The sequence below is a fragment of the Dendropsophus ebraccatus genome, chromosome 4, assembly GCF_027789765.1.
Source record: "Dendropsophus ebraccatus isolate aDenEbr1 chromosome 4, aDenEbr1.pat, whole genome shotgun sequence".
NCBI lineage: Eukaryota > Metazoa > Chordata > Amphibia > Anura > Hylidae > Dendropsophus > Dendropsophus ebraccatus.
Window position 1 is genome coordinate 36,726,691 of NC_091457.1, and position 120,913 is coordinate 36,847,603.

The window sequence follows — 120,913 nt, forward strand, 5'->3', positions numbered from 1 at the left end:
TACTTTCCATTTATTCTTGCAGCACAGGGTAGTGAAGTTACAGTCTTTTGGATGATGCTTAAAATTTGGTCATTGTTGCTTTTTATAACATTTAGAGCAAAACTACTGATAGGAAGTCTCTGAATATCCTGATAGCGCATTTGTTTTGCTAATAGAGATATATTCAGCCCAAATAGAATTATCTCTACCCAGCTTGGATGACTGGGGTGAATGTTCTTAAAAACAAAACAAAAAAAAAAAACCTTGTACTTGTTGCTGGTATTACGATTCACTAAGATAAAGACTATTGTGACATGTGAGCCACACTATACACTAACTCCGGCTGAGTTAAGCGTTTGCAGTCCTTGCACAACTTTTCTCTCATCCAGAACATTCTTCCTCATTAGAGCAGGTACATTTGCAGATATTTGGGGAGAGATTCCTTCCTTACACTATCATTTTTAGACTACATCTATACAGGTACCAGGACACTGCACATGACATTGAAAATGTGGTTAATCTTCACTGCATGATGATCTGTAACACATTAAATGTCAAGCCTTCGCCCTCACCTTATGTCTTATATGACTCTGTAATATGGATAGCATCCATACATGCATGCCAAGGATGAGGTGTTCTTTCATAAGATACAGACTGCACAGGCAGTCTGTATCTTCAGGAATAGACTAATAGGCCCAGTTAGGACATTCATACACAGCGATCTCGCGCTGTATATCACTGTGTATTTACAGAGCGGTGGCAAAGGCTTATGGGAGCCCTTCCCGCTGCTTGGCATGCCGGGAGCTTCCTGTCGTGCGCCGTCTCTTTTCACAGGAGACAGGAAAAGAAAATAAGTATATTGCGAAAACGCGGCCCTAAAAGTAATTAATTCAGATTACAAATATTAATAAAATAACAATTTTTATCTAATTATCGAAAAAAAATGGTAATTTTCGCCCATGATTGGTTCTCTTTAAGGACTTCAAGTTTATGCAGGCTGATGTAAATCTATGGCAGCCTTCTTCCAACCATCATGTGTGATCTATGATCACACATCTATGGTACTAGTGCCCTCTTATGTGAGAGGTTAGAGGTCACTTCCTCATGTTTATCTCCCGCACATTTTTTCTGTTTTTAACAGGACCATATTACCTTATACAGGATCTTATTCCCTTATACAGGATCCTATTCCCTTATACAGGACTCTGTTTTCTTATACAGGGTGCTTTTTTCTTATATAGGACTATGTGCAAGTCAAGTTTCAGGTCTCTGACACCGGTATATACAGGACCCTATTCTGATATAAAGGATCCCATTCTCTTATATAGGACCCTATTTTCTTATGCAGGACCCTATTGCCTTATACAGGACCCTATTCCGTTATATAGAACTCTATTCTCTTATACAGGACTCTGTATAAGTCAAGTTTCAGGTCTCTGCCACTGGTATATACAGGACCCTATTCTCATACACAGAATCCCATTCTCTTATACAGGACTCTATTCCTTTATACGGGACCCTATTTCCTTATACAGGGCTCTGTATAAGCTATGTTTCAGGTTTCCGCCACTGGTATATACAGGATCTTATTCTGATATTCAGGATCGCATTCTCGGATACAGGACCAAGTTCTCTGATATATGACCCTTTTCCCTTACACAGGACCCTATTTCCTCAAACAGGACACTATTGCCTTATACAGAACCATAATTCCTTACACAGGACCCTATTTCCTCATACAGGACCCTATTTCCCTACAGTATATAGGACCCTGTCAAGTTTCAGGTCTCTGCTGCCATTATAAATAGGGATACAGTCCAAAAAGTATCCCCAAAACTGTGTACTACTATGTATCTGTGGGTTAATTTCTAGGCAGTCTTCCATAGGTAAAAAAATATCAAGATTTCTATGATAAATAAGTTGGCTTAGCCAACCTATGGGAAGGTGGACACCTGCTGAAACTAGTTTATGTCTGTCTTTCTAGTATTCTGCATTTTACCTTTACGTAATTTGCCTTCTCAGACTACTGATAGACGTTCATTGTTTTAAGAATTTGTGTTTACTTTTGTTTCTTCCCTTGTGTCTGCCTTGCCCCCCTTTGTTCTTCGGGTAGCTGTAGGTGAGGTCACCGTCAAACACATAAAGTGTGCCTTGTTGCTAGAAAATTGAGTTTTCTGGCTATTATCTAGAATAAGAAGATCTGGAACTATGTGGGCCCAGGGTGGACCTGATATTGATGCAGGGGCAGTGTTGTGGCTTTAAGTGCAGTGCTGTGGCACTCTCATGGGAAGAGTATGGGGAACGGTAATAAAAGGAGCAAGTAACCCTAAGGGTGCAGGGAATGAGACAGTGACTGCATGCATGGCCGGAGAGAGCTGCTGCAAGTACCTTGGCATCAGCAAGCCTGATTCAGCTCCTGTAAGTCAAGACAATGGGCTGGAGAGGCACATGGACTGCAAACAATGGGTAGAGAGGATGCCAAGCCTAAAAACTGGAAGGCATTTAGAAATGCATAGACCTTCAAAGTTATTGGGCTTAGCTGGGGACTGGAACAATTTTTCTGAGCCAGTTCTCCTCTTACTGAATGTTAGGAACCAATTTGTATGGAAGAGTTAATATGCCTGACCTGGCAAGTGTTCTGCAAGTTATTGTTCTGTTGTGTAATTTTGCAACTTAAGGGAAATTCCTGCACTGTTTTTTAAAGAGACGGTGCCCTTATGTGTTAAGATCTGGCCTAGAACTGTAATGACGCTGATAGGTATGGGGCTATTATTACCAATGAAGATGTAGGTAATTCCCCTTTACCGAAATGGAAGCTTGTTCTTCCACAAGAAAGCCGTCTTGGACTTAAATACCAAATTAAATAAGTGGTTGTCATTGTTATGCTGATCTGGCTTGTACTGTGAATCAGTAACGCTTAGGTACCAAGGTCCTCAATGGGAACTGTTGTTACCATTAATAATTTTAAATAATCCGGGAAGGTGCCCTTTTTCTATATGAAATACAACACTACACATTCACCCACTAGATGTCTCACTTACTGGAAAAGTGCAGTCAAGGCTCCATTAACGACTGTCACTTTAAGCATCCCTACAAACTGTGAGCACACAGCTATTAAGGATGCACTGCTCACTTTGCTTTTCCACCCGCTCACTGTAACACAGGATAAGCGGGCTTAACATTAAAGTGAACTGAATGTAGGAAAAGGAACTGTCAGCGTCTTGCTCCTACATTGAGTCCCATAGACTGCAGACACTTCGTGCCTGCAACCAATGGGACACCAGAACATGATCTCTCCAGCAGGTGCCCCTGCTGGAGGATCTGTCACCTGGGCTCACAGGCTGGTGCCAAAAGACGGACAAGAGCTGCTTTCTTTATCCACACAGCCCGGATTAGGTGAGTAGGATGTTTGTATGTTTATTTTTTATTGGTGGTGGTGGTGGTGGGTTAGTACTATGAGGGGCACAGCATGGGGGACATAATTACTGTGAGGGGCACAGAATGGGGGACAGACATTATTACTATAAAGGGCACAGAAGTGGGGACATTATTACTATGGAGGGCACAGCATGCAGACATTATTGGTATGAGAGGCAGAGCATGGAGGACATTATTACTATGAAAGGCAGAGCATGGGGGACTTTATTACTATGAGGGGCAGAGCATGTGGGACATTATTGCTATGAGGGGCACAGCATGGGGATGTGATTACAATGAGGAGCACAGCAGAGGGTTGATTATTACTATGGAGGGCACAGTAGGGGGTATTATTACTAAGAGGGGCACAGTAAGGGGTTCATTATTGCTATGGAAGGCACAGCAAGGGGACATTATTACTATGGAGGGCACAGCAGGAGAAACAGTATAACTATGTAGGGCTAAGCAGGAGGCACTATTACTATATGAAGGGGAACAGCAGGGGGCATTATTACTATGGGGGGCACAGCAGGGGCAGCAGAGGGCACAGCAGGAGGCATTATTACTATATGATGGGGAACAGCAGGGAACATTATTACTATATGGAAGGCACATCAGGGGGCATTATTACTATATAGAGGGCACATCAGGGGGCATAATTCATATATGGAGGCACAGCAGGAGGCATTATTATTGTGGGGGGGGGGCAGGGGGAATTTTTAGTATATGTGGGCACAGCAGGGGTCATTAATTGTATAAGGGTGTACAGCAGGGGATCTTACATACACAGGACAACCCACATACCTACTTACTTTACTGCACATGACACCAAACAGCAGAATTGCTACAATTAAGAGCCTATAGAAGAGAGAAAGTGAAGAAAGTTGACAGACATATGCAGAGCCTAAGATGTTTGTCTGGCAAGTACTGAAGAGATGAAATGTTGCTGGAAGAAATTTTCATTGTGGTCTGGGCCAGACAGAGAAGAAACGTGAAAGTGAAAAACTCAGATCAAAGAAGACGTCACCTGTGAGTCAGGGTGCCCCAAGCTAATTTTTTTTCCTAGGGTTGCCCCAGGGTGGAAACGTTGCGAAACACTGATGTAAGCATTAACTATATATTTACTGGGGATCTTTATATTTTAAATGTCATGACAGGGACACTTTAGACAAGTATTTTATTCTTTCATTGTATTCAACCTTAGAAATCTGAGCCTTCAAATTAATAACGCAAACTCTCTGTAGCCCATTTAATGGCCAAACCCTCCTTTTCTATATTAGATTATTTTAGTTTTTTATCAGTGTGTACAAGAAGATATTCTGAATGTTACAACTCTTTCTAATGTATCTACCCGCACCTGAAATGGCAGAGAAAGGCTTTCTCAGATTAGCAACACTGGCACAATAAGAGTTTTTCCTTTATTCTCTTAGATACGTTTTCACAATCTGCTGATTACTCAACAAAGTTCCATTTTGTTTTCTTAGATGACTGAATGGAGACTTTTCCATATTAGAAAAAGGTAAAATAAACAGGAAATAACCCAAAGATAATCTTACTTTGTTCTTTATTTTCGGACACAGGTTATCCTTTACTGTCTCTACTCTACTGTAGATTTGTAAATTACTTCTATTTAAAAAACGTAAGTCTTCCACTACTTATCAGCTGCTGTATGTCCTACAGGAAGTGCTGTATTTTATCCAATCTGAAACAATGCTCTCTGCTGCCATCTCTTTCTGTATCAGGAACTGTCCAAAGCAGGAGGGGTTTTGTATGGTGATTTGCTACTGCTCTAGACAGTTCCTCTAAGGGACAGAGGTTGAAGCAGAAAGCACTGAGTCAGATTAGAAAGAATAAACCACTTACTGCAGGACATAAAGTAGCTGATCAGTACTGAAAGACTTTAGATTTCTAAATAGAAGTAAATTACAAATCTACATAACTTTCTGACACCAGTTGATTTGAAAGAAAACATTTTTTACAGGAGTATCTGTTGGGAAACCTGGATGAGGAATACCCATATTACTAAAAACTTAAAAATGTTACTTCCACTTGGAATAACTTTTGATATGTTAGAGGTTACAGATCACACTGGGTCTCACGCTTGAAACCTGCTGCGATCCTGTGAGACAGCCAGTGGGCAGTGCACATTTCTCCCTGACTGTTAATCAAATGTGACTCTTTCGATTTACTAAAGTTTATGGAGCAAAAGAGTCAGTAGTGGAAGTGGGATTGCAGCAGGTCTCAGGGGTGAGACCCCATGCAATCAGTAACTTTTAACACGTCATCAGACATGCTTTATTCATGTCCTCTGCAATTCCCTTTTAGTGATAGTTCTTAAAATTCAATTGCTGGCATCAGTTTTAGTTTTTGCAGGAGTAAGGGTCCATGCAAGGTTTTTGAGACAATTCCTGTCTATATAATGGATCCATTTGTTCATTTTCGGTCATATTAGTAATAATGGTCTCTTGTTGCCAGGACCATGTATGTTTGTTTGTGTCCTGCCTGCGTTCACATGGAACAGTTGGTCATGGTACTCAAGTGATTGCTCTGTTGCCGCGTGTGATCGGCGTGTCTTGGCTGGCCTGTATACGTGGTTGCAGTTAGTATCTAACGCTACTGCTAATCATTGGTTGTTAGAGAGGAGATGTTCAGAATAAATAAGACAGGCGTCAGGACAGGGGTAACAGGGTGCAGCCCTAAATTCCTCCTGAAAAGTCTCTGTAACATCAAGGTCCAAATCCGGATGTAGAAGCATAGTCACAATCAGGGTTGGGATTCTTAAGGCCCTATTCCACCAACAGATCTGACGACAGATTATCTGCCAAAGATTTGAAGCCAAACCCAGGAACAGACTATAAATAGGGAACAGGTCATAAAGGAAAGACTGGATTTCTTCTCTTTTCAAATCCACTCCTGGGTTTGGCTTCAAATCTTTGGCAGATAATCTGTCGTCAGATCTGTTGGTGGAATAGGGCCTTTAGTCCAGGACACACAATACAGAATTACAAGTTAGAGGAGGTAAATTGGGCCACAAGCTAAAAGTCAGAAGCACCTTAATTCAAGATTGCAACAAACAGGTCAGAAGACAAATAAGTTGTTCATATCAAAATGCCCCATCTAATCCAAAGTGGTACTTATAAAAAATTATTATCACAATGCAAAAATGAGCTCCAGTACAGCCCTGCGAACAGAAAAATAAAAATGTTACAGGAATCAGAATAGGGCAATTGTAAGCATATCAATTTTCGTCAAGACTGGCGTACTCGTAAAGGTAGGGAGGCCACATCTCCTCCCTACCTTGCAGCACCCCCTGCCTGCCCACCTGCGCTTTTTCCTCGATGTACACCCGGACGTGCATTGATAATTTCCCCCAATGTCTACAAATGGAGAAAACTCTTGTTGCTGTCCCTGTTACGATCACTAGAAGACCACAACAAGCAATCCTGAAAGAAAGAACCCAAAGGTAGTAGCAAAAGATCTAGAGAAGACTGTACGAACGGTAACAGCTGCTGTACCCATTATTAGAAGAACATTGGGTGTTTAAAGAGGGAAAACTTTCTATAGAGGATGAACAAACACGGGGGATACCACTAATGATAGTAGGGGCTCACTACAAGAATACTACTTTTTTTAACGGTAGGGGCTTACTACAAGAGCCCAGGGTGATAACATTTACTGGGTGGAGGCTGCATACTGGGGGCCTACCTACTGAATATATGCCCAGTGGGGGCCTATTTACCATATGAATACACAGAGGGGCCTTATACTATATATATACACCATATATGGACACAGGGGGAGCTAACTGGCATATGGGGGCATATAGGAGGTGTAACTATGCGGGGCAAAGAGAGGCCTAACTACTTGAACACAGAGGGGACCTGACTATCATATAGGGACTCAGGGGGGCCTAACTACTATATGGAGACACAAAGGGGGCTTATACTATATGAGTGCACAGAGGGTACTAAGGGTACCCATACCTTATATGGGAACATAGAGTGGGCCTTTATTATATGGAGGGACAGAGGGGGTCTGTAATATATGGGGGAGAGAGAGATGACTGTTATTTAGCGATATACAGTATTATCATGGCTAGAAAATTTTCATGGCTAGAAAAATGTTAACATTACATGTGTGTATTATTATTTTGTAGCTGTCTGTGGATTACAACTTGGCTCCATTCACATCAATAGAAATGGGCTGTAATACCAATTTGAAAGATAACAGACATGTTTTTTTGAATCGTGGATATCTCTGCAGTTCTGCCCTGTATGTCAATCAGTCAGAGCAGGTAAGATTAATATTTAAATAAAGAATGCATTTGTTGAATTATTTGTAATATACATATATATATATATATATATATATATATATATATATATTTATATATATATAGGCAAAAAAGTTTGAAGACAGCGTCCTTGCAATATCCAAAAGTTTATTTAGCCAAAAGCATACACAGAATAAAATTACGACATTTCGGCTCTAAGACATACTGAGCCTTTCTCAAGTATAACATTACCCTATGTTAACCGGAGTTTTATACAAAAAGTGACCAATCACCATTAACACATAATTAAAACCTCGACCTATCAAGAGGCCTCCTGGGCGGGCACAACGTTCACAAACCATAATGTTATCATTATATCCATAATAAACATTACTCAATTCACAATAGCTTAGTTTCAAGTTCATCACTTATGTCATCTCCTGGTATCACACGATCCTCACAAGCGACTTCAGGAACTCCATCATTCAGTCGATCACGCCGCACCTCCATCACCGCTTATAAACATTGGGAGTACGGCTGCGCACACCGACGATCTCCATTGGTATTGATGTTTCCATAGTAACAGATGCTTCACCTCCTATTGGTTCACTATGTATGATGTAGAGTCCATTCCACTTGTATATGTTTTCACCGCCTTCCGAGCTTGACAGGTGCAATCAGTCCTGCTGCTGTCAAGCAATTACCGTGCCGGATCCCCAGCTATTCCGGTCTGTTCACACCCAAGTTCATTTAGCTTGCGGTTTTCCATACCCTTCTTTGGATGATGCACAAGGGAAATTGTCCATGCCACATTTATAGTGATGGAATAATCCCGCTGCCATTTTCCTCTATATCCATTAGGAATCCAAGACATATTGCAGGATAAACTTTAAACAGTAGTCTGTACGGTGCACTAATTTGTCTCTCATTCCCAAGACGGATTTGGATAATGCGGCGTGTCGTCCAATGCCCGGAGTATTCCCTCAGAAGGTCTTCGGCCATGTTACCAGTAATGTGAACAGTCCCTTAAAAATAAAAAACAAGGTTATTAAAATCAACATACTACATAGTACTAAGATGCAAGTAGTCATAATTGGGAGTCACATAAATACACGCAGACTGTATTCCAAATTCATGCCTCGCGGCCAAACACAGTCTAGGGTGTAAATCCACCTCATTTCTTTCTGTTTTAAAATTTTTTCTCTATCCCCTCCTCTTCTCAGTATCGGCACGCTGTCAATCACCCTATATCTAAACTGACTGACAGAGTGCCCACACTCTACGAAATGCTTTGCCACTGGGTGTTCTATTTTCTTTAACCTGATGGTACTCTTGTGATTGTTCATTCTAGTTTTTACTTCTGTCACTGTCTCGCCCACATATATAAGCCCACATGGGCACTGTATCATATATATGACGAATTTAGAATCACACGTATATCTCTGTTTGATCTAATATTTCCTGCCTGTACGGGGATGTTGAAATGAGTCCCCCTTCATGATATTATTACAGTTACTACAATGTAGACACGGAAAATTACCATTTTTTGGTTTTGCTAATACCATCTGTGTCTCTCTCTTGGCAGACCCCACATCTGAGTGAACCAACATATCTCTTATATTTTTTCCTTTTTTATACGCCATCATAGGGGTCTGTAAAAATTCCGGTACTTTGTCCCCTAATCCCCTTTTCAGTATTGCCCATTCACTTCTCAAAATGTTTGCTATCCTACCACTATAGGGGCTATAGGTGGACACAAAGGGAATACGTCCTTGTCCCCTCTCACCTTGGGTACCAGGGCGTCCCCCCTCGTAATCGTGCCCAGCCTCTCCTTGTGTTGTGTCAATAGGCACCCTGGATAGCCTCGTCTGTAAAATTTGTCACACATAGTATTTACATTCTTCTCTAAATTGTCACTCTCACTCGTGATGCGGCATACTCTCAGTAACTGGCTCCATGGGAGCGATCGCAACATGGGTTTAGGGTGATTGCTGTTAAAGTGAGTCAAATTATTTCTATCAGTTTCTTTAACAAACAAGTCAGTCTGCAATCTGTTATCTTTCACATAGACCTTTGTATCCAAAAATTGTATGTCCGTTTTTGATGAAACCATGGTAAATTTCAATTCATCATGTAGGCTATTGATGAATCTAAACAATTCATTTAAGGGCTCTACTGGGCCCACCCATATCACAAAAATATCATCGATATAGCGCCACCAGCAGCGGATGTGATCCATGAGGGGTGAAACAAAAATGTGTTGTTCCTCGAGGGCGGCCATATACAAGTTGGCATAAGCTGGGGCCACATTGGACCCCATGGCCGTCCCCCGACGCTGCAAAAAAAAGGTGTCCTCAAATAAAAAGTAGTTGTTACGGAGGACAAACTCCAGCAGTTCCAACACAAAACAAACACCCTCAGGATCACATCCGGTGCTGGTGAGCGCCATATGTACTGCCTCGAGTCCCTTTTCATGTACAATGGATGTATATAAGGAACATACATCAAATGATACCAATGTCACCTCTGATAAGTCAGTCATTTCCAAACCATCCAATTTTTTTAAAAAGTCCGTAGTATCCTTTACAAAGGATCGCATGTTGCACACCAAGTCCTGAAGCACTCTGTCAAGAAAAATAGACACATTATTAAAAACTTTTGGATATTGCAAGGACGCTGTCTTCAAACTTTTTTGCCTGGATAAAGAGCTGGGTACTAGCCAACCCGGCGGAGGACTGTGCGCCCACCAGGAGATACCGCTGTTTCCAAGTGGGTTGGATCTACAAGTGTGGCTTAACGGAAGCGTGCGGCTCCAAGATGGCCGAGGATCCGGTGGACACGGACCTACAAGCCTCTGGTAATATGAATATAATAACAACACAAAAAATGCCAAGGACTTTTGCATACACTGTTGAAGATGTAAGTAGAATTATTGGGGGGGAAACATCCACCGGCTTTTTGAGTACCCCTACAGTAGACCTTATGAAACGCAAATATGAACAGGACTCTAGACGTTTAATTGCATGGGAACTGCATAAAAAAACATTGACTGAATATTTTAAAGCCCAAAGAGTACCACGGGGGATGAGACCTAAATTACGTCCAAACCTCCTCCCACATAATGAAATGTTTTGCCAGAGATTTGAAGAAATTACCAATAAATATACGTTTGATATGATACTATTGAATGTAGAATACCTGAAAATTGAAATAGACGAGTTATCAGTAAAAAACAAAGATTTAGAGATGAAACTTAAATCTTCTCTCTCGGAGACAGACTTAATTTCTTTCCAGGACCGTATGAAGACTATATTGGAGCGTCACCGTACAGATATTGAAAATACTAAAAAAGATAAATGGTTTCGGGACTCGGAAGACTACCGGTTGGGCCGAGTCTATACATGGTTTCTGAATCAACAACCGGGTGTGCGGAGAAACAGACGACGTAATACTGACAATTATGGATACACCTCAGCAGAATCTGATTCCATGGATGAGGGACAACAACCTTTTTTAGGTGCCAGTACAAGTCAACCCGCAGAAGGCGGCGGGGCGGCCGCAAACATGGGAAAGGTCACAAAAGGTTGTGGCAAGCAACGGGTGAAACCTCCGAATTACAAATATCAGACACGACAACAAACGAGAGCATAGTGGTAAATATTTCTACTCAAGAACTAACTCCAATTCAATTGCAGGTCTTACAAAAAGGACTTTCCTTTAGTCCCACAATGGACGTGGATTGGTTTGATGTGGACGTTGATCTGGATATGTTCTGTAGACGGCTAAGGTTAAAAGGATATTTTTGTGATGAGAATGTCATTTCCAATACCGGTAATAAAAAACAAGAGGTTAGTACCTTAGATTTAAAGAAATTGGGCTTATCAAATAAAAGCATGTTTCAACCACCAAAGTCCAATAAGATCATAGAAAGCTATGTGGAATTAGCTAGTAAAAAAAATTGAGACTTTAAAAAAGCAACATATTAGTTTCCGCTCTAATATGAACAGAGATGAGAGAGAATGCTTGAAGGAAATGAGTAATATGACTGAACTAACATTTAAGCCAGCAGATAAGGGGGGTGCCCTTGTGGTAATGAACACCATAGAACACGTGAAATCATGAGACAGCTAGTGGATAGCGAAGTTTATTGTAAACTAGAACATGACCCTAAGTTTGAATTAATGAAGAAACTCCAAGATATGGTAGATCAGGCATTAGAGAATGGGGTGATAGATGAGAAACTAGCTACTTTTTTAATAACCAATAACCCTAGGACACCGGTGATATATATATTGCCAAAAATACACAAGAGGTTGATAGACCCCCCGGGTAGGCCCATTATATCGGGTTGCGGCTCACTTTTTAATAATGTGTCTATTTTTCTTGACAGAGTGCTTCAGGACTTGGTGTGCAACATGCGATCCTTTGTAAAGGATACTACGGACTTTTTAAAAAAATTAGATGGTTTGGAAATGACTGACTTATCAGAGGTGACATTGGTATCATTTGATGTATGTTCCTTATATACATCCATTGTACATGAAAAGGGACTCGAGGCAGTACATATGGCGCTCACCAGCACCGGATGTGATCCTGAGGGTGTTTGTTTTGTGTTGGAACTGCTGGAGTTTGTCCTCCGTAACAACTACTTTTTATTTGAGGACACTTTTTTTTTTTGCAGCGCCGGGGGACGGCCATGGGGTCCAATGTGGCCCCAGCTTATGCCAACTTGTATGTGGCCGCCCTCGAGGAACAACACATTTTTGTTTCACCCCTCATGGATTACATCCGCTGCTGGTGGCGCTATATCGATGATATTTTTGTGATATGGGTGGGCCCAGTAGAGCCCTTAAATGAATTGTTTAGATTCATCAATAGCCTACATGATGAATTGAAATTTACCATGGTTTCATCAAAAACGGACATACAATTTTTGGATACAAAGGTCTATGTGAAAGATAACAGACTGCAGACTGACTTGTTTGTTAAAGAAACTGATAGAAATAATTTGACTCACTTTAACAGCAATCACCCTAAACCCATGTTGCGATCGCTCCCATGGAGCCAGTTACTAAGAGTATGCCGCATCACGAGTGAGAGTGACAATTTAGAGAAGAATGTAAATACTATGTGTGACAAATTTTACAGACGAGGCTATCCAGGGTGCCTATTGACACAACACAAGGAGAGGCTGGGCACGATTACGAGGGGGGATGCCCTGGTACCCAAGGTGAGAGATAGGGGACAAGGACGTATTCCCTTTGTGTCCACCTATAGCCCCTATAGTGGTAGGATAGCAAACATTTTGAGAAGTGAATGGGCAATACTGAAAAGGGGATTAGGGGACAAAGTACCGGAATTTTTACAGACCCCTATGATGGCGTATAAAAAAGGAAAAAATATAAGAGATATGTTGGTTCACTCAGATGTGGGGTCTGCCAAGAGAGAGACACAGATGGTATTAGCAAAACCAAAAAATGGTAATTTTCCGTGTCTACATTGTAGTAACTGTAATAATATCATGAAGGGGGACTCATTTCAACATCCCCGTACAGGCAGGAAATATTACATCAAACAGAGATATACGTGTGATTCTAAATTCGTCATATATATGATACAGTGCCCATGTGGGCTCATATATGTGGGCGAGACAGTGACAGAAGTAAAAACTAGAATGAACAATCACAAGAGTACCATCAGGTTAAAGAAAATAGAACACCCAGTGGCAAAGCATTTCGTAGAGTGTGGGCACTCTGTCAGTCAGTTTAGATATAGGGTGATTGACAGCGTGCCGATACTGAGAAGAGGAAGGGATAGAGAAAAAATTTTAAAACAGAAAGAAATGAGGTGGATTTACACCCTAGACTGTGTTTGGCCGCGAGGCATGAATTTGGAATACAGTCTGCGTGTATTTATGTGACTCCCAATTATGACTACTTGCATCTTAGTACTATGTAGTATGTTGATTTTAATAACCTTGTTTTTTATTTTTAAGGGACTGTTCACATTACTGGTAACATGGCCGAAGACCTTCTGAGGGAATACTCCGGGCATTGGACGACACGCCGCATTATCCAAATCCGTCTTGGGAATGAGAGACAAATTAGTGCACCGTACGGACTACTGTTTAAAGTTTATCCTGCGATATGTCTTGGATTCCTAATGGATATAGAGGAAAATGGCAGCGGGATTATTCCATCACTATAAATGTGACATGGACAATTTCCCTTGTGCATCATCCAAAGAAGGGTATGGAAAACCGCAAGCTAAATGAACTTGGGTGGGAACAGACCGGAATAGCTGGGGATCCGGCACAGTAATTGCTTGACAGCAGCAGGACTGATCGCACCTGTCAATAACAAGCTCGGAAGGCGGTGAAAACATATACAAGTGGAATGGACTCTAAATCATACATAGTGAACCAATAGGAGGTGAAGCATCTGTTACTATGAAAACATCAATACCAATGGAGATCGTCGGTGTGCGCAGCCGTACTCCCAATGTTTACAAGCGGTGATGGAGGTGCGGCGTGATCGACTGAATGATGGAGTTCCTGAAGTCGGTTGTGAGGATCGTGTGATACCAGGAGATGACATGATAAGTGATGAACTTGAGACTAAGCTATTGTGAATTGAGTAATGTTTATTATGGATATAATGATAACATTATGGTTTGTGAACGTTGTGCCCGCCCAGGAGGCCTCTTGATAGGTCGAGGTTTTAATTATGTGTTAATGGTGATTGGTCACTTTTTGTATAAAACTCCGGTTAACATAGGGTAATGTTATACTTGAGAAGGGCTCAGTATGTCTTAGAGCCGAAATGTCGTAATTTTATTCTGTGTATGCATTTGGCTAAATAAACTTTTGGATATTGCAAGGACGCTGTCTTCAAACTTTTTTGCCTGGATAAAGAGCCGGGTACTAGCCAACCCAGCGGAGGACTGTGCGCCCACCAGGAGATACCGCTGTTTCCAAGTGGGTTGGATCTATATATATATATATATATATATATATATATATATATATATATATAACAGCCCGGGGCCCAGTTGTGTTGTGTTTTTTTTTTTGTGTGTTACCTGCTGTGCACAGGGGGGGAAGAGGGGGACCATCTATAAAGGGGGGAGAGGGAAGAGGGGGACCATCTATGAGGTGGGAAGAGGGGGACGTCCCCTATAAGATCAGCACCCTCCTCTGACATCTTCTGTGCTGCTGGGACCCTGCGACTTCCCCTACAAGATCAGCACCCTCCTCTCCTGACATCCTCTGTGCTGCTGTGACCCTGCGACTTCCCCTATAAGATCAGCACCCTCCTCTCCTGACATCCTCTGTGCTGCTGTGACCCTGTGACTTCCCCTATAATATCAGCACCCTCCTCTCCTGACATCCTCTGTGCTGCTCGGACCTCTCCTATAGATCAGCACCCTCCTCTCCTGACATCCTCTGTGCTGCTGTGACCTCCCCTATAGATCAGCACCCTCCTCTCCTGAGATCCTCTGTGCTGCTGGGACCTCTCCTATAGGATTAGCACCCTCCTCTCCTGAGATCCTCTGTGCTGCTGTGACCTCCCCTATGAGATCAGAACCCTCCTCTTCTGACATCCTCTGTGCTGCTTGGACCTCTCCTATAGGATTAGCACCCTCCTCTCCTGACATCCTCTGTGCTGCTGTGACCTCCCCTATATGATCAGCAGCCTCCTCTCCTGACATCCTCTGTGCTGTGACCTCCCCTATAAGAGCAGCTCCCTCCTCTCCTGACATCCTCTCTGCTGCAAACAGTTATTTAATATATGAAATGATTCTGGTGCATACAGAATACATTATATGTGATGTTAGATACAAAATATGTTTTTGTTTTTTTAACACAGATACCTACGCCGTGCAGCATATAGAAAATACACCAACAAAGTCTATGGATTTTTGGGGCAAGGTCATCGAGTACCGGCACCATTGTGTACTTTTATTTTTTTATCAAATACCGGTACCATTGTGTGTTCTTTCTGTAATTTAAAACACTTTCCCTGACCCAAATGGTCAGTATACAGGCTTTAAATGGTACGGCAATCACACCACTGGTCAACTGGCTAGATTCCTCAATTTTTTGTAATTTTTATTTTTTAAAGTAATTTATTTTGAATGTTTTTTTTTTTTGTGATATATTTATTTATAGTATCAGTATCATTTTTATCATATATATCAGTATAATTTTTTATCTTAAAAAAGAAATAAAAAAAGAATTTGAGTTGTGAATATTTTTATTTTGAAGATTCTAAAAAATTTAATTTTGTTAAAAAAAACAAAACAATACAGCAATAAACATATATTTTTTAAACTTGGGCATAGGAAATAGAACATTTCCATTTTCCAACTTTTACAATGTTATCTATTGGAAAAAAAAATGGCATCAATATTATACCTGTGCTGTGCCAACAATCTTTATCCCCACCTATTAGCCTGTTGGGACACGAACACGTGCCTTACTAATCCATATGTCCAAGCTTTGCTTGGTTGACCTCAAACAAAAATGTTGGCTACTGATTACAAAATAAATGGAGGCCATAAAGCATTATAGGACAGATTCTGTGGATATTGAAAAGCGTCTTTGATGTTGACTTCATTCATTTACAATATTCCGGGGGGGGATCCGACATTCTAGAATGCGAGTCAGTCTTCGTTTTTTTCCGTAGCACTCTTAATACATCCTCCATAATTTCCACTAAAAATTCTTGTGATGTGGGCTCATAAAGAACCTTGACAACCTATGCCTTACCGGACTTGGAAAATTCCAGTGCCAACTGGATCTCCAAAGGCAGTGGCCTGCTTTACCACCACCGTCACCCTGTTCACATTGTAGTTGTGAGCCAAAGCAGCAAGCTGTGCTCTGGCCACAATGGCGTCAATGAAAAAATGTAATCTTTTTGGTCTATATTTTAAAGAAACACTTGGTATATTTCCAGCTCTCCTGTGTGGCAAAACAAATTGAGCTGTTGCATGTCCCTCAATAGATTTTTGTTCAGAATTATGCCTATGAGCATATCCATAGCAGTAGAATCAGAGTCAATTCATTTTGTGTTATTTATTGCTTTCTCAGAAAGAGGGGGATGGATACAGCCAGTTTCTTCATCATTACTTCCACTCCATTTATGAACATTGGACTCATGTTTTATAAATGACTTACAATTATTCACTAATACTTCACCATTTTCTACACATGTTTTTGAGCAGAACCATGTGATTTTTTATGGGTTGATACCATGTGATGAGAGTAGACCCCTGCTTAGTTTTGGATGCCATAAGAAGTTTGCTGCCGACTGATTCTGAGATGCCACACATCGAATTGATGGTTGCTGTGGGAGTACTTTTCTTTCATTAGTTTCCGTATAGCTACATGACGATCTGTGGTGATCATATGGATGTCAACTTCATGAATGATCAAAAAATTTACTTTTTTTTTTTCCAAAAAAGATTTTTTCCAAGGATATGAGATCCCTGGGGGGACAACTTGCTCTACAGTACAAGCCACAAATTCTCTTTGTGCATAATCCATTAAAGAGTATATACAATATTTGGGTGAGAAGCCAGGACTGTCCGACTGTCCATCACCTGTTAGACATACCAATGTTTTTTTTAGGTCCTTTATGCATTTTTTTCTGTTCTATTTGCCATTGATGGCCGATTGCTGGGAACACTAACTCTTTTTATGATGGGTTAATTTTCCAATCGAACGCATCTGTAGAATGTAAAAAAACTGTTTTAATTTAAAAAACTTGAGCCACTTAGTCTAGTTGCTGCAGAAAGTAGAATGTTACCTAATAGTCTTTTTCCATGCCTAGGCTGCGTTTCCCATAAGGGTGTTGTGTGTCCATTAGCACTTTTTGTGTGAATGTTTACCATACTTCCAATAATTTTTTTTCTTGTAGGCTACAATTGTAGCATTTCATTTTTGCTGCACTTGCCATGGGATTAGTGATAATAATTTTCTCAGACAACATTCAGTAACTAAAAATTGGGGGCTAAAGAGAGGGGGCTACTGTACATGGAGGCTACACAGACGGGGCTACTGTACATAAGGGGGCTACACAGAAGGGACTTCTGTACATTACCGTTCTGTACTGTTCGTTACCGATGTCCTTGCAGCATCATACATTACCTGTCCGGGCTTCTTCTCCGCGCTGTTTTCATCCCCGGGTCCCACGCGCTCTATCTTCAGAATGGCCTGTCAGCTGACAGGCCTCACTCAGCCAATCACAGGCCGCTGCGGTCCCGGCCTGTGATTGGCTGAGCGCTCCGTCAGCTGACTGGCCATTCTGACGATAGAGCGCACGGGACCCGGGGATAAAGACAGCGCGGAGAAGAAGCCCGGACAGGTAATGTATGCTGCTATACTTGCCAAATCGTCGGTCGCCCGCCGAGCACCGCTATTCAACCGTAGCGATGCGCTATGGGGGAACGATGATTTTAGGTCTGGTCCTTAATGAACAATCAGCCGATAACACGATCATCGGCTGATCGTTCTCTCTATTTCACCGAACGATAATCGGCCGAATCGGGCCAAATGGGGCCGATCCGGCCGATTATCGTTACTCTGGAATAGGGTCCTTAATCTGCCTCTGTTATTCATTGATATCAGAATCATACAAACAAAAACAATCTTCTAGGTAATGAAATTGTACGCTCCATGTCACAATGTTTAGGGGTGATCTGAATTCTTCTGTGTTTATTTTCTTGAAGTATGTTTGCGTTTGACATACTCTTTGAAATTTATGATACTTTGTATTTGTGGCAAATTTGTGGCATATTTGAATAGGATTCCGACTGTAAAATTGGTAATTGAATACCTGTGTAAGGACCTTGTGAAACAGACATTACACTTTGACTTGAAACAACTGGTTCTGGATATACTGTCAAAGGCACTTCTGTAGTAGACAAATTCACTTGACACAAAACTGAAATACCTCGCTAAAGGGGTAGTACTTGGCACAGTAGTAGACATTGTATATGAAAATGTGGTTACTGCTCTTGTATCCGTAGAGACACATGGAACAAATAGTTCTGAACTTAGTCTTGAATGTTGTACTGGATGTAAAGCTGTTGTTCAGCTCTCTCTGTACTGGTGGAAGGTACAATAAATGTTGGTGGCAATTTAGTGGGTATGCCCTGGGTCCGTAAATAACGACAATCGTCTCGGTAGGTGTAGACATCGGCTTTAAAATGTAGGGAACAAATGCGATAGTTATCATAAAGTTTCCAATCTTTTACTTTTTGAACCATCTCTTCCAGATTTTGAGAGAGTTGCCCAGTTTGTGTAAGCCAAATCCTGATTCTTTCCCGATTATTTGGAAAGCCATGGAGACTTACATTCGAGTCTCTTCTACGATGACTGGTCCTACAGCCTTGTACAATGCAGGATGGCATTCTGAAACTATATCAAATAAATGAAGTTTATAGACACAATTCATACGAATATCTGTGTTTTTGCTCTCAAATTTAAATTCCATCACGACCCAAACCGAAGTCACTTGAATATGGTTTGATCTGTGTAATTTTTCCTCCCCTGTGCTTCAGTAGGCTGTATTGGTGTGCACAGTGGATCTAAAGTAAAGGTTACCTACATGTCCAAATCTAGTTACTGCATATGTAGTGGCCCACCACTGGTGGTTCCCTAAGGCTGCATTCCCACGTTCCGCGATCCTGACGGATCACGGACGTGGAATGCCGGTACCGGAGTCCCCCCTGCGCCTGGACAGCATCTGTAATTAGATGCTGGGAGCAGGGGAGACTGTATTCATAAGCGCCGCGCTGTAATGAATCAGCCGCACGGTGCTGTTACTATAGCGCGGCGCTTATGAATACAGTCTCCCCCGCTCCCAGCATCTAATTACAGATGCTGTCCGGGCGTGGGGGGACTCCGGTACATGCATTCCACGGGATCGGAATGCAGCCTTAGTTTTATACGACCCAGGTAAAGTAACTCTGTCAGGTGTAACACCAAGAGCTGAGCTGTGATTTCCACTCCAGCCTCTAGGTGTCTTACTCCCCCTGTGCACAACTGCAGTATATGCGGTAAGGTATAGCTATGTTTCTGTGTTTAGCCAATCAGGTGCCTCCTCTCAGCACACCACTACACTCTCTAACCTACACTTCCTGTGCAGTTTAGTGTAGTTCCAGACAGGGAAGAGACAACACCTGTTCTTCACTACAGTGAGACCAACAGCAGCAGGGGCTGGCTGACAAATTTTAGCCTGGGGGGCAAGTACAAAGCAGTGGCCCAAGAGTAGCGGTAAATCATCGTAGTGTGTTAACATGTACTTAAAGGAGAACTTCAGACAAACCTAATGATCCCAAGCTGTCAGGGGGTGGAGGACATAATAAAGAATCTATACTTACCTGTCCCCGTGCGCCCGCAGCGCAGCATCAATGCTCACAATGCTGCAGTTCCTGTTCCAGCAATGTCTCATACTGGGGTGGGACACTGCTGCAGTCACTGACTGGTGGAATGGGTACTTCCGGAATGTAACAATGCAGGAACAGGATGAACAGGATACCAGCAGCTTTGAGTGAGCTGGTGACACTATGTTGCAGGGGCATGGATAAGTATAGATTTTTTATTGTGTTCCCCCGCACTCCCTGCCAGCCCAGGATTTTTAGATACGACCTGAGTTCTCATTTAATCTGCTTTGGATTTGATGTTGCAGATTGATTGATTGATTGATTAACACACAGACACATTGACTCACTGTGACACTATTCTGAAAAGGACAATTTTAAGGCTATGTACAAACAACGTATTTTTTTTTTTTTAAAACGCGGTTGTTTTACAATGGCGCTGTCAATAATGTTTATGACCAATGTTGACGGCCATCATTATCAAATGGCCATTATTTTGCATAAATTTAGCGTGAACATAGCCTAAAAGCGCAAGTACAAATTTAAAAGTGCAATTTAAAAAACACTCACTATACTTATATTGTAAAGGATCAAGATAGGCAGTGTATACTACCCCTTGTCTGCTGGCCAGTCTGCCATACAGTATACTCGGTAATGGGCACAATAGCACTTAAAGCAAATAGCAAAAATCTTTTTCTTTCAAATTAACTGATATCAGAAAGTTATATACATTTGTAATTTTTCTTCTACTAAAAAAATCTCAAGTCTTCTAGTACTTATTCCTTACTATATGTCCTGCAGGAAATGCTGTTTTATTTTCAGTGTGAAACAGTGCTCTCTGATGACATCTCTAGCTGAGACAGGAACTCTGTCTCGGTTTTCTATGAATTTCCATGAAATACCTCTCCTGCTCTGGACAGTTCCTGTCTCTGCCAGAGATGTCAGCAGAGAGCACTGTGTCAGAAAATAAAACATTTCCAGCAGGACATACTGCAGCTGATAAGTACTGGAATAAAATAATAGAAGTAAATTACAAATCTATATAATTTTCTGACACCATTTGAAAGAAAAAGATTTTGGCTGGACAACCCTTTTAATTCACTTGTATCTTGCATACAGAGACATATATGTGATAAAGCTCAAGACACCTACAGTATATGTCCTCTACCACTGTCCTATATACAGTAGCTGATCTCACATGCTATACCTCTAGTAGCATCTGCAGTCTACTCTTAATAGCGATAGTGGGGGTATTAAATACTTCTTATCTCACCTAAGTTCCTATTCGTTAGCTTATTATGGGTTTCTTTAATACAGCACAGTTATGCTTGATTACAGTGGGGACGGACTGGGGGCAAAGCCTGAGGGGAGTCCCTCATGACAGGGATTTGACAGGAATGGAAGTAAGGGGTGAGAGAAAGGGTAGAGGCGACTGGGACAAGCAGGGGAAGGGTGGAGTGATGGTGGGGGGTAGTCCCTGGGGGTATAAACAGTGGGGGTGATTGGGCAGAGAGAGGGGGGGGAGGAGTAACATAGGGGGACAGGTTATATAGGTCAGCTCCACAGGGGGTTGGCAGCCATTTTAGGTTAAGCAGTGGTGAAGATCTGTTGGTGGTAGTAGTGCACCTGCTTACCTAATGGAGTCCATCGACGGGATGCTGCAGCAGTTGAGGAGAGAGGCTGAGGTGCGGGGCCAAGAGTGGCTGCAGACGCAGGTTCGTGGTCTGCTGGGGTCCGGGGTCGCCGCGCCGCCTGTGGCGTCCCCCGCAAAGCGCCCTAGGAGGTCCCGGCCTCCTGAGAGGCTTAGTCCCGAGGTGACCCCTCGAGTTCGGCGCCGAATCGGGAGCCCCTCACGGGACCCTCCGGGCTCTGCCGCGGGTCGGACTCCTTCCTCCCGGCGTGCAGGGTCTGGGAGGAATCCCACCATCAGGCGGGACTCGCATCCGAGGGGGGCAGTCGGCCCCCCTCCGTCAGAAGACGGCGTTGGAGCGGCGGTGAGTGGAGCGGCTGGCCCGGGTAGGCGTGGTGGAGTCCGGAGGCCAGCTCGGCGTGGGGCCGGTGCGGAGCGAGGCAGCAGAGGTCGGGTGCGGGAGCCACGGTCGGTGGCTTCCCGGCGGCGGGACGACGACGAGCAGGCTTCGCCTGGCTCCGCCTCCAGCGGCCATGATTCGGCCAGGGATGAGCGGCGCTCTCCGATGACGCAGATGAGGGGGCGGGGCCGCCAGGCCCGACCTGAAGAGGCACGTCACCAGTCGTCGCCGGAAGGGGGGAATGACGCAGATGGTCCGCGTCCGGGATCCGGTTCGGCCGCTGTTGGGACGTCAGGCCCCAGACAGCAGGGTGAGTACAGCACAAACATAATGCCTGCGATGCCGTTAGGGGGGGGGGATGGGGGCGGGAACGGAGGGTCAACTGAATGCCGGTCTGGCGGGTCTGCTGAGTGGGTTGCGGGATGTGTTGGTGGGGTGGTCTGCAAGGGGGGTGGGGAGCGGGTCTCCGGTTCAGGCCTGGTCTGGGGGGGGTATGTCGGGCAATGGGGGGGGCTTGGTCCAGTCAGCTGGGGCGCAGGGGGGGGTACCTGGGCCGTCCTCTCTAGCGCCGTTGCCCGCGGGGGGGTTGGGAGCGCAGGGGGAAGCGGGGGCAGGTATGTCTGGGGGCATCCGGGGTTCGGGGGAGCCTGGGGCTTGGGGGACGGCGGTGGCCGGGTCCGGTGGGGCGGAGGTCCCTCCGGTGGGGGATAGACCAGTGGATGGGGAGGGTGAATTTGTGCGGTTGGGGGACGCTGCAAAAGGGGAGGTCTATGTATGCTTTGAAGGGCCTTTGGGGGCGCATTTGAAGCCGGAAGTCAGGGAAAAGATATGGAGAGGAGAGTATGTGGAGATCTTTTCTTTGTTGCCATTAGAAAAATTTAACCTTGACAAGGTTATGCCTTCAGAGGAGAAGAAGGACAAGGAGGAAAAGAAGAGGTATCGGTTGATACCTCGGACTTTCACTAATTGGCTGCAAGCTTTTTCCATACTGGCGAGCGTGGTGGGGGAGAAAGCGCCGGATAACTGTTGTGGGCTGTTCTGTTACTTAGATGCGATAGGGGAGGCTTACAGGGTATACGGGGGCCAGGCGTGGCTCCGGTATGATGAACAGTTTAGGCAGAGGAAGGCCTTACGGCCCAACATTCGTTGGGATCATAAGGACATAGGCCTTTGGTTGCGAGTTACGGCGCCAGTGAGGGCAGGGGGGGGGGGACAGTCCTTTCCAGGGTCCGCCGGAAGTTCCAGCCAGCCCGGGCATTCGGCGGCGGTGCAGCGGGGGCTGTGCTTCCTCTTTAACGAGGGAGCATGTAAATTCGGGGCCAAGTGCAAATTCAAGCACGAATGTTCCTTTTGTGGGGGGTCTCACGGAGCGTCCCGCTGTTTCAAGAAAAACAAGCAGCCGGGCGGTAGGGATGCCGTTGGAAAAGGGGGTGACGCCGGTGCGTCTGGCAGCAATGCAGGGTTATCTAAGTAGATACCCGGACAGGGCGGCTGCACAGCTGCTTAGGGAGGGTTTCTCTCAGGGCTTCCGGATTCCGTCAGTTGGGGGTGTGGGGGGCAAGGCTGGACGCAATTTGAGATCGGCGGCTGATCATCCGGAGGTGGTGACGGAGAAATTGGGTAAGGAAGTAGGTTTGGGGCGGATGGCAGGGCCTTTCCGGGACCCTCCGTGCGGGCAGCTGCGGGTTTCTCCCTTGGGGGTGGTGCCGAAGAAGGAGCCGAATAAGTTTCGGCTGATTCACCACCTGTCGCACCCCAGGGGCGCGTCTGTGAACGACGGGATAGATCCTGAGCTTTGCTCGGTGGTTTATACGTCGTTTGATGAGGCGCTGCGGTGGGTGCGTTTTTATGGGCAAGGGGCCCTGTTGGCAAAGGTGGACGTGGAGGCGGCTTTTCGGCTGCTCCCCGTGCATCCGGAATCCATGCCTTTGTTGGGTTGTTTTTGGGAGGGAGGGTTTTATGTTGACCGTTGTTTGCCTATGGGCTGCTCGCTCTCTTGCGCGTACTTCGAGACGTTCAGCACGTTCTTGGAGTGGGCGGTACGAGAGGAGTCGGGGATCCGGTCACTCATCCACTATCTGGATGATTTTCTGTGCATAGGCCCGGCGGGATCTGGGGGTTGTTCGGTGTTGCTGCACACGTTGGAAAAGCTTTTTGTGGCGTTTGGGGTTCCGTTGGCGACAGAGAAGACCGAGGGGCCGGTTACTGCGTTGAATTTCCTGGGGATTCGGATCGACACGGTTCGCATGGAATTCAGCTTGCCGGACGGGAAGTTGGTGGACCTGAGGGAGGGGGTCAGGAGGGCTCGTAGGTTGCGTAAACTGACCCTGAAGGAGTTGCAATCCCTGCTCGGCAAGCTGAATTTTGCGTGTCGGATCATGCCCATGGGGCGGGTTTTTTGCCGGCGTCTGGCTCAGGCGACGTCGGGCATTAGGTCCCCTCATCATTATGTGCGGTTGCGGCAGGAGCTGCGGGATGACTTGGGAGTGTGGGACTCGTTCCTGGGCACTTACAATGGGCGGTCCCTGCTAATGGAGGCAGTAGTCGATGCGCCGGATTTCGAACTTTTTACGGATGCAGCGGGCGTTGGGGGCTTTGGGGCCTTTTTACAGGGAAGTTGGTGTGTGGGATTGTGGCCGGAGTCGTGGGTCGAAGCGGGGCATGTGCGCAATCTGACCTTACTCGAACTGTTCCCCATTGTGGTAGCGGTTTCCATTTGGGGGAACAGGTTCAGGAATAGAAGGGTGCGGTTCCACTGTGACAACATGAGTGTGGTATCGGCAATTAATGGGTTGACAGCCTCATCGCCCCCGGTGGTGCGGCTTTTGCAGCATCTGGTGCTGCGCTGCTTGTCTTTAAATGCGTGGGTGACGGCTGTTCATGTTCCGGGTGAATGTAACTCAATTGCCGATGCTCTCTCTCGTTCACAGTGGGAACGCTTCCGCGCTCTGGCCCCGGGTGCGAACGAGGAAGGGGATCCTTTTCCAGTGGAGTTGTGGAGTCTGCCCTTCGGTCGGCTGGACGGCTGATCAGTGAGTCGGTAACGCCAGGCACTTGGGTTGGGTATGAGGCGGCATGGTTGCAATGGTCAGAGTGGCAGAGGAGTTGGGGAGGAGCCGGGGAGGAGGAAATAGGGTTTTTGTTGTTGGTGGGGCATTGCCGGGAGGAGGGCTGGTCGGTACCTCGGTTAAACAAGTTGCTGGCGGGGGTGGCTTTTGGGTGCAAACTGCGGGGCCTTCGGGATATTACCAAGTCGTTTTTGGTTCGACAGGCGGTTAGGGGTTTCAGGAAGGGTTACAGGGCGTGCGATCGTCGGCGCCCGGTGTCCTTTCAGGTGCTAGGGATGGTTGGGGATTGTTTGGGGGATGTGTGTAGGTCGCAGGAGGAGGCCAGGCTATTTAGAGTGGCTTTTTCACTGGCTTTTTTCGGGGCCCTTCGTATTGGGGAGTTGGTCAGTCCGTCGACTTCGGTCCCGGGGGGTTTATTTTGGGAGGATGTGGATTGTTATGACGACAGGGTTGAGTTCCGGATTAGGAGGTCAAAGACGGACCAGTTGGGGAGGGGTAAGAGAGTAGTGTTGTTCGGGGTGCCGGGGTCTCGGATGTGTCCGGTAGTGTGTTTGAGGGAGTATGGTCTTGCGAGGGGTGTTCTTGGGCCGCTTTTGCGTCATGGGGATGGATCCTTTTTGTCGCGGTTTCAATTTGTTGCGGTGTTTCGGAAGGGTTTGGGGGCGGTGGGTTTGAGTCCCAGGGATTATAGTGGACATTCTTTTAGGATTGGGGCTGCTACAGAGGCGGCACGGTGGGGCCTGAGTGAGGATGTGGTGCGTAGAATTGGCAGGTGGGAATCTTGTCGCTTTCGTTCCTACATTCGCCCCGAGTGGGTGTAGGGAACAAGTGGGTAGGGAGTGGCTTACGTTGTTCCGTGTTTTAGTTGTTGGTTTTTGTTTCCTCAGGTCCCACACCGTGTTTGATATGGATCATGGGCCACTCCTATGTCCGCTGGGGAGCCCTGCGAGCGGGGGTGCGGCCGGATGGCAGACAGCTGGGGGTCCCCCGCGCGGAGGCGGTAATTCGGTGGCTGGGGCGGGGGGGCATGCGATGGAAAGGGGTCCTGCCGGATTTCCATAAGTACGTGCGCCTGGACAGAGTGCCTGATATTCTGCTTCTACATGTAGGAGGGAATGATTTGGGGTCTCGCCCCATTCGTGAGTTGGTTGCGGACATGAAGTTCGATATGTTGAGATTATGGTCTATGTGTCCAAAGCTGGTGACTATATGGTCTGACATTGTGCCTCGCAAGCGGTGGGAGGGGGCTCGGTCAGTAGCTAGTATTGACAAGGCGCGCATAAAGGTTAACAGGGCTATGGCGCGCTTCATGGCAAGGAACGGGGCGGTGGCCATTCGGCATACTGACTTGGAGAAGGGTGAGGGTGCCTATTGGCGCAGGGACGGGGTTCACTTGAACGCCATTGGAACGGATATGTGGACCTTGTCTCTGAGAGATGGTATAGATGTGGCATTGCGGGTGTGGCGGGACGCCAACACCTAAGGAGGTCAGGCGTTGGCGTCTGTGGCGGTGGGGGTCCTCGGGGTTGGTGTCGGTGGAAAAATATTTGGTGTGATGGGAGGGGACCGTGGAGTGGTTCCGGACTCCCTGGGCCTATGGAGAAGGTTATGGCAGGGCGGCAATAGTTAGCCAATGGCTTAAGGGGATACGACCTCCATAAGAGGAAGTTACAGTGGCCCTGTACTCCGGGTGTTAGTTGGTGTCTCTGGGTCAAGTGCTCGTCGGCCAGAGGCAAATCCTGGGTGCGGGGGGGAAGGAAAGTTTGGCAAAAAGCCGCCTGTGGGGTTTTGGGGCTCCGAGGACCGCCCCGTCGAATAGTAATGTACATTTATTTGTTACAGAATTGTTATATATATTGGTTATATATATTGGTTAATATTATGAGGATGTTTTAATAAACGGCTGCTGTGGCCATTAAAATCCAGAAGTTGTCTGTGGTTCTTCGGGCAGTTACCAGGGGTAAGGGAGGGAAGGGGTGGGGGTTCTTAGAGTAAAGGTCTTTGTATGGAGAGCCTTGTCAATACCCTGGTCATGTCTTCCACATTCATTTTGGAAGTGGTCACAAAAATTGAGTGACATCGGAGTTATCTAATAGGAAACCCTTTTTTAAAATGACATCAAATTTTCCTAATGATTCCTAATCATGTGTCCTTACAGTGCATGGCGTAAGTTTCTTAGTAATTGCGTCTCTCTATGGCCCATCACATGATGCTCAGATTCTACTTCTGTACTGTACTTCTAGCAGATTTTCTGACTTGTGCTGGTTGAAAAAAACAGACTAAAGACATGAATTCCGGCCCATACAGAGAGTCACGGCTCAATGTGACCATCAATCACATGACTGCCTTCTCTCTGTGAGCGCTCAGATGACCTGAGATACACAGCACTTCCTGTTTTCTGACGGTTTCCTGTTTCTATTAGAAAAAAAAGTCAGAAAACAGGAAGTGCTGTGTTCTCCATGATAACTAAAAAAAATAATAATAAAATAATAAATGTAAATTGCAAACTTGCTTTATACCACATTGACTTTTGGTTTAGATTTTGAAATTTATAAAACAGGTACACTTTAAGCATCAGAAGAAATGTTTAAGGTCTTTATTTCACATTTAGACTATGTTCCCACACAGTATTTTTGTTCACAGACTGTTGAAAGTTAGTGAATGGCCGCCATTTAACAGCAAAAAACGGCCGTTGGTTTAAAAAATGGTAATTATTTGTCTGTAAATGACAGCCATCCACTCAACTTCAGCAGTGTGTGAACATAGGAGGAGATTTATCAATCATGGTGTAAAGTGAAACTGGCTCAGTCGCCCCTAGCAACCAATCAGATTCCACCTTTCATTTTCCAAAGAGTCTGTGCGGAATGAAAAGTGGAATCTGATTGGTTGCTAGAGGCAACTGAGCCAGTTTCACTTTACACCATGTTTGATAAATCTCCCCCATAGCCTTTCTGTGTTTTCACTCCACTCCTGGTTTTGGTTGCAAAATACTGACCAAAATACTGAGCAAAAATACTGTGAGGGAACATAGCCTCACAATGCATTTCAAACACAGCGGAAAGCACACCACTTCTTAACCAAGAGCCTTGCCATATTACCAATAATCCAAGCAACATTGCATGGCTATCAGTGAAGAAATTATCATCCCGGTTAGTACTGCAGTACCGGCTGGATGATGTTCATTCCTAATGAATTGGGATGCGGGCGCATCAGTATGCGCCTGCATCCCGATTCGCCACTGCGCACAATGGAACATGCGGCCAGAGCCGCATGCTCCATTGTGTGAACTGACAGGTTCTTTGCGGCTATTCAATGAATAGCGGCCGCAGAAAATTGACATGTCAGTTTTTTGCGTGGCTGCTAGGGATCCCGGACGGAGTATACACTATGGGGGACATTTATTAAGTCCGGCGTTTTTTACGCCGGCCTTATAAATGTCCCCGCATCTCCGGCGCTACGGAGATTTATGTAGAGGCGGACTGCCTCTACATAAATCCTGAGTGCGTCGGTGCGCACAGCCGAAAACCTATGCCACCTGAAAGGTAGAGTAGGTTTTCGGCGTATCTTTTAGTGTTAAAAATGATAAATCGCGCGGACTCTGAGTCCGCGCCCCCGTTCCGCCCCCTCCCCGCCCACCCGGCGTATTCGGGGGAAAGGGGCAATTTGCAAATGTTTTATTCGCAAATGGCCGTTTTGCGAATAAAATATTTGCAAATTGCCCCTTTCCACAAAAAAGTACGCAGTTTTGCCTTGATACATGTCCCCCTATGTGTATATACTCTGGATGGGATTCCCTCAGCTGCAGCACAATATAAGTAAAATATTAATCACAGACGTGTTGCAAATCGGCAACAACAGCCATAATTAATATGAAACTTAGTAGTGTGAACATAGCCTAATCCAACATTCTGGTCACAGTTTTTTTTTAAAGGGGGTAAAACACTGTAGTTTAATGTGACATGTAAGGGTTTTTTTAATACATTATTTTAAAGAAATCTTTTTTATTAGGGGTTATGAGAACTAAATATAGATGTAATATAATTTTTTTTAGGTTTACACTGCGTTTATGCAGTGCATCATAGCTATTGATCAAATCCCACCAAAAGGAGGCTAAGGTATACTGTGACATAGTGCAGCAGGAACCATTTAGTTAATTTTAGCTGGGGGCTATGCTCAGACTGCTTCATTCTGGATTACACTATTTCACAGGACACAATAATGCAGCAAACCACACTATTGAGTCCAGGTCAATTACTGTATATTATTGGAAGTGGCCCGAACAATCTCTAGGACTGCTGCCCCCACCTCAGAGTACATGTGTCCTGTCACAGCCCCTCACACATGTAGAAGAAATGGGGCACTGCATAAGAGAAGATAAAGGACGCAGAGAGTTTACTCACACTCTTCTTGGCATGCACCCGACTGCTTATGGAGGGTGCTCACGGACTGTCTGTGGCATCCTCCATAAGGTCTGTGCCTTCATCCTTCCCCCCCCCTTTTCAACCCGCCAGGAAAGGGTTAAAAGAGTTTAGTTTCCTCCTTACCCCCTCCCCTTCCTAGACCAAGCAGTTCAGGGGGCCAATAGCCAGCGCTCGCGGGCTTTAGAGCCTATCAGGAGAGTTGGGGTATGTGGCTAGAGCATACCTTATATATACGGGTCCGAGCTCCCCCCTCCTCAGTAACTGTCTCAGAGGAGCGGTTTTCCATGGCGTCGGTCGATGAGACTTTGATGGCTGCGCTTCAGGCGCGGGCCGCCTCGGAGGGTGAGGGCTGGCTCAGCAGATTCCTTGCTGGGATCAGTCCCCCTCCGGTTAGCAGCCAGTTGCAGAGTGGAGTGGAGCGGCGGTCCGCACGGCGTTCCCGTGCTCCCTCGCGGCTAAGCCCCAGCACGCTACTTCCGGTTTTCGGCGGCGCGCGCGTTAAGTCCCGCAAGGCTCCTCAGTCGGCGCGTGTCCCTCACGCTCGTCCGGCTCCGTCACCGTCTACTGCTCCCTGTCCTCCTCCATCTGCTGCGCCCCCCCCCCCGGCGGATCCCGGAGCACAGGTCTATCCTCCTCCCCTGCCAGCTTTGCCTGCTCTGCCTGCGCCACTGCCTGGGGTATCAGAGGCGGCATTAGTGCAGCCAGCCTCTTCCCCATTACTGTTTTCACAGCTCCCTCCTGTGCCTAACCCTCATAGTATTTCCCTCCCCCCCAGCTCCTCTTCTTCCCTGGTTTTTAGATTCCCCTGGGCCAGAATGGGCAGCAATGCCAGTATTTCATCAGAGGATGCCCCCCTCCCATCTGAGCAGCCTGTCATACCTGACCCCCCAAGTGTGGCTGCTGCTATCACCGCCGGTCCAGACGTCGATCCAGAGACTCCGGCAGCTCCAGGCGTTCCAGAGCTTCCAGATGGCGCTCCCCGTCTTCTTCTGGCGGGTCCAGTGCCTCCGAAGTTTCTGGCCGGAATCCTAGGGGTCACCGTGGACGCAGGCTTTCCACCTCCTCTAGGCTGTCTGTCTTGCCTGTTGCTGCTCCTGCTACGGTCACAGCTTCGGTTCCTGACCCGGTGGTGTTGCCGAGCCAATCGAATGCTCATCAGTCGGTTTCAGCTGCATCCGGAACGGGTGAGTTTACCTTTACGGGTGCATGGGGAGGGGGTGGGAACAAGGAGACCGATGTCATTGTAGCCTTGCAGTCTATTTTAGGTAAATTGTCTAGTCCGGCTTCTCCGGCCTTGCCTGCCCCTGCAACCCCCGGGGCTAAACCCCCCCCCCCCCCTTGGCGGGTTTGCACAAAGACTCATTCTTCTGCGGTATCAGCCCGTTAGGTACTCATCTGGACTCTGATACTAAGGAGAAGATTTGGTCTAATCATTATATAGATATATGGTCACTAGTTTCTGTTGACCAGCATACTGTAGATAAAGAAAGGCGTCCTTTTGTTGAGAATGCTAGAGCGATTGATAGGAGACCCCGGTTTGCGAAAACTATGAACAACTGGACCCAGGCTTTTTCGGTTTTGGGTTATGTTATTGGGCAAAAGCATCCTGAACGGTGTTCGGAACTGTTTGTGTATTTCGACAGTATATATAGTGCTTACAAGTCTCATGGGGGGTCCGCATGGTGGCGGTATGATGAGGACTTCCGAAGACGCCTGGCTCTCCAGCCGGAGTTAGGCTGGGGTGTCAGGGCCACGGATGTTTGGCTTCGTATGATGCTTACACCTAGGCCGACTCCCTTTCAAGGGGCGGCCGCTGTCTCCGGAGCGCCTTCAGCGACAGGGACAGTGGCCGTGCGACGGCCAGGAGCGTGCTGGCTCTTCAACGAAGGCCAGTGTAGGTTTGCCGGTTTGTGCAAATACAAGCATGAATGCTCCTCCTGCGGGGGTGCTCATGCGGCATCACGATGTCCCAGACCGGCGAACAAACAGCTCCATAAGCCCCCCACCCCCAATGAGGCCAAGGACGCCGGTGAGCGTACACACGATGCGCCCTTGGCTAGACAGGTACCCCAATAGGGAGGATGCTAATCTTTTGGTAGATGGTTTTAATTACGGTTTTTTCATCCCGTTCATATATTCTAGTTCTCCCCAGTTTTCCCACCATCTCAAGTCCGTCCGGGACCACCCTCAGATTACGCGCGATAAGATTAATAAGGAGGTTGCCATGGGTCGCATGGCGGGTCCGTTTGAAATCCTTCCTTTTAGTAATCTGAGGGTGTCCCCCCTGGGAGTTGTTCCAAAGAGAGAGGCAGGTAAGTTTAGACTGATCCATCACCTGTTACATCCGAAGGGTTCGTCTGTTAATGACGGTATTTTGGCAGATGATTCTTCAGTCTCGTATGTGTCGTTTGACAAGGCTGTACTGTTGGTTCGTAGGGCGGGAAGGGGTCCACTGTTAGCTAAATCTGATATAGAGTCCGCCTTCCGGCTGCTCCCGGTACATCCTGAGTGTCATCATTTGCTTGGTTGTCAGCTGGACGGCGGTTTCTATTACGATATGTGTTTGCCTATGGGCTGTTCCATCTCGTGCCATTATTTTGAAGTTTTCAGCTCCTTCCTGGAGTGGGTGGTGCGGTATGAAACTGGTTCAAATGCCGTGTTGCACTATTTGGATGATTTTCTTTTTGTTGGTTCCGGTTCTGATCAGTCCTGTGCTTATTTGTTATCCACCTTTTAGTTCTTTATGCAGCGTTTTGGTGTTACATAGTTACATAGTTACATAGTTACATAGTTAATACGGTTGAAAAAAGACACATGTCCATCAAGTTCAACCAAGGAGGGGATGGACACAGGGAAGGGGGAGGGGCGATAGGTTCTATACATATGCATTTATATTATTTTGCTCTAAGAACTTGTCTAGGCCGGTTTTGAAGCCCTCTACTGTTTTTGCTGTGACCAGATTCTGTGGTAGACTGTTCCACAGATTCACAGTTCTCATGGTAAAGAAGGCTTGTCGCCTCCGGAGATTGAACCTTTTTTTCTCCAGGCGGAGGCAGTGCCCTCTTGTCCTTTGAGGGGGTTTTACCTGGAACATCTTTTCCCCATATCTCTTGTAGGGGCCATTTATATATTTAAATAAGTTAATCATATCTCCCCTTAAACGTCTCTTCTCCAGACTAAACAAATGTAATTCTTTTAATCTCTCCTCATAACTAAGATGCTCCATTCCCCTTATTAGTTTAGTTGCCCGTCTTTGTACCCTCTCCAGCTCTAGAACATCCTTTTTATGAATCGGGTTCCAAAACTGGACGGCATACTCCAGATGGGGCCGCACCAAAGCTTTATAAAGCGGTAATATTATATCCCTGTCCCGTGAGTCCATGCCTGTTTTAATGCATGACAATATCCTGCTGGCCTTAGAAGCAGCTGACTGACATTGTGTGCTGTTCTGTAGTCTATTATCTACAAGTACACCCAGATCCTTCTCCATCAGCGACTCTCCCAGAGTAACTCCCCCCAGGACATATGATGCATGTGGGTTATTAGTACCAAGGTGCATAACTTTACATTTATCCACATTGAACCTCATTTGCCAAGTGGACGCCCAAACACTCAGTGTGTCTAAGTCATCCTGTAACATCTGCACATCCTCCATAGACTGTACTGTACTACAAAGCTTGGTGTCATCTGCAAAGATAGAAACATTGCTGTTAATTCCATTCTCAATATCATTAATAAACAAGTTAAACAGAAGAGGGCCCAGTACTGACCCTTGGGGTACACCACTTATTACCGGGGACCATTCGGAGTAGGAATCATTGACCACCACTCTCTGGGTACGATTATTAAGCCAGTTTTCAATCCAGTTACACATAAAATTTTCCAAACCAATAGACTTTAACTTACCCATCAGATGTCCATGAGGAACTGTGTCAAACGCTTTTGCAAAATCCAGGTACACTATATCCACAGCCGCGCCGCCATCCAGGCTTCTACTTACCTCTTCATAGAAACATATTAGGTTGGTTTGACAGCTTCTGTCCTTAGTAAAACCATGCTGGTTATCACTTATAATACTATTAGCCACTACATATTCCTGGATGTAGTCCCTTATAAGCCCCTCAAATAGTTTCCCCACAATGGACGTTAAGCTTACGAGTCTATAGTTACCTGGGGAAGTTCGAGAGCCCTTTTTGAAGATCGGTATTACATTTGCCTTACGCCAGTCCCTCGGCACAATACCAGTAAGCAAAGAATCACAGAATATTTCATACAAGGGTAGAAAAATTACAGAACTGAGTTCCCTAAGAACTTTGGGGTGCAATCCATCAGGCCCTGGAGCTTTGGTTATATTGAGTTTGTTTAATTTATCTTGGACCATATCTATAGTAAACCAGTTCAGTACATTACATGTGTTAGCTGCACTGGCCCCACCCACCTCAGTACTGGCCCCACCCACCACAGCTCCATCCTCTTTTGTATATACAGAACTGAAGAACCCATTAAGTAACTCAGCTTTCTCCTGATCCCCAGTTATTAATTCCCCGTCACCATTATTTAGGGGTCCTACATGCTCTGACCTTGGTTTTTTTGCATTAATATATTTGAAGAATTTTTTGGGGTTTCTTTTGCTTTCTATAGCTACCTGCCTTTCATTGTGAATTTTTGCTGCTTTTATTACATTTTTACAGGTTTTGTTGACTTCTTTGTAATGTTTAAATGCGACAGCTGACCCCTCTGATTTATATTTTTTGAATGCCCCTTTTTTCTCATTTATAGCCCTTCTAACCTCGGTTGTAAGCCATGTGGGATTGGATTTTAACCGTTTATATTTGTTACCCATAGGAATATATTTGGCAGTACAGTTATTTAATGTGGATTTGAAGATTTCCCATTTATTAGCTGTATCAGTATGCGACAGCAGCCGCTCCCAGTCTATGCCCTGAAGTTCTGCCCTTAACCCAGGAAAATTGGCCCTTTTAAAATTAAGAGTTTTTGCCCTCCCAACATGTTTTTCTTTTCTACACTTTAAGCTAAAAGTCACTATATTGTGGTCACTATTACCCTTTGTTCCTTTGTCCGAGGAGAAGACGGAGGGTCCTTCCACTTGCCTGACTTTTCTGGGCATTGAAATTGATACAGAGGAAATGGTTTTTCGCCTTCCCTCGGACAAATTGGAAAAACTGGCAAATTTGATAGATGGTTTTCTTTCTGTGCATAAGGTAACCCTCCGGCAGTTACAGTCGCTTTTAGGTCTCTTGGTGTTCGCATGCCGCGTTATGCCTATGGGACATATTTTTTCAAGGCGACTGTCCCTGGCGACAAAGGGGGCAAAGAGGCCCGAGCACAGGATACGTGTTACGGGTGTTTTGAAAGCGGATTTGCGCATATGGAGGCAGTTTTTGGCTAACTACAACGGTCGCACTTGTTTAATGGGCACGAGGGTCACCAGCGAAGAGATGTCCTTGTTTACGGATGCGGCTGGATCCGTTGGTTTTGGGGCCATTCTGGACAAGGAATGGTGTGCGGCAGCTTGGCCAGATGCCTGGCGCTCCTACGGCCTCTGCAGCAACCTCACTTTGTTGGAATTATTCCCTATTATTGTTGCTGTCGAGATCTGGGGCCCGCAACTTGGCAATCGCCACATATGTTTCTGGATTGATAATATGAGCGTGGTACTGTGTATCAATAGTCTGTCCTCTGCTTCCCCTCCAGTAGTTAATTTGTTGAGGCATTTAGTTCTTCGCTGCCTTGACTTTAACATCTATTTCAGGTCCCGACATGTGCCTGGTGTTGATAATGCAATGGCTGATGCTTTGTCTCGATTCCTTTGGCAGGATTTTCGGAGGCTCTGCCCTGGGGCCAACGTCGAGGGCAGGGTGTGCCCGGAGCACCTTTGGAATCTGGTGGATCTCAACTGATGGCGCTGGTGTCCTCTTCCGTCACGCCGGTCACATGGAGACAACATGGTAAGGCGTGGGGGGAGTGGTGTTCGCTGGTGGGAGATCGGGATGCGGCTAAGGACGTGAGTGTCCGGTTGGAAATCACGGTCGAATTCTTGTTGCAGTTGCGCGCGACAGGCGTTTCGGGGTCAGTTGCGCAGCGTCGACTGTCTGGAGTGTCTTTCTATTTTCAGTTACTGGGCTGGGAGGACGTTACCAGGGCCTTTATAGTTAGACAGGCGCTTAAGGGCTGGAAGAAAGAGAGGCCTAGCCGCGATTCCCGCCGACCGGTCTCTTATCAGTTGCTGGTAAAGTTGGTGGACCATTGCCCCCTGGCATGTAGGTCCCCTTATGAAAGTTCTTTATTTGCGGTTGCTTTTGTTTTGGCGTTCTTCGGCGCCATGAGGATTGGGGAGCTTCTCCCTCCGTCGAAACACAGGCCGGGTGAGCTTCAGGTTTCAGACGTGGTCTTGGGGGATGGTGCCATTAGGGTTCGTATAAGGAAGTCAAAAACTGATCAGTCAGCTCGGGGCACGTGGCTTCCCTTATGGGCGGTTGATGGCCCCGTGTGCCCGGTTAGACTGATTTCCGATTATTTTAGGACACGGGTCGCTAGCGAGCAGTTCCTGGTACATGAGGACGGCTCCCCTCTTACGGCCTTTCAGTTTCAGTCGATGTTTCGTAGGTTGTTGCGGGCGGTAGGGTGTTCGTCGCGCGAGTACGGCACGCATTCGTTTAGGATCGGGGCTGCTACTGAGGCGGCTAGAGCAGGTCTTTCCGAGGAGGTGATTAAAAGAATTGGTCGCTGGCGCTCTGATTGCTACGCGCGCTATGTGCGCCCAGAGTTGTTGATTTGATTAACTAACAGTTTTTTCTTTTCAGAGATCGTTCCGCCTTCGGTGTTCATTGTGGGGCATTCCTATATCTGCCGCGCTGCTCAACGTGCGGAAGTTCGTCCTGGTGGAAGGAGCCTCGGTTTCAGGAGCATGACGGTCACATGGAGAGGAATAGGGGGGCTGAGATGGCCCCAGGTTTTATCCGAGGTCATGTCCTTTGCTGCTTCTGTTTCAGGCCCTGCCATTTTAGTCATCCACGCGGGGGGCAATGACTTGTGTCACTGTAAGATCGGGGACCTCATGACGCTTATGCGTACTGATGTTGAGCGCTTCGGTCCGCTTTTTTCGGAGCTCGTTTTGGTATGGTCCGAAATTGTCCCCCGCGTGGTATGGCAATATGCTAGAGATCCGGCAGCTATAGAACGTGCGAGACAGACATTGAATGCTCGCATGTCCCGCTTTGTTAGGTCCCGATCGGGCGTAGTTGTACGCCACCGACAGTTGGAGGGGGAGAATAGCGGTTTAATGCTTCGGGATGGTGTTCACTTGACGGATATAGGTACCGATATTTTCCTGTCCGGTATACAGGACGGAATTGAGCAAGCCCTGTTCTTGTTGGGTGGTGGTCGGAGCCCCGTTTAGGTATAAAAGGGCCTCCTCCTTGGCTGAGAACACCTGCCTAGCAGGTAGGGATAGTGGACGTTCGTGTACGGCGGGAGTCCGCCGGTGGCACCCCGTGGCTACCCCTCATTGAGTTGGCACATCTTGCCGGTTGGTTTTACAGAAGTACGGTTTAATAAAAGCTGTGGCCGGCCATCACCCAGCAAAGTAATCTGTGTGTTTGTCTTTCTTCCTGGCGGCGTGGGGAGCTGGGTTATTTGGGGTGAGTGTATGGAGCTCTAGACAGTCTGGCATGCACCCGACTGCTTATGGAGGGTGCTCACGGACTGTCTGTGGCATCCTCCATAAGGTCTGTGCCTTCATCCTTCCCCCCCCCTTTTCAACCCGCCAGGAAAGGGTTAAAAGAGTTTAGTTTCCTCCTTACCCCCTCCCCTTCCTAGACCAAGCAGTTCAGGGGGCCAATAGCCAGCGCTCGCGGGCTTTAGAGCCTATCAGGAGAGTTGGGGTATGTGGCTAGAGCATACCTTATATATACGGGTCCGAGCTCCCCCCTCCTCAGTAACTGTCTCAGAGGAGCGGTTTTCCCTCCCTCCCTCCCTGATATATATGTATAGTGAGAATTTGGAAATGTTGGTCAGTGTTGACGCATATGTGTGCTTAAAAAAAAAAAAAAAAAAGAAAAGTTAAAATGATTGATAACAACATTCCTTTATGTTTATATGTGGTTAATCATAAGTCACAGGTAGGGATAGCGGACGTTCGTGTACGGCGGGAGTCCGCCGGTGGCACCCCGTGGCTACCCCTCGTTGAGTTGGCACATCGTGCCGGTTGGTTTTACAGAAGTACGGTTTAATAAAAGCTGTGGCCAGCCATCACCCAGCAAAGTAATCTGTGTGTTTGTCTTTCTTCCTGGCGGCGTGGGGAGCTGGGTTATTTGGGGTTAGTGTATGGAGCTCTAGACAGTCCTGTCATGATGGGTCGGTTGGGGGAGGGGCGCTTCCTCTCTGCTCTGGCTGCTGTATCTGTGCACAGAGAAGCCAACCTCATTGGCAACCTCACCAGAGGGCAGGGGGAAGCTCCTGTCATCCCACCTATCAGCAGCAACAGATGCTGTACTACTGGCAAGAGGGGAACACTTCCAAAGTGGCATAGCCGCCTCAATGACATTTGGCCCCTGCAGACCTTAAGTGCATTGGGCTAGTGTGGTGTAGCAGTGTTATTAGTGTTGCTGTACAGCTCAGCCCACAGCACACAGGTATGGTGGTAGTACCTGCTTTGTATTGTGGCTGGCTGTGTTCCCCAATGGTCGGTGACCTGCCGGGTTGTGATGGGTCCCTTGGGCTCTTGTGAAGGTAGTCCAGAGTGGCAAGTGACCCACCCGGACTATCGGTACCGCCACTCACAGGAAGGGGAAAAATAAACCAAGGTGTATAGCAGGTAGTGTGTATGGGTGCTGGTGCGTAGGAAAATTTGACAGAGTCCTAGTGATATCAAAAATAGAACAGCTTTTACTGTACAGTTTTTCAGTAGTACAATACACTTTAGCAAAATAGATAAATGTTCACATAGACTTTAGTGCTTGAGGAGGTGCTTGAAGAAGTAAAAGAGAAGAGGGGTAGAAAAGTATTGTTACTATTTAGGCAAGGACTCCTATCTGGCCCCTACACTACCCTTGCAAACAAGTTCTTTATGATTCTAACCTCTACTCCAAGATTCTGTCTATAGAGTATTGTTATATTTTTGCACTAGCATCTGTGAGCAGTATTGTTACCCTATTCTGTATTTCACTGAAGCAGTTTCAAGTAAAGTTAAAGAAGCAGTTCACAGAAAATTATCATTCCCCCCCCCCCCCCCCCCCCGATAGGCGCTGGCGCATATACTTACCGCTGATGATCGGTGAGCCGCAGCATGCCTTCGTTCAGGTCCTGTGGCGCTGTTCAAATCGCGCACTTCCATAAAGAATGCATTGTTAACCGTGACTTCTGGCAATCACAGGAGACTGAAGAGCAGTCACAGCAGCGGCTGACATGAGTGCGGGTCGGATTTGCATGTTGCCACGGGACACCAATCACCTGCGGTGAGTATACTCGCCAGCGTCTAGCGGAGGGTGGGGGGTTGGGCGAATAATAATTTTTGGTGAATTGCTTCTTTAAACTATTGGTTAAGTTGGGACTCTGTCATCACTTATGCCGCAACTGCACCTCACACCAGATCTATCAAAGGTCCGCTGCCCATGGGTATTACCACTCCTGACAACTGTGACAACAGCAAAACAACATTATCAAGCACTTCAGGCTATGGCACTTATACCGCCATGGATACACCAGCACCCAGACACAGTGTTTAGGACACCACACCATAGTGTGTGTATATGTGCAGACCACCCTAAGTTGCTAGATAACTACAGGGTTCAGCCATACCACAAAGCTACTATGATCACAACAGACTTTGCTAGAGATACTACTACCCTCAGCTGCCCTGTACTGCCACTCTTATCGTCCCCTTTGTTACCATAAACACCTATAAACTGATAAACATAAACAGACACATATTAGAAATGGGAATAGATGCAATAGCCTGGCTGACGATTTTTGAACTGTATCCAGGACTTAGCCTATCCACCCGTTGCCTAAGGGTGGTAAGTGACACACTTATGTAGCGATGTATGCTGTATAATAACCTGGGAGTAAACATGTTTACAATTGATGCTTTATTACGGATCATGGGACCTGATCTTTATATTCCAAGTGGCTCCTCCGCATAGACAGACTAGTGGCGGCCAATTCAGCCTCCTTTGTATTTTAGAATTAAGGCCCTATTCCACCAACAGATCTGACGACAGATTATCTGCCAAAGATTTGAAGCCAAACCCAGGAGTGGATTTGAAAAGAGGAGAAACCCAGTCTTTCCTTTATGACCTGTTCTCTATAGTCTGTTACTGGGTTTGGCTTTAAATCTTTGGCAGATAATCTGTCGTCAGATCTGTTGGTGGAATAGGGCCTTTAGAGTCAGTTCTAATACAATACATATTCTTTATGCTTTTTTCATTAAATGGCTATTCCCATGTGGACATGTATGATATATTCTGTGTCTGACACATGTGGGTGCCAAGTTATATGCCATTAATTCCAAATGGGAATTACCTTTAAATATAAGGCTGATCATTGATGGTTTCCAGATAGGCCACTGTTTCTAAATTAAAGGAAAGCTAGCAGCAGATCAGGCGATCCTAGACAGGGGCATAACTAGAAATGACTGGGCCCCATAGCAAACTTTCCAAGGGACCGTCCCCCCCCCCCCCACACACACACACACACACACTTCCCAGCCACTGGGGAAGAAATAAACGCATGGTTTCGGCCACATACATTGGCTGAATCTTTTTTTTCCTACATGGTTTTTAAATGCTTAAAATATATAAACAAGGTTGCACATTAAATGATCTGCATATTGTCTGTAGCGATTCACATCATAGGATTGGTAGGTCACTTAATGTAGTATAGCAGCACAGGCAAAAAGTAGAAAAAATGAATTGGTGCACTCCTCACCAGACTGGGCTCAATGTCCAGAATAAACCAATGAATTTGAAGGAGACAGCACTTTGTAGAGTGAAAAATGGCGACCTTTATTCACACCTCAATGTTGCGACGTTTCGGCTATACACAGCATGCTTCAGAAAGGCTACTGTGTATAGCCGAAACGTCGCAATATTGAGGTGTGAATAAAGGTCACCGTTTTTCACTCTACAAAGTGCTGTCTCCTTCGAATTCATAGGATTGGTAGGTAACCGCTTCAGACAATGCGCATTTAACATATACAGCGATACCAGACCTAAACAATATCACCATACTGTGACTGTATAATACCGCCACACCAGACCTGACCAATACCACCATACCAGACCTGACCAATACCTCCATAACAGAACTGAACAATACTGCCATACTGTGACTGTATAACAGCACCATAGTAGACCTGAACAATAGTGCCATGGTGTGACTGGATAACAGCCTGGTACTGCACTATATATCCTGTCTGGCACTGCACGTGTGTGTACAGATAGATAGATAGTTAGATAGTAAAATCAAGCCTTGGGCTGCATGTACATATCCTGTCTGGCACTGCACGTGTATACTTGAAAAGGACGGTGTTGAGACCATCAAAAACGTCGCACCCTTTGAATTTTGCTGTGCTGCACATGTTATCTACACCTTTGATGGAATCAAACTTTCCGTTGTGCCGTGGAATATATCTGGACTAGATAGATAGATTCAGTCTGTTGCTGCACTATATATCCTGTCTGGAATTGCACATGTGTATATATATATATATATATATATATATATATATATATATATATATATATACAGCCTGGCCCAGGGCACTGCATGTATATATCCTGTCTGGCACTGCAAGGAAAAATGGGACAATTCAAATTATTCTATGATTGTATGTAGGGTGACTATAATGCAGTCCTACAGGAGCTGCAGTCACAGGGTAGCTTTGTATGTTGACAGTGTGGGTCTACAAATCCCAGTGTAATCTGTCTGTGCAATCTGTGTCTCCATTTAGTCTTTGAGGAGGATGGGGGCACAGACAGACCACATTGGGAGTTGTAGTCCCATAATGGCACAGCTCCTGTAGAAATCCCCACCACACACACCACACACACCACACACACACACCACACACACCACACACACCACACACACCACACACACACACTTATAGGTGACAGCATATACTTACAGGAGGAGGCAGGAGCTGTTACGTCTGAGGTCCGGCAGGAGAGGGCTGGGGGTCAGAGGTTATCATGCTCCTCCGTACAGGCAGCTGACAGGCCAGACAGGAGAGCGGCCTCTAGCTGCTGCAGGAGGAGAGGAGTCTCCTGTCAGGGCATCTTCTCAGTGACCAGGAGAGGGAGAGAGTGTGCACCCGTGTTTTATCTCCCCCTCTCTCTTCTGTGATGCCCCGACTTATACGTTCCCCCGCTACATCCAACAGGGCCCCCTAACCATCCCCCACACTGACTAGTACAGTAAGACACACAAGAGCCCTTTATTCATCTCCCTTATCAGCCCCATCCCCCCTCCCCTCTCTTTTAACTTTTTCCCTTGTTCTTTAGTGGATTACCTGCAACACACTGGACTGGTCACTGAGGAGTCACTGATGGGAACCACTGCCAGAAAGGAGCGCTCACCTAGCTCTCCGAGGGGGGCGGGGCGGGGCCACAATGCCAGTGCGTGCAGCCATCCTTGCTTTTCATTAGCTGCTGCTGAGAGGACCAAAGGACGGCTGCACTACAGGGCTGTGATTGGCGTAGGCGGAGAGTCCCTGTGTGTGTGTGTGCGGCCCCTCGCTTCCCATCAGCTGCTGCTCAGGGGACGCACAACACACCCTCTCCGGTCAGACAGCAGGCTGTGTATATGCGCGGCCACAGCACTGTTTACACATCTACTGTCTCTGCTGCCCGCTAAGACAGGTGTCATGATGTTAAGTAGACCTACTTAAGTAGTACCTAACATCATGAAACCTGTCTTAGCGGGCGGGCGACGGCCCCACCTGACTCCTGGGCCCCTGTGCAGCCAAAATGGCTGCACAAGCGATAGGTCTGCCACTGCCCTGCTTGGCTAGTGTCCTTAATAGCTAAGCAGGGAACATCACTCAGGAAGTCCCTGCCGGGCCCCTTGATGTGCCGGGCCCCGTAGCAGCAGCTACGGCTGCTACTGCGGTAGTTCCGCCACTGATCCTAGAGCAGGTGACAGGCAGGCTTCATGTCTCTTTATTATGTTGGTGCCCTGCGGCCTTATTGAGCAACTGCAGAATTACTAACTGTAAATAAGGGTGTTCGGTGCACTGGGCGTGGTTCATTAGCCCTCAGTGCACCAATCTGCCCATCCAAAAGCTACTGCAGCGCGTCTACTGGTGGATATACATTTGCACTCTGCTGTGAACAGCGACCTACAGTGGGCCTGGAGCGGTAATCCAGCACTGGAGAGGCATGGGGAGAGGTGAGTTGGGATAGTGTGTTATGTCCCCCTGCACCTGCAGTTTGAATTTTTTTTTACATGGTTGACCTTCTCCTTTAAAGAGGATGTACCACCAGGTACATCCTCTTTAATCTGAACCCACGGATCGAACGTTCTATGCACCGGAACCAGCTGGTGCTCAAGCACTAGAGGTAGGCCAGCCCGCCCCCAGTGGGAGGGAATTCCCTCCCCTGTATGACGCGGCTCCCTTAGAATGAATGGTGGTACATCCTCTTTAAACAAAAGAGGGTCCCAGTTCAAGAACAGTATGCAGGCACTGCTTGCAGAGAAGAGCAGAGGGAAGGAGACACGCTGGAGCCGGGTGAGTATACATGTGTTTTTTTTTCTATGATGGAGGATGCCTACATAGAGCACAGGGGCTTACTGGGGGACTACCTACAGCAACCTAACATTTACGGGGGACTACCTACAGGGGCCTAACATTTACTGGGGCACTAGCCACAGAGGCTTATTTGAGGGCTACCTACAGGGGCCTAACATTTACTGGGGGATAACTACAGGGACTACCAGCAATGGCTTACTGGGGAACTTCCTAGAGGGGCTTACTGACGGACTACCTACAGGGGCCTAACATTTACAGGGGGACTACCTGTAGGGACATAACATTTACAGGGGGCTACCTACTGGGGCTTAACATTTACTGGTGGACTAACTACAGGGGCATAACATTTACAGGGGGACCACCTACAGAGGGCTACATGGAGGTTACTGCATACTGGGGGGGGGTTAGCTGCAATAGGGATACTACATACTGAGGACCTAACTACAATATGGGTAAACAGAGGGCCTTTTTATAATGGAAACATAGGGGGCTAGCTGTAATATAGGGGCACACTAAAAGACTGTGTTACTGTATGGATGCACAGAGGGAGCCTAACTACTATGTGGGGTCACACAGGGACCTAACTACTATTGTGATAAAAAGATGGGGGCCTTATTAGCATATATGGGCACAAAGGGATTTAAAGAGTTCCTGTCAGGACCTATGCTGCTGAACTAGTGGTAACATCGACTCTTAATCTAGAAATCCATGTATGCGTGGAAACGCACCACATGTGTTCCAGTGGAGATAGCATGCATTTTTGTCACCCATGGTACATTACCACTTCAATATGGATGCACAGAGGGGGCCTCCCTAACAAATGGATGGATAGAGAAGGCCAAATTACTATATGGGGACACAGAGGTACTCTATAGGATATAAAGAGACCTAACTACTATATGGGGGCTCAGAGAGAACCTATTATATGGGGACACTGACAGGGCTTAACATAGAGTAGGCCTAAGGCCGGGTTCATACTGAGCAAAACTAGTGGAATTCCGCGGCGGACAATGCCGTTAGCCTCCCTCTCATAATTTGAGTCTATGGGAGGCGCACGCTCCTGCTCTGTCCGCACTGAAGAATGAACATGTTCATTCTTCAGCGCGGAGAGACGCTGTGAGAACAGCAGCGCGCGCCTCCTATAGACTCACATTATGAGAGGGAGGCTAACTGCATTCCACAGCAGACAATTCAGCCGCGGAATTCCGCTAGTTTTGCTCAGTGTGAACCCAGCCTAATGCTATATGTTCTGGAGCAAAGAAAGTAATATGTTTCTCTGGTAGATTCTGATAAGAAGAGTCATGACCCTGGGTAACAGGGCAGAGCATACCCCCAGCCCAGACTATACCCGGGGTTAAAATGGCCTAGGCTAGATTATACCCCGGGTATATTTAGGCCTAGGCTAGATTATACCCCGGGGTATATTTTGGCCTTGGCCAATTCATACCCCCTCAGGCCATTTTATACCCCCATGAAATCAGCAGCAGTGAATGATATACACAAGAATTATTTTATTTTTCACCATGTTATTGGGGATTTGGCTTTGTGAGATAAGTGAGAAGCTACTGATGTAAAGCTTAAGAATCTAAACACAAAGGGGGAGATCTATCAAACATGGTGCAAAGTGAAACTGGCTCAGTTGCCCCTAGCAACCAATCTGATTCCACCTTTCAGTTTCCTAAGAGTTTGTGAGGAATGAAAAGTGGAATCTGATTGGTTGCTAGGGGCTGAGCCAGTTTCACTTTACATCATGTTTGATAAATCTCCCCCATAGGGGACATTCATCATTGTGTTTGCACATTTTTTTTCCGGCTAATAAGGAGATTTTGTGCACTTCATAAATATCTGTGCAAGACTTATTAAGGGTTTTGCGCTATTTTACATCAGTTTCCAATGCCTGCACCTTTTTTTTATTGTTTGCAGGGGGGTGTTCTATTAACAAATTTTCATTTTTTGCACAAAATCCTACCCTAGCATAGCTTTGTAGCCAAGCTGTTTTAGGCTGGGTTCAAACTGTGTTTTTTTTCCCATCCGTTTTTTGCAAAATGGATGCAAAAAAGGAACCGTTTGTGTGCCTCCGTTTTGATCAGTTTTTCCATTAACTTCCATAATAAAAAGCGTACACCAAAAACCTGGTTGACCAAGTTTTTGTGTCAGCTTATAAAAAAGATGCGTTTTGTTCCGTTTTTCAATTTTGGTTTGCAAAAAAGGATTTTAAAAAAACGACTGCAAAAAATGCAGTGTGAACCCAGCCTTAGGCATAAATTGTGGAATAAATTATGCAAGATGTATCAAGGCCCTTGCATCTAATGATGATTTTTGCGCAACAACCGTAAAATTTTGTGCAGCACTAATGGGACAGCACCATCTACTGTCTCCTCAATGTAAGCTTTGTACTGTATTTTCCAACAAGAGGATGCAACTGTGTGTCCAGGCATGATAAAAAAAAAAAAAACTGTGCACATTTCAACAAATTAGAGATAGAGTGAGAAAACCAGTGAAGTGATATGATGATGACCTGGAGAGATACTGTATATTCTGGCCTAGGCTATTTTACACCACCAGTATAGAATATATCCTCTGGGGTATACTGTGGCCTGGGCTAGAACTGAGAAATACAGTCATATGATAACTTGAAGGAATCTGGGCTATATATTACACCCCTGTGTATGTAAATATATCCCCTGGGGTATACTGTGGCCTGGGCCAGGGGTGAGAAAACCAGTGAAGTAATAACATTATGGCCCGGAGAGATATAGCATGGCCTAGGCTGTTTTACACCCCCAGGTGTATAGTTTATCCCTCGGGATATACTGTGGCCTAGCTCGACATTAGATGGATATATTCTGGCCTGGATGGGTATACTATACCATTTGTGTTATTTGTAGTTTAAATAACAAAAATACTTAACTGTAATATATAACTGTACTTAGTATACCAAAAACTAACTATTCTGTGGAGTAAACTAAAAACCACACACACACTACCCCACCTGACCCCCATCGCTCCCCATACACTACCCCACCTGACCCCCATCCCTCTCCATACACTACCCCACCTGACCCCCATCCCTCTCCATACACTATCCTACCTGACCCCCATCCCTCTCCATACACTATCCTACCTGACCCCCATCCCTCCCCATACACTATCCTACCTGACCCCCATCCCTCTCCATACACTATCCTACCTGACCCCCATCCCTCCCCATACACTTCTCTACCTGACCTCCATCCCTCCCCATACACTACCCTTCCTGACCCTTTCACACACACACTACCCCACCAGACCCCAATCCCTCCCATACACTACCACAGCTGAGCCCCATCCCTCCCCATACACTACCCTACCTGACCCTTCCACATACACTATCCCACCCAACCCCCATCCCCCACACCACCTTACCTGACCCCAATCCCTACACACACTTACAATCCTGCTGCGGTCCAGGATGTGGGCTGTGGCACCAGGAGCAGACGGGGCTGAAGCAGGAGCAGGCAGGGCTGGAAGCAGGAGCAAGCAGGGCTGGAGTGCGGCACCGCTTCAGCCGGCCGTACGCAGCTATTGTTCCGGGTGACGCCACAGTAGCTGCATCCGGGCGGTATGTGGGGCGGAGAATACGTTGGGTCAGGCCGCACTGTAAGGATGCTGGATGGCCTTGGAGCTTGCATGCAGCCGCATACTTTTCAGTATGTGGCCGCGTGTCAGCGACTATGGCTACGCGTGTCAAAGGTTCGCCATCAGGGGCCTTGGCTATGTTACAACTTGGGGTATAGTTTGGTCTAGGCTATTTTATACCCTGTGGTATCGTTTGGTCTAGGCTATTTTTTATACTGAGTATACTTTGGCCTAGGCTATTTTATACCCCGGGGTATACTCTGGCCTAGGCCATTTTATACCCCAGGGTATACTCTGGCCCAGGCTATTTTATACCCAGGGGTATATTCTGGCCTGGTGGGGTATAGTTTAGCCTAGGCTATTTTATACCCCGGGGTACACTATGGCCTAGGCCAAACTATACCCAGGTATAATCTGGACGGGGGTTAATCTGGCCTGCTACACCGGGCCAGATGGAAAAGAAAAAGTGTGTGACTCCAATCAGAGAAGACATCACTTGTGAGTCACTGGATATATGTCACTGTCATCATTTGTACGATGTAAGGCTTGTATCTGCCAGTATATGGTCATTGTATAGGGGGATAGTTGTCTTACTATACTATAGGATTTATTCAGTCAAAGTATGGTGGTAATGTCAGTGGTCATTGTAAGCAATGAAGATGAAAGCTACAGCCAGGCCATGCTTGTAGCTGTACATAGAGTGCCCATGGGGGCAAACTGAAATTTTGTACTATAAGGCTGCGTTCACAGGTAACTGATCCGCAGCAGGTTTCTGCCCAGTACAAACTATGGGTAGACAAACTCGCAGCAGGATGGACATCCCGCTGCGAGTTTGTCAGCAGCCCACCCCGTTAACCCCCCGGCAGCCAGAGGCTACCAGAGGCTATGCTTTACCTGGTCCCCTCTCTAGCTTGCTTTGGGGCTCCCGGTGTCTTCACGTCCCGCTCAGCCAATCAGTGCGCTGCGGCGGGGCAGCGCACTGATTGGTCGAGTGGGACGTGTCGGGAGCTCCGAAGCAAGCCAGAGCGGGGACCAGGTGAAATATAGTCTCTGGCGGCCGGGGGGTTAACGGGGTGGGCTGCTGACAAACTCGCAGCGGGATGTCCATCATGCTGCAAGTTTGTCTGCCCATAGGGTGTACAGGGCAGGGATCCGCAGCGAGAAACCTGCTGCGGATCCGTTGCCTGTGAACGCAGCCTTAAGAGACTTTGTTTACTGCCAGGGGCATAGCTACAGTTCACCTTCTAGCACACTGACACTAAATACTTCTAAAGCATTTCTGAATGGACTAGTAAATGTTAAGACCTCAATCCAGTTAAGAATTGAAGACTGCTGGAGACCAACACAACCCATCTAACTTGTAGGTGTTGGAGCAAAAATTTGACTTACATAAAAATTTTTTGGGAATTTAGATGTATCAATTATTTGCCTTAAAGTGTCACTGTTGTTATAACTTTCAAAATCTGAAACAACAGTAGATGTGATATAAAGCATGCTTGCAAATTATATATATATATATATATATATATACACACACATATATATATATATATATGCATTTAGGGCCCAATTCCACGGGACGATTATCGTTTGCATAATCGTTAACTATAAACAATCGAAACGACCGCTATTACGAGATAACCGGAAATCGTTCACCCATTTACATGGAACGATAATCGTTACTTATGATCGTTCTTGCGGTCGTCTTTGTCATCGCTATTGCGTTTGTCACTACTGCGAACGACCGAACGGCTTCTTATTCAATGAGAACGATTTGCGAATGAGCAACAATAAAAATAGGTCCAGGTCTTTTAAACGATCAACGATTTCTCGTTCGGTCGTTAGTCGCTAATTGCTATGCAAACGAACGATTATCGTTTAGATTCGAACGATTTAACCATAATCTGAACGATAATCGTCCGGTGGAATAGGGCCCTTAGTCTCTTTTTTCCCCAAGAAGCACAAGACTAAAAAGCTGCCTTTAGGAGACTGGATCTGGTTATAACCCTTTTTTTAAAGCATGATAAAGTAAAGCATAGCAGGCCATCCCTGCTTGTCGGCACGGGGGGTGATTAACCCCTCCCATGCTGACGATCGCCGCTATTGGCTGATCAATTCAGATCAGCATATGGCGGCGATCTGCAGCTTTCCGGGTCACCGGTGACCCGATGGCCCGGAAAGCAATGGCGGTCAGTGCTGTCCGAGGACGACACCGACCGCCATTACTGTTAAAAGTAACGGTGGCCACGGTGCCACGTCCCGATCGCCGGGACCGGCCGGCCGGGAGTGGCCGGCCGATCACGGCGATATAACTACCCCATGAAAGGGTTAAATACTTGCTGTGGACACCTCAGCTAGGTAGCTGAGGTGTCCAGAGCAGGTATTGACCCATACTTACCGGATCCAGCGTCCCGATCGCGACTTCCGGGTTCCGAACGCGACTTCCGGGTTCCGAACGCGTCATCGTCTTCGTCGGCGTCTTCGTCTTTTTCCGGCGGTCCCCATCGGTAATCATCGGCTCCAGCGTCGTCAAACTTCGGCTTTTTCCGGAATTGGCGTTCTACTGCCCCCTAGCGGCTGATAAGTGTATATAATACACATATCAGTAGCTATAGGGTTGAAGAAAGATTTTTTTTTTTTTTTCCCAATTTTTTTTTTTTCTATTTTCCGCACCCTATCGCCGCTGAGTGCTGATCAGCATCGCACGTAAGTGCGCCGCTGATCAGCAACTCCTCCTTTTTGGCGTAGAGTGTTTTTTTTCCTATATCCTACAGCCACGGTCTGCTTATAAGTGCGCCATTTATCAGCAACTCCTTTCTTGGCGTAGTTTTTTTTTTTTATACTTAATGTTAAAAAAACATGTAAAAAACACCATTACACTACACGGAATAAAGTTTTACACTACACCACTACATACCCCATATACCAATCCCCGTATAAAGATGACCCCCAGGGTGTTTTTGGTGTCGGACGCATACGCTATTATTGCCTCCGACACCGAAACAGCCAGTGAGGATGAATGGGGGGGTCCTTTGTTCCTCCATTTATCCTCATCCTCATCATCCAGTGACGTGTCTGGGGGTAGCGTAGCGTACGCTGCCCCCCCAGACACGTCTTTTCCGCCAGTACCGTCCCAATAAGAGATCACGGTATGGCGTGAAATTCTACAAACTCTGTGAGCCTACCTCTGGGTACACTTACAGATTTAGGGTACGTGCACACTGCAGAATGGCGAAGGATAACCCTTTGTGCATTCCGCAGCTGGCACTCGCCGGCGGACTGATGCAGGCGCGCGTCTCCACCCGTGTCATAGACTCCATGTTATGCTTGGGCGGATTCCATCGTCCGTCCAAAGAATGAACACATTTGACGGAGAGCGGAATCCGCCCGTGCATAGAATGGAGTCTATGACACGGACGGAGACGCGCACCCGCATCAGTCTGCTGGTGGGTGCCAGCTGCGGAATGCACAAAGGGTTATCCTTCGCCATTCCGCAGTGTGCACTTAGAGTGTATGAAGGAAGGGACACCCAAATCCAGCCCCAGATGCCCCCAGATGCCCCCTCCCCGCCCATCCTCTGAGTTAGTGGGAAGATCGTCCGGGAACTGATCTTCCCACTGCTGGATAAAGGTTACCACCTGTACGGGGATAACTTTTATACCAGCACCCCCTCTTCCGATCCCTCGCTGCCCTGTAGCTTGCGGCATGATCCGAACATATCAGAAGCAGTAATAGAGCCCTAATATTTAGCAGCCATGGAGCGGACCCAGCGCTTCTGGATATGAAGGACCCCGTATCGCACCAGGACAACATTTTCCAGGTGACGTCCCCCACACTGGAAAAAAGGAGACCCCAGAAGAAGTGCAGAGTGTGGCGTAACAGGGGGATCAGGAAGGACGCCATTTTCCAGTGTGACACCTGTCCTGATCACCCCGTCCTCTGCATACTGGATCGCTCCAAGGCGCACCACACGTCACTGGGGTTCTACATTATCTAAATTCTGTCCCTTATTCCTATTTCAGGGGTCACGTTGATCCAGGGATTATTCTGATCGCCATTATGGAGTCGGAAGGAATTTTTTCCCTGTGATGAGGCTACTGTTGTCTGCCTTACGAGGGTTTTTTGCCTTCCTCTGGATCAACACAGGTTGAGTTTGATGGACACCTGTCATTTTCAACCTTATAAACTAATAATTGGCCCAATACCCCCAAATAAATTAGAATTGTCCCTTTTTCCCCAGCTAAATAGGTATGGCCGCCATTCCCATTAGAGGATGCCATGATGCAATTACAGAGCCTCTGTGCGGCCAGGACAGTAGAAACCCCCGACAAGTGACCCCATTCTGGAAACTACACCCCATAAGGAATCTAACAAGGGGGGCAGCGGGGATATGGCCCCCTGGTGACGGCCACATTTGAGACGTGAAAATGAAAAAAGTTGTATTTTTTATTTTCTCGGCACATGTTCTACGTAAGTGCCCGTCACCAGTGGGGTCCATATGCTCACTGCACCCCTTGTTGGATTCCTTATGGGGTGTAGTTTCCAGAATGGGGTCACTTGTGGGGGGTTTCTACTGTCCTGGCAGCACAGGAGCTTTGTAATTGCGACATGGCCTCCATCCTCCATTCCAGCCTCTAAATGGCGCTCTGTCCCTTTGGTGGCTTGCCCTGTGCCGATATGGCACATTATGTCCACATGTGGGGTATTTTCGTACTCAGGGGAAATTACCCTACACGCTTTGCGTTTATTTTCTTTTTTAACCCCTTGTGGAAATGGAAAAAAATCAAGGCTAGACCAACATTTGGTGTAATTTGTTTTAAATTTTTACTCTAAATCATTAATCTTGTCTTGATTTTTTCATTTTCACAAGGGGCTAAAAAATAAAAAAAACACAAAATTTGTAGAGCAATTTCCCCTGAGTACGGAAATACCTCACATGTGGACATTAAGCGCCATGCGGGTGCAGGGTAAGCCTCCAAAGGGAAGGAGCGCCATTTGGTTTTTTGAGGTTGGATTTGGCTGAAATCAATTTCGAGGAGCCATGTTGCATTTAAAAGGCCCTTGTGTTGCCAAGACAGTTGAAACCCCCCACAAGTGACCCCATTATGGAAACTACACCCCTCAGGGAATGTAACAAGGGGTGTAGTGAGCATATGGACCCCACTGGTGACGGACACAAATATGGAACAATGTGGCGTGAAAATGAAATATTACATTTTTTACACTATAATGTTGGTCTAGCCTTGAATTTATTATTTTCACAAGGGGTTAAAAGAGAAAAAAACACACAAAATGTTTAGAGCAATTTCCCCCGAGTCCGTAAATACCCCACATGTGGACATAAAGCGCCATGTGGGCGCAGGGCAAGCCTCCGAAGGGAAGGAGCGCCATTTGGATTTTGGAGGTTGGATTTGGCTAGAATGGATGATGAACGCCATGTCGCATTTATAGAGCCCTTGTGCTGCCAAGACAGTGGAAACCCCCCACAAGTGACCCCATTCTGGAAACTACACCCCTCAAGGAATCTAACAAGGGGTGCAATGAGGATATGGACCCCTTGATGACGGGCACATTTTTGCCGTGAAAGTGAAAAAATGAAATTTTTCACTTTCACGTCACATTGTTCCACATTTGTGCCCGTCACCAGTGGGGTCCATATGCTCACTGCCCCCCTTGTTAGATTCTTTGAGGGGTGTAGTTTCCAGAATGGGGTCACTTGTGGGGGGTTTCCAGTGTTTTGGCAGCACGAGGGCTCTGTAAATGCGACGTGGCCCTTGAAATCCATTCCAGTAAAATCCAGCTTGCAAAGGCCAATTGGCGCTCCTTCCCTTTGGAGGCTCGTCCTGCGCCCGCTTGGCACTTTATGTCCACATGTGGGGTATTTCCGTACTCGGGAGAAACTCCGCTACATGTTTTGTGTTTTTTTTTTCCTTTTATCCCTTTGTGAAAATGAAAAATTGAAGTCTAGAACAACGTTTTAGTGTAAAAAATACTTTTGTCTTTTTTCACGCCATGTTGTTGGGAAAATCTGTGAAGCACCTGTGGGGTCCAGATGCTCACCGCACCCCTTGTTACATTCCTTGAGGGGTGTAGTTTTCTGAATGGTGTCCCTTTAGGGGTGTTTTTTAGGTTTTGGCACCCCAGAGCCTCTGCAAACCTGAAGTGGTACAGTCAGAAATGACCAAATATAACGGAGCCATTAAAATGCACTAGGCACTCCCTTATATCTGAGGCTTGTGGTTGCGTCAAATAGCGCAATAGGGTCACATATGGGGTATTTCTATAAACTGCAGAAACGGGGCAATAAATATTGGGGTGCTTTTCTCTGGTAATAAGTTTATAATTATGAAAAATATTGGATTACAATAAAATCTCTGCACAGAAAATTAAAATTTTCAAATTTCTTACACACTTAGCTTTTATTTCTGTGACTCCCCTAAAGGGTTAAAAAACTTTCTGGATCTGCTTTTGCAGAGTTTGGGGGGTGCAGTTTCTGAAATGGGGTGCTTTTTGGGGCTTTCTAACATACAGGCCCCTCAAATACACTTTAAACCTGAACAGGTCCCTAAAAATATCTGATTTTGAAATTTTACTGAAAATTTGGAAATTTGCTGCTAATGTTTTACGCTTTCTATTGTCTAAAAAAAATGAAATATAGTTTAATAAATGCTGCCAACATAAAGTAGACATGTTGCTAATGCTATTTAATATATAATTTATGTGGCATAACCATTTTCTGTATAAGCAGAAAAGGTTTAAAGTTGGAAAAATGCATTTTTTTACAATTTTTCACGTTATTTTGGTTTTTTTCATAAAGATTCGTTATAAGTATCGACTCCAATTTACAAGAAATGTGAAGTACAATATGTCACGAGAAAACAATCTCAGAATCAGCCGGATAGGTAAAAGCATCCCGAAGTTATTAATGAATAAAGTGACACAGGTCATATTCATAAATTTGCTCCGGTCCTTAAGGCCATTTTAGGCCCGGTCCTTAAGGGGTTAAAGGAATAGCTTTCCTAAGCAAAGTTAGATCTGCTACATCTGTATATCATGTTCTAGATAATGAAATTCACTATGTTTTGCACATGTTACACCTTGTGCAGTTCAAGTTCCATGCTGTAGTTTATACAGAACACACCGATAGTGTGTATGGCACCTGACTGGACAAGGCTGGTTTAGGAGACTGGGCACACATTGCACACTCATTACTGAGTTCATAGACTGAACTATTAATTTGTGACTCCTGTACTAAATTATTCTGGCAACCATTGAAAAGATGCATTGATGAACCTCGGAACAGTGAATTCCTTCAAAACAATTGTTGGATATGAGTTGTCTCTATAAGTTTAGTGTTTGATTCCAAAGTGCTTGGATATTCATTGAGGCAGAACATAAAATGTCTTTTATTACAGGTTTAGTAATTCTGGCGGAAACTAGTTGCATTGCAAAATGAATATTGAACAGCTTAATAATGGATAAGTGTAGAGACTGTGTATTGCAAACAACTTGGGAAGATGATGTTGCCTGAGTGATTTACTGCCACAGGTAAAGGAGAGTCTTTCAGCTTTTTTTTCTATAAACATAGGCAATGTCTGCAATGTATTAAAGCTCAGTTTCAATCAAATACTGAAAAGCTACAATACCAGACAAACCATGGAATGGTGCTCTTTCTGATAAAAAAACAAAAACAAAAAACAGATATTTTCTTATCCTATCCTGCCCCTTTAAGGAAGCGTTCACACGTACAGGATCTGCAGCAGATATGATGGCCCAGAATTTATTTGCTTTGAATCTACAGCTTCAAATCTGCTGCAGATCCTGTACGTGTGAACGCACACTAAGGGACCTCATTTATTGTTTCTGTGTCTGAAAAATAGAAAATTACCAATATCATCATCCTTGTTGGTCCTGTTGTCTTATTGCAAAAATGCTGAATAAAAAACTAGATTAACATGTGGTCTAGGAGTTGCCCACCCTGTATTATCCCTCCTGTACTTGTGAATGTGAAACAGGAGGTCTAGAGAAAAAGGCAATTCTTGGCCCTAAATGCACAGCCCAGATAGCGTAAATTTCTTATCCTTGCCCATTCAGACTATTTCCAGTGATAAAAGAAAGCAACTTTGCAGAGATCCCCTTCCCGCCCCCCTCCCCGAGTCTTGCGTTCTTTGCCATATTTCTTTAAATGGGCACCTTCACTTGAAAAACCTATTGACATGTCGTGGAGACCCCTCCACAAATCACTTGTATGCCAAGTATGTTCTCTTCCCGCTCTGTCTGCACAACTGAGAAGGATTTCCAGGTCTATGGGGTCGTCTCTGGTCACTAGCACAAAGCAAGAAGAAGCAGGACTTCTAGATTTTTCCAGGTCCTAGTCGTCAATTTCCCAATATGTGACTTTAATCATAAATTGGGACAAGGATTGTACAATAATTAGTGAGTCCAGAGGATGAAGTGTGTAGTAACTGAGACATCCTAGAAAAAAGTGCAATATATAAAGTAGTAATATGTGCAATATGGGCATAAGGTCTAAACTGTATGGACTAAATCCTGGAATAGTGATGTGTGCAAGAAGAAACGTTACATGTGGAAAAAACACGATACAGTGAATAATGCAAGACCTGGTGACTAGTTGTTAACTACAGGCAAGCAAAGGTGTATAACGCAAGTATATAAAGACTTAATATGGTGTGTGATAATTGTTGGCACAGTTAAAAGTGCAAAGGTGATGGCTGCAAAGACTTAATGTTTGGTATCTTGTCGGTTTTTAGAAGCATAATTAATAAAAGGAAAATTTTATTGGACTATTTCATTTTCAGTGACTTTACCTACCTACCATGAAATTCCGCTGGTTATAGAAAAAGCTCCACATTTTTGTTTGCAATTACAGGAACCATGAAGACAAGAACCAATAAGCCACTAAAAGCAAGGAAAATCAAAAAAGTTCTTGAGGCCCAATGTAAAACCTAGAACATGGCTCCCTACAATGTCCTCCCAATCAAGCAGAAAACTCCGCCCACCAGCTGCTGATTGGCAGTTATCTATCCATACTGTGTATAGGCAGGCAACTGTAAATCAGCAGCTGAAGGGCGGGGGGAGGGGTGTGGCAAGAATCCTAGTCTGATGCATATTAGGAGATTGGCTGAACAGGATGATGTAAGTAATACAGTTTTCTGTTCAGCGTTTCTATGGGATTGTTTATGGATATATTCATTCTTTTTCTATGTATTCATTACCTATAAGTCCTATGTATTGTTTTATCACAGTTTACATAATGTCTAAAAACTTCAGAAAACTGGCTTTTAGTTATATAAAAGTCTGTATTGTATAAGCAATGCAATATTCTATATACAGTTCATGAGTATTGCTATCTTCTTACAGAATAATAGTCTTTATTTTGGCTTTCAAAACCAGTACAAAACAAGAAAGGGCATCTAGTGTAACATAAGACATCTGACCGCTGGCAAAACTCTAAGACTGTGTTCCCCACCCTATGTCGCTCCAGCTTAACTACAACTTCCAGCATGCCCTAACAGCTTAATAGGAGCTGGCATTTCAAAACAGCTGTAGAACCAGGGTTGGAGACCATTGCTCTAAGATTTCTCTCTGACTCTAAAAGTAAAGGAAGATGCAAGAAAATGTTGGCGATATACAATGAACGGATTCTACTCAGACAGGAGAGGCCACGCAGGAACATATGCAGGAAGGAGACGGCGGAGAGGCATGTCTTCATTGTATTGCTTTGGCACAGGGGCAGCGAGTGAAAAGGCACTTGCACTTGATTACAGGACAGGAGCGTTCAGGGATCCAGCCCATGCAGGACGAGGATTTTATTATGCAAACATAGTCATCTGGAGCCACTGCAATGAGGTAACAAAAGATATTTAAAAGCATGAAATACCTGCCATTCCAAACATGTGCGCCTGACTGTTTTCACTGACACTGACTGGTTCTCGCAAATGGCCAGGGTCTGAACACTCAGATCTGGACTGATCAAAACTTTGGACATGTTTTTTGAAACGACCGTGAAACTTTAAAACAAAAAGAATCCAAAAAACTTTAAAAACTTTACAACTGTTGTAAAGTTTGTACAGTGTCGTTTTATTATTTGTATTGTTTGTATTCATAGCATTATACTATAGGTCAGAAGTGATTTTATATCAAGGCTAATATGAGTCATTGGAGGGTTTACCGTGAAGAGGGTGAAGTTGATGACACCATCTTTATCTGTGTCCATCCCCTGGAAGAATCCTAAGAGAGAAGAAAATCTATATTACGTCACAGATCATTTACTGTCATTACTGTGCAACTATGGCATTCGTATTAAAGGGGTACTGTGGAGAAATAAAATGTTTTCAGATTGACTGGTGTCAGAATGTTATACAGATTTGTACAGGATTTCTATTTAAAAGTTCTCAAGCCTTTCAATACTTATCAGTACTGAGCGGACTTCGAACCCAAATAAGCTTGAAGTTTGCTCAACTCTACTTATCAGCTGCTGTATGCCCTGCAGGAAGCGGTGTATTCTCTCTAGTCTGAAGCAGTGCTCACTGCTTCCACCTCTGTCCATGTCAGGAACTGTCCAGAGCAGGAGAGGTTTTCTATGGGGATTTGTTACTGCTTTAGACAGTCTCTGACATAGAAAGAAGTGGCCGTAGAGAGCACTGTGTCAGACTAGAAAGAATCCACCACTACCTGCAGGACATACAGCAGCTGATAAGTACTGGATGACTAGAGAGTTTCACATGCAAGTAATTTACAAATCTGTATAATGGTGGTTTTACACGGAGCGATAATTCGCCCGATCGCACAATTAACGATTTTGAATGAACAATGTTTTTTTACAACGATCAGCGTTTAGACGGAACGATACATCGTACCGAAAAATCGTTATGCGATCGTTTTGCGATCGCTTAAGCCTATCTCACACATAGGTGAAATCGTTAAAAGACTGTTTACACTGAACGATCTGCAAAGTTTTTGCGAACGATCAACAATGATTTGAGAACATGTTGAAAGATCAAAATGAATGATTTCTCGCTCGTCGCTTGATCGTTCGCTGCATTTACACGGAACGATTATCGCTCAAATGCGATCGTTATCGTGCAAATTCGAACTATAAATCGTTCCGTGTAAAACCACCATAACTTTCTAACACCAACTGATTTGAAAAGAAAAAAAAGGTTTTCAATGGAGTACCCTTTTAATACAGCTGCATTTCAGCTTTTGTATCACAGCTCGACTGAACTATGGTGATTAAGGGTTAGCTAAGGAGAATCACAGGATACAGCCATAATATGAGACTGTAAAACCAGCCTAAACAATAGTACAACAAAAAATTATAGTAATAATAAATTAATAATAATATTTTGACACCTTGGTGAGAGCGGCTTCAGTGGTATAAAGGGACCTGAAGCCAGGCTGTAGGGTCGATTAGAGAGTTATTAGAGAAATAGTGGGTTAGGCGAGAATAGACCAGGGGGAGATTTATCAAAAAGGTGTAAAGTAGAATTGTCTTAGTCGCCCCCAGCAACCTCCTTTCAAAGTTTTCTTAAAAAATGAATAATTCCTTTAAAAAAAACTTCTATTATCCACCACCATCATATTGTATATTGCAATATTTTTTTGCCAGTGATCGGTCATGCCATAATGAGAAAAAAAAACATAATTCCTGAGAAGCTGCACTGTGAGAAATACTGTGATGTGGATCACAATGCAAAAGGATAGAATTTTTAAACTGGAAGCCCACTTACTAAACATGGTCTCCAACCGGATTAGACAACACACAAAGCTATCAAAATCCACTGCCAGGTCAGGCTCTGCGTATCGGGTGATGATCAGCTGGTGCAGGGAATTGCTCAGTTTAAAACCTAGAGAAAAAAATTGTTCAATAATCATAGGACAGCTGTTCATTCAATGTACCAAAGTGACACGAAACCAACCTGCAAACTCCACCGCCAGACGCATCTCATAGGCGTTCATGCTTCCAGACTTATCCATGTCAAATTTCCTGAACACAGTCTAATAAAACATGAAGAAGATATGTGAATGGTACTCTACAGCCTGCCACATCTGATCTACCATCACAGTGTCTAAACACAACCGCAGCACCCTGACATCTTACCAAATAATTCTTAATCTTATTCCACAGGACATTGAACTCCACCATTCCTAGTTTTCCATTTCCATCTTTCTGTGACATCAGAGTTAAAGAAAACATCTATAATTTTTCAACTTCTTTAACAATGATGACCTGCGAAACACATTACTTATAGTATGTACTTATTACTTAATGCTAACTTTATTTTATCTGTGACATGTGACAGATTACAAGCTGAACTATTTGCAATTCCGAAGCATTGTGTAACAAGTAATTCTAAACTGTATGTTATACAATAGGAGACGGAGCAGTGTCCCACTGCGATTTCTGCAGGGCCTGTAATTGGGTAATGTTTGACCAATTCCTTGTTGCATATGTGTCCTTATACATGATGCTTTCTACCAGACTGCACTGGTGAAATGTGGTAGGTATGGCTGTGAGCAATGGTGGATCCATACACAAATCTAGATACTTGCCAGTGAAAAGTTTGCTCTGGTCTAGCTTCTGCACTGTTTAGTGCAGACTCTCCTAGTAAGATGATGTGTTTGTGGAGAGCTAGCCTCTCTAGTGAGAGGATGTGTTTGTGGAGAGCTAGCCTCTCTAGTGAGAGGATGTGTTTGTGGAGAGCTAGCCTGTGAGAGGATGTGTTTGTGGAGAGCTAGCCTCTCTAGTGAGAGGATGTGTTTGTGGAGAGCTAGCTTCTCTAGTGTGAGGATGTGTTTGTGGAAAGCAAGCTTTTCTAGCAAAAGGATGTGTTTGTGGAGAGCTAACCTCTCTAGTGAGAGGATGTGCTTGTGTAGAGCTAGCCTCTCTAGTGAGAGGATGTGTTTGCGTAGAGCTAGCCTCTCTAGTTAGAGAATGTGTTTGTGGAGAGCTAGCCTCTCTAGTGAGAGGATGTGTTTGTGGAGAGCTAGCTTCTCCAGTGAGAGGATGTGTTTGTGTAGAGTTAACCTGTGAGAGGATGTGTTTGTGGAGTGCTAGCCTCTCTAGTGAGAGGATGTGTTTGTGGAGTGCTAGCCTCTTTAGTGAGAGGATGTGTTTCTGGAGAGCTAGCCTCTCTAGTGAGAGGATGTTTTGAGATAGCATTTCTGCTAAGGGGTGTGCAAGTAAGCCTCTCCCTGTAAGAATAGGACATTAGAGGGGAATAACTGGGGACTGTGGGGACTACTAGCAATACCACAAGTCCTTCTTATACTAGCTGCGCCTCTGTGCACTGCCAAATAAGCGGGTAAAAAGTAGAAGTATAACAACCATAAAAAATATCACAATAAAAGATACATCCATAAGGTTCACCATACTGCGGCAAGACTCCACGCTAAAACCTTTGGAGCGAAGGTCTTTATCTGAAAATAAGATCATGATGAAAATAATATGGATATTATTATGGGGTTGTCCAGTATTATAGATTAGTGTCATTTAGTGTCCAGCTTTGTCCAGTTCATCATCTGATTCAAATCTGAGTTAAAACAAAAAAACTAAAAAATTTTTACCAGGATTTCCATAGACTTATATATTGATGGTCTTAAAATAGGCAATCAATATCAGTGGAGGTCTGATTTCTGGGACATCCCCACCATCAGCCCCTTTAACCCCTTAGCGACCCATGACGTATCTGATACGTCATGGTGCCGCTCGGGGTGTTCAGAGCGGGGTCCCGCCGGGACCGCGCTCTGAACGTCGCTGATCCCGGCTGACACGTGCAGCCGGGCAGTGCCTCTATTAGCCGGTGCGGGTCCCGTTGCCGCGACGGCTAATTAAGCCTCTAAGTGCAGCTGTCAAACCTGACAGCTGCACTCAGAGGCACTGCGCCGCACGTCCCTGGTGTCTAGTGGGACGGATCTCCCCCCCGCGATGCGATCGCGGGGGGGAGATCCGTTCTTCTGCCCGTGCCGGGCCTCAGCGTCGGAATGACGCTGATCCCGGCTCGGCAATAGATTGCTATGGCCTGCAGCAGGCCATAGTAATCTATGACCGATCTAATCGATCTTTGCTGTGTATATACACAGCATTGATCTCTATGAGAGATCAGTGCTGTCTATATACAAGTCCCCCAGGGGGGCTTCTAGTTACAGTCAAAAAAAAAGTAAAAAAGTGTTTTTATTAATAAAAAATCCCCTCCCCTAATAAAAGTCCAAATCACCCCCCTTTTCCCATTTTATAAATATAAATTAATAAATAAATAAATAAACATATTTAGTATCGCCGCGCGCGTAATCGCCCGAACTATTAATTAATCACATTCCTGATCTCGCACGGTAAACGGCGTCAGCGCAAAAAAATTCCAAAGTGCAAAATTGCGCATTTTTGGTCGCATCAAATCCAGAAAAAATTTAATAAAAAACGATCAAAAAGTCGTATATGCGCAATCAAGGTACCGATAGAAAGAACACATCATGGCGCAAAAACTGACACCTCACACAGCCCCATAGTCCAAAGGATAAAAGCGCTATAAGCCTGGGAATGGAGCGATTTTAAGGAACGTATATTTGTTAACAATGGTTTGAATTTTTTACAGGCCATCCGATACAATATAAGTTATACATGTTATATATCATAGTAATCGTAACGACTTGAGGAACATGCATAACAAGTCAGTTTTACCATAGGACGGACGGCGTAAATGCAAAACTCCCCGAAATCAAAACAAATTTGTTTTTTTTTTCAATTTGACAGCGCAAATGATTTTTTTCCGGTTTCGCAGCATATGTTATGGAAAAATAATGCCTGTCATTGCAAAGTACAATTGGTTTCGCAAAAAATAAGCGCTCATATACGTCTCTAGGTGAAAAAATGCAAGCGCTATGGACTTTTAAACTTAAAATGGAATAAGCAAAAGCGCAAAAACGAAAATAGGCTTTGACCTTAAGGGGTTAATGTTTACCTTAGCTCATACAGTACTTGCGATTGTCATGATGTTACTAGTGGCAGTGCTGTTCTAGTCAAGTGGACCAGACAAGGCTGGAGTACCTTGCACCAGTGCTACCAAAAATATGACAATTACAGGTATGAACAAAGGTAAATAAAGAGGCTCCAGAACTCGCATGAGTTCTGCAACCTCTTTAATCTGCTGATCGGCAGCAGTGCTGGAAATCACAGCGCTGTCCATATTATACAGACAGCCATTTAGATGATAGGTCATCACTTTTTAAAACCTGGCTATGTTGTTTAATCATAGGCAACACCTAAACTACATTTATTAGTTCTATACACCTAGTGATATGAATAAGAAATCCAATATTACAATACATACTGTTTTGCTGTTATAGTGTTAGATACAATATTTTCACTATATGTCATATTAATATTTAGTTTCTATGCAACAACAAAAAGTATACAATAAAAGTAAACAGTTCAGCAAATCTCAAGCACGCTTGGGTTCATTCGAACCCAAGCATGCTGCATTTGATCACCAGTGGCTGCTGAAGTTGGATGCAGCCCAAGAGACTCCTGGAAAATATGGATTCAAGCTATGGCTGTATCCATGTTATCCAGGCAGCCTTCGGGCTCCGTACACCTTCTGCAGCCACCGTAAGTCCTAGAACTCCTATTGCTTCCCTTTTTCTATGTACTGGAGGATATACTTACGTTTGCCCATGATTTTGTTTAAGATGGACTGTAGCTCCAGTACACTTATTTCCATATCCTGTATATAATAAAGAAATATGTATCAGTCATATCTCTAATAGATAAATATTCACTATGTACTTGCTGATCACCACCTTAAAGAAAACCTGTCACAGTGCGGATTGTAGTCCATTATGCAGGTGTCATGTTATAGAGCAGGAGCTGAGCAGATTGATATATAGTTTTTGGGGGAAAGTCCTAGGATAACTTTTCATTTGTTCATACAAATCTCTGCTCATTCTGGGCTAAATAGTTAAGTGGGCGGTCCTGCTTAGTGATAGACAGCTCTATATGAGCTACATGAATAAATAATAAGTGATCCTTAGATATTTGAGAGTCCAGATTAGTAAACAACTATACAAATTAGAGTTCATTTAGACATGACAGGTTCCCTTTAAGGATTGGTTGTCAGCTGCACCTACAGTATTTTCCCAGAGAAGAGCTGATATCATGAGTTACAGAAGCACTGACGTCGCCCAAAAGGCAGCTGTTTTTACCCTAACACTTATCATTCACTGTGTAAAGAAAAGCATACATAGGGCGATGTTCAGCCGATAATCACTTCATATAATAGGGCCCTAAACTGTGCAGGTTTGATCTCTAAGGATACCCCATAGAAGTCCCTATGCCTGTACTTATATATGAAAATAGTTGTAATAAAATCATACCGCTCCAGCAAGCTGCCGGAATAGGGTCTTGAATGCTTCGTCAAGCTGACTTTCAGATAAGTTTTCCTTTCAGACAAAATATTAAGAAATATTTTAATAGTCAGGCAACAAACGTTAACATTGAGACACAGCTAGAGGCAGATACAGAGCAGCCATATACTTCTTATAATGGGGAGGGCAAAGACTGAGCAGGTATATGAGGAAAGGGGAGCTATTGTGCCATCCGTAACATATAATTATATGAATTATAATTTATATGCCTTTATCCAGGTTTTAAAGCCATTTTGCAATGGTGAACCCTTTATCTCCAAACAAATAAAGGAAGCATTGTATTGGGAAAATTTCAGAGCTATTTTTGCATGATGAAATATTTATTAATCATGGAGATTCTGCCCCTGCTGTCTATGTGGTGACATTTCAATACCTAGAACTTGTACAGAATGATAAGCAAGTGACTCTGTAACATGGGAAGAATTTTATTCAAAAAATGACGTTTTATATTACTGTATATTGTGTTATATGGGGAGAATAAATTAAACATTATTATTATCATGTCACAGTGCCATTTCTATACTGGGCTCTAGATTATAGCTACGTGCATTTCCTAAGGTCATGAAAAAGGATATGTAATGTAGCTCTCTGGTGCCATCTGTTGGAGACAGCATGTAATAGCCAAGCTAGAATCTCTCCCAAAAAAGGAAATCTTCCCCATAGAAACATAGAAGATTGTTGGCAGAAAATAAAACACTTGGTCCACATCTAGTCTGCCCTTATAGTAATTACTTATTATTATCTCATGATAGATATATGCCTATTTCAGGCAGGTTTACATTTAGTTATTACAGATTACCTAACACATGTGCTGAAAGTTTATTCCAAGCATCTACTACTCTTTCAGTAAAGTAATATTGTCTTAAGTTGTTTCTCATCTGTTTCCCAACTAACCTCTCACTGTGTCCTCTTGTTCTTGAGTTCTGTTTTTTTCTAAAAACACTTCCCTCCTGAACCTTATTTAGTCATTTAACCTATTTAAAGGTTTCGATCATGTCCCCCCTTTCCCTTCTTTCCTTTAGACAATACAGATTCAAATGCTTTCCTGATATGTTTTATTCCTCACACCCTTTAACATTTGTGTAGCCCGTCTTTGAACCTGTTCTATTTTATCAATATATTTTATAGGTGAGGTCTTCAGAACTGGACACAGTATTCCAGATGTGGCCTCACCAGAGCTCTTTACAGCGGGATCACAATTTCCCTCCTCCTACTGGTTATACCTCTAGCTATACAGCCCAGCATACAGTTGGCTTTCCCTACCACCTGGTTGCACTGGTGACTCATTTTAAAGCTGTCAGAAATCACTATCCCTAAATCCTTCTCTTCTAAAGTCTTTGCCAACACAGAACAGCCGATAAGATACTTAGATAGAGGATTCCGCTTCCCCAAGTGCATTATTTTACATTTGAAAACATTGAACTGCAGTTTCCATTGTTTGGACCACTGATCTTATAAAGCTTAATCATTTTCAAACTGTTTTTGGAGAGATTCTGACTTGGCTATTAAATTCACAGTCATGGTATAAGTGTCCCTGCCATTTTAAAAATGTTTGATGCATCAGACAAACCAGTAAAAAGTTTAAAAAATGTTCACCCCAACTGATCACTAGACAGCACGGAGAAGTGCGCTACCAACCATGTCCTGATTGGTTCTATTATACAGACCATCCAACACTACTGGATGGAGATTGCAGACAGTCAGAACAAGATGTAGACTATCGGTAGTGCTCTTCTCTGCGCTATCTAGTGATCAGTCAGGGTGTCCTCACTTATACACTATGCAGATGTACATTCCAAAAAGTTAACTCCCCAGGTAGATAAGTCAGATTACTTCAAAATGATTATAGGTGTGGTCTAGTTAGATACTGGGTCTTGCCACAAGAGGGTGTGAAAGTGCTTCCCCTGCTGTCCTTATAAAAGGAGCTCAGAAGCTATTTTGGGGAGTGTAGCTTATATTGTCATTAATTACTCACCTCAGATGGTAAATTAGCTGTGATTGGATCGTCCATTTCCCTGAAGAAGGAACAAAAAACATATTTCTGAACAAAAGGCATATAGGGAGTTGGTTAATAAGACAGGTATTGTGCTGCCTAGAAAAACCATACAGTGGAAGGTATATACTGACACCAGTAGTTAGTGAGTCATCCGGTGTGTGACATCCCTTCAGGCACCTGTCGTGCATATGAACTCAAACCCTTCAGTTTTCTAAGAAAGCTCTGTACATAGCCCAATTCATATCCTCCAGCCAGATTAGGCTGTAAAATGGGCTTGATATTGCTATGTTAAAGGGAACCAACCAGCCCAATTTGGCTGATTTGGTTCCCTGGTGCACAATACCGGCCGCGGCTGCAGCATAAGTTTTATATCAGAGAGAATGAAGTTTTGATCCGCCGGTGCGCCGCAGGGAGAGGCAGGCAGGTTAGTCATCTGGGCAGCTCCCCATCTGTGTGTAGTCACCAGTCTCTGCCTGTCAGCGTGCTCAGTGGGAATGATTGACAGACAGAGAGGCCAGTAACGGGTCTCTATGGGATAGGTGGAGCGGCGAAATGCGCAGGAGGTTCTCAGCGCAGATCCCGTACTGTGAACGCACCCAAAAGAAGTTGGGAGGGGGGGCTGGGAAACAGCTTTTTGAATACACAAAGAGGCTTTTTTGCCTAATAAAGCCTATTACACAGTTTTTTAAAACCACTTGTACTATTGATTTCTGCAACAACAACAACAACAACAACAACAACAACATTTTGAATGACACTTTAAGCCTAGATATATCCCCGTCATGTGTATGACGTAGTTTCTATCAGCTTTTTATCTTTTGGTGTCTTTTAGCTTCGCAGAGTTTAAAAGAAATTACTTCTTGTCTTCAATAATACTTACACTGTTCCATGACGGTTTTCTGAGAAGACTCTCAAGACAAAATCTCCCTCAACATTGGGCTCGAAGGTGGAAGGCACCACTATGTATTCTCCTGGGGGGAGCTTGTTCCGGGTGCTGACTTCTCGCAGGTTAATGAACTGTTCGGAGCGTGCACGTGATGCGTTTGTTAGGAAAAAGTCACGTTTAAGGTGCACAGCTGACTGTCCCAGGAACTGGTGAACAAATGAATATAAAAATATAATAAAGAATGCAGAAAAAAAACATTCCCCTATGCATGTGTTGTGCATAGGGGAAGGGGGGCCCTTACAGTTTTTTTCGCTATGGAGCCTGTGAACCCTAGCTACGCAATATTTTAATAAAGACTAGTTAGAAAGCATTAATAAAAATAATGTATTTCAAAAGGCAGCAGATTGTTGTAGCTCCCTCCAGAGACAAATAAGTCTTGGTGATTCTAATGCCTACGCCAAAAAGCCTATTTAGTTCAGCAGTAGATATAAACCCCATTCATCTGTCAAGACAAACATACAAACATCTCAGAGATGCCCAGACATAATACATACCTCTCTGGGAACCTGCAGAAGGGGAAAAAAAAGGAAAAAAAAAAAAAGTTTATTTTCAATTCAGTTTGTGGGCGATAAATTATTTATTCCCTTTAATTCACATATCGAGATTGAATCAGAAATTTCCCAAAATAGTACATGTCTTGTATTGTAACCCCATTTAAAGGAGAAGTCCCAGCAGACCCATTTTTTAGCAAGTGCTGGGGAGGATAAAAGAAATTGCTCTTACCTCCTCCACTTCAGCACTGGTGGCCATATACCACCACTCTGGTTTCCCGCCGCAGGGACCCCGGTCGTGATGTGCGAGGTCCGCCATTGACTGGCTGAGCGGACCTCACAAGTCACAACTAGAGATGAGCGAACCGGCCGAGGTTCGGGTTCGTATGAACCTGAACTGTCTGCTTTTGATTCCTGCTGTCTGCCCGCTCCGTGGAGAGGTTGGATACAGGCTGTATCCAACCACTCCACGGAGCGGGCAGACAGCGGAATTCAGAAGCCGAGAGTTCAGGTTCATACGAACCCGAACCTCGGCCGGTTCGCTCATCTCTAGTCACAACCTGGGTCTCTGCTCAGTCTAGATAGCATCCAGGTCCGGGGGACTGGAGCGGCAGTACGTGGCCACCAGTGCTGGAATGTGAGAGATAAGAGCTTGGTATTTCTTTCATCCTTCCCAGCTAAAAATATTGTCTTTGGGCGGAATTCTCCTTTAAGCGACTGCGGACAACCACTTTTATATTATGGTCATAATTCTATCAACACAGACATTTTACTGGTTTTACTGGTTTATAAATGATTCTAGTAGCAGTTACACAATACACACAAGAATCTGCTAAACACACAAAGTACCTCATAAACAGCAAAGCCGATGGTCTCCATGTCCTTTCCAAATCGCCTCTCCTTCCTTCGGTTCTTTTGCATGAGGGCAAGAAGAAAGGTGCAGCCTTTTTCAGAACCGTAGTCATCATCGTCATCTTCATCTTGCAGCTTGATTTTGAACTGAGGATTAATCCAGAAGGTTGCTGTGCAGCAAAAAGTATAAAGAATTATACCAGCAATAGAATAGAAAACAAAATATTTCCTATTAGACAACATTTTATTTACAGTGGTTATCTTAAAAGAAAACTTCTCACCCATCCACAGATTAGGTGATAAGGTCCGACCACATTGTCATGGGAATAGGGATCCCAAGAGCCCCTGTTTAAATGGGTACTCCGGCCTGGGGGCTTTTTTTTATATGGCCGGGGAGGAGGTGGCTGAAGGCAACGACGTCCACTCACCTCCCCGATTCCAGCGGCGGGTCCCGTATCGCAGAACTTAGGTGGGATCCCACCTCCGTCACTGACTGGCTGAGCGGACTTGAAACGTCATGTCTCAAGCCCGCGTCAGACATCAGGAAGCCGCCGGGCGGCGGGGACTGGAGCACCGCGATATGGGACCCACCGCTGGAACCGGGGAGGTGAGTGGACGTCGTTGCAACCTCCTCCCGGGTTATATAAAAAAAAAGCCCCCAGGCCGGAGTACCCCTTCAATGTAGCACTATTTAAACTATTTAATAGTGCTACGACATATGAGCAGCGAAAAAGTGTGAAAAAACATGTCGATTAAGGTGGCGGCTGACTGTACATTATCACATTTCCGTATGTGTCTACTTTATCAAGTTGATCAGATTTAGATTCTGATATATCTATTCTCTCAGTCTTCCTGACGTGAAACTGAAAATAATATTTTGAGCTTTTGCTTTTTCTGATGTTATTTTCCATCCTCTAAGGGCCAGAAGTAATATGGATTATAGATAGACATTTTTTGGTAACTATAGATCAATATGGAAAGTACGATTTATTTTTACACAAAAATTTCAACCACCATAAAAGTTTTATTTGTCACAATGAATTGCGCACATAGCTCATTACTATAGAGTAAATGCAAATATCCTAGGCCTAATGGACTTTGGTACACTCCAAGAATGTACAGAAAGCAGATTGTGGCAATTTATCTCTGATTCAGATGAGACAGAGGCGTTGTCTGACTGTGGTTGGATGAAGGCTGTAGAGAAATAAGCATTTCCACAGATTATTGAAGAAGTAGATTGTTTTACAATCGGTGCAATAGTTTGAACTCTATTGAAGTGGTTTAATAGTGGTTTTGATACAAATGAACAGAAATAAACTCGTTACACTGTGTAGTGTGGCCACAAAATGGCTGATTGGTGCGGTTTCCGGGTTTGGCACCCCACCAATCGGTGAGCATCTTCTGAATAGCTCAACAGTCAATTTCTGCCTGGAAAACCTTTAAAGGGGTTGGCCACTTTATAGTAAAATATTTCATTATACAGTATTACTAGGTGTGCTCACTGCAGCAGCTCCATATGTACCTCATAGAGCTAAAATCAGACTCCACTCCTCTAGGCTGTGCTGCCCTGCTCTGTGGTGAGTCTGCCCATTAGATGGTCAACATTGAGGAGTGTGTGACCATGTCATGCCCCCAAGTGTCCAACACGGAGCCTGTATATGCTGATGGTGGACACTGGGGGGTGGGGCATGGTCACATGCTTCTCCATGTCAGCCATCTTATGGACAGACTCACCACAGAGCAGGACAGCACAGCCTGGAGGGGGGGAATCTGATTTTTAGCTCTATGAGGTACACAGGGAGCTGCTGTCAGTAAGTAATGTGAAAAAACTGAGCAATTTTACTATAAAGTGGCCAACCCTTTAACAGACTACACATTGCTTAAAGCAGCATCCTGCATCCATGGAGAAACAGCTTCCTGCCATCCTGTCCCCAAACAGTTTAGTCAAACGTCACCCAATCCAATCTATTTTAATGGCTAGGCCAACTCTCTTATGTGTATAGGGGCCTTGTGAATCTTGCAATATATTCCAGAACACCTAAAATGATGATATTTACCTGGGAAGTTTCTGCACCCGCCGGCTGTGCTCCCTTTCCTCCAAGTTCCACTGTAAAGCGTTGTGTTCCACTTGCGGAATTTGCGAGCAGTTAGGGCATCGGGAGTGAGGTTACAAATCTCAAGGCGAGAAAATTCTCGAAGGAAATCTTGGAATGACATCCTGTAAGTAAAGAGACCAAAGATGATGATTCATAGAGACAGAAAACAGATTTACTATATAAAGCGATGGACACGAGTCTATAGTTCATCTGCCCATACTGTGTGTTAAACATGTAGGTCTGTAGAGTATGTCTGGAGAATTCAATGTAAAGTGAGCACTGTATAAAAAGGCATGTAGCATTTTCTTATACAAATCTATGATGCATCACTGTCAATGAATATTACATTAAAATGTTCATTTGACCAGTGTACTAAAAATTAAAATCAATCCTGTAGTCTGTGCCAGGCAGAAAAAAAGCTTTAACGCTGACTATAGTAAGAGCTGCAAAATTGTCAGCTACTTATAAATATTAAATGGGTTCTTCATTGCACTTCACAAACACTGCTGGAAACCATCAGATTTTAATAGGAACCAGTCCAAATCTGCATTAGACATTGTCTATGAACATATATATCCATGTCCATATCTATGTCCATCAGTATACAGTATGTTGCATTTTACAGTTCCGTATGTCATTTTTTACTCTTCACTCACCAAAATTCACCATCCTCCATCTGATTTCTCAGTTCACCCCTCTCTGAAGGATCCACATTATTCCACTCATTAGAGCTACAAAGAGACAATGTTTTTACAGTTTATTTAAATTTTTAAAAAAGTTAATTCTAATATATATATATATATATATATGTGTGTAAATAGTTTATTACTTATCACTCCACGCTCCAGTCCACTCCACCTCTCCCCATGGATTCCTCATCCGAATTAGCTTTGTGTTCTGACCTCTATAGTTGACCTAAAACACAAGAAAGAGGTTGGATTTATCTCAATTGTTATCCTACCACAGACCTTGACTACAGAAGCCTCAAGAATACAAATTGTATAAAATTAGAATTTCTTTTAAATTGTTTGCTTCACAGACTTTATCCAAAACATATGTCTGTACAGAATCTACATTCAGCCTGCTTGCTCCATATTATGGGTGGTCTCATTAAGACTGATGTGGTGCTAATAAAGGTGCTTTCTTCTGCATGGTGGTCACCCGCCACCTTCATACTACAGTAGACTCCTCCATGTGATCCTCATTCAGACTGAGGATGCCTACTTTGCATTTCTAATAAATTGCTTCATGATGCTAAAACAATGTATTGGAAGATCTTAAAGGGGAACTGCAGTGAATTTTTTCAAATCAACTGGTACTGGAAAGTTTTATAGATTTTTAAACTACTTTTATTTAAAAATCTCCAGTTTTCCAGTACTTACCAGCTGCTGTATGTCCTGCAGGAACTGGTCTTTTTTTCCCAGCCTGACACAGTGCTCTCTGCTGCCACCTCGGTCCATGTCAGGAACTATCCAGAGCAGGAGAGATTTTCTATGGGGATTTGCTACTGTTCTGTACAGTTCCTGACAGTTCTAGTCCTGCACAACCCATTTTAAAGGGTAAGAAATACATAGCTGCTTATTTTTTTATTTTTATTTTTTTAACTGTGCCACACCTATTCATAGGATATAGTAATGCAGCTCAGCTCTATTCCCTTTAATAAAGGTGATCCATAATACAAAACTTGTAGACAAGTAGATCTCCGTTTTCCAGCCATGCTTTGTAACCTAGTAAAACTTCTATAAATTATGTTAGGAATGTTAAAAAAGGTGTGTGCCAATTAAAGGCGAGTCCGTCAGACACGTGCAAAACTACAACTCCCATCATGCCTGGACAGCTAAAGCTTTGGATTTGGCTGTCCAGGCATGATGGGAAATGTAGTTTTGCAACAGCTGGAGGGCTGCAGTTTGGAGACCCATGCTTATACATTCCATCCCTAAAATAAAGGTAAGCTGAATTGGTGGCAAAATCCCAGTATATTAAAACCATAGGCCTCCTTTCAGGATACCTCAGACTTCCAGAATCAGGCTTCCTAGAGGACAGAAGCTAGAAGAACACTGGGGAGCATAAAAAGCTTTGTATAAACTTTATTTACACAGTCATCCGCCGCGCATCACTATCACATGTAGTGATGCGCGGTCAGCAGCTGATGATTTTTCAGCATGTTAAAAGACAACAATCAGCTGATGATCACTTTGATTGGCTGATCATTGTTTTTACTACACGGAACAATAATCTGACTAATTGGCCTGATTGAGCAGAGATTGTAAAAATATTGTTCGGCATTATGAAATAACAGCCGTTATTGGCCTCAAAATGACAGCCATCCGAAAAGAGAACCGTGGCCTAAAAAGTTAGTTTTGCTTTTACAGGCTCTAGTCATGAGTGTAAGTTCTGCTTTTTCTCTACACAGCCTCTGGAAACTGCCTTATATCTTCCCCTCTATGAATATAGCCTGTGTGAGCTGTCCTTCAAGATTCTCTCCACCCTGTCGACAACATGAGTCGTGTATCTCCCTTCCAAGCTGCTTTCTAACTATCTCTATCTCTCTAACTTTGAGAAAGTGTAAGGTCAATCTAAGTAGAAGCTTAATGGAAGGACATTTCTAATGAAGACTATTTAGAAAGATGCTTCATTTTACATTCAGGAAACAAATTAACAATAAAAAAAATGTTCAAAAGTGTCCATAGCCTACATGAATATATAAATTATTTGCTTTAGTTGCATAAATAATTACCTCTTTGGCTCCTGTAACAGAATATGCATGACCTTTGACCAGTTTCTTGAAGGTTATGGCTTCCATATCATTTGCACTGGTTATCTATGAACAAGAAGCAAAAACAATTAGACCAATTAATGTCATATGCATGAAATGGTAAAAGACTCCTAGAGTTCACTTACATCAATTGAGCACCCCATAAGGGAACCCCTCTCCACAGCCTTTATAATAATGCTAAAAAGGTCTGCAGGGGGCTTCTTCAGCTCATACCACTCGGTAACTCCTCCTGTAAAGTCTTCAAAACCTTCAGAAGTGCTTCCGCCTGAAAGAGCTTCATAACTCCCATTAGCTCTGCAAGAACATTGCAGGAATAGGTCAATTGCATAAATATATATACTGGGGTGCTGAGGTTTCTGCAATAATACCCTAAATAAGGCAGTTTGTATGACATAGCTTAGGAAGCACTCATACTTAGCATAGGCCTTCTCCAGTAGTGCACTCCAGAATTCATTCCCAGCAGCTGAGTGAACGAAGACAAGTTTTCCATCCTTAACCGGAAGAAGGTCATCTACCACAACATCTACCCACTCACCGAACTGCCATAGCTGTAAAGAGAAATGGGGCTTTGTTAGCATTTTATATCCATAAACAGGTGTTATGTACAGCACTGACTAAAAATACCTTAATTCTATGTATAAGTCATGCAGTTTTATATTCAAAATATAGTGGTTTATTAGTTTACCTTGAGGATGTAAATATAAAAATGTGATTAAAATGATAAAAATGTAACGCTTAGATACTTTTAAAATTGTGGTTAATTGTTGTCTAGGGTCAGTTGTGTGTACAATTTGGTGCAAGTATAAACAAAATGTATAACAATAGAAAAAAATAGTGGAACAAAGGGTAGATAAAGAAGTCACAGTTGTGTAAAAAAAAAAAAAAATAGCTCCCTAGAGACCTAGGGCGTACAGTTACGTCCAGGGTCGTCTGGTGACAGACTTCCAGGCTGTAATTGTACATCCAGGGTCATCTAGGGGTTAAAGTATAACTGTCATTTAAATGTCATTTTTCAGAAATCAATAAGTATCAATAGTACAAGCAATTTTAAGACACTCTGTAATAGGTTTTATTAAGCAAAAGATTTTTCTTCTGTACTCAAAAAGCTGTTTTCCTACCTGCATCCTGACTTCAGAAAAAGCAGGAGTCCATTATGTTCTATGGAGAGGGGAGGGGCCGAGGGGGATGAGTGAGCATGGAGAGGAGACAAACAGCTCTGCAAAACACAACATCCTGCCATCTTCTCTCACTAAGCTCCCAGAGTAGCAGTGACCTTTCTGATCTGTGAATCCACTGTTTTATGTGCCCAGACAGTATTCTAAGCTGGGCTGTTTCTCTGCTCTCCCTGCTCACTCATCCCCCTTGGCCCCTTCCCCCTCTATTGGTTATAATGGACTCAGCAAACCTGTTTTCACTTTGCTCCTCTGCAATGAAGACGGCCTGATAATAAGCAGATAAGAAGGGGAGGGCTGCAAAGAACCTTTTTGCACACAGAAAGAGTCTTTTTTTGCCTAATAAAACCTATTGCACCAAAGATTTCTGCAAAAAAGAATTTTAATCAAATTAACACTTTAAATTATGTGATGTATGTTTCATGGAGCCAGAATATTCAGCTATTAACGGACATTGTTTTCTACCATGTCTGTGATTTGTTTATTTGCTATGAAGTAGTATTCCAGGGGTTGTAGTAACAATAGTAAAACTTCTGCCTAAAGCCATACTTGGATAGCTACACTATGTCAGCTTTGTTAGCTAACACTGACAAACATCCTCATCTGATCTGTAACTTGCTTCATTGAAGGCAGCAATATCAGCACACGGGGATATCAACCACACAGAGCGACCTGAGTAGTTAAAGGGGTATTCTGCTGAAACATAACTTTTCAGAGGCTCAGTAAATGAGCAGTGATCTTGCCGATCGGTGCTTGATTACGATAGTAATCGAGTGGTCTAATATGGCCCTTAGGCTTCTGAGCCAATGGGGATTTCCCAAAGAGGGGGTCAAGGTACGGCTTCTGTTTTATTATGGTTTTGAGTCTCAATGAAAAAGGGGAAGGTCCTGTTCCCTTTATTTTAATAACAATGTTAACCGACAAAAGTTATGGGGCATATTTGTTAAGAAAGGAGAAGTACCTATACCTGTTATTCAAAATCTAATTACCAATGTAAAGTATGTTTGTGCTTTTTTAAGGGGATCAGACAGCTTTCATTTTACATGTACAAGACATAACATACAGCAAAATGTACAAGGCAAATAGAAATTATATAGGGAGCAAAGCAGAATTGTCCCCCCTGCACTGTGCCAGGTTTATTACAGTGGCTAAGGCTGTTTGATACATTGAGTGCATGTGTAAAGGGTCTAGTATAAAGGACCTATTACACAGGCCAATTTAGAGGAACAAGAGAGCGTCGACCTGTCAGTTCAGCGCTCATTTGCTCCTTGTTCCCCGTTCGCTGCCAGCGCTCTTACACGCCGACAGCGAGCGGGGAGCCTATAGGAGATAGTGGCTCCTATTACATGGACTGAAGGCCAGCAGACCATTGTCGTAGTTTTTTTTAACATATTGAAAGACAAGGATCAGCCGACATTGTTCATGTCGGCTGATCGTTTCCTTTTAACGCTAGCTATTACACCAAGCAAGCTCCCAGCTCCCTGACAGTGCTTTTACATGTGCCGGCAGCGAGCAGGTATGTGTGTGTGTAGGGGGACGGGGAGCTGCGGGAGAGGCTAGAGATAGCGGCGATTAGGCTGAGTTCACACTGAGTAAAACTGGCGGAATTCTCCGCTATGAAATCCTGCCAGCCTCCGTCTCATACTGGCAGTCTATGGGAGGCTTGCATGCATCCTCTTTCTACGCCTCTCCACTCGGAATAATGGACATGTCCATTCTTCTTCGCGGAGAGAGGAAGAGCGCAAGCCTCCCATAGACTGGCAGTATGACACGGAGGCTGGCGGGATTGCGCAATGGAGAATTCCCCCAGTTATACTCCGTGTGAGCTGGCCCTTACGCGGAGTGACGGCCAACAAACCGTTACTTTTGTTGTAAATTTTGAAAGCTGAAAGACAAGGATTAGCCGACATGTTTAAGTATAAGCGCCTGTTTAAAATGTACCAAAAACTTGTTGTACTGCAGTTTCTTCGCTATTTAAGCCAAGGTCTGATAGTTGCGCTACTTATCCAGAGCCCACAGAAAAATGAGGCTTTATGTAGGAAAAAAAATTCTAAATTAAATTTACATTATTAGGCTGGGTTCACACTACGTATATTTCAGTCAGTATTGTGGTCCTCATATTGCAACCAAAACCAGGAGGGGATTAAAAACACAGAAAGGATCTGTTCACACAATGTTGAAATTGAGTGGATGGCCGCCATTTAATGGCAAATATTTGCTGTTATTTTAAAACAACGGCTGTTATATTGAAATAATGGCAGTTATTTACTGTTATATGGCGGCCATCCACTCAATTTCAACATTGTATGAACAGATCCTTTCTGTGTTTTCAATCCACTCCTGGTTTTGGTTGCAATATGAGGACCACAATACTGACTGAAATATACGTAGTGTGAACCCAGCCTAAAGGCCCTATTCCACAGAACAATTATCGTTCGTATTCGGCCGATATCGGCTGCTACGGACGATAATCGTCCCGTGGAATAGAGTGCAACGATCAGCCGACATCGTTCATGTCGGCTGATCGTTGCAGTCGCTTGTTTTTCAACATGTTGAAAAACAAGCGACTGATATAGCAGCGATCTGCTGCTGTCGCTCCGTTGAATAGGAGCGTCGGCAGCAGATGCTGCTATATCCTATGGGCTGCCTGGCCGATCTAGCGATCCCCCCGCAGCTCCCCACCGCCCCTCCCGCACTCACCCGCTCGCTGCAGCCGCGCGAATAGCGGCGGCAGCGAGCGGGGAACGAGGAGCAAACGAGCGCTCGTTTGCTCCTCTGATGACCAGTGGAATAGGGGCATAATTCTGCACTGAAATTAGCAATGTATGCAGATTATTTGGGGCAACCAACTAATAACATTTTGTAATGTCACTCATATACAGATGGCTTTGATTCCTCTGTTTGCATCTGCAGCTTTGTTTTTCACAAAACCTCCCTGCAGGATAATACTGCGGCCTTTGGCTAACCTGGCTTCCACACGCCACCTGTCATGGATGTGTGTCATGGATGGCTTAGATAAGTGGACATGGAGGTGTCCAGCATACAAACACACACAAAAAGCAAAGGACTGACCACACTGTGCCAGGCAAGGTGCAGATATGGTGAGGTAAATTTCATCTCTGCAGCTTTCCCTGACAGTCAGAGTGTTCCCTTCTTTTGTCAGGAAAGTGATTCATCCGTGTGTTGATGCAGTCATCTGACCCCTTCTGAGCAGGAGGAGGGCAGCTATACCAACCCTTCCACTGCTGGCATCTAAGCTTGTAGCCGTCTTCAAAACTTTTTTTTATTTATTGTGGGATTACTTAGATAAATCTTTAATCCTCCAAAAGTAACAAGCTAATCTCATATAGGCAAAAGCAGGTAAATGTAAAAAAAGAGTAAAGAGTATAAAGCAGCATTCGCTGTAAGGGTATGAAGCAGGACTCGGCATTACAATAGTTAATCTTAAATGTCTCCACCCAGACCCTTCTGTTGTATGAGAATAATCAGGACAAAGAGAAGACAAAAGACGCACATAACATCACATATACGGGTTCACGCTCAGAGCTTGTATTGTTTACGGACAGATCAGTAGAACATAAAAGCAATCTCTTCTGGACTTACATACAGTAGATTTAGTCTAATTTCCCATCATACATAGAATGGTTATTCCACTGCTCAACTGTGTATATACATGTCCAATAACTATGGGCATGATCACACAACTGATTTTTGTGTGGGTTTTGCCATTGAATATGCTAAATCACATCCTATTAATGTTAATGGCAATCCATTATATTTGTTACATTTAGAGGATGCAAAAACATGATGGACTACTTGTGTCTTACAAATAAAAAGTATATTATAGCCTCAGACTAGTCTGAGGCATGGATTTTATTTATTACTATGGTAGTATGTTAGCGATACTGACAAGAAGAGCACAAAAATAGTGTAATATAGCCAGAAAGGGGTGGGAAGTAATAAGCGTATACCAATCGCTCAACCCTGCAGGCAGCTAGTTAGCGTCTAAGTCCCAAGTCAGTAAGCTATCTTACAGGACCTTAGAGACAACACAGCAGATGTGTCTTGAGCTTATCCGATGCTGAGTCTTTTGGATAACAAAAGCGGGATATTGTAAATTAATGGTATATGGTACATCACACAGTCCTTATCCGATAACTGAAGAGGTATCAACCACAGTTACTCCGCTGTGGCATAAAGTAATGCCTTACAGCAGGATTTAGGACGAGCACCTACTGCTAGCTCCCATAGTGATATTTTAAATTGCACTTCCACAACTTTGCATATTTCTTTTAAAACACAATAAAAGCACAATTTTAAGCCACTGGGGAAAATGGGGTATATTAACTATTTATATAGGATTGATCTCAAACACTACACTGTCGGTGCCTCGGGTTCGGTCCGGGTGTTGAGAGATTTCCTTTACAACACTGTCATCTATTCAGGACCTTAAAAGGGAACCTGTCACCACGGATACCAGGGTGAAGCCCGCCCGACCTCACGGTGGAGCCCCTTATACTTACTACTTCCTTGAAGTCCCAGTCTCGGACCCCGTCCCGCTGAGAAATCGCAGTCGGAAGCCGGGTGCACGCTCACCAGAGATGAGTCCGACGCCCATAGAGAATGACTGGAGGAAGGGGTAAGTATAAGGGGCTCCACCGGGGGTCGGGCGGGCTTCACCCTGGCAGCCGGGGTGACAGGCTTCCTTTAATCTGCTGGATGTGTACTTTATTTTTTTTAAATCCATTTTACTAAATTTTGTGCAGAGAACAATAAAACATATCACAAAATACAAGTATCATGTATTCTTGCTCACCCACACGGGGCACTGTACATGCATACGTACAAGAGTATCAAGTATTGGATTATCAGGATGGTGTAACAAGATCTGTTGCATAGTACATACAAACTACATACTGCCGCTAACATAGGGCCCTATTCCACAGGACGATTATCGTTCGCATAATCAGTAACGATAAACAATACAAATGACCGCTATTGCGAAAGACCTGAAATCGTTCACCCATTTACATGGAACGATAATCGTTACTTATGATCGTTCTTGCGGTGGTCTTGTCGTCACTATTGCGTTCGTCACTACTGCGAACGACCGAACGACGTCTTATTCAATGCGAATTATTTGCGAACAAGCAACAATAAAAATAGGTCCAGGTCTTATTAAACGATCAACGGTTTCTTCTTCGGTCGTTAATAATTAACTGCTATTTAACCGAACGATTATCGTTTAGATTCGAACGACTTAACGATAATCTGAACGATAATCGTCCCGTGGAATAGGGCCCATAGACTCTATGGGGCAGATGTATTAAACTGGTGTAAAGTAGAACTGGCCCAGTTGCCCCTAGTAACCAATCAGATTCCACCTTTCATTTTCCAAGGAATCTTTGAGGAATGAAAGGTGGAATTTGTTGGTTGCTAGGGGCAACTGAGACAGTTTTACTTTACACCCCTTTGATAAATCTCCCCCTATATTCGTTCTATAGTTGTGTACACAGTATAGTGTCAGTGTGTTTGAACACTAGGGGCCCCAAACCCTATAAAATTTCTTGGGATGACCTCTATCTTTATATACTAGTTGTTCAAAGGGGAGCACACCATTGACTATAGTCTTCCATCTCGACATTGTGGAGGGGTGGTGATCACCTTAGAGCAATGACTTTGCATGCCAGAAATAACATTTCCCTAAGAAAGAGTGTCTCATGATGCAGCCATGTCTCCTCGTCAAGTACTCCAAATAGACAGACTGATGGTTCTTAAGGGATGGGTTTATCAAGAATCTCTTTAAGGGTGCCTTCACGCGTTACCGTATCGCTGCGTTTTTATCGCTGCGTTTTTTACATGCGTGTTTCGATTTTCACATGATTTTCATGTGAAAATCAAAACTCGCATGTAAAAATCGCACCAAAATAAAAATGCAGTGTTAAAAACGCAGCGATACGGTACGTGTGAAGGCACTCTAAGTAAGGAAACAAAATTCTGCCAGAAGGACTGGACATATGGGCACTGCTAAATTAGATGCCAAAGCTCAGCTCTAGGACTGTGACATCTATGGCATTCGTCTGAAAGCATTCTCCCCATACAAAATAAGCGTACTAGTGTAAGGTAGCTATGGCGTATCATACAGAGCTGTATTATCTCATGATTTGCTGCCGGGGATACAGCTGTATGTGACGACATTACCTCCTGCCAATCCTTTGCAGTCAAGGAGGGAATGTGAGTTTTCAAATAGATTTCGGCAATGAGTGGTGTAGGTGAGTATATAAGGTTGATACCAATTCTTTAGGCCCTCACAATTTGAAAACGCCAATCAAAGGAAATGGGTCCTCTAGGTGCAGGGAATTGGCTATTGATAGCATAACGTAGTTGTATTTTATTTTTTTAATACCATATTAAAGGTGGAGTTGTGGGGCTAGTAAAGATTGTGATACTAACAATAATGGGTGTGTTCTTAACCTCTCACTTGAAGCACTTTACCACTGCTCTCCACTTATCAAAGGAATATTCACAAACTTTTACCTAGGATGGTGGTGTTTATTTCTACCCCTGATCTCCTTATAGGCCCATGAGATAAAATGTAAAAATATGTCCATCTTCTTCATTGTGGTCTTCCCTAATATCCGCAATTGTCACGCACACAGCCCCAGCTCTCTGCTATTTGTAATGAATAGATAGAGCCAGCGTACATGACACAATTACTTTTGGTCTGAATAGAACACAATAGGAGAAGGTCAGGTTACATGAATAGTGCCAAGTATCCTGGGCAAACCTCAGATTTTTAGTTTGGCCCACAAGATTTATTTAACAAAGAAACACTTGTAAAATAGAGTAAACTTTGCAAATTACCTGGAAATGGAAGACTCCTGCATAATTCTGCTGAAAGCTCTGACCATGGGGAACCACACGGTGGAGCAGGGTGTCATTTAAGGTCAGGGAGGCGATAGCAGCGAGGAGCCAGCAGTCACCTAGGAAGAACAAGCCAAACTCATCAAACTGAGACTTCAATGGATGAAAGGAAGTAAAAACATAGAAACTAACAAAAAAATACCAAATATATTTAAGGTAACGGTGTAGAGAGGGTACGCAAATGAACACAATGAACACTGAAATTATGCCTACTATCATGCTGCACAAGGCTATACTCATTTATTACTGACCTAAGGAGCCACCCGCATACAAAATGATGGGACCAAAGCCCCCATACATGATGGTCTGCGAATATAAATTGTCCCTTGAAACATGCTGTTGGGGAAAGAAGGATTGGGCATATTGAATGTAATAACCTGATCCTTCTGTATTTCCTCGAGATAAGTCACCACAAGAGGTGTAGGGATATGTCAAAAGTTAAGAACAGGGGGGAAGAAGTGCTGCTTCTTCCCACCCTCTGTGTTTGGCAGAAGGCAGTCCCATTGACTTTCTATAGAAGTGTATCTCGGTTGTACAGACAGAGCTATGAGGGGACACGCTTAATACACACCACTCCTGTCTATATCTAGTGATTGGTGGGGGTCTCAATCAAATTCCCTAATCAAAACTTTTGATGTGTTGTTATATCTTCTGTCCTTCCCTTTCACAGAAACCTTTGGCAAGGCTGAGCATACCTTTGTTCTCTATAGGTAGGGGAGGGTTGAGCTGCAGCCAGAGAGCTCACCTTGTCTCTCTGAGAACAAAAAGGTCAGGCAGTGATTTTCAATCACGTTCAACCCCTATCTCAACCAACAAAAATATGGCCGACAATAGTATAGGGTGTATGGGGACTTTATGACACCGTCATCTCCTTAGCAATGAATGGTAAACATTTGCTGGTTAACAAAGTGAATGTGGGTTCAGATACACTCAACCAATTAAGTGGCAACCAATTTAGTGTGAACAAAGATAGGATTGTAATTACACGTCACATGTATTAGGAGCCCTGTGACTAAATGTGGTCACCAGCCACAATGACAGGAGCAGCCACATCAGAATGTGGAGAGCTGTCTGCGTGAGAATGTGGTTGTAAACTAACATATAGAGGTCATCTGGTAGCTCACATGATGACATTGATCAGTGTATCTGTGCCGTAATAATTTAGAGAGGTAGAAACTAGAATTACAGACTGGGAGGGAAGGAGCGAGAATGCGGTACTAAAGTAACTGGATACAACTGCAGAGGAATATTAGAAACAGTCAGATATACATGAAAATGTGACTCAGTAGCCATGAGAAGCTGAACGTGTAGGATTAAAAAAGACGGAAAAAAAAACACAAAAGCATGTCAATGTCTTAAGAAAAAAAAAATGTAACCAGTCGTATAGTAAGGAATATATCTATCATGGAAGCACAAAGTTCACAGCACAGTGGATCTAGCATGTTAGCTCTGTATTGTATAAATGCACAGACACGCCTGAGCCAAAGAACAGTGACTCACAGAAGAGAAATGTCAGGCAGGAGGAGGGAGTGATGCCTGAGGGAATCCCTGTGTCACACACCCAAAATAAAACCACAACCTCACACGCCCACACTTCAAACCCTGGAGCGCCTCCCCCCCCCCCCCCCCCATCTAGGTACAGAACTCCCCCCTCAAAACTGCCATCACTAGAAAGCCATTTTGTTCTGGTTGCACCAACTTGAAGGTTCTAGCAACATATTACGTCTCTTCTGCATCAGCCAAACACTTAAAGTTGCCAGGATTGTGCAAAGACATTGCTAATAGCATTGACAGTCCATAAAATTGCCTTGCAACACTGGAGTTCTGGCTTCAGTCTCCACCGAGGACAACATCTGCAAAGCGTTTGTATGTTCTCCGCGTTTGCTAAATGTTTCAGTAATAATGAGTTTTACTGGAATGGGTCATCGATACTTGTAAGTGCTGCCTCCTTTAACTTGACCATGAATGCTGTGGTTATTATAAAGTTAAAACTCATAGTCTCATAGTGTGTAAGCTCATGCATGCAAGCAGGGCCCTCACTCCTCATGTATGGATAATTATATGTATATCTCTGTAATGTCTGATTTTTGTCTATGTATGTACCCCCAGAATTGTAAACCGTATATGATGTCTGCACTTGTCCACAATCTTCATCCGCAATCCGTATACAATTGGTCTGTAATGCATCCGTAATCCAGATTTATTGTAGATCAGCAAGGAAAAGGAAGGTGATAGTTAACTAAGTGGGAATGGTTTAAAATGATTACTCATCCACATTTCTTGCGGATTTGCAAACGTTACAGATGTTTCTTCCATGAAAATTACGGATCCGCAAAAATTACAGATGCTCCTATAGACCTATATATGCATTTTTTTGCTGCAACATTTTTTACAAATTATGATTCCGTAAAAATACAGAAGCAATTGAAATCAATGGTCCCTAAATTTGTCCGTAATTGCAGATCTGCAAATATGAAAAAAACAATCACTAAATAGAAATAGAAACTATCACTATGATATATCTAAAAAATCACATAAATAATCACATAATACCCTAATACAATTACATGCATTAAACAGCCCCTCAAAGAGGCAAAAAATTGGGCTGAAAAGAAAGCTCTTGTGAGGTGGCAGTGACATATCATACAGTATTTTAATGTTACCATCAACAAAACCTGACAAACAATACTGTTTCCAACCAATAGATACAATATATGCCTGTAAAACCTATCAAGAGCACATATTATGGGATACAATGATTAACTTGGCCTTGCTGAAGAGCGCATTTTAGTATTAAACCTGACGGCAATTTCCAAGCCATCCTTCCGAGAATAAGACATCTAGCATTTTTCTCTAACTTGGTTGCCCCTTTTCCACCCCCACTAACCCTTCTGACTTACCAAGAGCTCCTTGGCAGATGTCTGTTCTTGTGGCACCATCCACGATAAACTGGGGGTTTGAAACAAGTTGCTGGAAAACAATAAGAGAACAAAGAATTAGCAGTAGACAGTGGATTATATTCAATTCCTCAATTTCTAAATTTTATTCCATTAGGTCCCTGAACACACAGGCCTTATATCCAGCATGTATTAGAGAGGATACAATACACTCTAGAGATGAGCCCACTTGGATTCTGAAGAAGTTGCATGCAGCCCTGAGGCTGCCTGGAAAACCAGACTCCCTATTGCTGCATCAACCTTCTTCAGTCACCGGTAATTAAATGCTGCACGCTCGGATCCTTCTGAGGTTTGCTCATCTCTAATACATCCAGATGAACATTTGAGCCTAGAAGCAGGCTGCAAACTGCATTTTAGGTGGTATATTTTTTTGAAGTTTTAGCTCTGTGCATGTGTGTTCCATTCTCTCAGGATGCTGTTGTTTACGATGGGAGAATAGAGTGGTCTGCAACACTTTACTTCAACACCACAACAAAAAATGTATGGACCCTATTATAAGTCCCGTCTCTGTCATGTGTCCATTAAGAATAAAAGCTATACCCAAATTATAAGGCGCTCATACGCATTTGACACTTTTAGTAGAATCTGTCTGACCAGATGACCATGGTGGCCTTCTAAACCCCTTTGTTAGGGGAGATTAGTTGCCACTAGAGGAGTCTGGCAGTAGCTTTATGGCCAATCAAAATACATGAACGATTGGCCGAGTCAAATGTTTATGGGGGGATAAGGATGGATAGATAATGGCCAAACAGGCTACCTTTGGGGTATGTTCCCACTGAGTAAAATCAGCGGAATTCGCGTAATATAGCCTGCCTCTGTGTCCAACAGTGTCTCTATGGGAGGGTTCGCAAGCCTCCGCTCATAGAATTGACATGTCAATTCTTTGCGCAGACAGCGTCGGGAGTGGAGGTGCGCAAACCCTCCCATAGAGACACTGAAACAGGCGGGATCCCACGGCAGAGAGCTCCGCGGCAGAATTCCGCCGATTTTACCTTACCTCTCTGCCTTCACAAACCTTCCAATATGTTGTGTTTTCATAGTGTGCAGTGTTTCGCAGATGCCAAACAGGCTGAATGACAAGATTTATCACCGTTTGTATATCGTTGTTGTTTTGTCTAATGGGAAACATTTGTCATTTGCATAGTGAAAACATATACAAATCATACATGTGTATTGCGTTTGATAAATGAGGAAAAGATGATGTTCCTACAATTTCCCTCAATAACAAAACTGTGTTAGTTGTAATTTCCTGGAATTAATGCAGTGCCCCTTGGAACCGTGGTATGGCATGGAAGCCCAGTCAGATTGTTTTGCTCTGACATATATAAAGAATTTCTATTCTAATGGGCTCTCTTAGGGGGCCTTTACAGACACAGATTATTTGACAGATTATTGAAGCCTAAGGGCCCTATTCCACCGGACGATTATCGTTCGCATAATCGTTAACGATTAACGATCTCAAACGACCGCTACTGCGAAAGACCTGAAAACGTTCACTTATTTCCATGGAACGATAATCGTTACTTATAATCGTATTTGCGATATTTTTTTCTTCGCTATTTCTTCGCTATTGCGTTTGTATCTACTGCGAAAGACCGAACGACATCTTATTCAATGCGAACGATTTTGCGAACGAGCAACAATAAAAATAGGTCCAGGTCTTATAAAGCGATCAACGATTTCTCGTTCGGTCGTTAATCGTTAACTGCATTTCAACCGAACGATTATCGTTTAGATTCGAACGATTTAACGATAATCGTCTGGTGGAATAGGGCCCTAAACCAGGAATGGATTTCAGAAGAGGAGAAATCTCAATCTTTCCTTTATAACCTGTTCTCTGTTTAAAGTCTGTTCCTGGCTTTGGCTTTAAAAACCCTTAGGTGGTCCAAGAAGACAAGTCATTCATTGCCCATATATCCTTGGAGTGTTGACAGTAATGACTAAAGTTTGCCTAAAGTCCCTATTACACAGAGCCGTTATGGCCGATAATCACTGTGTGTAATAAAAGGCAATGATTAGCCGACATGTGGAAACACGCAACACGTTGAAAGACGAAAGACAACAATAGCAACAATCTGCCCTTGTTCTATGTAAAAGAAGCGGCAGCAGACTGCTGCTATCTGCTATGAGCGGCAGCATACTGCTGCTCTCTGTTCTCCCCCACTCGCTGTCGGCACGTGTAATAGTGTCGGCAGTGAGCAGGGAAGGAGGAACAAGCGAGCGCTCGCTTCCTCCTCTGAATTGGCCCATGTAATAGGGCCTTAATAGAAGTGGACAGATAGCAGGTCTATTAGTATATGGGACACCAGACACATACTGTATTGTCGATGCTAAATTGTGGGAAAATAATTGAGAACTGGCCACACGTGATCATTTAGTTAGGCACATAGTAGAAGGTGTGGTTAGGGTGTGGTTTGGTAGTTGGAATCTCAAAGTAATGTTTTTAGTTTTTGGCTGGAGATTGTCTTTAAGCTACCGGAACCTGAAATACCGCTCTCCCAGATAATGCAAAATACAGCAAGTTAATGCAAATAATTGTCAATTATCCTGTCATAGAGAGGTTTATCAGAAACCAACAAGATCACTTGTCCACAACTTGCTTTTACTGGTTAGATGTTAGACAACAAAAAAATATGTCCAAATAAAGGTATGTAGAAGTATGAAAAAAATACATAAACATAAGTTCATGGTTATTGATGTCAGTAAATTTACTGTTTAAATGGGTTAAATTTAACCATAAATATTTTAAAAGGGGTTGAGACTGGACTAGATATAGGAATGGAAGACAACTCCATCATTCATATAAAAGCCCTTCCTGATGTGCAGCTTTGAGACACAAAGGTTAAAGCAAACATACTGTGCGGTAACTTGGACCTGTCAGGCTTTTCTCTTTGTATATAAGAAAGCAAGGGTTAGCAGGGTCAGTGATAAAGCAGTAGAATGTCACAGATCCTGTTTTTCTTCGCAATGCCTGCTCAGTCTTGCTTGGAGCCACCTCAGCATACTGTCAAACATTTAGTGGTGCACCTTGTATATGTGGATGAGTCACTTTAGTATGTTCTTTGTGGCCCCCGGCTAGAATTCTGGTAGGATGACTTCTAAATATGTGTTTAACAGTAGTACCCAGGATCGGTTCCCATTTGTCTACAGACCTTCACTGGCAGAATTTCAGAGTTACCACCCAACTCTCATATGCCTTATGAGTTGCGTCTAAGGCTGCATTTACATGCCCTGTAAAATTGTCTGTGGTTGCAGATTTGCGACCACAGACAATTTTAGGACCCGTTCAAATGAATGCAGCCATTGACACGATCCGTGCCAATCGCGGATCGCGGCATGGACCACCCCCACCGGCTGACAACAGAGATGATAGGAGCACAGACGACAACTACTGCCTCCTCCCCCCGTGCCAAAAACATGTGGGCTGGCCGGCTGACCATGTGAATGAGGCCTAAGGTTGTTTTTATAGCCATATGCTCTTCCTGAGGATGTTGTGAGAGCACGACGAAACATGTTGAAGGGACTTTGACACTTACCATTTTAACATATTCTCCCCACTGTCTGATCAGTGTAATATCTGCAGGTCTCCCTGTTGTCAGATTGCTGCAAGGGCTTATAGCTACGTATATTATTATATTTCCATAGACAGTTGGGTTTGAAAGGTTTTTAGACTTCACTTTATTTGCCATATTATATTTTAAATATTCAGAATAGAGGTTACATTTTATTGAGGCGTCTTCTAAGGGGTGTTTTGTATTCCAGGCCTTGTTGTTATTGATTTATCAGTTATTCCAGATTCTCCCTTGAGATTTCTTTTAGTTTTTTTTGTAAGGTTGTTTTTATGAGGCCAATAGAGATGAGCGAACCTCGAGCACTCTCGAGTCCATCCGAACCCAAACTTTCGGCATTTGATTAGCGGTGGCTGCTGAAGTTGGATAAAGCCTTAAGGCTATGTGGAAAACATGGATATAGTCATTGGCTGTATCCATGTTTTCCAGACAACGGATGGACTCGAACCCGAACCCAGGTCGCTCATCTCTAGGGGCCAATTGACCTTGACCATACATAGAGGCCCCATATTAAGAATTACAATAAGGCTCCTACTTGGGCTGGTTACACAACAACACCCATACCACCTTGAGACTTGAAGACTTTTTTTGCCCCCAATATTCTTCCCATTAGGGTTGGGTTTAATTCTTTACCCTCCAGGATGTGCCCATTCTCTGCAGTGTCCCACAGCAGGTGCATGGACTGCCTTTATGGTGTGTACACCTTGGCTCTGTGGCCATTACGCACACCTTAAAGAACCCCTTCGGCCACACAGGGTGGTGTAAAGTTTAGGACAAGTATGCAATGTAAATATTCGATGTCTGCATAGCGCCCAGTGTAATGTAGTGTTACAAGCACACTTTGTAATCTCATTATTGAATGTGATAACCATGTAACCAATGTGCAGATGTGCAAATGTTCTGATACAGTGACATTTACAAGACAAGCACTGCCTTCCCCACTCCAGCAGTCACCACTGCCTAGCCTGTTTTTCAGCTAGACCCACCCAATTGTGCACTACTTTGGCAACATAACATACAAAGAAAAAAAAAACATGAAAATTACACTATCCGTGGTTTATATTAGTCATAGTCTTCCTCTTGGGGGAATTGTAGCACTACAGTATTTGACTCCCTGGCTCTGCTGCTGCGAACAATGGCAAAGCTCTTTATCTTTAAAGGGGTTATCCAGCGCTACAAAAACATGTCCACTTTTACCCAACTCGTCTCTAGTTTAGGTGTGGTTTGCAATTAAAGCGACTCTCGACTCTGTACCAACAATCTGACCCCCCCAAACCACTTGTACCTTCGGATAGCTGCTTTCACTCCAAGATCTGTCCTGCGGTCCGTTCGACAGGTGATGCAGTTATTTTCCTAAAAACAACTTTTAAACCTACAACCCCCTGCCCTACGGGGGTATCTGTGCCCTAACTTTGCACCACCCCTCCGTCCCTCCTCCCCACCCTCTTCATCATTAGGAATGCCACTGGAACATTTTCTCCACGCTGAACATTGCACAGGTCCTTAACGATCCAGCCCATGTGCCGGGCTGCCACAGGTCGGGAATAGGAGGCAATCTGCCTGGAGCATTCCTAATGATGAGGAGGGCGGGAGGAGGACAGAGAGGTTGTGCCAGCCTCATGCATACACAATCCAGGCTACGCCCGTAGGGCACGGGGCTGCCAGTTTAAAAGTAAATTTTTAGCACAATAACTGCATCACCTGCCGAACAGACCGCAGGACATATCTTGGAATAAAAGCAGCTATCCGAAGGTACAAGCAGTTTGGGGGGTCAAATTTTGGGTACAGAGTCGCTTTAAGCTCCATTTACTTCAAAGGAACCGAGTTTTAAACCCCACCCAATCTGGAGACAAGAGTGGTGAAAAAGTGGCCATGTTTTTTTTTGTAGCACCTGATAACTCCTTTAAGTCTAATATTATTATCTATTATTGAAGCACCATTAATTTCAGGGCGTTGTACCTATTAAAGGGAATGTGTCATCAGTAAATTACTTATTGTTTAAATAATGTTTTTATGTTAAAATATTTTTTGGGATATTTCTTCAAATTTTCCCTTTGTCTATCAATATTATAAAATAATCCTGAGATGTTGCAGCTTTCATTCTCACCACTGGGTCAAAAATTAAGCTGAGACTTCCTGTTGTGTCTGTTTTGATAGGAGGAGGCTGCTGTGAAGTGATCTTTACAGCACTGCAGCAATATGTGACACCAGTAGATAAAGGAGACAATAGCAGCTCCCTGTGGAATGACCTTTTCAAAGGTCACAGAGCACACTCAATGATGTTTCAAGCAACTCTGTATCACAATCTGCCCCCCCCCCAACCCCTTGTACCTTTGGTTAGCTGCTTTTAATCCAAGATCTGTCCTGGGGTCCATTCGGCAGGTGAGGCAGTTATTGTGCTAAAAAAAACTTTTAAACTTGCAGCCCTGTGTCAAATTGGTGTGGCCTAGAGTACCCATGCCCTAGGATTGCGACACCTCTCCGTCCCTCCTCCCTGCCCTCCACAGTATTAGGAATACCCCTGGAACATTTTCTCCTATTCATCACCTGTGTGAACACTGCACATGAGCTGGATCGTTAAGGCACCTGTGCAGTGTTCGGACAGGTGATGAATAGGATAAATGGTGAAGGGGGTGGGGAGAAGGGACAGAGGGGCGTCGCAATCCTAGGGCATAGACAATCTAGGCAACGCCAATTTGACACAGGACATCAGCTATCCAACGGTACAAGCGGTTTGGGGGGGGGGGGTGTCAGGTTGTGAGTCGCTTTCACATTCATCTCAGGGGGAGAGAGTCTGTCTATTGTCATCTATGTCCACGAGTCTAGCTGTAAAGCATGTCACTAAATGCTGTTAAGAACAGTCCAGGCAATATGTCTGCCCCCATAACAATGAACAAAAAGTGAAATAATAAAATTAAAGCCAGAAAATAGAAACAGACTGGAACAAAAGATAAAAACAAGTACAATAAACATGAACTAAATGAGTGACAAACAGTAGTCACCTAACCACAGGATGCTCTATTCTAACGGTATTCTATTCTAATCCCAGTTGGGTCATCCCCAATCAGACACCGTATTACACTTTCCGATATAAGGGGATATCAGGTCAGCACTCGCTTGCCCCTTGTTCCCTGCTCGCTTTCTATGCTATTACATACACAGACAGCGAGCGGGGAACAGTCGGAGATCACCCGCGCCGCCAATTGAAGTCAGCAGCGGTCTGCTGCCACCTCTCCTATTACAGGGAACGATGAGCAGCAGACCACCGCTGCACTGATCATTGCATTTCAACATGTTGAAAGACCACAATCAGCCAACATTTTGCATGTATATTTTACACCCTTTGAAAAATCTCCCCCTAGGCTTTTAGACTGCAACTGATTAAGAGAAGGTGCTGGGAGAAATCCATGCTGCCGTGCCGTGTCTGTCTGGCACCATAGATTTACATTATGCTGCCATCCAGGTTACATAACACAGAGTCGGGAGAGAACGTGCTGCGTGTGAACTTCTTCCGGATTCTGTCTAAACACTTATATCAAAAGTTTTTTCTAATGACAGATACACTTAAAAATAAAGAGGGCATGTCAACTGTAATGACAGATCTGTTTTAGTACATACTTTTTTACTCTTCCCCTTGTACATTTCCTCTGTTATTCTTGCTAAGGCTATGTTCATACAATGTAAGAGACCGGCCGTTCTGTGACTACTGCCGGATAATCTTTAGCGCTGCAGAGTTCTGATGCGGGCACATCCGTGCATGCTCGCATCAGAACTCCCCACTGCACACTATGGAGCGTGTGGCCAGAGCCGCTCGCTCCAGTGTGCACTGACAGGATTTTCTGTGGCCGCTATTCAATGAATAGCGGCCGCTGAAAACTGACATGTCAGTTGTTTGCGGCGCCGCTAGGGATCCCAGCCGGAGTTTATACAATGTGTAAACGCTCCGGTTGGAATCCCATAGACGGCCAGGTAACGTATATTTTAGTAATAATCAATGTGCAGCAATGGCTGTAGTTTTACGAAAATATACGTAGTGTGAACATAGCCTAAAAATGTAAAGATACATTGCAAACTGGGCTTTACCCTTCCCCTTGCCAACAGAGTCACCGTAAGGAGCTTCAAACTGTGCTGGTCTCACCAACAAGATGAATGGTAAAAACCATCAATTCATTATTTTTGGAAATGAAAGTATTTATTACAGCATATACATCAGTAGAGATGACAGGTGCTATATAAGACTATATACTGTAAGTTCTATAGAAGACTTCCACCTGTGTCTGTCTCTATCATTCTTCAGCTAGAGTCGGATAAGAGCAGCAGTATGCATGTATGACATGCTATGATGGGTGTGGTGTGATGGCCCATATCTATCTTTCTTCTGTTCTTGTCACTATGTCAGAGGAAAATATTTTTTGATCACTGGGAATTTAGCAACGCTAATTAGAAACTCAAGTCCTCATTGTGAATTATCTTGCAGAAAATTATATAATATGATGAAAGTTCTGTGCAAATGGTAGAAAAAAACATTTCATTTACATTATTCTACTTACACAAGACTAACCTATTATACTGAACCACTGTGTTGCGCTACCCATTGCCCGGTTATTAGACTCCATCTCTCATACACATGAATGGGTCACGTTGCAATCACAAGCGGCTGCAACCATCACTGCACAGTCGCAAAAAAATCTGTCCTAAATGGACTTTTGCAACTGCAGGGTTATGGTCACCTGTGAGTCACAAAGTGCCCCATTTATTTGTGATTAATAGAGTGATGACTGGCAGCGCAACTGGCTTTAGTCCCTGCTTTTCTCCCTCCATGGACTAATGAAAACATGACCTGGTAGGATTGAGAGATTGTTCAACCATTAACACTTATCTCCCATTTACAGAATAGGGGATACGTGTATGACTGTAGGGGTTCCCATCATCTTGAGAACAGGGTTTTCAAGCCTCCCTTTAGAAAGGAGTGATGGTCGGGCATGCATGCATGCTGCAGCTCCATTAATTTGCTATAAACCAAGCACTGTACTCAACTTTCCTTAGTATTCTCATAGACAATCATTGGAACAACTTTCGAGAGGTCCCGTCTGTTGGTACAGGGCTTGTCTCCATCCAGCATCTTCATAGGTATTGAATAGAGTAGAGGTGCGCATGCAGACCAGCTGCTCCATTCAATCTAAATGAGTTGGGACCTGATTTACGAAATAATGGGGGGGGGGGGGGCAGCAGCCAGAACCCCTGGCGCGGTCTAAAGGCCCTATTCCACGGAATGATTATCGGCCATTACGAGGGCAACGAGGGAACGAGAGGGCAACGATCAGCCGACATTGTCCATGTCGGCTGATCGTTGCAGTCAACACGTTGAAAAACAAACGACTGATACAGCAAAGATCTGCTGCCGTCACTCCCTGGAATAGGAGTGGCGGCAGCAGACGCTGCTGTATGCTATGGGCTGCCCGGACGATCTAGCGATCACCCGGGCAGCCCCTCCGCAGTTCCCCCTGGCCCTCCCCGGACTCACCCGCTCGCTGCTGCCGCCTGGGATAGCGGCGGCGGTGAGCGGGGAACGAGGAGTACACGAGCGCTGACAGCGCACATTTGCTCCTCATGTCAGTCCGTGGAATAGGGGCTTAACACTTATCCCTTATACACAGTTCATAAGTTAATTAAGTTGGAATACTGATTTATGTCAGGCTCCCAGGTTGTTAGGCTGGTGTGCAGGAATTGTTTACAGAGCCATGTATATAAACAAATTCTATACATAGAGAATAACATAAGCATCAGGTCCATATGAGCATTTATATGCAATGGCATGTGTAGTCAAGTGCATCTGGAGTTGATCTATTAATGCCTCAATTACATATACATACACTTTTTACTGCGCTTTACACATATAAAATCCCAAGCGGTTTATGGATTTTATTCTGTAACTTTTTATACAGGCCTGGCATTTTTAAAGTTCCCTATAGAAGCCTAATGGAGACAATGTCAGATAAAAACACAACATTCTATGAGCATTATGTACTTTCATAAAAATGTACCGACCCCAAAAACACTACAACAATGCCCCTCCAAAAATCCAAACACTGCGTAAGTAAACATATCTATATATTACTGTAGACTTCAAAGTTACATCTGGCAACATCATTTAAAAAAGCATTAAAAAAAATAATTAGTTTTTGTATTCTACTGAATTTAGTTCCTTACCGTAGGCCGGACCCATTTAACTCCATAAGTCTTCGATGAGTTTGGACCGAGCTCCTTAAAGCCCAGCGAGTAGGCAGAAGGAGGGAAGGTGTCATCCTTAAAGAGAGTCCCATTTTGTAAACACTCTTGCTGAATCCGGTCAAAATCCTGACCTAAAAACTTCACAGCGTTTTCATGTTTTCCTATGCCCAGCTCCTGGTCCCGTTGCTTCTGCAGCTGGGCAGAGATCCCTGTAGCGTACACTGGAACAATCACTTCCTCAGACATCTTGGCTCTTCAGCAGATCTCCGTCTACGCCTAAAACATAATAGTAATTTATTTTAAATTCACAAAGTAAGATTATTCTAAAAAGAGGATGAATCATGAGCACATTCTTTCCCAATGTACACATTACTGTTAGGGGGTAGTGGGCATCAAGGAAAGGGTTACAGCAACTGTTGGGCTACCCATAGGTGTTTGAGTAAATGGAAAGGCTTCTATAGACCCATCAAGGATAGGTACAGTATTGCCCCCATGTAAATGACTCAGTAATCAGTCAATCACTGGGATCGTGAAGACCTTAAAAAAATTGTCAACACCTTATCTCCTCATCTAAATGGGGTGTGTGTTCCTGACAAATGTAGATATGGAAGGGATATGTACTACAGAAATCGGAATACCCCTTTATATACATGAGGACCAGTAGCGTTGTGACCACTGGGATCCCCCCAATCCATATTGAGGTGAAATGTTCTCCAGAATGAGCAGAGTTCACTATGTATGTTTGGCCAGCACTACATTCCATTTGTTGTCTTAGCTCAACACTTGGCAATGCTTTGAAGGCCCATAGCGGATAAATAGAGCGTTGGACCACCATTGATCCATACAATGGAAGGAAATCGCACCATGGAATGAATGGAGTGCGCTTTGCGTTCATAGCCAGCACTCCATTAATTCTCCATGTGGCAAGTAAGTGCTGAATCTAGTAATGTCCAGAAGCTCCATAGACGAGAGTCTATGAAACTCTAATTTACATTCTTTGTGCAGGTTACAGAATAAAAGATCTGATTGGTTGTAGGCCCAGCCAAAAATCTAACGCTAAAACTTGACACAATGCCAATACCTGTCTGATGCCGGTCACCACTGCTGTGGACATTGATGGCTGGGTGCCCACTTCCTGTAAATCCGACATGGGGCCAGGAAGTGGAAATCAGCAGGGACCCGAGACCATCGCAAGGAGTCAGGTGAGTACTGTGTATTTAATGGTTTTTTAACTTGTCTGTTCCCTGTATGTTTCTTATATATTTTATCCTATAAAATATACTCACCCTTTAGGGTAAGTATGAGCCTCCAGAACAGGTTATTTATCATCATCATCATCGTGGTGAAGAGCTGGATATAACCCATAGTCATACTGAGCTCTACAACTAACCTATGTCAATGGCATTTGCATGTGCTTTATGTTGCATAAACCGGTGCACAGGAGGCCTCAGCAGTTTTTTTTTCTTTGGGTGAGGCACAGACTGGCAGGTTGTGCTATGATCTGAGTTCTGGCACAGACAGCAGTTATGATATATATTTATTTGTCTACTGATTTGTCCATACATAGTGCACTCCACATTCATTCCATGAAAAATATGTAAAATATTCTATATATATATATAAATATAACGGCCATAAGTATAGAAGTGTTACTATTTTCCCATTGACAATGCTGGAGATGTAGCAGAGCTAAGCAGCTTAGGCACAGCAGTAAGGAATGATTCACGCTCATGATGCAGCAGTGACTAGCCTGATGAACTATTCACTGCTATAGGAAGTGATAGATAGCTAGTAGCTCTAACATGTTTGCTGTCTTTCTCTATAGAGGAGGGAAGGCACTACTGTTAAACAATTGTGCACTTGTGCTATATTTACATACGGTACATAAAACCTAGGATATCACAACGTGTTAGTTGCAGTTTTACATAGGACTGCAGGTAAATCTATTGCACTTATTACAATGCAGAAGCAATGCAGAAGCAAACTTAATGCTGCTACATCTATACTGTATGTCAATAAAAACAATGTGTACCAGTGCGAATGCTATATCTGTATTTTAAGTTGCAAAATACCTATTTGCATAACTTATCGGGGCCCACAATGCAGTCGTGTTACTTACCTTAAATGTACTATCCCAATGAACACTCCCACACAAATCTTAAAATATCACAACAAAGGGAGGGTCTTCCTGCAGACAGGCAGGGGTTACTTTTTGGCACCTACCTGTGCTGATGACCCTGGTGGCTGCTACTGAGGGTCTCCTGGTGTGGAATAGACTGCAGCTTTCGCAGTCTCACCCTTCCTGGTAAATCTTTTTGGCTGTGTTGCTCTTGCTGCAGTCTCCTCCCTGTTCTGCCAGTCTCTCTGACACTCCCTGGGGCTGTCTCTCAGCAGACACTCCCTGAGCCTGGCTCTCCCAGCAGCTGTCTCTCCTGTCAGACCCTGCCTACTGTCAGTGTGTGCTGTATGATGTCTCCATCTCCTGTGTCTGGCTGCTTTCTCCGTCTTCTCTAGTCTGTGGCAATGTGCAGTTACAATGAGCCGGTCTCATGTCATGGCCTTCAGCATTGTTCCCATTGGCCAGTAGTTATCTGACAACGTTCTGCTGGCTCCTAACTTTCTGTAGTATCCTGTGCTGCAGCTGTCTGGGGTGACGCCTATAGCTGCAGAGGCACTGCTCAAACTATGTGGGCCTGAGAAAGTTCTTAAAGCTGAAGGTGGTAAAGAGGGTAACATAAGGACAGTAATACCATGGCCTCCACCGCTCTTAAGCCACGTTCACATGGCAGAATTCAGGTCACTATATTGGATCAGTGTTTGTAAGCAAAAAGCAGGAGACATATCTACCCAGAGAAAGATGTGCGCCTTCCCCGACTTGGCCCCAGTCCTAGTTTTGGCTTACTGACCTACATACTGCCATGTGAAAGTATTCTTACACTGGTGTGACAAGTTGGGTCTTATGTATCAAATCCTTTGCATTGTTTTTTTTTTTTTTTGAGGGGGGGGGGGCATCACGGCATCATCTGCTCGTCCCTTTTAAATACACCATTTAACCACCATATACCATGCTATAGGCCGCACAACTCTATTTAGACAGAGAGATATGTGACCACAATGATTTTTTTTTTATCGTTTTTTTTTTTTTTTTTTTTTGGACAGTTTATTGGACAAGATATATGTTAGCCAGTCTTCCTACATTGGTTTAGGGGGTGCTCTCAGAGGTGCACCCGCAGGCCTGAACCTTGGAGGTGGCGTGCAATCCTTACACGCTTTACGGGAGCGGTTTCTGACCTCTTTGCTGTGAATGGCGCAGCTGTCGCAGTAGTGCAACTTCACATACAACTTGGGCACAGCATAGGAATCAAAGTCGCTAGCGTCAGAGATATCCCTGACAGTGGCGGCCTCCACAATGTTTCTGATCACAAACTTCTTGATGGCCTTGTCCTTGGGGACGCAGCGGGCACAGTTGGTGCAGCGGATGGGCTACACATGTCCTCGGCCCTTCTTGGCACGTCCGTTGTTTCTGCTTTTCTTGGTCATCTTGGAATAGAAGGCTGAAAAGAACACAATGATTTTTACTGCCACACAAAAGATCAAATCAGCCAACGACAGCTGACCTCTGGCCCATTTACACAGGCTGATTATTGGGCGAATAAGCATATAATCGGCCTGTGTAAAAGGGCCTTAAAGCGAATGTACCATCAGTCTGTTAGAGTCAATTGGGCCAGATCATTGAGGGGCGCAATGAGGCGTCATCCCAATGCTACAGCGCTGTCCAATTCCTGCTGGTGCCCATGTGACCTCTTCTCCTAATGGCCTGCAGTTATTGAGGCCGCTCTCATAGAGACGCATTAAAGACCCTGACTTCCGGTCTTCGAAGGAAGAGGGGTCAGAAGAAACATGACGTCAGCGCCCAGTGTCGGACTGGGGTCCCTGGGCCCACCAGGGAAATTGATTCTAGGGGCCCACCCTACATACATATACTGAACATAACCGATGACAAACCTTTCATGTTAGTACAGTGTGCTATTTTTGTTTCCATAAATCTGTACATTCGGATTAAGGAATAATCTGACATTGTACACATACTGAGATACACACACCTTACATACATACATTTAGGGTATAAACCCACACACCGTATATGCAGCGTATTTGCTGCTGCGATACGCAGCAAACTCGCAGCAAACTCGCAGCAGATTAGATCTAAATAACTGAACACAGCATCAAATCTGTACCAACAAATCCTCTGCATTTTTGTTGCATATCTGCTGCGTATACGGTGTGTGGGTTTATACCCTTAATCATACACACACTACACACACAGATACACACCTTACATACATACATCTAATCATACACACACTACACACACAGATACACACCTTACATACATACATCTAATCATACACACACTACACACACAGATACACACCTTACATACATACATCTAATCATACACACACAGACACACACTTCAAGGGCACTATCTGGCTCTTAAGGCCCTATTGCACGAAACGATTATCAGCCCTATTTTTCCGATATCTGCTGTTATGGCCGATAATCGTCTTGTGTAATAGAAGACAACGATCAGCCGACATGAACCATGTCACCTGATCGTTGCAGTCGTTCATCTTTCATCATGTTGAAAGACAAATGACAAATATAGCAGAAATCTGGTGCCGGCAGCAGGGCAGCAGCAGACCGCTGCTATCTGCTATGGGCTGCCCGGACGATCATCAAGCAATCACCCGGGCAGCACTACCCCCCCCTCGCACCCACCCGCTTGCTGCTGACACGTGTAATTGCGCCGGCAGTGAACGGGGAACAAGGAGCAAGCGAGCATTGAAGTTTTTTAGTTTATTATAAATGTATGCAGAGTGCAGGTATAGACCCTACATAGAAGTATATAGAGAGTATATACACTATCTCTCATCTATGTGTTACTACATACAGTTTATACGCTTATCTGTACAGTTTACATACACACTGCATACATCTATAATAATATCTATAGGAAAATTCTAGAGAGACGGCCATTACTGTCTCTATATAAACATCCATAGAACTACATTATATAATATACACTATATACATAATAGATGTGCACACACACACTACACACACACACACGCAGATAGCCACACTACACACACACACACACACACACACAGAGATAGCCACACTACACAGACACACACACACAGAGATAGCCACACTACACAGACACACGCAGATAGCCACACTACACACACACACACACAGAGATAGCCACACTACACAGACACACACACACAGATAGCCACACTACACACACACTACACACACACAGATAGCCACACTACACAGACACACGCAGATAGCAACACTACACAGACACACGAAGATAGCCACACTACACACACACACACACAGATAGCCACACTACACACACACAGCCACACTACACACACACACACATAGCCACACTACACACACACACAGCCACACTACACACACACACAGCCACACTACACAGACACCCACAGATGGCCACACTACACAGCCACAGATAGCCACACTACACACACACATACAGATAGCCACACTACACACACACAGCCACACTACACAGACACACACATATCCACACTACACACACACACAGTTAGCCACACTACACAGACACACACAGATGGCCACACTACACAGCCACACTACACAGATAGCCACACTACGGAGACACACACATAGCCACACTACACAGACACAGGCAAATAGCCACACTACACACACACAAATAGCCACACTATACAGACACACACAGCCACACTACACACAAACACACACAGATAGCCACACTACACACACACAGATAGCCACACTACACACACACACACACAGATAGCCACACTACACAGACAGCCACACTACACAGATAGCCATACTACACACACACAAATAGCCACACTATACAGACACACACAGATAGCCACACTACACAGACACACACATACACAGATAGCCACACTACACAGACACACATAGATAGCCACACTACAGACACACACACAAATAACAACATTACACAGACAAACACACACACAGATAGCCACACTACACAGACACACACACAGCCACACTACACACACAGATAGCCACACTACACAGATAGCCACACTACACACACACAAATAGCCACACTATACAGACACACACAGCCACACTACACAGACACACACATACACAGATAGCCACACTACACAGACACACACATAGATAGCCACACTACACAGACACACACACAAATAACAACATTACACAGACAAACACACACACAGATAGCCACACTACACAGACACACTCAGAAAGCCACACTACACACACACAGCCACACTACACACACACAGATAGCCACACTACACACACACACACACAGATAGCCACACTACACACACACACACACACAGCCACACTACACAGACACACACAGATAGCCACACTACACATAAACACACACAGATAGCCACACTACACAGACACACACAGATAGCCACACTACACACACACAGCCACACTACACACACACAGCCACACTACACACACAGACAGATAGCCACACTACACACACAAATAGCCACACTATACAGACACACACATATACACACACAGATAGCCACGCTACACAGACACACACATAGATAGCCACACTACACAGACACACGCAGATAGCCACACAACACAGACACACGCAGATAGCCACACAACACACACACAGATAGCCACACTACACACTTACACACACAGAGATAGCCACACTACAAACACACACACAGATAGCCACACTACACACACACAGATAGCCACACTAAACAGACACACACACAGATAGCCACACTACACAGACACACACAGCCACACTACACAGACACAGATAGCCACACTACACACAAACACACACACAGGTAGCCACACTACACAGACACAGATAGCCACACTACACAGACACACAGACACACACACACAGATAGCCACACTACACAGACACACACAGATAGCCACACTAAACACACACACACACACACACACACACACAGATAGCCACACTACACAGACACACACAGCCACACTACACAGACACAGATAGCCACACTACACACACACACAGATAGCCACACTGCACACAAACACACACACACAGGTAGCCACACTACACAGACACAGCCACACTACACAGACACACACACACACACAGATAGCCACACTACAAAGACACACACACACAGACACACACACACACACACACACAGATGAAAAGGATATACAAATATACAGAAACTCACACTGACTATATGCAGGAAGCTCCAGGGCCTCCATTAGTCTCCATCTCCACCTTTTCTTCTGTGCAGCCTGCAGCCTCTCCCTCTTCTTCCCGGCACCGACTGCACACAGAGCAGCAGGAGGGGGGAGACATGACTGCAGGAGGGATGGAGGGGGGAGACATGACTGCAGGAGGGATGGAGGGGGGAGACATGACTGCAGGAGGGATGGAGGGGGCTGCTACTGCTTCTCTGTGCAGCTTTCTGCCTCTTCCTGCTGCCACATGTGAGGGTTTGTTTACAGTGAGGACAGAGGGAGCCTCTAGTGACAGGCAGGAAGAGAGCCAATCCGGGAGCAGATTAGGACCGGACCATACCACTTACAGTGCAGGGGGAGGGGGGGGGGCCATGACTTTACAGTAGTGGAGTGAAAGAAGGGTCCCTGCTGCCGTTCTTTTATCACTAGAGGACCATGGAAGGTAGCTGAGGGCCCCTTGATCTCCCGATTATAGGGAGAGGCTTAACAGGAGGCCCACCTCCAGCACAGGGCCCTTCAAAGGGGGCGGGCCCACGGGGGATCCCCCAGCCCCCTGGTGGTCCAGTCCGAGCCTGTCAGCTCCAGCCTGATCTGAACACCATCAGAGCAATGGAATGATGCTGCGGGAAAGCGATAATTACAGGTAAGTATTCATGCTACCCGGAAGCTGTGTCATTTCAGTAAAAACGCTGCAGTACCATGACAGCACTGCAACAAAACTGCAACGTGTATGAACATAACCTTATACATCCCAATTTGAGTGCTACATAATTTACAAAAAATTTGACAACCCACATGTTTTTTCCTGGGCATTCTACCTGCTCTCTTTGTTTTTCCAAGAAAATGCAGCAGATGCAAATCAACAGAGGAATAAAAACTGCTATTCCTTCAATGTTTTTTTGTAGTGGCTTGCTCTAGATACAGCATTGTTTCAGTCACTGATTCTTTCTCCCATAGACCCTCACTATATGTCTTTTCTTCCTAAAGGGGTACCCTGGCCAGGACCCCTTTTTTTGGAAATGCTTAGGTAAGGGGTGAAAACACACATCCACTTACCTGCCCTGATCCAGTGCTGTTGCCTGCATTCCGCTGCTTTGGTCCCCCGATGTCCGGCTACTTCATGGGTCTTGAGTAGGGATGGTCCGAACCAAGTTCGGTTCGGGTTCGTATGAACCCGAACTCTCGGCAATGATTCCCGCTGTCTTCCTCCTCCGTGGAGAGGGTGGATACAGCGGGAGGACCGCCTGGAAAACTGGGATACAGCCATAGGCTGTATTCCAGTTTTCCAGGCGGTCCTCCCGCTGCACGGAGCAGGCAGACAGCGGGAATCTGATGCCGAGCGTTCAGGTTCATACGAACCCGAACCTCGGCAGTTTCGGACCATCCCTTGTCTTGAGACAAGACTTTAGATGTGATGCAGCAGACCAACTCAGCCAAATAGTGTCTTTGGCGGGGTCCCGGCTAGAGAGTGTAAAAATATTTTTGAGTAACATGATCGGTAGAGATGAGCTAACTTACTTTAGCCAACAAAGTATGTATCCATGTTTTCCAGGCAGTCCTCGGGCTGCATCCATCTTCTCCAGGCAGCGGAAGTTAAATGCTGATAGTTTGGGAGTTTGTGGACTTGAAATTACTGTAAATTTGTTATTCTCCGATGATCAATGATCTCAATGCCTCCGCTATGTGAAATGTCTTACACACCTTATTTCTGCGAATGCCATGCCAGATGATAAGGTTCAGCTTTATGAACGGGCATGGACACCCTGGACATCCTTGACCCACTGACAAGATATTCCCTACAATTTGATGTCATGATGAGATGTAAGTACCAGTCTCCAGTAGGCTTCTTTTTGTTGCATGATGTAACTACATACTCCTATTATTCTGTTGTTGTATGTTATATATATTACCCTTATGTTCTCAATGCAGATATTGTATAGGTTTCTTAATGTTTACTAATAAATGTATATGTTGGACACTAAATATTATGCTAGCGCCTCCTGTTTTTTATATGGTTGGGGCCTTATTTATTAAAATGTCATGCGTTATACCAGTGCAAGGCTGCAGAAATACCCGATTATTGTGCTGCTGGTTATATTTAAGGGAACTAACAATTATTCTCAGGGAACTCCCAAATCTAGCAAGGGAGTTGGGCGTAAGGTAGTGGCACTAGTGTAAGAGACACTTCCCATAAGCATGCTGCAGTGATGTATACGTTCTATGCAAATCCTGTTCTTATGGAGTATTAGGCTGAGAGTTGGCCCCAGGCACATCAGGTTATCCTCATAATTCATATTTGGAAAGACAGTGTATTTATTATACGTAGGGAAACACAGGAACAATTTTACCTGAAAAAAACTATTGGACTGTTTAGTCTACTCACCTACTCATCTATTTTCATGCAAGAATGAAAGTTATTGGATAGGAAAGAGATTTAGTAGGTATTTCATCATGCCCTTGTACTGCTTCATACCCATACAGTATATGTCTTAGATCATAAAGACTATTACCATGTAATATCATTTTTATATATTATTGTATGCTTGTTATATTGTATATATATGTTGTATGCTTGTAAGGAGGCGTTTTTATATCCATATTGTTAGGGGTTTAACTAGAAATGACTGGACCCCACAGCAAGGTTTTAGGTTTTCCCACCACATTTTAGTATAGATTTAGTAAGTCTGTTAACCCATTCAGGTGCTTCAGAGAGGGATGTAGTATGTGTATTAGCCCCACAGGTGTTCGAATGGTGCGGAGTGAAAATTCTCCCCCAGTTAGCCATTTCAGAGCCCAATACACTGTGACCAGTTTGTCACCAAAGACACACACTGCACACTTTGTAAAGAGGGTTCTCCTGGGTATGAAAGTGATATATATACATTAGTTGTGATCTGTTGCCTGTGCACATGGCAGTGCTTAGAAGAGAAGGAGTGTCTCGGCCTACTGCAGCTCACACTTTGCTTAAAGTAGTCCCCTCCTCTGGTCCCCTGCTGCTGATACTACTGGTCCTCTGATGGTTTCCACCCCTATAGGATCTGTCCACACAGCCAATTAGTGACTGAGGAGGGACAACTCTACAGCAACTGACTAGCTAATCGAGCACGTCTTGTTAGCAGAGACCAACAGGGGACAAAAAGCATCCCCACAGCAGGTGCAGAAGACTGGAGATGCAGCATGCTTTACTATTTTTATACAACTCAAGGCCGCACAAACAATCACTGTATTGTTTTTGTAGCATATTAAAGGGGAACTCCAGGTAGAGGTTAAAAAAATTAAACTTTTGCAGAAGCATGTAGCATTACTTACCTATCTATTCCATTTTTGAAACTACCAAAATCCATTTGTTTTGGGGGGGTTTTGTTCTCTTTTGTGTTTCTGCACTTCCTGGTTTATCAGTTCTCTGTACTACAGGTTACAGAATGCAATGCTTCCCCTCAGCTGTTCATTACAGTCCTCCACCCTGCCTATTCCCCACCCAAAGCTGTTGCAGAACATCTAGGCTGTGTTCACACATTGCAGTTTCATTGTGTTACTGAACTATTTGCAGTAATTTATGATTTCATTGTGGTCCCACCCACACAGCACGCTGTATTCTCTACCTGTAACACCACACTGTATTCTCTACCTGTAACACCACACAGCACGCTGTATTCTCTACCTGTAACACCACACAGCACGCTGTATTCTCTACCTGTAACACCACACAGCACGCTGTATTCTCTACCTGTAACACCACACAGCACGCTGTATTCTCTACCTGTAACACCACACAGCACACTGTATTCTCTACCTGTAACACCACACAGCACACTCTATTCTCTACCTGTAACACCACACAGCACACTGTATTCTCTACCTGTAACACCACACAGCACGCTGTATCCTCAGGAGAAGGAGACAATGTGGATTTGCACAGGGGGCATTTTTTTGACTTCCTGGATGTCTATCAGCTACCAGTGTGGCAGAACCGTACAGGTATGGTAATACATTGTATAGACACATCTATATAACTTTTAATGTACTTTTAATAGAAAAGAAGTTTTTCTTATCTGGAGTTCTCCTTTAACTTCATTAGAGTCAGCCACACATACCTGATTACACAGAAAGAAGTGCAGCCAGCTAGAGGTCATGTGATCAGTTGACGCTGATCGCTAACCGTTTTACATGGGCCAAGCATTCCTGCCTGTGGATAATCGGCCAGTGTAAGAGGACCTTAAAGCCCCTTTTACACGACCCAATGTGTGGCCACAAATGAGCGCTGATCGGTGGGATTGGCTTTTGTTTGCAGTGTCTTTTCAAGGCACAATTAATCTTGCTGCCAGGCTGCACAAATGATCACTGTGTCGTCTGTGGGGCCATTTAACTGCATTATCAGCCGCACATTCCCTGTTTAGACAGATAGCTTTGCGGACAATAAGCCAGTGTAAAAATGATAGTTGCAGAAAACAGTGTAGACAGAGGGGAGAGCATACTTGGAGGAAAATTATACAGGCTGTATGGTAGGTTAGAATATTTACCCTAAATACTAATTGATGCAGTTTATTTAGAGAGATTTATCTAACAGATTTTTGAAGCCAAAGCCAGGAATGGATAAAAAAAAAAAAGGAGAAATTCAAAGTCTTTCCTTTATGACACGTTCTCTATTTATAGTCTGTTCCTGGCTTTGGCTTCAAAAAGCTGTCAGATAAATCTCTCAGAAGTGGATCTAAAAGGAAGGGAGAATTGACAGAAATGCTTCCTCCCTCTTCTGAATTCACTTGTGTTGAGATAACAAACGGCATCAAAAGAAACATGTGTGACTACAGCCTGAGGGTTCCCAGCATTCACTATTAACAGTCATTGCTAAAATGGTCATGCAGTATGAGGTTCTAGAAACATGAATTAGGGAGCTTTATCGAGATGTCTTCTAATCATATCCTCTTTGTTGTTTATAGCAACCAACCAGAGCTGAGATTTCATTTCCCATATTGCTCTGGTAAAATGAAAGCATATCTGTAAGAGAATCTTACGATATGACAGCAGATTAATCTCCCTCACCTTCTAATGGTGATTCAATGGAAAGTTAACCCTTAGAGGACTGGGCCAATTAAAATTTTAGCGTTTTCGTTTTTTCCTCCTTGTGCTTAAAAGGCCATAGCAGTTGCATTTTTTCACCTAGAGGCCCACTTGAGCCCTTATTTTTTGCGTCACTGATTGTACTTTGCAATGACAGGCTGAATTTTTTTTATAAAGTACACTGCAAAAGCAGAAAAAACTTCAATGTGTGGTGAAATTGAAAAAAACCCAAAACATATTTCTTTTATTTGGAGGGTTTTTGTTTTTACGCCGCTCGCCCTGGTGTAAAACTGACTTGTTATATATGTTCCTCAAGTTGTTATGATTACAACGATATATAACATGTATAACTTTTCTTTTATCTGATGGCCTGTAAAAAATTCAAACCATTGTTAACAAATATGTTCCTTAAAATCGCTCCATTCCCAGGCTTATTGCGCATTTATCCTTTGGTCTATGGGGCTGTGCGAGGTGTCATTTTTTGCGCCATGATCTTTACTTTCTGTCGGTACCTTGATTGCGCATATACGACTTTTTGATCAATTCTTATTAAAATATGTCTGGATTTGATGCAACCAAAATGCTGTTTACCGTTTACCGTGCGAGATCAGGAATGTGATAAATTAATAGTTTGGGTGATTACGCACACGGCGATACCAAACATGTTTATTTATTTATTTTTATTTATAACATGGGAAAAGGGGGTGATTAAAAGTATTATTAGGGGAGGGGATTTTTAAATTAATATAGTTATACAGCGCAGATCAATGAGATAGGCACTCGATTGCTTCCGGCTGCTGCTTGTGTGCCGAGCCGGGATCAGCGCCATTATGGCGCAGACCCCGGCCTGAGCCGGATGTGTGGATCGCTTCTCCAGGACCACGTCCAGAGGGGGGGGGGGCGATCCACCCCACTAGACACCAGGGATGGGCTGCAGTAAGTAATCGGATGCAGCTGTCAACTTTGACAGCTGTGTCCAATTACTTAATTAGCAGGCACGGCGATTGGACTGTGCCCGCTAATAGCCGCGGTCCCGGGCTACGAGCGGCACCCGAAACCACGCGGCACCGCTCTAAACATCCCTAGGCGGCCCAGGACGTACGGGTACGCCCAGGGTCGCCTAGGGGTTAAAGTGTCACTGTCGTATTTTTATTGCAGAAATCAATAGTACAGGCAATTTTAACAAACTTTGTTATTGGGTTTATTAGGCAAATATGCCATAATGTGCATTCAAAAAGACTTTCCCCAAACCCCCCCCCCCCCACATTCACTGCTCATTAGCAGGAAATCTCGACTCTTATACATCAGTCGAGCCCTGTGTAACCTATGGAGAGGGGAGGGGGGAGGAGGGAGATTAGTCACCTCAACAGCACAGAACAAAGGATTACACAGCAGGAGCTGTGTGAAAGTTGGTATTCAGAGGTCAGAGAGGTCAGTGATGACTTCAGAGATAGCCCGGTGATGTAGCTGTAAATTAACTCTTTGTTTTGTTGTGGTGCCTCATCTCCCTCCACTCCTTCCCTCTCCATGGACAAACATGAAGACAGGGGGTAGAGCTTCAAACTGCTTTTTCATAATAAAAATTCATTTTTTGGCTAATAAACCCCAAGTACAAAGTTTCTTAAAATCGCCTGTACTATTGATTTCTGCAAAAAAAATTTAAACTTTAAGGCCTTAGAGATTATCTGCCAAATCAGACATTGTAATAGAGTTCCTCGGCTGATTGCTGTCTTACAATGTTTCCAAAGATTATACGTCGCTGGCCGATCACCTCTCCATATGAGAAGAGATGCATGGCCGATGGTTGATTAAGAAAAAGAGCTGCATCAACATGGCTAACAATGTTTATGCAGTCTTGGCTGTGCGAATATTAAATTGTGTAATAGACTAGAAGATCAGCGCTCCCTTACAGTGTGGGCCGGCCGAGTAATACAGCCTTTACTGCTAGACAAAAATGCTTACATGAGTAACAGCTGTACTATGCCTATGCCTCAAGGCCAAAAGTATGTGAACACCTCCTCACTACTGCATTCAGGTGTTTGATCCACACAAAGCCAGGCACATCGCCTTTTGCAACAAGCCAGTTTGTTACATTTCTGATCTGTTCCAGATAAATGTAGGTGGATGCAAAAACCAGGGCCGATTGTAGCTTTTCTGCTGCCTCAGGCAAAAATTCAAATTCCCCCCCGCCCTATGAAAATCATAAAAAAGGTTTGCACACAAAATCTGCAGTATAACAATACTATGGGAGGAATTGTCTCATTTTTGTGTAAGTCTTGGTTTAAAATATTTGCAGATATTTGCTCAAAAAGTTCCACCTTTGGGCTATGTTCCCACTTCAGGAACATACCGCGTTTTCCCCAAAATAATACATTACCTTGTATTAATTTTTGCTCCCAAAGAGGCACGGGGGATGTCTTATTTCTCTCCCCCGGAACCCCCTGCATACTCAGTAAACATCCTTAGTGTGGGGGTGCAGCAGGAGCGAAGCAGCAGCAGGACGTGCATCAGGTGACCTCCAGCGTGCGGCAGGACGTGAGAGCCATGGACCAGTATTCCTGTGATGCCGACTGTGAAGGTCCACAAGGGGATTAGGTGAGTGGGGGCTTATTTTAGGCCAGTTGGGGTGTCTTATTTCTGGGGAAACACGGTATCAGGGAATGTTGCAGTCACTGTTAGATGGTACCTTTCAAATAGTCATCGATCCATCCTGAACATAGAAAAATGCTTTTATTTTCTGGTACCAGGAGTCAAAGAGGCGTTCCCAAGCTCCCAAGTAGGCTCAGGTATGGGAGGTGGGAGGAAGGAGGTGTTACAGCTTGCTGCACTTCTTGAGCTTGGAAAAGCTTCTTTGGCTCTTCAAGACTCCCCTGAAGCCCGAAGACTTTGGGAGGGGGGATCTATAGTCCCAGCAGTCTTGTCTGTATAATGCTATACATTTAAGCACAGGTGGTTCTGCTTTAAGAGGGAGAAGTATATGCCTAGTGTATTGCTATGAGCAGGGTGGGGTTTAGGAATAGATACAACTTCCTGTCTTCTCTCTCCCTTCCTCTCTTTTACAAGAAGATCTTGAGAAAAACATTTCCCTCCCACCCTCCCTTTTTTCATCTTTACTTTAAAACTAAATTTTTTTTTGCAAGTGTAATAATGAATGTATTGTAAATATTATCTCTTTGTGTATGGTACCATATACAATGACAATATCGATTTTATTTTCATTGTATTAGTTACAGTTTGGCATTAAGCCTCTAAGCCCAAGGTAAGGGCAATCCAGCCATGGTTCCTTGAGGTTTCCTCCACAGGGTTTCTTTCCTCTTCTAAATGCTGGAGGATGACTCTTTATAAAACTAGGTTTCGCCTTGTTTTGCACATTTTTCATAGTTTAGCCTGGACTTGTAGTTCTAAGTTATATGGTCATGGTATTGAATTAAGTGTGCAAAAATGTATAAAAGATTAAAAAAAAATAATTAAATAATAAATACAAAATAAAAATGTGTGCATGCATATATATATATATATATATATATATATATATATATATATACATAAATATATATAATATTTATCTGTTACCTCTTGGCGGTGGTTTGGTGGCTCAGGAGTCAGATTGAAGTTACAGGCAAGTTATGGTGGACTTTTTAACTCATAGAGGATGGTAAATGATGGTGAACAGGCTGAGCCTCTGAAGTGGCCAGCCTTAAGGATGTCAGAATGGTAACGTCATCCAGGGGTGGGCACGGTGGTTAAGCACAGGAGTATGGATCTTCAGTAGGGTCATTGGGCCCTTAAAGTAGATTGGCTCTGCTAGAATGGAAAACCAGAACATGCTGTCCCCCTTTATTGCTGTCTGGCCGAGCGCTGTATGTGAGACAGCTGGGGATCCCACAGTATACGTGAATCCCAGTGACCTAGCACTTCACCTGACTCCTTTGATTGTATTAATTCTGTGATTTAAATAAACCTTTGGCCAACTTTACACCAAAAAGTGTGTTTTGTGCCTTCATTTCATAGTCTGTATTTATTGTTGTTGGAGTAGTTTCAAGGGAAAGCGAGGGTATGAAAAATACCATATGTCTCCTTTTAACAGCTCACAGTTCCAGCAGTTCTCTTTAATAGGAGCTGCTGCAGAACATCCTTGGTAGCAAACCTGTCAATCACTTGAAACACCACTGACATATACACACACAAAGATACAGACATAGATACACACACCACTGGCTCACACACATTGATACAGTAGATACACACACTGACATACTGTATAAATATCTACACACAGAAACAGTACATACATACACTTACTGACACATATACTTAGTACTTACACCTCTCAGTCTTCCCCCCTTCCTCTCTGTAATCTGTAACTTCAAAGACCTGCAGGTCATGTGATTGAGGTCCTTCAGCAATCAACCTCTCTGTGTGCAGGATGCTGAAGGCTGATTTTCCCCACATCCTTTTGTTGCAGCAAAGAGACCTCTGAGGCAAAGACTTTACTCTGCCTCATGGATGGAGAAACCCTGGTACAAGTCACATATCAGATTGTGATCCAGATCTCCTAGCTAACATCAGCCTGACCTCACAAATACTAAAACCCTATAGACACATTTCAATGTTATAGAAACACAGATTAATAGCCACATTGTTTTCTACTCTGTCCTTGGTATTTCATTTTTATTCATATCTAGCATTAAATTTATTGTTGATTTACCAACCACGTCCACTCAACCACATTTGTTGGAAGTAGCGTGTTAAATGTACCATGTGCTGTCCACCCAACCTAAGCCCTCCCCCAGTGCACAGGCGCACTGACACAGGACCCTAGAGTATATAAGGCATATATTATTGCCACACCAAGATAAAAGTTTGTGGGCCCTGGTAAAAATTAGACGCAGTCAGAGGCGCACACGCACAGGAGAGCCAAAAGGTTGCAAAACTAGAACTCACATTATGCCGAACTGTTTGGATTTGGCTATGTTCTCCAAACCCGAATTCTCTGCATTTGACTCCCCACAGCTGCAAAACATATCCATGTTTTCCTATAGGCTGCAAAACTAACATGAACTGTCTGTTGGGCATGATGTGGGTTGTAGTTCTGCTGTCTGGGTCAAAGAACACAGCCCATATTAGTCTACTTACCTCTTCAGGCCCCTGCTGTGCTCCAGTGCCCTGGCCTCTTCTGATCTGGAAGCTGTGTAATGGAGGTGGAGCTAATCACTGCTCGACCGGCATTACATAGAAGCGCTGGGTGGCAGGACAGGGACCTTCTTCTACGACTCAGCTTTTCAATTTATTAGTGTGTGCTGATACATTTGAATAGGGAGACAGCTGCTCATCGCAGTTCTCCAAACCGGCTGTCATTCTCACAGTCGATGCAGAAGAACTCTGCAGTGCAGCACATCGCCTCGGGCCCCGGGGCCGCCTTCCAAACTGCCCACATTATTGTCCTCCCCTTTCAGTAAAATAATATTTTCTGACATAGTTTCTAGTTGGGTCTCCTTTTTCTTGGGTTTAAAGTGTACCTGTCACAGCTCAAATCTGTTGGCCCTCCCCTTCTGAAATCTGAAGAGGTGGGTTCAAGTCGCGATTATCGTGTATGGGCTTGGTTTCTGAAGTGTGTACAGCTATTGGATGATCGTGACTTAGACCCGCCCCTCCACATCTCTGCATTGTTAATGGTGTGTATTCTGAGCAGAGACTGGTTACAAGGGGTGTGCCTAACCTGATGCTAGATTCCCTTTAAGGCTTCAACCTTTAACGGGAAACTGACATGTAGCAGTCCAAAAAGTATTTTCCATGCCCTGTCAACCATAGATGGAGGGGCGGAGAGGACACTGCCGCCTGGAGATTGTCAGTGCTTCAGTCTTGCCAAATTGACTCTTCAGAAAGCTTGAGAGAAACTATGTACGTGCACAATAAAGGTACCCTACCCCCTTAATGTACAGCTATGAATCTGTGTCAGCAGCCTCCTAGTGATTTTCAATGTGACACGTTTCATGTAACATGTTTGTCATATTTGTAAGTTTCAGTCATGCCAGCCCTTCCCCTTCTTTCCTCAAGGCTATACACATTAAAGGGATTATCCAGGCAGCAGACGGGTATTATCTCTGCTTGCTCCCAGAAACTCCACTTCAATAGTAAAGGAAGAGTCTTCTTGTAAAAGTTCAGGAAACTAATAGCATTGTCCTAGTAAAATACCATGGTTAAATACTACAATTCCATCAGTAACCCTATTTCCATATACATTAAGTAAAACTGTTGCAGAATTACAAAAAATAAAAACTAAATGCATGATAAGCTTTGAAAGCTGCAATACATTGGGCATCACTAAGGCTGTGCTGCCCACTAGTGGCTAAGAAGATGTCATTACACAATTTCTTGCAAGTAAAGAGAACACCTCATATCTCAAAAGCACCACAAATGTAGCATATATCTACATCTATGTACACAACGAATGGCCATTGGTTATTGGAAACTCTGGCCCCTTCACAATCTCATCCCTTTATCACAACTGTATACCCATGGCATGAAAACACTGTAATATAATATTTATTTGTATGGCCCCAACAGATTCTGCATTTTTTTATACAGTAGTGGGGTTACATTTACACATTATGGCTGGGTTCACACTATGTATATTTCAGTCAGTATTGTGGTCCTCATATTACAACCAAAACCAGGAGTGGATTAAAAACACAGAAAGGATCTGTTCACACAATGTTGAAATTGAGTGGATGGCGGCCATTTAATGGAAAATATTTGCTGTTATTTTAAAACAACGGCTGTTATATTGAAATAATGGCCGTTATTTACTGTTATATGGCTGCCATCCACTCAATTTCATCATTGTGTGAACAGAGCCTTTCTGTGTTTTTAATCCACTCCTGGTTTTGTTTGCAATATGAGGACCACAATACTGACTGAAATATACGTAGTGTGAACCCAGCCATTATAGGATTAAATAATTAAAATAAATAAAAATACTAAAGGAGTGAGAGATCTGCTCGAAAGTGCTTACAGACTAGGAGGATGGGGGGTGACACAAGAAGGAGAGAGTGCTTTATTGCAGATGGTCCAGCTATTGAGCAGTGCTAGTTGGACCCCTGAGCTGTTTAGATGCTGAGATTGCTATTGTTTGCAGAATCTAAACAGTGACCCACATATAAATGGGAAGCAGTTAAATTCATTACATCATAAATATCCCTGAAACATGACACCACTGAGGTCATTTTTGAAGCGCACCTGAAGGATAAGCCATTCTGTCAGATGTAGCAGCTTATGGCTTATTAGACAAATCTATGTTTTGCAACTATTTGAGTTTAAGTAAATTTTGTGCATAATAAACCCCTGTCCAGAGCAGATTATAGTCTGCTGTCAGCAGGGCCGTATTAACAGCTGCTGCTGCCCTAGGCACTATACCTTAAGACGCCCCATCTTGGGGAGCGACCAGGAGAGTGATTTCGACCACATGCATTTCTCTACATGTAGAAATATTGTCTGCATTGAATTTTCTTAGTTTTTAACTGCTTAAAACATAAATTTCCACGTTAAATGAATGATTAGAATAGTCTGCATATTGTCTAAAGGAATTCTCACCACAGGATTGGTAGATTGATACGTAATAGCTCCAGGCGCCACTGCCAATTCAGACCTGATCATACCTCCCCCCTCAAAAAGTCACCAGATTTACTGGCAAGTCTGACCAGGAGGTGGGAGAATAAAAAAAATAAAAAACAAAAAAAAGTTGTTTTCTCCCCCCTGCTTCCTGGTGCTGCCCCCCTGCTGCCCTAGGCACCGGATCACGGGTGCCTAGCGGTAAATACGGCCCTGGCTGTCAGCCTCCAGAAGTCACAAGAAATGTTTTGTTTACTTGTGTAGACGAGCCTGTTATAAATGTCCATGACGCACAAACTGAGGACAAGGGTGGCGCTAGTTCTGGAAAAAGACAGTTGTGTTTTTCTAATCCTGAATAACCCATTTAATTGTTAGAAATCACGTGCAAGAAAAAGCAGCTACGTACATCAATTTTGTTAATTTTGCCATATTTTGGATATTTTTACATAGGACTAGTGATGAGCGAACATCGCAATGTTCGGTTCGGATCCTGAACACAGAAATAAATAAAATTATTGTGTTTGGATTGTGTTTACCGAACATTCACGAACAAACAACGAATGTACAGTAGAAGCGTACGTCTTGGTGTATGCACATGCTTACAGATTATCTGGTGCAAATAATAATCGTAAAATATGCAGTTGCGTACGTTCACAGGTTCAAATATGTTCGAAAATGACTGTTATAACCATTCTGATCATCGAACAGATTGTTCGTGATCAGCGAACACAAACAATTAGCGTCATGTTCGTAAGAACATACAAGAACATGTTCGCTCATCACTACATATGACTGAAAACTGCATTGTGCTTTGCTTTAAAGCGAATGCACCAATTTGCTTACAGAAATATTTTTTTCACACTACCTGGTCGGTGCTGGCACAGAGATCCTGATGGTGCGGTCTTTCAAAATACCGCCCAGTTGCCCAGGGCCAGTTTGTTCATGTGCACTTCGACTTGCTCTATGCACTAAAGCATGGGTCTCAAACTCAATTTACCCGGGGGCCGCTGGAGGTAGAGTCTGGGTGAGGCTGGGCCGCATCAGGTTTTCCACAAGAAGGGGACTGGAGGGTGACACAGGGGACTGGGGGGAGCTGGGGGGTGAAACAGGGGGCTGGGGGGAGCTGGAGGGTGACACAGGGGACTGGGGGGTGAAACAGGGGACTGGGGGGAGCTGGAGGGTGACACAGGGGACTGGGGGGAGCTGGAGGGTGACGCAGAGGGTGACAGAGGGGACTGGGGGTGACAGAGGGGACTGGGGGGAGCTGGGGGGTGAAACATGGGAATGGGGGGAGCTGGAGGGTGACACAGGGGACTGGGGGGAGCTGGAGGGTGACACAGGGGACTGGGGGGAGCTGGAGGGTGACGCAGGGGGTGACAGAGGGGACTGGGGGTGACAGAGGGGACTGGGGGTGACAGAGGGGACTGGGGGTGACAGAGGGGACTGGGGGTGACAGAGGGGACTGGGGGTCTCTGAGAGGGGACTGGGGGGAGCTGGAGGGTGGCGCAGGGGGTGACAGAGGGGACTGGGGGTCTCTGAGAGGGGACTGGGGGTCTCTGAGAGGGGACTGGGGGTCTCTGAGAGGGGACTGGTGGTCTCTGAGAGGGGACTGGGGGTCTCTGAGAGGGGACTGGGGGTCTCTGAGAGGGGACTAGGGGTGACACAGGGGACTGGGGGGAGCAGGGGGGTGACACAGGGGACTGGGGGGAGCAGGGGGGTGACACAGGGGACTGGGGGAGCAGGGGATGACACAGGGGACTGGGGGAGCAGGGGATGACACAGGGGACTGAGGGTCTCAGAGGGGACTGGGGGGAGCAGGGGGTGACACGGGACTGGGGGAGCAGGGGGTGACACGGGGGACTGGGGGTCTCTGAGAGGGGACTGGGGGTGACACAGGGGACTGGGGGTGACACAGGGGACTGGGGGAGCAGGGGGTGACATAGGGGACTGGGGGTCTCTGAGAGGGGACTGGGGGTGACACAGGGGACTGGGGGTCTTTGAGAGGGGACTGGGGGTGACACAGGGGACTGGGGGTGACACAGGGGACTGGGGGAGCAGGGGGTGACATAGGGGACTGGGGGTCTCTGAGAGGGGACTGGGGGTGACACAGGGGACTGGGGGTCTTTGAGAGGGGACTGGGGGTGACACAGGGGACTGGGAGTCTCTGAGAGGGGAGCAGGGGGGTGACACAGGGGACTGGGGGTCTCTGAGAGGGGACTGGGGGTGACAAAGGGGACTGGGGGTCTCAGAGGGGACTGGGGGGAGCAAGGGGTGACACAGGGGACTGGGGGGAGCAGGGGGTGACACAGGGGACTGGGGGTCTCTGAGAGGGGACTGGGGGGTGACACAGGGGATTGGGGGGAGCTGGGGGTCACTGAGAGGGGACTGGGGGTGACACAGGGGATTGGGGGGAGCTGGGGGTCACTGAGAGGGGATTGGGGGGAGCTGGGCACACACCCCTCCTCCTCCTCTCACCCCCAGCACAGGCGCTCTCCTCTCAGCCGCACATGCAGCTCCTCAATCTCTGGAGGAGGAGGCCGCGGGGACTGCAGGGTGAGGTGATCGCATCGCTGCAAGTCCTGGGGCTGTAAAGCAGGATCGGGGGTCTGCACTGCATCCCCCAATCCTGCTGAACAGCCCCAGGACTTGCAGCAATGCGATCACCTTGCAGTCCATGCGGCCTCCTCCTCCAGAGACCGGGCAGCTGCATGTGCGGCAGGGACGCTAGGGGACGGAGGCTCTGCTAGACGGCTGTAGGCACCTCCCACCCCCACCACTACCGCCCACCTCTCCGTCGTCTTCGGGAGGCTGGCAGTACAGCTGCAACCGTCGCTGATGCCGGCCCCCCTCGGCCGCGTCATCAGCTGCTCAGGCGCGATTGGCTGAGCATAAAGTTAAGCTCAGCCAATCGCGGCTGAGCAGCTGATGAGGGCCGCACTTTCAGGGAAGATACCATTGAGGTGGGGGCCGCAAACTAGTGTCCCGAGGGCCGCAGTTGGCCCGCGGGCCGCGAGTTTGAGACCCCTGCACTAAAGGCTCCCCCATTGAAACAGTATCCCCTCCCCTCAGTGACCTGCCTCCATCAGGATGAAGTCTGTCTGTGTCATTGAGGGGATATCGCGCAGCCCAAAGTGCACATGAAGAAATCGGTGCCGATTGTGCGAATCAAGACACATTTTGATACATGGACCTTTGACCAGGTAGTATAAAAATAAAATTCAGGAAGCGAATTGGCTTTGATGTCATTTTAATACACCCAGACATACTGTATTTTAACCCCTTGCCGCAAAATGACGTTCCCGGAACGTCATGCTCTCCCTGCCTCCCCCTCTGTCCCTAGCGGCGATCAGGCAGCGGGAGGAGGCTGTGTCACACAGCCTCCTCCCGCTGCCTCTGCCTGGAGGGGAGCCGCTCTCCCCCCGGGCAGTTAACCCCATAGACACCGCGGTTGGGCAAACCGCTGTGTCTATGGAGCAGCCAGAGGTAGATCCGCTCCCTCCAACCCCCTCCTTCACCTCCCGGAGCCGTGCGAGTGTTCGTGCGGCTCTGGGGGGGTTACCATAGCAACCCAGACGCTGCCCGATGTGTCTGGGCTGCTATGGATGAGACCGATTAGACCCCTGCACTGAGGTAATGTATACTGTACCCTGCCCGCCCCCCTGCAGCCCTGTTCGCCCCCAGCCGCACGATCGCCCCCAGCCCCACAGCCCCCAGCCGCACGATCGCCCGCAGACCCCGGCCACCCCCCCGCCAGGCGATCGAGTGGCCAGGGGCTGCGGGCAATCGTGCGGCCAGGGGCTGCGGGCAATGGTGCGGCCGGGGGCGATCGTGCAGCTGGGGGCGATCGTGCGGCCAGGGGCTGGGGGCGATCGTGCGGCTGGGAGAGATCGTGCGGCCGGGGGCTGGGGGCGATCAGGGCTGCAGGGGAGCGGGCAGGATATACATTACCTGATTCCGGCTCCTGCTTGCTTCGGTGGCTCCCGGCACTTTCCGCCCGGTCAATCAGTGCGCTACCCCGCCGCAGCGCACTGATTGGCCGGGCGGGCCGTGAAGACACCGGGAGCCCCGAAGCAAGCAGGAACGGGGACCCGGTAATGTATAATGTCTGGCGGCCGGGGGGGTTAATGGGGTGGGCTGCAGACAAAATCAAAAATGTACATCCCTGCTGGGATTTTGTCTTTCATTGAAAGAATAGGGGCCGGATCCGCAGCGAGTCTCGCTGCAAATAGACAGCAAGGGGACTCGCTGCGGATCCGGCTAGCGGGTTTGTACCCTAAAAGGTTAATAAACTTATGAAATGTTACTGCAGTTTTTACAGTGGAGGGATTTATGGGGGTAACTAACATACAGGCCCCACACATCCACTTCAGAAGTGAACTGGTCCCTAATAAAATCAGAGCTGAAATTTTCATGAAAATTTGAAAAATCGCTGCAAAATTTCGAAGCCCTCTAACATCCTAACAAGTAAAAGGACGTTCACCAAATTACGTCAGATATGTTGTAGATGTTGCAGTAATAATTAGTTCATGTGGCATAACTATCTTTGTTAGGGAAAGAGTTTTAATATAAAGAAATGCAAATTTTTCAAATTCTTGCGCAAATGTTGTGATTTTTACAGAAAATCAACCAAAGTATACCACAAACATAAAGAGGAATATGTCACGAAAAAACAATAACCGCGATAGGTTAAAGCATCGCAGAGTTATAACTACATAAAGAGAGACATGTCAGATTTGAAAAATAAGCCCTGGGCATTAAGGCCAAAACAGGCTGAAGAGGCAAGGGGTTAAACATTAAAAATTTAAGGGGTTAAAAATTTTATGGCAAAATAATCAAAAATTATGGTCAGGATGCAACTGTATGCCTATCGGTTTTCATTATGTTGCCATACACTTTTATATTTGTAAATACAGTGGTTACGGGCATAATTCGTTCCAGGTCTCTCCCATAGAGATGCTATGACACACTGAGGCAGGCGAAATTCCGACTATTTTACTCAAACCATACCCAAACCAAGTCAAAATTTTGGAAAACTGTGAGCTCTTCTTGCAAAGCGCTCTCAATCCAAGTTACTCTTAAACCGAGGTACCACTGTATATTATATATTTAGGTGCTTAAAGGGGAACTATCAGCAGGTTAGACAAATCTAAACTGATGATAGCCGCCTAAAGTCCCAGGGATGCTAAAAAAGGTATGTGTCTTACTTTCCTGCTTGGCGCCGGTCCCGCACTGTTTGTCGTGGTAAACTCTGCTCTGAGCACCCTTGGGAGCACTGCCACGTCATCTAGCTCATCCCTTCTAATAATAATCAATAAGGGGGGCGGGCCTGATGACGCTGCTGTGCTTTTTACGGTGCTGTAGTGGAGTGACAAAGCACCGCACCGGCGCTGGGGAAGAAGGTAACACACACACCTTTCGCCTCAGCGCCCCCGGCGCTACAGGGGGCTATTAGCAGGTTAGATGCATCTAACTTGCTGGTAGTTCTCCTTTAAAGTGAATGTAAAGCGAATGAGTACATTTGCTTTAAGTTTTGCTCATGGATAGAACTGCGGCGGCGTGGCAAAGGTGGTACAGCTGTCCTTTTTTTTAACCATTGCCCGGTTCCTGTGTAGGGCGCCGTTCTATTGCACTGGAGTTGGGCCGGCCTGCCCCCAGTGGGAGGAAACTCCCGTCCCTCTATGATGCGGCTTTATTGATTCTAATAGAGTAAAATATAGCTTATTTGTGTAATAAGCTGCAAACGGATTCAATAGGTTTTGTACTTGTGGACGTTTATTGGTTTTGGTAACAAAGAGTGGATGAATGTTTTTACACAGCACCATAGTGCATTGTGCTTCTTTTTTTACTAAATGTAATTTTTAAACCAAATGTACCATTCTACCATATACATGAGCTCTCAGGTCAGATTCAATAAAACAAATGACAAGAATGGGGCATTTAATATTTTTATTTACAAATAATCATCTTTCTTGATGGTAGGATTGCATCTCAAGAACTTGGGGTCTTCTTCCATCACACTTGGTCAAACAATCACTTCTGACTGCACAGTCATAGCTGCGTGGCAATCCAAGCTCCAGATACTCCAGCACCATCCTCCATTTACAATTTACTGTGAGGAACATAGAAGATTGTCAGCATAAAAAGACCACCTAGTCCGTCCATCTACTATTTCCTTTATTAGTATCCTAGGATACCTACATGTCTGTCCCAGACAGGTTTACATTCAGTTACATTACATGTAATAACCACATCTGCTTGGAGGCTGTTCCTAGCATCTACTAACCTTTCAGTAAAGTCATATTTTCTCATATTGCTTCTGTTCTTTTCCCAACTAACTTCAGATTGTGTCTGCTTGTTCTTGTGTTCAATTTGTTATCAAGGACCAGTCTCAGGAACACCACAGAAGCTTCCGGTAGTCATATGTGCCCTCCAGAGCGGTTTCTCTCTTCAGCTCGCCATGAAAGAGAAACATTGAAAGATTGTTAGATCTTTCAATAGCACACACTACAAATGTAACACAAAACAGACAAATCTACACTATCACATATATTGTCTTATTTATGACATTATCTGTTACTGCTACACAGTGGCTGATCATAACAGTCTTCATCTTGCCTAAGGAGGGTGGTCATCTGTTCCAAGTCTTCTTTGATGTTTTCTCTTTCGGGCCACTGCCTCTTCTTGCAGAAAGAAATGCACAGCTACTTCTAGCACATGATCACAGACATAAGCCACAACTATCATACAGCATACAGCATTCACATGTGCAATATTTGGAAGATATCCCGTGGTAACAACAGTCTTCATCTGGCTTCTTGCCCAAGGAGGCTGGTCATCTGTCCCAGGTCTTCTTTGTTGTTCCATTTCTTTCTGGCCACTGTCTCTTCTTGCAGTAAGAAATGCACAGCTACTTCTAGCACATGATCACAGACATAAGCAACAACTATCATACAGCATACAACATTCACATGCGCAGTATTTGGGAGATAGCCTGTGGTGACAACAGTCTTCATCTTCATCTGGTTTCTTGCCTAAGGAGGGTGGTCATCTGTTCCAAGTCTTCTTTGATGTTTTCTCTTTCGGGCCACTGCCTCTTCTTGTAGAAAGAAATTCACAGCTATTTCTAGCACATGATCACAGACATAAGCAACAACTATCATACAGCATACACCATTCACATGCGCAGTATTTGGGAGATAGCCTGTGGCAACAACAGTCTTCATCTTTGGCTTCTTGTCTAAGGAGGGTGGTCATCTGTTCCAGGTCTTCTTTGATGTTTTCTCTTTCAGGCCACTGCCTCTTCTTGTAGAAAGAAATCCACAGCTATTTCTAGCACATGATCACAGACATAAGCAACAACTAGACAGCATACAACATTCACATGCGCAGTATTTGGGAGATAGCCTGTGGTAACAACAGTCTTCATCTTCATCTGGCTTCTTGCCCAAGAAGGCTGGTCATCTGTCCCAGGTCTTCTTTGTTGTTCCATTTC

At 44.6% G+C, this 120,913-nt stretch overlaps 1 protein-coding gene and 1 pseudogene across 1 annotated transcript; both read right to left on the reverse strand.

Annotated features, from left to right (window-relative positions):
• Nucleotides 1–56,264: 56,264 nt before the first annotated feature.
• Nucleotides 56,265–95,902, reverse strand: CAPN1 (calpain 1). Its single transcript, XM_069965566.1, has 22 exons — nucleotides 95,641–95,902; nucleotides 93,397–93,693; nucleotides 83,561–83,630; nucleotides 80,601–80,719; nucleotides 72,979–73,112; nucleotides 72,690–72,858; nucleotides 72,526–72,609; nucleotides 70,618–70,703; nucleotides 70,445–70,519; nucleotides 69,750–69,910; nucleotides 67,690–67,862; nucleotides 66,844–66,855; nucleotides 66,284–66,495; nucleotides 65,383–65,422; nucleotides 63,357–63,422; nucleotides 62,650–62,707; nucleotides 60,343–60,407; nucleotides 59,089–59,157; nucleotides 58,907–58,985; nucleotides 58,718–58,834; nucleotides 57,157–57,215; nucleotides 56,265–56,824 (listed from the first exon to the last, which is right to left on the reverse strand). The coding sequence occupies exons 2-22, from the start codon at nucleotides 93,661–93,663 to the stop codon at nucleotides 56,798–56,800; spliced, it is 2,142 nt and encodes a 713-aa protein (XP_069821667.1). The 5' UTR covers nucleotides 93,664–93,693; nucleotides 95,641–95,902; the 3' UTR covers nucleotides 56,265–56,797.
• Nucleotides 95,903–96,573: 671 nt separating this feature from the next.
• On the reverse strand, nucleotides 96,574–96,957 carry LOC138789590 (small ribosomal subunit protein eS26 pseudogene; annotated as a pseudogene).
• Nucleotides 96,958–120,913: the final 23,956 nt, after the last annotated feature.

Coding starts and splice junctions, on each gene's coding strand:
- CAPN1 (XM_069965566.1), bottom strand. CDS start 93,663: ATGTCTGAGGAAGTGATTGTTCCAGTGTACGCTACAGGGATCTCTGCC. Junction 70,704..72,525: donor CTGTTACAGGAGCCAAAGAG/GTAATTATTTAT, acceptor CTTGTGTTTTAG/GTCAACTATAGAGGTCAGAA. Junction 57,216..58,717: donor CCGGTTGGAGACCATGTTTA/GTAAGTGGGCTT, acceptor CTTCTCTCTTAG/GATTCTTCCAGGGGATGGAC.